Raw genomic sequence first — 144,179 nt, forward strand, 5'->3', positions numbered from 1 at the left:
ACCTTAACACAAATATCTGTATTACACCTTCATCCATGTAATAGCTGTGTCCGTCTTACACCTCCATTTTCTTAGAAGCCTCTGGATTTGACATAGCGCATCTTTTTCTGTGTGTGTGTGTCTGTGTGACCCAGTCCTGAACCTTCCCTCGGTCGACTCACCATCTAAAGAGTACCTGGTGCAGTGTCTATAATAAACATCAGCAATTGGGAGAGACAAAGGTGGCCGCGTGCATGGTGTTGGCCACATCACATTCCCACAGCGGATTTTGGCGAACCATCGAACAAAGGCGGTCGCTGCATCACACTTTCAGAAGCGCTTCTGCGGCCGTCTCGAACGCTCTTCCTTCTGATATTAGAAGCCACTGGAGCTGTGCACTTTTACATCTAGATTGAAAACTCATTTATTTAGAACTACTTTTTGTGCTTACTTTGTTGCCCTTCCCCTGCACCTCCGATTAGCACGGTTGGCTACGTACCGTGCAAAAGAAGTTCAACATACAAAATACATACCACCCCCTCGTGTGTTCCACAGCACAAGGCTCCACAACTTGTCCTAACATGTCTATTGAGGCTACTTTGGTGACCTGTGTGTGTGCATAATTAATTATCATTATTTTATTAAATGGCCTTCATCAACAAAGGACACGAGTCCATTGAGGGACGGGGACAGCGTGGGACCCTTCGTGGAGCCGATTCTCGCAATGGCGGAGGAAGAGTTGGAGGGATGCAGCAGAGGAGGGGGTGGCACCGCACGATGTTCGTGCTGAGAGTGAACGTGGCACTGGGGGAGGCTCCGGAGTTGGGCCTCTTCAGGGCGACTGGCGATAGAGTGGAGAAGTCGAGGTGAGAGTGACTCGGGGAATGGGGGTGAGGTGAGTGGAGGGGTGACTCGGGGAGTCAGATTAGTGGAGGGGTGACTAGGGGAGTGGACGTGCACCTGATTATGCACGAATGTGAGTGGACTGCCCATGCATTCATCATCATTATGGGCATCATCACCAGTGGTAAATCCACTGTTTGATGAAGGCCTCCCCAAACCAACGTCACTTCTCGTGACGCCTGCGCTGTGACAATCGGCCCCAGCACCTCCTGTGCATGAGCTTCCCACCTCCTCCCCTCCAAGTTACTCTTGATCATCAGCCATCGTCACTTCCAGAAACGTTTTCATCTGCGTGTTGCTCTTTCCTTCTCATAATGGTCAACATGAGGAGGGATCTTACCTCTGTGTATGTTCTCTCATCTGCACGTTCCTCTGTCTTGGTGTGATTTCGAGCACGCGTCTCTGCATGCTTCTCTGCGCAGGGTTTGTTCTGTACGTGTTTTTTGAGCTGGTGGCCGCGTCTGAACCGTGTCGTGCCCGTCAGGATGCCACTCAATACAAAACAAATGGAAGGAGTGAAATTATCTTGGGACCACAGCCTTGTCTCAATTCTTCACCCCTGGTGTACAAGTCAGCAGCTGGGACCATCACTGCTATCCATTAATATGTACGGGCTGCTAAGGATTCTCTTCATCTCTGGGTCTCTACCTCTAAATGATGACTCTGAGTATTGACCGCAGTGCATTTCTCAGCTCTATCGAGTACCCGGTAAGATCGAGAAACTCTCAGCTCACACGGTGGCTTCGGGTGATCATCCAATTAATACATCAGGATGTGCACCCTCATGAATAACAAACGTGCATTGCGGAAGGTGCCGACTGACTGCCATGCTGCATACTGCTGTATAAATAACCCACCCACACATGCACAAGCCTGTGTGGGTATGCGTATTATCCGGTAATTGTATAGTGTTTCGCGTATTGCGCGATGAACTTGGCAACACCAGTACCGAGGAACTAAAGTGGTTTTGGGCTAACCCGAGGTCGCCTCAGCCTCAAATGAGAACCTGGTGCACTGTGTAGTGAACATCGCCACTGGGGAGACAATGGCGGCCGGGCGTGTTGGTGCTGGGCACCCACCCCCTCGTGTGCCACAGTGGCGGCCCTCATAGGCACTGCTCGCTAGCAGCACTTGCCCCTACAGTCTTTTACAGGCTATACGGGAGATCTTTGTCTTTGCAGAGTCTACGTGAGTCTAACTCTAAGTGTGTATATATTCATACGCAGACACAAAGGCTCCCCACAGGCTATACACACTCACTCACTCACATACTCACTCACTCACACGCTCACTCGCCCACACACTCACTCACATACTCACTTACACACTCAGTCACTCACACACTCACTCGCCCACATACACTCACAAATTCACACTCAATCACACACTCACTCACTCAATCACACACTCACTCGCCCACAGACACACATTCACCCACTCACACACTCACCCGCACATTCACACTCACACATTCACACTCACACACACATTAACTCACACAAAGTGATTTAGTCACACATTCATTCACACAACAACAACCGCCATTCGCCACTACGTGACGGTGATGTCACCACGACGCTTGTGCCAGGCTATGTGCATGTTAAGGTCACGTGAAGTGGCGAAAGCCTGCTGGGCAGGAGGTCACGGGGCAGACCCAGGTGCCACGGGTCGACTGACTGAGATGAGTGGCCGAAGCACCACCTGTGCCCCCTACTGTGCCAACTTATTCTGCTTTATTCACCCGGCGCTCTGCTCGTTGTTGTGAGCGTCGCTCCTCCCCCTCTCCGTTATTATTGGAGGGCGACTGCCTCCAACTGCCCAGTAGCATCATTCAAGAGCCTCTTCCACAGAGGCTGATCTTGACACCGCTGGTACCAGTCATCGGCAAGTCCACTCAGCTCCACATCTTCCTGTACCATCTCTTCTCTACGTTTCGAAAGCATAGAAAATTGGGCAAATGTATGTGGCCGAGAAGACCTCAGAATTCGTTCAGAGCGACAGACCAGGTAGCTTCCACACAGCATTATGCAACCGATGAAAAGATAATGCTGCACGAATGATTCGGAGTGAGACTTGTGCTGGTTAACCGGAGCCAATCATGAATACACTGCCCAGGTATGGGAAACTCTCCACTCTCTCCACAACTGCCCTATCACCAATTGGGAGTGTCCGATGGTACAAAATACCCAGGCAGGTGCTTAGTTTTGGTGGGGCTGATGGTAAGGCCCCACCTCTTAGCGGAAAGCTGAAGGTTCAGCAGCAGCGCCTTCAACTCCTCCTCTGAGTAAGCAGCAATTACCAGATCATCGGCAATAGGGAGCCATCCCTTGACCACACCTGGGCATTCCTCAGCCTCCCATTGTAGCTGTAGCAGATAGAAGGCTTCAGGAAGTACGTGGTAAAAATAAATGTAAATTAATGTGGGAGCCAGAGGACATGCCTGTCGCACCCGAAGGTGTAGAGGGAATGGCTCCGACTCCCGGCCATGCAGTTTTACCCGGGCGGCAAATAATATGAAATCCTGCAGTCACAAACGCTGTAAGTGAAAATAAGTAATGTAATAATAGGAAGGTGATATTTAAAAAAAAATGGTGTATTTGAACGTGAGTTCACACAATAACAAAGAAGATATTTAACGTGAGTTGACACAAGAATGAAGATGAAAGCAATGGGCAAGTTATGAGCAAAACATATTAGGTGTACGATTTGTATGGTGTGTATGGCATTGTGACAAATGCAACATTTATGAAAATGTTTGTAGCTACGTGACATAACAGGTGAGCTGCCAGACCATTGAAAATAACCCCCTGCCTCGCAACCCTCCGCATTCCCCCTGCCACCCCTCCCCCACGAGCCCCAACATCGATTCCCTACACAACATTCATAAATACAGTTACACATCATCGGAATCACCACGCTCATCAGAATATCGGAGCCGCGTTCACCCTTGGCTTCGTGTGGGGTTCACAGAGAGAGAAAGCTCCCCGCTCATTGTCGTCTCAGTCAGGCTCAGAGTCAGTGCCGGTAATCGGAGCTGTTGAGGTGAAATGCGCCGGGCTGCTGTGCGAGTTGCACGTGGGGCAGCTTCGTCTGTTGCAGGGCCAGCGTCGCTTCTCCGCTTAAATCTACAAATGCAGGCCTCCTCTGTGAATCCATTTGCTCCTCAGCTCCTTCTTCCCCTCCTCACTGAAGTCATTGACATCCACCCTGCAACAGAGAGAGGTTCACGCTAACATGGGTTCACACGGAGTCTCAGGCAGCTCCTCACAGTTCGAGACCCATGCAGCCCCCACAACAACCATTCTGGATGAAGGTCTCCCCATGCCATGAGCGCTGCTTTACAATACTTCACCATGCAGGTCATTGCAGGTCTGTGATGGCAAGGACTGCAGATCTAGGATCGTAGTACTGTCCAACGGTGGATTGTGCTGCACACTGCAGTCTGTTGCCCACAACTTAGCTCTGCTGCCTATAACGCCTGTGGTTATGTGCGGTGGTCACCCATCTAAGCACTATACAGCCTTTAACATGCTTATCTTGCAGATTTAAGATCAGGCACATTCCCAGTCGTTTGGTCATGCTCCTTGGTCTGATAATGAATATTAAATGCACTGGAGTACACTCCACTACTAATCCCACTTCTGGCAATGGCTCATGTTGATAGCACACAAACGTGCTGTCAAGGTCCTTTGCACAAAACGTTGCCTTTTCCATGTTTTATTCTGCTAACGCCACAGTGTTACTGACGAATATAAGTTGTTTTGTCTGTAGCAGTCAGAGCGCGTATGAGACACGAGCAGCTTAACTTACCTGAGCTCCCTCAATGCTTTGTTGGTGATTATGATGTCATGAAGAGCTGGGATCGATTTGTCCGTCAGTGAGCAGTACTGCAGACTACAGGGAGAGAAGAGGCACTGAGTGAGGTGAAACTGGAAAATAAAAAGTGTACACACACACAAGATATGGAGAGGGTGGAAATCTCATAGAATCAGCTAAACAGAGGGAGTAATCATTTCGGACCCAGGAACGCAACCCTATTTGTCTATTATTTGTTTAATGCGGCTTTGTCCAAAATGGCATTTTACAGGAATGTAACCCACCGCATTTGGCGACGTCTGCAATATGTTGTATTAAAAATCGCGTTTGTCCATGAAAGGCCACTAGATATAGGCAGAGGAGCCAAAATCTAAATCTGAATATTAATTAAGAATGGAGAATCCGAAAAGCTGAAAAGCTCTTTTTCACAGATGTCCACGCTACGCATCACGAGGCAAAGGCTGGTTTAAACTGTATATTGGGTAAGGTTAAAATAATGTTCAAATGTATAGGGCTGGCATATAAGACCCATTGGTGATTTATGGCTTTAATAAGAGTTAGGTTGTGGTGTTATTAATGTAAACGTGTGGGTGGGCAATTATGTCAAGATTGCAGCGATTCATTATATAAAATTCTTAATTGTAATCTATGCCGTTAAATACAGATGATCATTGATTATATCCAGAGCATGCCGATCTGGCTTCCAACATCCGGTGAAACCGGTAAAACCGCTCCAAAGGCTGTACCAGTCCGGCGATCGGCACCATGTGCGTGACAAAACAAGTAGCTATGCTTTATTTCCGTGTCAAATAATATATACCGTACATTAAACACTACATACAACAACTTAAATAATTAAAATAATGCACATATATAAATGTTTCATGACTAACAACTACAATCATAGAAACAGAAAATATAAAGTGCGATCTGGCGAAAATTGAGTGCAATTCGGCATTCACCAGAGCACCGGTATGAAGGCTGAATCAGTCCAACGATTGACAAACAAAAGTTATTGTCAAACACAAGTTGTTGTCAAACACAAGTTGTTTAACAAGAGTGTAGTATGCACATCACCCCATGCAGAGTCTTCGATATTGGAGTGGTGAGTGCGGTACAGTAAATAGTCACTTTTTACAGCAGGATATTCATTTTGTCTTTGTATATTTATTGAAGCGATTTTTACATCGCAAACTATTTAATGACACTAAATATATACAGAACACCTAAAAATATAATCTTATTCAAGAATATGCAAAAATCCATTTTTAATGTGATTATCTGGTGTTTTTTTAAAAACCGGCTGCCAGATAATCGATGATCTCCTGTCTTAACATAATATTGTATTAACATAATATTAACATAATTTGAAACAATATCATTGGTTAGAGTAGGTAATGTGACAATTGTAATTGTATTGTTATTTAATAGTGGTTAAAAGTGCTATAATAAGTGTGGTTAATAACTTAATTGACGAGTGCATAAAAACAGCAAGTTATAATAGACGTTAAAATAAAACATTATTATGCTGTACTGAGTATCTTTGTGTTTTGTGTCTATATGTGTGTATATATTTGTTTAGGTGTACTTATATATAAGTGTGGGTGCATCAGGACACTACTCACTCTAACGTCTCCAAACTCCCTTCTCTCCCCAACATCCCGTCCGCCAAAAGTCGGAGACCGCTGTCTCTGATCTTGTTGCCACTCAGCCTAAACCCGGGTGGACGGGAGAAGGGGCAGCGCTGACTTAATGAGCCCATGGTAACCGCGGAGTCAAACACGCGGTGAGTGAGGGACACTCACAATGGCGGTGCACGTGACCAGAGCACACACGTTCATGAGCAAAGATGCTCATTGTTTCATGCTTCTGCGTTAAACATTTTATATATAATAGGTGGCATTCACAAACATCAGTTTACTCACGATCATCCATTCAATTATACTGCACTGTACCTTTTAATATGAAAAGTGTTTGTGTTTATAGAAACACAAAGTTACAGCAGAGGATCACACAAGTACATTTTCATCGAGGAACACAGGGAGATGTTTACAATTAATTAATGTATCTGCTAACAGTATGAATATTATATGCTTAGTTCTTTCGGTAAAGTCACGTTGAAGGGAAACAATAAAATAATACAATATATAAAACAATAAATATATTTTATTATTTTATTATTATGTTTCCCTTCAACGTGACTTTACTGAAAGAACTAAGAATATGAATTACTGCAGTCACGAAAGCTTTAAATAAAAAAGTATGAATATTGCTTTAGCCTATGTGTTAAATTAAACAAATGTGTTAAGATTACAGTAAAACATTTTGCAAGTGGACTTGATTAAGCAGGACAGCAAGATAAAATGTGTTCACATTTAAATGTTTACTTCACGACGCGTTGCACCAATAATCGGCACAGTTTGTGAACAGAGCACATGTGAGAAACGAACAGCAAAGCTTACTCGAGAATCTTCAATCCTGTGTTGGCCTTGAGGATGACACTGAGAGAGGAACCCGACTTGTCCGTCAGTGAACACTGATACAGACTGCAGGAAGAGAAGAGGTGGCTAGTCGGGGCAGAGGGGATGGGTGGAAGGTCTGGGTACAGAGTGGGGGATGGTGAGGGGTGGTGGTGGTGGTTGATGGGACAGTGGTTGAGGGTCGTGTTTGTGGAGGCTGTGCACAAATTCACCTCATGTCAAGTTTAATAGGAGCTTGCAAATAGCAACTGCTGTTTAGGTTTTTGGGTTTAACGTGATGTGTGTGAATGTCTACTATGTGTATATTTGCATTAGTCCATATCTACGCATGTTGGTACTTGTGTATCATAGTGCATGCATATTTGTGTTGTATGCACATGGGAAGTAGTGGTGCAGTGGTTAGCACAGTGAGCCACAAACCTGGTTCGATTGCCGCTCATGGCTAACTTCATTGATGAATATCTAAAACGGCCGTGGACCTCACCTAGGTCGACTCAGCCTTAAATTACTACCTGGTGTAGTAAGTAAACATCAGTTGGCTGAGTGTGGTGCTGGCCTCCCAACCCCTCATGTGCCGTTCTGGCCTTAATTAGGTGTTCCCGAACAGGTTATGACCGAAAAGTCTGCTAAAGGCTCTCTGTAGAATCTCTGTGTATGTATATATAGATCAAATACTCATGATTTACTTTCGATATTGCATCATCCTATAAGCGGTTACATCTAAAAACGTTTAATTGATCATCTCATCACAATGTAATTGAAAGGACACCCCCAGTGGCAACGGTCTGAGCACAAGGTAACTTAGCACATGGCCTGCATATCGGCATTTCCACTACAACACTTCCCATATCCTCTCATTCCTAATTTCCTCAGAAGATCCTCCCATTTCCACGTCAAATAATATATACAGTACATTATACACTACATACAACTTAAACAATGAAAATATTGCACTTATATACATTTTTCATGACTAATAACTAGTCACAGAAACAGAAAATATACAGCGCGATCCGCCGAAAATTGCGTGCAATTCGGCATTCACCAGAGCACCGATCTGAATCAGTCTGACGATTGTCAAACACAAGTTGTTGTTGTCAAACACAAGTTGTTGTTGTCAAACACAAGTTGTTCTCAAACACAAGTTGTCAAACACAAGTTGTTGTCAAACACAGGTTGTTGAACAATATCTTAGTACGCACATCACCCCATGCAGAGTCTCCGATATTGGAGTGGTGAGTGCGGTACAGTAAATAGTAACTTTTTACAGCAGAATATTAATTTTGTCTTTGTATATTTAGTTAAGCGATTTTTTTTTCGCAAACTATTTAATAACACTAAATATACAGAGCACCTAAAAATATAATCTTATTTAAGAATATGCAAAAATAATCCATTTTAAATAATTATGCGGTTATCTGGTGTTTTTGAAATTCCGACTACCGGATAATCGACGATCTACTGTATTACCATAATATAATTTGAAACAATATCATTGGTTAGAGTAGGTAATGTGATAATTGTAATTGTATTGTTAATAGTGGTTAAAAGTGCTGTAATAAGTGTGGCTAATAACTTATTTGACGAGTGCATAAAAACAAAGTTATAATAGACGTTAAAATACAACATTATTATGTTATACTGAGTATCTTTGTGTTTTGTGTCTGTATGTGTGTGTATATTTGTTTAGGTGTGCTTATATTAGTGTGTGTGCATCAGGACATTACTCACACTAACGTCTCCAAACTCCCTTCTCTCCCCAACATCCCGTCCGCTAAAAGTCGGAGGCCGCTGTCTCTGATCTCGTTCTCACTCAGCCTAAACCCGGGTGGACGGGAGAAGGGACAGCGCTGACTCACTGAGCCCACGGGAACCGCGGAGTCAAACACGCGGTGAGTGAGGGACACTCACAATGGCGGTGCACGTGACCAGAGCACACACGTTCATGAGCAAAGCTGCTCATTGTTTCATGTATAACACAGAAGCATATGATATTTGTGGCATTCACAAATATTTTACTTTTCGATTTAAAGCTTTCGTGACTGCAATGATTCATCTTCTTTGGTTCTTTCGGTAAAGTCACGTAGAATGAGAATAAAATAATAAATTGATAAAATAAAATAACACAATATTTTTTATTGTGTTATTTTTATTGTGTTATTTTATTTTATCAATTCATTATTTTATTCTCATTCTACGTGACTTTACCGAAAGAACCAAAGAAGAAGAGAAATATTTTACTCACAACCATCCATTCATTTATACTGCACTGTACCTTTATAATCTGAAACGTGTTTGTGTTTACAAGGGTCTTGTTTTGCAAGACCTCCTCTACAAAAAAAAACAAAGATCCCCCGTGTAGCCTTAACAGACTGTAGGGGCAAGTGCTGTTAGCGAGCACCTACTGTATGAAGGCCAGAACGGCACACGAGGGGGTGGGTGGCTAGCACCACGCCCGACCGCCTTTGTCTCCCCAGTGATGATGTTTACACACCGCACCAGGTACTCATTTGAGGCCGAGTCGACCTAGAGGGAGGCCTAGGTCCGGTTCAGATAATTGGCACCGGTGTTGGCCGTGAGCGGGAATCGAACCCGGGATGCCGGGTTCATAGCCCAGCGTCGCGCTAATCACGACACTACCGCTCCTCGTCTACACACCTACATACACACACACAGGAACTAAAGTAAATAACTCATGAAATAAACTTGAAATTAAAACCAGCAATAGAAACATGGGAATATATAGTTCTCAGCATAGAAAACAAGCAATTACGTAATGCTACAAAAGGAAAATAATTACGTAATGATATAAAAAAAATACCTTAATTCTGTGAAGCTCGGGCTCGGTGAAGGCGTTTTGGTTTAGGCGGGGCTTAAGCCTCGCTCCGCAGGAGACGACCGCAACCTCAACGCGCTGCACTAGTTGTACTTATGTAATTAACGCTACCATTTCCACACGTTGAATTTTATTACACGATTCATGGGAGCATTTCTGTAAATTCGGATTTCCGTAAATCTGGGACTGCCTGCACATACATGCGTATATTAACTAATTTGTCCATGGTGCACTCAGATCACTGGACGAATTGCGCTTCATGAATGTGAATCCTTATTATATGAAGATTGCTTGCATTCATTTTAATGTAAAAAATACTGTCGCATTAAAACTGCAGACTCAAACAGGGGTGTGTAAAAGTGTGTGTGAGTGTGTAGTAACGTGCACGTATTCGTGTATATGCATATTAGTGTATATGTACATGTGAGTGAGTGTGTGTATATTCATATATGAGTGTGTACATTAGTGTACATGTAAGATCTAATAAATCTGAAAATCTAAATAGGCACGAGCCTGGATGGTGCTTCTACCCATGACTAACATGCATTACAACAGGTGTTGTAGCCTGCGGAGCTGCGTTATGGCAATGGAACAACATTCATCTCTATGCTCTACACCAACCCACACTGACAAGATTGGTGATGTATGGTCAAATAACCCCCAAGACCTGCATGGTGTGGGAGTGCCTTATCCAGCAGTGGAGTGACCAAAGGCTGCATGCACTGTGTACGTTTGTGTGTGTACATGTCTGTGTGTATATACGAGTGTCTTTGATTGTGTTTAGGGGAATGGTGGGAAAGTTGTTGGCACATTACATTACGAACTAAGTGACCTGGGTTTAATATCTGTAAACAGCATCAGTGGTGAGTGATAAAAGAAAATCTAGGGTGACTCAGCCTTAAATGAGTACCTGGTATGTTGTGTAAACATCAGCAATGGGGAGAAAAAGACAGCCAAGGACGGTGCTGGTCAGGGAAGTGCGATCAGCACTTGCCTCAAAAGTGTGTGCAGGCTCCACGGGGAGATTGTCTTTGTGCTCTAAAGTGCAGTGTAATAGTGTGTGCTTGTTCCCTGTCACTGGCTTCACTTTCCCCACCAGTTTATATGGGCTACTTGGGGGATCTTTGTCTCTTTAATACGTTACAACTAAGATTAACACCCATTACCAATCAGCTGTCTCTGTAGTGGTGAGCACAATCACTGACCATGATCCACTGTGAACTAGGGGCTTGAATCGGACACGTGGATCAAACCGTTACCCTCACTCTCCACCGCAGAGTCGCTATCAGGGCTACATTTTCTCAGTGTGGCCTACGGTCACCTCACTTCCTGCACATAGTGTGAGGGCTATCATTATCGCGAATTAAATGTTGCTTAAGATGATGGAAAACTTTACAGCATCCATGCATATGCATAACTTTTTTTCCTTTTGTACTTTAATGTACAGTGAGTGCAGCATTCACTGTGGACCCACCTACTCACTGTACATTTACTCACCCACTCACACTAATTCACTCATTCACCAACCCACTCACACACTAATTCACTCATTCACCAACCCACTCACACACCACTGACCCACCAACTCGCTCACATCCTCACTTAACTCCACATATTCACTCATCGATCCACCCACCAAGTCACCCACCAACTCAAGCAGGCACGCACTCACTCACCGAACCTTATCCCTCAGTGGATGAGTGGGAGTGGGTATGCAGCTGAAGAGTGAAGGTATGGGCAAGGGTGGGGGATGAGTTATGGAAAAAGTGAAGGCAGGAGCAGATTGGGGGGTTAATGGTAGGTATCAGGGGAGGGGTGAGCGTGGCGTGCGGGGAGAGGAGTGAAGTGAGTGAGGACAATGATGGCAGTGGCAAGGGGAAGAATTTGTCAAAATTTGTGTTCATGCTTGGGCTACGCAAGACCGAGTGTTTACGTGAGAATGGAGTTACATTGTACTGTGTGCACAGTTACTAAGTGAGGATTCTTATAGACAAAGATCTGCTGTATAGCTTTAACAGACTGCTGGGGAAAGTGCTGTTAGGGAGCACCTATGAAGGCCGGCATGGCATATGATGGAGTGGGTGGCCAGTATCACGCCCCGGCTGCTTTTGTCTCCCGAGTAGCGATGCTTTACACACCGCACCTGGTACTCAATTGAAACTAAGTTGATATCACACACACACACATGCACACACAATTTGTGAAGTAGAGAAGGCGAGGTGTGCAAGTCTTACAGTAGCTTTTTACATCTGTGCAGTCCAGGCTGAAGTCTCTTCATTTCCTCGGTGCCAATGTCCCAGCCCGACAGATTGAGTGTCTCCACAGGTTCTTCTCGCTGCAACAGGATCCAGGAGATGGCAGAGCAGTCTGGCAGGGACAGCCTTGTGAATGACAGGTCTATCTCAGTCATGGACCGAGTGGCATCACTCAGGGACTTGCGGTCATGCAGCTCGTGCAAGCAGTGCAGGAGAGTGATGAGCCTGTGTCTGTCAACATTCTGAGTCTCCATGCTGTGATTGAGCCACTCGATTATTTCCTTTTGAGAATCAGCAGATGGAGGATCCAAGATACCCTCAAAAAACTTCCATGGAGTGCTTGATGCTAGTCCACAAAAAAAAACTCTGAAACACATCAAACCTCCCATCTTTGCTGTCTTTAATAGCCTTGATGACATCACTCACTGGCCGTGTTGAATGTGACAGATGCACGGCTATCGCTGCAAAAAATTTCTGCATTGTCAAGTGTGAAAATGAATAACAACTCCCTTGTTGAATGCCCTCACATGTGAACACTTTGTTGATGAATGTACTTCCTAGTTCAGAAGAACTAACAAAACACTCTTCTAGATCTTTTTGGCTGAACATCTGGATGTTTTGCTGAACCCCCTTCAGAGCCATATTGGCAAGAGACTTCCTTGGTTCCGCGGCTGCCACGTCCATGGTGTTTTATGAGCCCACACACGTATTGCGTGAAGAGGTCAGTCATTGATTTGAGGATAATCTCAGAATGATCAGACTTTTGTAAATGTTCCTTCAGTGTAATGGCTGCTATATGGCAGAATGAAGGGTTCTGGGACAATGTATTCACCGTTTCATTTTCCTGCAGGAGCTTGAGTGCCCTTTCTGCTAGACTCCTGTCTTGGTAAAATTTGTTTAAGAATGATAGTTTATCGTCATTGGAAAACCCAGTGATTTCAACAGCTCGATCAACATTCACTTCACTCAGCTGCTCCATGGCAATGGGTCTGGTCGTTATCAAGACCGAGGCCTTGGGCAAGAGATTTCCATTCACTAGGGCAGCAATGATGGCTTCTACTGTTGCCGTCTTACGTGGATCAGTGCAAGTATTGGCATAGTGAAGGCGCTTTCCAAACTCGTCCAACCCATCCATAACAAAAAGGGTTCTCTCTTGGTTTGTGAAAACCTCATCCGCTTTGTTTCCCAAACATGAGTGGATCACAGAAAACAGCTCTGCGAGTGACACCTCTCCAACATCATTTATCTCCCTGAACGTGATGAGCACAATGTGCTCAAAGCGTTGTGCAAACACTCTCTCACCTGACAGAAGGCTGTGCACAATGAATTTGCTCAACATGGTTTTACCGCTGCCTGGAGTCCCCACCACAATAACCAGTCGAGGGTGTGTTTTTTTTTTCCAATGGAACTGATGGGATCAAAGAGCTTCTTGTAAGTCATCCCTTCTCTATGTGCTCTCTCCATCGGCTCCTTGTGCTGTTTGCCTCTCGCTAGTAACTCGTGCTCCTTGGTTTCTTGATGGCGGTAGTAGGGAACCAGAATTGGCTTCACCATCCTCTCCAGCAAAAACACTGCAGGTTCTCCAGGTCGTGCGTCGTAGGTTCGTGTTAATGATGTCAGCTTCAGCAAGAATTCTCTGAAATCCTCACCAGGGTTATCTAAATTAAACAGATATTATTTAGCAAACAAATTAGTTTCATTTATACTAAAAAACATTCCTATAGCAGAAAAATATAATTAAATAAACTATGTAATTAAAAAAAGCGTAGCGAATTCGTTCACTATGGATAATGCAGCAACATCATGTACATCACGAATTATTGCGTGGAAGTTTTCACGAAGCGTATTCTACAAATGCATTTTTTATAAACACTGTACCTTTGTAAAATATATTTTTTATCATGACAAAAATGTTCCAAACACTTGTCTTGTTTGTTTTGCCTGTGAAAAGAGAGTACCACCACATTTAGCATTACGATGTACATCAGCATTATCAAAAACGAATTCCATCAATTTGGGTGTAAATTTCAATCCTGCCTTGTCCTACAATTATTGATTTTTGTTGTTTAGGATGTTGAATTTAACTTTTTATATTTTACTAGTATTGGGGCTGTGTTTCCTCTCCCATCTCAAGCTGGCCTATATCACGTAGCACGGGGGCTACACTGTGGTGGAGGAGTGCAGTACACCAGGCACGGTCCTCTGCAGGTAGAGAAGATGCAGTGTTTGCTAACTGGCGGAGCCAGTTGTGGGGAGGGGGGGGGGTGGCACGTGCCTCCCCTGATCCGATCGAAATCCTTAATTTCGATCGATAAATCGGCATTTTGCGATCGCCACTGTGTAGCATATTACTATGTGCCAGAGACTCTATGAGATGATTGGACAATAGTCTGAGTCCATAATTGGCAATAAGTAACGGCAAAGCAGTTATAAGTGATTCACATAAGTGTACGCAGTTGTGTATACAGTGCACGACTTCCCTGAAGGGACACCTTCAGCGAGCGCGATGCCGATCACACACGGTTCGAATTCGACCCTCGATCGTTGGCTGCGCCATCGCCGCACACGCGTCGAATAAAAAGCAAGGGACAAGTCCTTACGTAATAACAACTCCTAGAAAAAAGATTATTGCTGGAGGAGTTACCCCCCTACCTGAAAATCCTGGCTCCGCCATTGTGCTTGCACCTCCACAATAACAGCCACATAAATCACAGAACTCGTAGCATCCCACGTGATGCATCGTAGGTTCACTTGAACTTCAACTAACCTGGCTACTGCATCATCAGCAAGCACTGTGGCATCCCCTAGATTGGGGAGAGTGGAGATTTCCCTAATGACAGATTTGCTCGACATCTTTCATCACAGCTTTTCAAGTTAACATCTAACTCGATGGCTCATAACTTTGATGGTGTTATTTTAATCTCTCCGTAATCTCTCCATAATAAAATACTTGGAGTCATGAGTTAGAGTGGACTTTTTACAAACGATGAGGGCTTAAATATTGACATTTTATTTGGAGGAAGTTTAAACCAATTCAAGTCAGGGTGTAAGAGGAAAGTAGGTTCCGTTATATGAGTCAATGGCAATATAAGGCTGGGTGTCATTAGAAATAGCAGTGATAGTCGATAATAAAAACATATTTTTTCTCAAAACGAGGAGATTGTACTGAGAAGAAAAGATGGCACAGGACTGTGCCATGTGGAACACCACAGAATTAGGGCTTCTGAACAGAAGACAGTGCTTGCATGGAAAAATATTAATCAATTCCAGGGGTTGAAGCAGAACCAGGAAATAAGTTTGTCAGACAACACTTGCATCGCCATGAAGATTCAAGAGGATGGAGTGGTGTCAAAAGCAGCCCAAAGGTCAAGAACTAGAAGCAGCATCCATAGTTTAACAGAAATGGTCATTTGCCCTGCATAGGGGAACAGTTTCAATGACATGGCCTTGGTGGAATCCAGATTGTACCAAGTCATGGAGACCATGGCAGCAGATGGGTTTGCTGCCATTGCTAAACATCTTGGGCTTGACACTTGAAAGAGAGCTTCATAGGTCATTACATTATTACAGCTTAAATACCATGTCTGTGTCTGAAGAGGAGGTAGAAAATCACCATGTTAACGTTTTTTCCAAGGAAAGGGAGGTGTGGGATATGACGAATTAATGAATGTTGGGGTCCAGTGTGGATGTAAGTTTTTGATATTTACACACATTTTCATTATCCATCTATCCTTTCCTCCCAATTGCTGATAAATTGTAGTTTCCCTGCTATGGAATGGAATATTAATGTCCTCCTTCTGAGAGGAATGTTGTCATGCAAGGGTGGTGCAGTTTGCTAATATTAAATGACAATCTCAGTTCAAAGCAATTCCTTCACCTAAACTTGCCAGAGACATGTGAATGGCTATGTGAAGTTTAGCATCACTCATGAGAAGCTGCTCCAGGGATGGCTTTACCCGCAGTTCTGCTCAGATCGACACCGATCACGTTGAGCTGCTGCTCATGCTGTGAGATCCACTGATCCAAGAGAGGGATCTCGGATCTCAGTCGCACGAGCACATCTTCAAGAAATATCATGCAGACTTGTTCTCCCTTTATGAGCACCAGGTTAACCAGACGCCGTGTTTGCACAACGGGGTCATTCTCGCTGTTAAGAGACGTGTATTCACTGTCCAGGACTATCCCTGTTTGATAGGAATGGTCAAGCACTTCTGAAGACTTCGCCTGGAGGTATTTCTGCAGATTCACTTTGTTGGTTTTAATGATCTCATATGCAGGATATTTTGATGCCATCACGACAAATGCATCGAGTCACCTGAAGAAAATGAAAACAAACCACGTGTCACCTGTAAGCATAGTCGTGTAATTTTATCCAGGTACAGGGAAGAATAATTATAAAAAAATAAAATGTTGCTACTAAAATCTGAGAGGTCTCGGTTAGGTACAATTGTGACTTTAGGTATTTGATTGTGAATACACTGACTTATTTAAATTGTAATGAAAGCTCAAAATTGTTATTGGAATATATATAAATACATAAAATTGCATCAAAACACTTTAGGCATCTCAAAACACTCTTCAGTGCAAGTATTTGAACATTCACATCAACACAACACTACGATAAAAAAAGTAAAATGTGAACCTAATTCAAAACGCCACACAGTTTTAGCAGATTAAGCAGCTGCGTGACACCACGTGCTCACTGCCTCGACCATCGTGATGCCACGCAGACGGCAAATTGCGTTGTAATGTGCAATGATCGGGATAGCGTCACCTCTAGTTGAGTGACGATTAGAGGGTGGGAGCCAGGTTTGATCTTGGGTAGTCCCTATGTAGTGGGCACTCCCATGCTCTCAATGTATGGGTAGAGGGTGCTCTGAGGTTGTCTAGCAGTGGTATGACGTCACATACCGCGCTCCCAGCAGCGGCTGGCGGGGCCGTTTGTGAGGGGGCCGGGGGAGCCGACAGATTGAGCCAGGGGGCCGACGGGGCCGGGGGAACCGGTGGGGGGGGGGCGATGGAGCCGGGGGGAGGGGGGGGCGACAGCGCGAGCAGAGGGAGCCGACACTGACTTTCTCATACATCATACACTGACTCACTCACACATCATGCACTGACTCACTCACACAGCATGCACTGACTCGCTCACACATCATGCACTGACTCGCTCACACATCATGCACTGACTCGCTCATCATGCGCTTACTCACTCACACATCATACACTCGCACAACCACTGACCCATTCACTCATCATACATAGGTTCATTCATCGTGTGCTGGTTCACTCGCACATCATACACTCACTCTGCCGCTGACTCGCTCACACATCATACACTGACTCACTCATCATGCGCTGACTAACACATTGTGCGCTGACTCACACATCATATACTCACTCAACCTAATACTGACTCAATCATCATACGCTGACTCGCACATCATACGTTGACTCGCACATCATACACTCACTCACGCTGCTGCTGACTCACTCACACATCATACACTGGGAGTGTCGTGCTGCCAGCTATGGCTGCAGGTTTTGTCGTACATGTTATGTATATCGTTTATTGTTAATTTTAAAATCACAGTTCCTATGATTACTGCTGTTACATTGTTTTTGTAGCTTTATTTTGGTCTGGTTGTGGTTTAATAGTTTTCTGCAATGTAGATTCATATTTTGTTTGTTGCGGTTGCACCCGACTTAAGAGCCGCATGGCTCACAGGGCTATACCTAATAAATTAAACTTGAATACGCTTCACAGAAATGAGTAAACATGCCCTTTTGTGGAGGTAGTGTGTTTGTGTGGGGAAGCCAAAACTTAAAGTACACACATGAGGCAGCGTCAATGTTACTGTAATGTTCATTATGTTAAATAAATCACTTATACAGGACAGCAGTGGTCCAGGTGTCTGTGCAACCACCTTCCTATGCCTTTGAATCTCCACTTGCACTGTCTCTTAGGAATCCTTCAAAATGAGCGGCACGTTACATCATCAGCAGCCATTGTCTCTCTACCGCTGGATGAACGCCCTATATTTGTTTAACATGAGAAATTAATGAAAAAAATTCTTCATTTAACATATTTTATTAGTATCAATAATAATGAAGCATCTGGTCAGTGAGTATGCACCACGTGCATTTACAACAGCATGCAGAGCATGAGACTATAACGAGTTTTGTACATCATGTTTGTAAACCCAAGTAATCCATTCTTTAATATGAGATATTTATACATTTAACTCTTTGTGCATTGAGCTGTGTGTATTGCATTGCTGCAAACTAAATATCTATACTGTACATATACAGGCCGGTCTGACTTAACCAGCGTTCTTTCTACAAGAATGTGCTATAACAAGCAATATTAATTTATCCCTGGGGTGTCATAATATACGTATGATTTTATGAGTAGTCAAATAGTAGGAGGAGATAATGCAATAGGGAGAAGGGGGTGAGGGCGTGGGCTCAGTCGCTTTTTCTCTCATACAGAACACATCTCCACAGGAAATGAAAAAAATAACACCTGGCAAATGGACATACATTGATGTTTACGCCCAAGGCGCAACAACTCTGTTGGTTTCACTATCGTGCAGCTCCACGCTACACACAGCAGACGCGTGCTCCCTACAGAGGATAAACTGTCGAGCGTCTTCTACGCCGACAGCACGAGCTTCAACACAAACATCCCCCATGTAGCTCCACAGACTGGTGGGTCAAGTGCTGTTAGTGAGCCCCTTTGAAGACCCGCACGCAAAGTGGGGTAGAAATGGCCAGCACCACACCTGGCCACGTTTGTCTCATAGGTTATACTGATTACCCATTGCACCAGGCACTCATTTAATGCAGACACAACCTAGAGGACCCAAAACCAGTGTAGATATCACGTGCTATTGATAACTGTGGCTGAGTTTGTTGTGCAGCATGGCTCGCCACAAACACACATAGGCGATGTACACAAACATACAAGATACAAATGAGAAAAATCTCCCATATCGTTTTTTACATTATTGGGATTAGTTCTGCTAGCGAGCACCTAAGAAGGCCAGTACGGCACATGAAGGGGTGGGTACATAAACACAATAACAATAAAAGCCATTCGCCACTCAAAATTGGTGATGTCAACAAAGTGTTTCTGCCAGGCTAAGTGCACATTGAGGTCATGTGGACTGTCGAAGGCTCATGGGCAGGAGGTTACAGGATAGATAAAGGTGTCATGGGTTGAGTGACAGGGATGACTGGCAGATCTACCACCTGTGCTCCCTACTGTTCCACCTTGCTGCATTTTACTTATTCTGCACTCCGCTCGTTGTTGTGAGCATCACTCCTCCGCCCTCCGTTATTGCTGGAGGCGGACATCCTTCACAAAACTCCTCCAGAGACGATGATCTTGAAACCACTGGTCGAGCTGTTGGCAAGCCCAAACAGCTCCACCATCCTTCTGTTACACAGCAGTCAAACTCTTGCCTATAGCGATAAGCCCCTTATATCTGGACAAACAGAAGCTGTTTGGGTACACAGTGACTGGGCATTTGGGCTACATGACCCAGCCAATGCTGCCTCACCTGCCTTAGTATCTCACTGATGGGCATTTGTCCAGATCATTCAAGGATCTAAGCTGCTCACATAATCTAGTTTGTTAAGCCCACGGTGGATCGTAGACAACTTGAATATGCAAAACCAGTGTGGACGTTCCTTTAAAAGGGATCCAAATTTCTCAAATGTAGAGAAGGGAGGGGATATCTGGCTGAGAAGACCCAGAGCTTTACATGGAGCGACAGGCAATGCAGCATTCACAGTGTGTTACACAGCTGAGATAAGTATGTTCAACCGATTCGGAGCATGACCTCTGCTGCCAAACTGGAGCTAGTCACATGCACCCTTTCCAGGTATGGAAAATTGTTCTGCTCTGTCCAAAACTGCCCCACTGCTCATGGGGAGTGGAGGGATGGGAGAATACGATGACACAATACCCAGGCAGGTGCTTTGTTTTATGTGGGGATGAACGTAAACCCCATTTCTTAGTAGTACTCTCGAAGTTCAACAAAAGCTTCTCCAGCTCATACTGGATATAATTCTTATGGTGGGGATGGTTGTAATGTGGAGGTGGGCAGTGGTAATGCACGCTCCTGTCTAATGAGGAACCAACAGTTTGGGACAATTTCAAGATTATGTAAACAACGCCGCCAAGACCTGCCCAACAACCTGTTGCAATATTGGAAATGAATGGATTAGTGATTAAACGTGGTGTTTAATTGAAAAAAGAACGTAAAAACTGCTACAAGGGCCTAAGAAGGCAATGCAAAACTCAGATCTGGCATGAACAGAGGGGGCCTGATGGAAAAGCTGCAGCAGTTGAACAATAACTCTCAGTCAAATAAAGAATGACTTTGCAAACTTCAGTCAGCTCAGGGGAGCCTACTTCAATATTTCCTGTGCAATTACAAATTCCAGTGGCAAGCTCCTCAGCAGTTGAAGGCAGAAACTAGCATGCTAGAAGTAATTATGCTCCCAAATGCAGAATCGCTCTTCGTCATATCCCTTTGAAGAGCTCATGCAAGCCACAGCAACCAAAGACCCTACACCTTCTGCATTGAGCCATTTGAGTATAAAGTGAGAGGTACCCTAAGAAAAATGAAAGAAATCACTAGTATCCAACACTTGCAATATCAGAGCAGAAATGCTGACACCCAGAGGCTCAACTATCATCACATGGGTGAGTAAGATCTTTTAACACACGTGGAGGGCAGGCTTGAAACCAGCTTTCAATGATGCAGCCTTTTTGGTTGGACTGCAGGCAGTCTTACTCGTGCCGTGTCAGTCATATAAGTTGTTGGACCATACTTATATTTGCCTCAAGCAAGTCTTGACGAACAAAGTGGGGTATAATCTGCTGAGTAGTGTAGTGGAGGCTGTGAAATGAGAAATAATCAATTAGAGTGCCTTTAAAAAGAGCCTCTGTCAAGGTGATGTGCACATCAGTGAGATACAATCATCATTGGGAACAAGGTGGTGTACATTCAGCCTACATTTCTAAAGAGAGAACATACAGTGATGATCACAGGAGAAATCTGTGGATGGTAAGTGACAGGCCCAAATAATTGCATCAAAAGAAAAGGGAATGAGTGACCTCCGAATGAGTAAAGGTTGATTAGAAGTTCCAACAGGAAGCCTTGGTTGCTGGGCGGAGAATGAGTGAAGGGGAGTAAAGCGAGATGGTAGGGACGATATAGGAGAACATTGGGAGGGGAATGAGATGATGGGAGAGGCAAGCAGGAGCGTGTCCATGGTGGAACTTGAAGACAGCAAAGGGGATATTGTGCTTGATGCAGAAATTAATCGGATACCAGTGGAGGGATCAAACACGATCACAGCTTTACCAATTAAAAACCAGGCAACAGAAACAAACATGAGTACAGTATTACCAAAGACAAGACTGTCACACTATATAAAGTCCCACTCATTTCATGGATCGTTATTAAACAAAGGTGTCGCTTTAATCGACATTGTGAACTCGGGATGTTACGGGACAATGAGTCCCATAGGCAACGCCACGGGCTGAAGGGCACAGTGGGGGCTATCACTCCCTCGACTGACTGTGCGCGAGTAACAGACTTCAGCCTCTATTGACGATCTCTGTGAACAGGGAGGTGGAAGCCAATAGAGTTCATGTCAACAACAAAAACCGTGACCTTTAAAGAGACAATGCTCCTGTTAAAATACGATTGACAGTACATTACCATTTTTACATGCTTCAGAGTACTATACCCATTTTAGAAGCAGCGTTGCTTTGTAGATTGATTTTGTTACTGATGGAGATAGTAAAAAAGCATGTGGCAAGATGAGACGTTCATTCGAATCCGTGTTCTCAATGGCCTAGCCCATTGGCATAGCCCCTAGGCTCGAGCACAAGACACTGATACTATTTTACTCAACACCCACCTCTATAACCCCCCTAATCACTCCCCCTCAATCCCGCTATGTCCCCCTCCCCCCATCGCGATGTTATTTATCTTCCAAAAAAACTTCTTCGATAACACCGCTTTGAAATTAAATGTTTATAGTAAGAGACGATTCAGGCAATGGCCCTTTTGTCACAGCACTTCAGTCTCCTCGACTTGTGACATCGGCACCACTCATGAGGAGGCCGCATTTGTTGCACTCCAAGATGGCTTGGTGAACGCCCCTCCCCTCCACTACCCCGACTTTTCCTTGCCGTTTGTCCTTGATACACATGCTAGTAACACTGGCACTGGAGCTGTTCTGTCTCAAGTTGTCAATGGCGTCGAGTGTTATCGCATAAGGAAGCAGAGTGCTGTCTCCGGCTGAACAGCGGTACTGTGTCACACGCTGATAACTGTTAGCTATCGTGTTTTTCTTGCAACAGTATCTTCCATATTTGTATGGGAGAGACTTTGAGGTGCGCTCGGACCACGCAGCGCTGCAGTACGCGCTGCAGGTTGACCAGCCATCTGGCGAACTTTCACGCTGGTTGGAGGTCCTCCAGGACTACTCTTTTCAGGTTACCTATCGCAAAGGCTCCCATCACACGAACACGGACGCCCTGTCGCAATTACCCACGAACGAGAGTTGCGCAAGTTTTTCGGGCTCCGGTCGCTTTAAGCCGCGCAATGAACACTCGCCCCCTACCCTTACGGCATCGGCCGAGGTTGTAACATCTGAGGGGGCTGGGGATCCAGTGGCGCGTGATGCTGTCATTGGATTGGACCACAAAGAATGGGGGCGCCTCCAGGTTGAGGACGCTTCCCTGCTTAAATTGCGATGCCGTGTCAGAGAGACTGATGGGGGCGAGGATCGATGGGGTGTCACCTCTTTCATTCTCAGAGGCGGATTGATCATGCATTGGGACGGAGAGATGCGATGTTCCAACATTGTTGTGCCCACCGCCCTGCGGGGTAAGGTCATTTGGGCGGTGCACGAGCATCTGTTGCACTTGGGTGTGCATAAACTAGCATTGGCCACACGTAAGTCGGATTTCTTCTGGCCTGGCATGGCTGAGGATGCTGCTAATTTGTTGAAGGGGTGTGTGCAGTGCACGCGGTCCGCTCGTGGGAATAAATATTTTCTGGTGGGAGTCGAGTATTTCTCATGATGGCCTGTGGCCTGGCCGCTTCCCAAACAGTTGGCGGCAAAGATCACTGAGGCATTCCTCAATGGCTACGTAATTTTAGTGGCATGGTTGAACATGATCGCCACTAATCATAGCCGGCAGTACTAGCTTGTGTCAGTAGGGAGCAGAGGGGAGGCTGAACCTGCTGGATTAATGATGACGGGCCGTTGGCCAAGGCAATCCCTGGGGGAGCATCGTGACCAACGGTCGGGACCCCAGATCCCGGGAAGGGGGCTGGGGAGATGATGTCATTCTCCAGACCCTCGGAGACGGTCCTAAAAGGAAGGCGTGGCCAGGGGCGGAGTGAGCCAGGAGCCTATATATAAGTCAGGTCCCTGAGCGGTCCCAGCAGTTGTTGTCCGGCCGAAGACTGAAGAGCATCCTGGAGCCCTGAAGAGAAGAGCCCAATGGGCAGAGCCGAACCCCTGGCTAGGGTCGGCTCGAGCTTGTACCAGTGAAAGCTCCAGCTGATAACCAGTGAAGACTCAAGGGAAGACTCAAGCCCCAGCAGTATAGATGTCGTGATAGCCAGTGAGAGGCAAGCTAGTCTGGAGGGACTACCTCCATAGAGTATCGGGTGAAAGGGGCCATTACCCCATTGTGTAATAACCTGTTAATGTTATAATAAATGTGTTGCCTCAGAGTAAGCTTCCTCCAGTTTATTACCCACTACATAATGGACAAGAGTGCTCCCGAACGTCTTCTGAACAATCAGGGAAAAACATTTTCTTCAAAATTATTGCAAGAGGTGTGCGTTAGTTGTGAACCAAGAAAGTACACATGTCACCGCACAATCCGCAGACGGATGGTATGGTTGAGGTGGCTGCACAGGACTCTGACCTCCATGTTGAGTCATCAGGTCAGCGAGAACACGACCCCCTGATTCATGTTCAGTTACAAGCCGCACCCAACAAGGCTAAATCTTAAATCTCTGACTCCGTGTGCTGTACCCTTCAAAAGCTTTCCGAAGTGCGGGAGACTTCCAAGGTAAATTCTGATTCGTGCCAATTGGCCAATGAATGGCTGAGGGGCTTCCGTACTTCAAAACATGAGTGGGCACCTGGGGACAGAGCTTGGTTGCACTGTCCACAGGTACCGGTGGGTACATCGCCCAAATTGCTCAAACCCTGGAGAGGGCTGGTTGATGTGATTCGGGTCATTCGACCGCAGTGTGTCCAGATCCGCTTGGGGCGGCGGAGTTGGTTTGTACACTCCTCTTGCCCTAAGCCCTTTATTGCTCCCTGTGAGTTTGTTCCATCTCCACACTGTGGGCGCCAAGGGACAGATGTGTCCGGTGAGCTGGCATGTGTGCCCGTTGAGGTTGGTCCTCAGCGGAGTCGTGTGCTTCCTCCCTCAGGTGCCGCGCCCCTGATGTCCCCCGAGCCGCTGCCTGCGCTGTCTTCACTTGATTCGGGAGAGGAGAACCCGTCGACCCGGCCTACTGCTCTTCGTGAGGAGCCGGATTCGACTGGACAGTTGCATATTCCCCCTGGGACCTCCAGGGAGAGTGAGCCCACCTCCACTGGAGGCCCAGCCACGAGGACTCGCTCAAAAACTCTTCGGATTTTGTGACACCCATGCACACACACTCCCACACCATCAGTTGCTTGTCACACTCAGTAGGCCATATCGGTTATTGGCTGAACCTAGCCTTTGTTGTGCTTATGGGTATTGTTACACGGTGAGGATGGGAGTTGTTGGTGATGGAGGGGATTCCGTGCATTCGCGTTTTATATTTTCTCGTGTTGTTCTGTACATTTGTAGGTAGTGTATATATTGTATAGGTGGGCTTGGGTATTTATATGCTATTTGTTATTGTTAATTATTGAAGCACACATAGCGTTTAGTCACTTTTACTCACTTTTTATCACCTTATTCACTTAAGCAACCATTGGAAAGATGTTCTAAATCATACCAAACATTAAACTAATTTTCAATGGTATTTATCCAAATAGTGATATACCAAACTTTCATAGAAGCTTATTTCACTTCACACCTACATTTGTAAACTCCCCGCCCCGTGCCGGTCCTCTACGTTCCACTTCGCACCCGCTCCCCCCGTCTGTGCCGGTCCTCTTGTGCGTTACGGTCATTTTATGCTAATTCCTTTGTCAAAGCATTTTGTTTCCTCCCACACAGCTTAAAAGGACGCGACCTGGGCTGGACTGTCTTCACTCCAACGCTGTCCTCATGACAGTACGGTCCCCTTCACCTGATGAAAGCCACTTGTGTTGTGGCCGAAACGTCATGATTTTTTACCTACGTGACTTTACCGAATAGAACCAAAGAGTATGGATCCTTGCAGTCACGAAAGCTTAAAATCTAGAACTTATTCACTTGGTTAGTTTTAAGGGGGAGTTGACAGCCAGGACGGCTGAATGCTACGAATGGGGGGGGGGGGGGTAATGTAGTGACATCGGGAATGCCACTGTGTAGTGCCGGCCTGAGAGACACGGCGTGCGATGTAATTACATCACCGACACCCCATATATGTGGGTGTAGTACCAGCCCTAGTGGGGCTTGGTGAACGCTGAGTCATGGCGCTGAGTGGCACCACGCGTGGCGTGCAGTGCTGTCCTCTATAGGAGGGGTGTGAAAGTGTCAGCCATGAATGAGGTTAATGTGGGCCATTGCACTCTGGTTGACCCTGGAAGGTACATGACGGGTAAAGTCTACACAGGGGCCCCAAGTTGGGGCTAGTGGGTAGTCACGTGTCAGGGCGAGATCTTGCAATAGGAATCGAGAAGGTAGTCGTGGCCAAGGGCGGAGCCGGCCACGCATGGTGAGCATATAAACCGGGTCCCCAGAGGGACCAGGTTCAGCTTTGCTGTTGTCTTCTGAAAGATCTACATTCAACGTCCGTGAAGAGTCACCAACACATTGGCAGGACTCAAGCTGGAGTCCTGCTCGTTGTAGCTATCCCAGAGTGTTAGCGCAGATAGCCTGGTGGTCCACCATCATAGGTTGTTATCTGGTAAAAGGGAAGTTACCCCTTCGTGTTGGTATAAATAAATTTGTTGCCTCCAAAGAGTATGTCTGCGACTCAATTGAACCGACTACACAATGGTGCAAAGGTCAGTAAAGTGACTGAGGCCACCAGGGGCTGTACCAGTATACCACATCAGATTAACAAGGGGCTCAGTGGTGGCAACAAGTTATCCCCTTCGCCTGGAATGCAGGAGGTCGTGGGTTCGATTCCAACCCCGACGCCTGGATATTTGGAGTTTTCATATTCTCCCCGTGGTGGCGTGGGTTTTTCTCTGGATCCTCGAGTTTTTTTCCCTCCACATTTAGAAATATGCGTTTACAGTATTTGGCTGCTACAAATTTCCACGTGATAAGCCACTTCGTGGAGCTATGATTTGTGGCCAGGTTGCTTTTGAAAAACAGCTATATAGCTCAGTGGTCCTTACTTGGTACAATAAAATAAAAATCTGCCGATTCCTGGAGTTATACTATAGGAAGGCCTGGGTACCCAAGGGACCAGGTTACAGCATCTGTCAGTTCAATGAAAAATCGAATAGCTTAGTGGACTTTGCCTGGTTCATAAAATAGTTTTTAGTGTTTAACCTCACGTGACAAACAATACATCCAACAAACACACCCAGTGCTGAAATGCACTGAAAAACAGTAAATGTACCAGAATGAAGCAGTACACATCTTGTCAAGTTGTATTTATGCAATAAAGATAACTAAAGAAAAATAACCAAATCCACAATTAGATGTGGATGTGATAATAAAGTAAAGCCCTTCTGGATAATGGGCACCCTATGCCCTGTCGGTCGTGTTGATTTTTTACCATATTTCACCACGCCGACTAGTGCGGGTTGGTGAAGCGAGGGGGGCAGAACTGATTCATTTGTCACTCGCCTCTGGATTTAGTCCATGGGTGTGTAGTGATGTGCGCTAAACACTGTGCAATTGGACGACCCCACATGCCCTGGGCACCCTTTCGCATGAGATATTCAAACTCAATCTATTTTGCAGGTGAAATATTTCTGAAATAAAAATGCAATGAAGGAAAAACAGAGAAACTGCCATGACACGGTGCACAGGTGTGAATTAATATATTATAATAATCAGTCACACGACTGACCATACAAGGCAAGCACACCATGGCGGTGCTCGCTTCATCCACCCAGCAACACACTTCAGCGCAATTGTTTCCCAGCGCCTATCTCGTGACTCGGTATGGGAATCGCTGCGGCGGTGTCCGCTCGTGCAGCTCCATGCGACCCACAGCAGACGCGCGCTCCCTATAGAGGATCCACGGTCGCGCGTCGTCTATGCCTACAGCACGAGCTCCGACACAAACATCCCCCATGGAGCTCCACAGACTGGTGGGGCAAGTGCTGTTATTGAGCTCCTATGAAGGCCGGCATAGTACACGAAATGGTAAGTGGTCAGAACCACGCCGGACCGCCTTTGTCTCCCCAATGTGTGATGTTTACACACCGCCCCAGATACTCATTTGCAGTACACACACATTTACCTCCCTACCCCCACCGCACACACACTCACACACTACACCGTCTTCCACAAACACACATTTAAGCACCAATCAAAAATCCCCCGTGTATCCTACACAGGTGGTTTATATTCTGGACCACACCACCCACCGTCCCACATGCACCACGAACTCCCCACACTCACCCACGCTGTGAAGTGTCGAGTCGCACCGCGTCTCTCGCCCCTGACGCGGCCCAGCTCCCCGTGTAGCCTCCTTTGCCGTGCTCTCAGCCTCTGGCCCTGACGCAGCAGAAAGGAGAGGGGTGGAGGGGTGACGGGAGGAGTGAAAGGAGCGTTGAGGGGAGGGTTGGGGGTGGGGTGGGTGGGGTGGGTGGGGTGGGATGGGTGGGGTGGGTGGGTGGGGATGGGTGGGGTGGGGTGGGTGGGTTGGTGGGGTGGGTGGGTGGGGTGGGGTGCCCCTTGCTTTCTTCGGCTCCTCCCCCCACCTCTACGACTTATTTTAAGCCTCTGTCTGTTCATTCCTCCGGCCCCCTTTTTCTTGCTTCTCTGTCCGTCTTTCCTCTTCTTACCTCTTGTGTCCCTGTATATGTATTTCTGCTATCTTATACCTCGTATTTGTTCACTCTGTCTATGCTGGTATGTTCAACCCAGAGGATGAACGCGAAATTTAGCACTCTTCTGAAATTCGTGGTCTGCCAGGCAAGTGTCTAACTGTGTCGTTGGCCGACTGGTTTTGCATCACGTAAATTTTTCTTAGGTTTTTTGAATTCTCGTCTCTCATCTTCTTGTTGTATTTACCTCCGTGCAGTTTAACGCTCTCTATGTGTTGCGCTGATGTCACCCTATGTGCTATTTGTTTTTACACCTGATGAAGATCGCTTGTGTTGCGGTCGAAACGTCGTGCTTGATTTATTTTAATATAATTTTATGGTATTTCTACATACGTGACTTTACCGAAAAAAACAATGAGTTAATCAATGGTTCTCTGTGTGAGTGAGTCTATGTGTCTCCATGTGAGTGAGCCTATAGCTCTGTGTCAGTGAGACTTCGGCTCTCTGTGTGAGTGTACTCTGTGAGTGAGTCTATGGCTCTCTGTGGGAGTAAGTGGGTCTCTAAGGCCACCACCATCTTGCCCCCTGCCCAGTGCGTCCACCTGGTTGAGCTGCAGAAGTCTATTGTCCACCGCTCCAGACCGCACAGATATCCGACGTCCACCTCCAGCACAGACACCAGCAGATTCTTAAACCTGGTGGTGGAAGTAAGGACACGAGAGGGGTAATAGTCAACCACCATTACCACCATCAATACCACCATTACAACCACCAAAATCACAGCTATCGTTAACACCACCATCAATATCACCACCTCCACCACAACGATCACGATCAAAATTACAATCACAATACTCTTTGGTTCTTTCTGTAAAGTCACGTAGGTAGAAAAAATAATAGATCACGACGTTTCGATCGCAACACAAGCAACCATCATCAGGTGAAAAAATATAGCGAGAAAGCTGCTGAAACACGAAGTTATATTGGCTTGAGATAAGCTCAGCCCAAGGGTAAGTGGGCGGGGCTAGAGGTAGAATTTGCATGTAAATACAACACCACATCGTGGAAAAGGAAAGAGAGAGACAGACACCGAGAGACATCCACACAGAGAGAGGCACACACAAAGAGACACACGAGAGATGCATATAGAGAAAAACACACCGGCAGAGAGAGATACCCACACAGACAGATGCAGAGAGAGACACAGAGAGAATTACATAATTGCCCATGAATTACTATGGTGTGACAATGCCAATTACCAATGTCAAAGGGAACATCAATGAATGGTAAATGTGGGGTAATATCCCCAGAAGAGCATGTAGACTACATTAAAAAATAAAATAATCAGGCAATATAATATCACATATGGGTTCAGTTTACTTATGACAAATAATATTGAAATAATTGTGCTCCATAGATTATCTTAATGGTCAAGTTACATAAACATCACGGAATCACTTAAGCTGACCATTTAAAAAGACATTAATTCCAAGATGTTGAGGAAAGGAAATTGTTTGGAAGTTCATCTCACACCAAGTACATGTTACTATTAATCTAAATCTGCATAGTTCTCAATCAGCAAAGTCGCAAACATGTTTTACCACAAGCAAGGAGTTTAGTGTAAAGCTGTTAAGCAAATTAACCACTGCACACGGTTTTAAAGCGCTCTGCCTCAAAGACAGCACTCTACCAAGTGTCACGACGCAGCTGCACACGCCACATGACAATAGGCGGAGTGAGTGAATCTAAGTAGACACTGACCCTGTCAAAGGGGATCCCATGTCTAGAGTATTTGTGGCTGGTGCTACACATTTCTAACGTGATTAGCCATTTAGCTGATCTATCATTTGTGGACAGGTCGCTTCTGAAAAACAGCCACATAGCTCACTGGGTCTCACCTGGTAAAATAAAAATAGTTTATACAGTTCGTTCTGCCTCAACACGTGTTTTCATAACGCCATTTGGATATGGCACGATGGATGTATTAGGGAACACGTTTTATAACGCGAATGCTAAGTGGTTGAGTCAACAGAACCACGTCGCGCGAGTGGGAATGTGCGGTTGCACGGCTGCCTGGGCACAGCGTCACACGAGGCATTGGGATGCTGCTGGATGCTTCCTGATGCTCCCCACGCGCCTCAGTCTTTGTTCAGCCGACACACGCATCTCACGCTGTTATCACGGACTGTGCTTTACCCTGTATTAGTCATTGTAACGAGGGAGTTTACACAACGCGGTGTTATTCAGCAACGCAACTACCGCGTTATAGAACACTGCAGTAAATATTGTCGCGGTGTGGAAGGAACGTCATCTTGTGGCATGGAAAGGCATCGCAGCCCTAGCGAGCAGCCAGAGACAAAGCCTGCACGCACGGCAAAGTTGTGATTGACCCGGGGACTATTAGCAAGTGACACGTATGGACTAATGGTTACTCTAAATGACGATGTTGACGTTGGTTAACGTGCTACAAATATGCTAAACGCACATCGCATTAGCTCTGACAAATAGCGGACTTTTTAAAGTTATAATCGTTTACAATGGTTAATTTGTATATCATGCCAAGTGAGTAATTTGCGTGTGGACCCTGACAGCGGCACTCAATGTCCAACTCTTGCGAATGCTCTCAGGGGATCTTTACCGTGCGCTGCGTTCACTCACTCAGCCCCAATCTCCCTGTCGTGAACTCACCACTCACCCACTCACTCACCTCACCCTTCAACTCACTCACCCTCCTCACCTATTAATTCTCCTCATTAACTCACTCACCCTGCAATCCACTCCCTCACCCCCCCTCCATCACCCGGCACTCACCGCCTGTCCGTGACCAAATCTCCCGTGCCTACAAACACAAACACCACCACCACCTCTCCCGTGCCTACAACCACAAACACCACCACCACCTCTCCCGTGCCTACAACCACAAACACCACCACCACCTCTCCCGTGCCTACAACCACAAACACCACCACCACCTCTCCCGTGCCTACAACCACAAACACCACCACCACCTCTCCCGTGCCTACAAACACAAACACCACCACCACCTCTCCCGTGCCTACAACCACAAACACCACCACCACCTCTCCCGTGCCTACAACCACAAACACCACCACCACCTCTCCCGTGCCTACAACCACAAACACCACCACCACCTCTCCCGTGCCTACAACCACAAACACCACCACCACCTCTCCCGTGCCTACAACCACAAACACCACCACCACCTCTCCCGTGCCTACAACCACAAACACCACCACCACCTCTCCCGTGCCTACAACCACAAACACCACCACCACCTCTCCCGTACCTACAACTACAAACACCACCACCACCACCTCCTGCTGCTGCTGTCGCGGTCTCCGCGTGGCGCCACGGCTCCCCCCCTCCCGCTCCTGGCCCCTCCCCCTCGTCCCTCCTGGCCCCTCCCCCTCGTCCCTCCTCCCGACTCGCGACGTGGAGTGAACTCGGCCCCGCCCCCACCGCCCCCCCCCACCGTCCCCCCCACCCTGAGCGGCCCCGCCCATTGCAAGAATGGCGGGAAGTGGACGCGGGGCCTACCGCGCGCCGCCTCTCGCGTGATTGGCTCCCTTCTCGTCACGTGGGAAAGGTGGAAGAAGAGTATGGGGGAGGAGCTGCGCGGTTAGGGGCGGGGCTGTGGAGTCACGTGATGAGCAATGATTGACAATAAGTGGGCAGGGATGGCTTGTACGTCATAGCGTACGTCACATCCGGTAATGACGTTGTTATAAATAACACGCCCCTTCGTGACGTGTCTCACTTCCTTCCGTCCCGCGTGCCGTCAACACGAGCTGAGCATGGCGCTGCTGATCGTTGACGTTCTGGTCTTGGCCATGCTTGGGATGGGGATCTTCATTTATCTTCTTTTTACGCTTTCCATATCAGACTTTGACCATGAGGTCACGACGCTGTCTACGGAGAGGATGAGCCTGCAGAATGTGGAGCTCTGTCAGAAGAACAAGATGCTCCGTCTGGAGCTACAGCAGCAGCAGGAGGAGTTGATGGAGAACCGAGAGACTCTCCAGAGAGAGAACAGGAGCCTGGTTCAACAGCTTAAAGAGTGCCAGTTGGAGCTGGAGTCCACGAGAGTGCCTTGCAGGGAGAGCAAGTCTCTCCATGCGGATTTTCTCCGAGACTGCAATGCAGCACAGCGGCAAATGTCGCTGCGCTGTGAAAACAAAGATCTCCGGAGGTCGCTGCACGCCCACCTGACGGAGTTGAACTTCCTGGATCCGCAGAGAGGCCAGGAACAGTTTAGGCTACGCGGGAAGCTGGTGCGTCACGAGGACATGTGGCATGGGGAAGAGAGGCTGCATGAAGAGAACCTTCATCTCAGTAGCCAGCTGAAAGAATTGAAATGCGCCGTGTCTCAAATGTACCATGATGCCACCGATGCCCCTTCCACCGCCGCTGCCACAACTTCCACCACCACTTCTGCCACCACCGCCACCAAGCCCAAGAAGAAGAAGAGATTTATCCATTGGGTGCGAAAATTGCTGACGCGCAAGTCGGCCAATGTAAAAACATTGGGGAAATTGTGAAAATGACACCGCCCCAATTAAAACATTACTCAGAAAGACAAACATACCCCATAGAACATCAACATACTATTGGGGAAAGTGCTGTACAATATATATGTATCTATATTTAACTTTCTTTGCATCGTATGTAGTCAACCATACCAATGGAAGGTGCTGTTAGCGAATAGTACAACTTATCGGTTCCGTTCCTGAGAACTGTCCGTAAGCCGAACGGTTCATAAGTCTGAATACAATAGTGTACTGTATTTAAATCCACATACTGTAAGTTTTTTAAGATGTTATCACGGTTCAGCAAAAGATGGAAACATTGTCAAAGTCATATGTAAGACAAAATATCGTACATTTGCATTCAACACTGTAATAAATACTGTATTGTGAGCAAAACATAAAGTTACTTAAATGGAAAAAAAAAATCTGTTTTTATTGTCACTTACCTTTAGTCCGGATGCTGGTCTGCTTGTCGGGAGGGGGCGTAATGAGTCCCTAAAACTGCACACACGGGGGCGGTGGGAGGGGGGTGAACGTCCATACACACACACACAACAGCGACAATCATTCGCCGTATAGCCTTACCAGATTGTTGGGGCAAGCGCTGTTAGCGAGCAGCGCCTATGAAGCTCAGAATGGCACACGGGCCAGCACAACGCACGGCTGCCTCTCTTTCTCTCTCCATACACGAGACTCACAGTCGTACATGCGTCCGTGCACACACGCACAACAACAACGCAACAACCGTCGTTCACCCCCAAGTGGCGGTGACATCACCACTGCAGATTTAAAGCTTTCGCTGTCCTCCAGACAGTCTCGTCCCATCACCTGATGAAGGTCGCTTGTGTTGTGGCCGAAACGTCGTGATTTTTGTTATTTTATTTTTTACCTACGTGACTTTATCCAATAAAACCAAAGAGTGTCACCACAGCACTTGTGCCATGCTCGGTGCATTTTGAGGCCACGTGAAGTGTCGAAGGCTTGCTGGCAGGAGGTCATGTAATAGACGCAGGTGCCATGGATTGACTTAGGAAAATGATCGGCAGATGCAACAGCCGTGCTCCCCACTGTGCCAACTTTATTTGTGTCAGTTGTTTGGCGCTCTGCTCGTTGTTTTGAGCCTCGCTCCTCTGCCATATGCTGTTGCTGGAGGGCGACTGCCTCCACCTCCCCAGCAGCGCTTTTCATGAACCTCCTCCACAGAAGCCGATCGTGACACTGCTGATACCAGTCATCAATAAGTCTAATCAGCTCCATCCTTCTGTACCACATCAGTCCATCTCTTCTCTAGCCCGTACCACGCCCATTTAGCACCATCTATCCAGCCAAATTGAAGCTGCTTGGGGATGCCGTGGCTGTGCATACGGACTGCATGACACAACCAACGCAGCCTCGCTTGCTGGAGGAGCCCACAGATGGGCATTTGTCCAGATATTCCAGGAATCTGAGCTCCTCACAAAGTCCAGTCTGGTTAAACCCTGGATAGATCGTGGGCTAACCAAAATGTTTCAAACCAACGCAGATGTTCCTTTCGAGAGAGATACGGGAGGGCATAACTGCGGTCCAGAAGACATGAAGGTTTGTATGGAGTGACATGCCAGGTAGCTTCCACACAGTGGTCAGCAGCTGATGAAAATATAATGCCGCTCGAATGATTCGAAGTGAGACCTCGGCTACTGAAACAGAGTTGGTCATCAGCACACTGCCCAAGTACGGAAATATCTCCACTCTCTCCACAACTGCCCCAAAATACATGGGGAATTGAGGGAGGGGAGCATTTTGATGATGTAAAATACTCAGGGAGGTGATTTGTTTTTGTGAGGCTGATGGTAACGGCGCATAATTTAGGAGCATGCTCCATGTTTAGCTGTAGTGTCTCCAACTTCTCCTTAGAGTGGGAAGTAATCACCAGATCATCCGCATTCATAATATGGTTTAACAATAGAGAGCCATACCATGACCTTACTGGGGCTTCGATCAGCCTCCCATTATATCTATACCAGATATAAATTCTACTGGTGCGTCCATGGAAATCGTCTCAAACTACGTAGTCAAAAAAAATGTTGTCGTGAAATGGCCAGAGGACATCCGTGTCGCACCTTACTCACATATTCTATCATCCCTTAACTCCATTACGTCGATTTCCCATGTGACGCATCAGTTGTTTTGTATTATTTATATTTACTTTCATTACTGTAACTCTGTGTTTTTATTTAGCTTTGGTCATTTGGGTGATCCAGGTCTCTCTTGCAAATGAGACTCATCCTGGTTGCTTTAGTTCTCACCTTGTTCAACTAAATAAACCGGTACTCACTCACTCCATTATGAACTCACCCACTTCCCTTACTCTATAACTTACATAAATGCTCCCTCTCCCTCCTCATGAGTCATATATTTACCTGATCATTCACACAATCACCTGATCATTCACTGTGTCAACCTCACTCACGCACTTTTTCATGCTCTCAAGAATGACCCACCCATCCTATCACTCACTACCTTAATCACCATCCCCTTATCTCATTGACCCACTGGTAAATTGAAAATACTCTACAGCAACAACACGTGAGATTGTACTCAGGCTTACACTCACATGTGTAAAGAAGCTCTTTTGCAGGTTCCAATTTCATGATTTATTTCACGATAAAGTATTTACAACGCAGGAGTACGACTTTTACGAACCTTCCCCCGTAAAGTACCCTGTACCTGTCTCCACCCATCAACACTGACACCACTATAACCTTTGCCATCGAAGAGAAGGGAAGTAGATGACAATAGAGTTTGCTGATAGAATCTACCGGGGGCAAGTGCTGGAAGTTACCAGGGCGTGGCCGTAGGGGTATATAAGGGGGAGCGAGGCCCGCAAATGGGTTGATTCCTTGGGGACTGAAGAACAACTGCAGGTGGACGACATCGGGGCCGACTGTTGGAGATCTACATGGTGGAAACCATCAAGAAAGAGTGTTCGATATTACTCTATTAGAAACCACCAGGACTGCGGTAGTTATAGCCTTGTGAAACGTGTGAGTCGTACTCTCGCCTGTAAATATGTTATCGTGAAATAAATCATCATGAAAATGTACCCTGCGAATGAGCTTCTTTACACATGTCGGAATAGAGGACATGTTTCAACGCAGGCCGTTTTTTTGTCTACAACAGACCTAAACACACGAAATATGGAAAATGGCATTTGATTAGGATTGCCACCTGCTACCCATTCTGAGATCGCCCAACTAGCAAAACCCTTCTCTCCATTATACCTAAGACTTTAGATTTGTACATTCTGTAATTTCAAGACGACGAGTTGACCAAAGTGGCAATGTTATTTTGTCATTTTATTCACAGTAAAAAAAATGATATAGTTTTTTTTTCCCTGTTAACTTATGTATACGAGTGTAACGGTGGCACAATGGTTTGGCCATTGCAATGTGAATCAGACCACTTTAGTTTGATTCTCAGTCATAGTTACCATCAAGCAAACTGGCCTTGAGCCTTCTCGTCATCAACCCACGTTGACAAGCATGATGGAGTATGGTCAAACAATCTCCACGACTTATCCAGTATGGAAAGACTTCACCCATAAGTGGTATGACAAAGGATAACAATTATTATTGTTGTTGTTTATTACCACCGTAGGAATAACTTCATATCTGTCAGCCAGCCTATATATACTCATAGATAAATGCTCTCCTAAACACCAACATTGGGTTAAAGCTGATTTGGTATCTTCCACTTTGAGATCCTCGCCACAAGGACCATCCTACTCGATCCAGCAGTGTATCAGCGCTTTGTCAGGAGCGAAGCAGTCGGCAGTATTCCGGCTGTGAGACGTGAACAACGTTAGAACGTTAGATCATCCCCATTAATATTTCAGTCATGCTATCAGTCAAGAAGGCATGAAAACAGTAGCCAGGCAGCTCCAAGGGCAGAGCGCGATGCTGGTACTGCCAATATCCTTCATCTGAATCAAGCCAGCTTCCTGTTATTGAGCGACTTCTCTAGTGCAGATATTTCATGGCCTCAGCCAGGTCATCAATGACTGCACAAATAATGAAATTGCATTTGCATCTGCACTTGATCTTACTAAATGTCACATATACGAATAAAACATTGGCTTGCCGATGGTATAATGTGCATTGCTCTCTGTAGCAGCCTGGTTGTGCGTGACATTTTCAACGAGATTCAAGGCAAGACGCATGCTCTTTTGAGCTAAAATTGGACAAAGAATGGAACTGACCAACGGCAAAAAAGTTTTTTTCCGTAAAAAAAATCCTATAAATAAAACTAGCTAGATAATCACCTGCCAACTAGAGTTGGCAGGTGATTATCTAGCACATCAGATGTAAGGTCAACATTAACAATGCAATGGTGGCCAAATTATGGAAGGGAAAAAGGAAGCAGATGAAAAAAATTAGATGAGATGAGAAGATTTAGTGAATTAAGGTTGACAAGAGATTTATGCATTCTCTAAATTATTCATCTGTTGTCTTCAGAAATGCTTCCAGTGTGCAGTTATTCGTTTGAACGATGTCATATTGTTCCAAATGATTTTGATGGCCATTGTCAATAGTTTTTGGAGGGTGAGGGGTCCAATAAGACAGAAAGCTAGCATTAAAGATCATAAGATAATATCTCGATAAGGTACTGAATCATCCTTTCATCCCTCTGGAGTTGATGAGTACCTCTTTGTGGGACATTAACATGAGCTATTCCTTGGAAAGTGCCAACTATGATAGGCATTCATAATTGCCATTGACCTGGTGCCACTGCCGCAGGCTCTTCTAAACAAAGACATTTCATTTTTAATATTTACGAGATGGTTACCCCTCCGATTGCCTTTTTTTTCTCAATTACTGTATTTTACAGTATTGAACTGATACAATGTGTTTTTCTGTTCACTAAAAGAAAGGCCATGACCATCATGAACGTTGTCAGTCGGATGTCAGAAGTCCTCCAACATGATAATGTCAGATTAGACATGAGCCTGAGAACACCATGCATAGTACTGGCTTCCCTCTACTTTAGAAATGGATGAGTTCTGGAAAAAACACGAGTCAAACAAAATTTCGTGATCAGAAAATATTTTCCCATTATATTCAACACGAAAAATTAGGGATGAGTTTCAGACAATCATTCCACCCCACTCCTAACCAAAAATTGTTCACATATTGACAAATCAGAAATAATAAGATAGTACATAAATGTGAAGAAGATTGAATAATAACTAATTTAAGACGAATAATTAATTCTAGATTTCAAGCTTTCGCGACTGCAAGGATCCATACTTTTAAGGGAACTCACCAAACGATCTGCATGTTGGAATGCCTAGAAAGGCGATGTGAGGCGTTACTGGTGAGCTGTAGGGATATACTGTGACAGTGTCGCGGATGGATGACGCATCCTCCTGGGTGCTTCTTCTTTGATGCTTTCATGGCGTGTGCCGTGTAAAATTTCATTAACATGGAAATTCGATTTCGTAAATCGAAAAATGTCCATAATTTGTCAATTGCATGAACGCGAAATTCCGTAATCCGAACATCTGTAAATCTAGGATATCTGTAGAGCCAACATCTGGAATACTCAGAATTTAATTGCTTCATCAGTTGGAGGCACTATCTACTTCAACACCGTAGGAAAAATGTCACTGCTGTATTAAGGTGATGAAATTGCAATGATTATTTGACGGTGGTACCATGGATCCAGGTTGGTGCAAGTGCACAGAGAAATATACAATTATTCATGGCATTTACCTGAACAGGATCAGGAAAATAATTTATCACAACAAGGCTGGGAGAGGGTTTTTCAATGCCAAGTGAGTTGTCGATTGTTGCTTTTTCATCATCACGTTGCTGGTGAGTACGGATTGGAGAATGCAGAAGGAATATATGTGAGAGGATAGAAGATGTGTTGACTATAAGCAGTGACATTGTATTTGTGTAGGGGACTGTAAAGAGAAAGTGCTAGAGCGTACACGTTGAGATAATTAGAAACAGGTGGCCGGAAGGTACTGTATTGATGACAATAAATTATCCAATAAACAACACACTTGCCACAGTGGAGTGGGGGCACTGTCTGATAGGGGCGGGGCCAAGGGGGTATTGGGACAGACTAATTGTGGAGCGATAAGGTGGAAACCATCAGGGCTGACTGATAGCCATAGTAATAACGCTCTAAGTTGTAAATGTATAGTGAGTTCAACTGAGTCGCAGACGTAGACTTGGAGGCAACACATTTATTTAACTCCAACACACGGGATAACTTCCCCTTAACATAATAACAACCTATGGTGGTGACCACCAGGCTAACTACACTAATTACAACGTGACTAGCTACTACAGACCGGGACCAACAGCTCGGGTCCAGGTACACGTGCTGGAGCTCGTTGAATGGAGAACGTAGATCATAGAACGTAGACCGTCGACGAATGTTTTTTCCAGGATGAACAGAAACAACAACAACAACCCTGGTCCCTCTCGGGACCCGGCTTATATTCTCTGCGGCGTGGCTGGCTCCACCCTTGGTCACGACCACCTTACAGAATCCTCGAGCAGGATCTGGATCCCAACCACGTGACCCCCCTAGCCCTCACTTGGGGCCCCTTTGTCAACTCCCCCTTCAATAAAAGAACAAAACAAGCAACCCGTTAGTGTGCACCAATAAATACCAGACAGTCTCGCCCCCTTCACCTGATGAAGGCCGCTTGTGTTGTAGCCGAAACGTCGTGAGAATATTATTGTGTTATTTTATTTTATCAATTTATTATTTTATTCTCATTCTACGTGACTTTACCGAAAGAACCAAAGAAGAATAAATAAACACTTCAACCTATCTATACAATATATAGAAAAAACCGAAGAGTCTTTGATCGAGTCCTTGTGGCCAGGCTCCCAGGAGAGGTGGGCGTACTCTCCTCGCGGGTCGCAGGGAGAATTTCAAAAGGTCCCATCGAGCAAAGAGCAGTTGGCCGGGCAGACGGGCCTTCCGCTCCCGAAGCTTGTGAAGACGGCGCAGGTGGCGGCTTGGGGGATGTTAAACATGCGGCATCTGAGGATGGGATCACATGACTCCCCTGAGGACCAACCTCAGTGGGTACACACCTCAGCTCGCCAGACACATCTGACACTTGGCCCCTGTGTAGTGTAGATGGGATGAATTCACGCAGCGTGATGAAAGGCTTGAGGTGAGAGGGATGTACAAACCAACTCCGCCGACCCAAGCAAATTTTTTTTCACACTGGAGCCAAACGACCCGAATCATGCCAAACGGCCCCCTCCAGGGTTTAAACAATTTGGGTGATGTACCCACCAGTATGTGGGGACAGTGCAGCCAGGCTCTGTCGCCTGAAGCCCACTCATGTCCGGAAAGATGGAGACCCCTCAGCTGCTCATTTGACAATTGGCATGAATTGGAATTTTCTCTGGAAGCCTCGCGTGCTTCTGAAAGCCTCTGAAGAGTAAAGCGCATGGACTCCGAAATTTTAGATTTAGCCCTGTTTAGCTCGGCTCATAATTGGACATCAATCTGGGGGTCGTGTTCTCTTCCATACATTAAAAAAATGGTGGAAAGCCGGTCGATGGGTGAGGGGCCATTCTATAGGCAGCCAGGACCCCGGTAACATGCGAGTCCCAGTCAAGCTTGGACTCGCTGACCTGATGGCTCAACATGGAGGTCAGAGTCCTCTGCAGCCGCTCCACCATTCCATCCGTCTGAGGGTGGTATGGTGACGTGCGTATTTTATTTGGTCCCAACAAGTCGTACACCTCCCGCAGCAATTTTGAAGAAAATTCCTTGCCCTGATCGTTCAGAAAATGCTCAGGGCCCCCCTTGTCCATCACATAGCAATCAAGGAATGCCTCGGTGATGGCCACATCCGATTGGTTGGGCGGCGGCCAAGCCATCGGCCAAAATATTCGACGCCCACCAGTAAATACTTATTGCCACGAGGGGTGGTAGGAAATGGACCAAGGATAACAAGAGCGGCCAGCTCATTTATGCGGGAAACCTGAATGGATTGCAATGGTGGACAGCAGAGTTTGGACGGGGGTTTCCGCCGTGCACACTGCACACACCCATTGAATACAATCTTCCACCATGCCAGGCCAGAAGAAGTCGAGCTTAAATGTGGCTAGCATCTTATGCACCCCAAGGTGCAACAGTCGCTCATGCACAGCCCAGATGACTTTACTCCGTAGGGCAGTAGGCACGACAATGTTGTAACGTGTCAACCCTCCATTCCAATGCATGAGCAATCTGCCTCTGAGGATGACAGAGGCTACACCCCATCGATTCCCACCCCCGTCCACCTCCTTGACACGGCGTTGTAACTTGAACAGGGAAGCGTCTTCCACCTGAAGGCGTCCGAAGTCTGCATGGTTCATGCCAATAACGGCGTCATGCGCCACAGGACCGTCGGCTTTCCTCAGAGATGTCAACCTCAGCCAATGCCGGAAGGGGACGAGGCGAGTCCTCAGCAGGTGCCTTACAGCGCCCCGGCCCGAGAAACACGTTCACCCGTCGCTCATTGGTAATCGCGACAGGGCATCCGCGTTCGTGTGTTGGGTACCTTTACAAAAGGAAACAGTAAAGGAATAGTCCTGGAGGACTTCCAACCAACGTGAAAATTGGTCAGATTGCTCAATATGCAGCGCGTACTGTAGCGCTGCATGGTCAGAGAGCATCTCAAAGCGTCTGCCATAAAGATAGGCGCGATACTGTTGCACAAAAAAAACAGTTGCCAAAAGTTCCGCCGAAGACATCACTCTGCTGCCATATGCTACAACACTTTCCATGCCATAACGACTTGAGACAGAACAGCGCCAATTCCGGTGTTGCTAGCATACGTATCAAGGATGAACGGCAAGGAAAAGTCGGGGTAGTGGAGGGGAGGGGCGTTCACCAAGCCATCCCAGAGCACAACAAATGTGGCCTCCTCCTACTCCCCCCAATGGAACTTCTGACCTTTTTGCCATCAGGGCGTGGAGAGGTTTGGCGATCGTGGTAAACCCGGTGACAAAACGGCGGTAATAGGATGTAAATCCAATGAAACTCCGCACCTCCTTCCCCACCGACGTAGGGGTCAGCCAAGTATGGACACATGTGGTTTTGTTCAGGTCCATCGCTATCCCTGATTTACTGACTATGTGTCCAAGATACCGAACCTATTTTTGGAGCAGGTTGACACTTCTGCAGTTTAAATTTGAGATTCACCGCAGGCATGTTAAGAAAGACAGCACGTAACCATTCCAGATGTTTTTTAAACGTACGGCTAAAAACGATAACATCGTCCAGATATATTAGGCATGAGTCCCACTGAAGGCCTGCCAGAACTAGTTCCGTCAATCGCTGGAACGTATCCGAGTGGAGTGAAGACCCATCGTAAGCTGATTAAATTTAAATAAGCCTTGTGATGTGCGAAAAGCTGTCTTCAATATTAGAGGATTCATCCAAGGGCAACTGCAAAAATCAAGATAAGTCAAGAGTCGAAAAATAATATGCCCCTGCGAGAGCGTCCAAGGAATCGTCCATCTGAGGAAGAGGGTACGGGTCAGCTACAGGGATCTTATTAAGCTTACAGAAGTCAACACAGAAGTGCAAACTACCATCCTGCTTTTAAACAAGAGCAATCGGGGCTCCCCACGGGCTGGTGGAAGGTGAGATAATATCGGCGGCCAACGTTTCATCAACTGCCAGCCGTAGGGCTCAGCCGGTAGGGGTTCTGCTGGATGGGACCGGCGTCGCCCATATCGATGTGGTGACTCTGGGACTCGAACAATTCCGAATTTTCGGAACAAAGCGTATCCATCCACTTTTCATCAGAAACCTGTTGCGGCTTCATATTCAACGTGACCCCCATACCGCCAACGATGTTTCCCTCGTGAAGCATGGACGACACGTGAGCTAGCACGGTGCCCTCCTGAATGACAAACATGTCCAACGCTGCATTCAGGACTTGAATGAGCGGTTCCTGGTCATTGGATATGAGAGTCTGGGCCCCCACCAACGGCAAACCACGAATAGCTTTGTTTGAGGATCCTTGGAGAATTCCCCCCTCAGTCACCTCCTGGTCTAGGAGCTTGCAGAATCATAAAGGAACCAACATTTGCACGCCGGGGGGAATCTTTACGGTCTTACTCGCAAGTGCTTGTACAGTAGCGTTGGCCAAGAACAATCGAATGGGAGAAGGCAAAAAAGCCATATTTGATGGCCCAATGGTAACTCAAGGCAACCTTGAAAAATTTTCAGGGGCATCTTCCCTAAGAAGTCAGTCCTGAGCAAGAAAGAAACAGCAAAGGACGTTGATACAAGAACTGGTCCCGTCAATTTGATATCTCCAATACACACCTCCACTATTATTTTCCCAAAGATGCCCAATGAGCGGCCGTTTGCGTAAAAGCACGGAACCCTGACGAGACATAGGGTACGACATTTATGGGGCAGAATGTTAAAAATCAACTCGGAAATGATAGTCGTGGATGCACCAGTATCAACGAGCATTCTGATTACAACTCCCTCTATCAATCCGATAACAGCGGATGAACCTGCGGTCACAGCAACCGTTCTATGGGCCAACTCCGATCACTGACCCAATCGGAGCGGCCAGTCAGCCCGAGCAAAATCTGAACCCTCATGCACCGACACACGACAGGAATGAAACCGACCGAACGTGATGAGTGAGGTGGATTCAGCGGCCGAAGAAGACTCGCCTTCGGATACAGTGGAGTGGAAGAAGGTCAGGTGGATGACTGCGGTGCCCGCTCTCAGGATGAGGAGAGGTATTTTGCCGTCGAAGTTGTTCATCCTGTCACACCATGCCGTCACCCTGCCAGCCTCCGCCTTGGGTTGAAGCACAGGCTTCGATGGGCTCCACATCTTCGGGTGTATCACGCATCTCATTAGGCACAGTATACGCCACCAACCCCTTATGTCGTTGCAAGAGCAGGTATGCCTGGATGCATCTTGCAATTTTGAGAGAAGACAAGTCGTCTTTGTCGACGGATGGCAGGACGATGTGGAGGTCCTTTGCCAACGTAAACAATCTCTCGAGGCCCAGTGAGTCGACTCCGTTGTGGTCCATCTTCAGGAAGGCAGCCTTTGCTAGCGCCAATAGTGTGCTATGGAAGGTGAGGGGTGTCTCAGCCTCCCCTCTCCTCCGCACAGCGAACTTATGGCGAACATTTGATGGCAGTTCATAGATTGCCACGATTTTAGCAAAGGCTTATTGTAGCATGGCCCTCTCCGATGGCGGGATGGTGAAAAACGCCACTAGGGCATCGTTGTCAAGCACTGCGGGCGGCACTCTCAGCACCTCTGCCTCCGTCCACCCCGCCAAGTCGCAGTTTGTCTGAAACCGGCGCCTGAGGGATGAAATCTTAACAGGTGAACTCAACGCAGTCTCAGATTTTGTGGGCTTTCCGCCCCGCTCGGTGAACAAAATGGCGGCCGGTTACACGGGCTGCACCACGGAGCTTTACCGCTGGCGGGAAATGGCAATGGGATGCTCGACCCTGTGCAGCTCCGGTGCTCTCTCCCCCACCGCTGGCCCTTCGCGGTTGAGCTCAGCGACCATCACCGCCATGGCTTCGAGGAGTTCAGCGAGGCAGGTGCAGAATGTGCTGCACTCTCTCCCTGACGTTGGTGAGCTGTCGCTGAGATGGTCGTCGTGATGCTCCGCCGACGGCACCTCAGTCCCTTATTCCAGGGTCGACATATCCAGGGCTCTCTGAGGAATAACGCCTTCGTCGTCCTCATCGTCCGACGTCCTGGTATGTAGTCTGCATCGCATAAGCATAATCTGACTCGGCCTATCTTACTAACAAAAGAACGTTTGACCATTTCCGACACCAGTTATAGTGGATTAAACTGAGCCGTAGACGTAAAGTTGGAGGCAACACATTTATTTAACTCCAACAGACGGGGTTACTTCCCCTTAACAGAATAACAAGCTATGGTGGTGACCACCAGGCTAACTACACTAATTACAATGTAACTGCTACTATGGACGGAGACCAACAGCTCGGGTCCAGGTCTATGTATTGGAGACTCGTTGAACAGAGAGCGGAGAACGTAGACGAAGGTTTCTACCAGGATGAACAACAACCCTGGTCCCTCTTGAGACCCGGCTTATATTCTCTGCGGCGTGTGCTGGCTCCGCCCGGTACTACACCCACACCCTTGTGGTATCCGTGATGTCGTTACACAGCATGCTGTGCCTCCCTAGGGCCGGCACTGCACAGTTAACATCCCGCGATGTCACTACATATGTATGTGTGAATGGGTGAGTACATGCGTGAGTGTGCATGAGTGTGTGAGTGGATTAGTGTATGAATGTGTGTGTGAGTCTTTTGTGGTTGAGCGTGTGGGTGATGGTGTGTGGTTGAGTGTGTAAGTGAGGGAGCGTGTGTGAGTGTGTGATTGTGTGTGTGAGTGTGTGTGATGAGTGTGTTAATGTGTGTGTGAGTAGGTCAGTGGCTGTGTGGGTGAGTGTGTAGGTGAGCGAGTGTTTGTGAATGTTTGTGATGAGTGTGTTACTGTGTGTATGGGTCAGTGGGTGTGTGAGTGAGTGTGTGGGTGAGAGAGTGTGTGTGAGTGTGTGTGATGAGTGTGTTAATGTGTGTGAGTGGGTGGGTCAGAGGGTGTGTGTGTGTGTGAGTGTGTGGGTTTCAGGAAAGGGCGGTCCTGCACAGATGCCATATTGTCTGTCCGTCTGCTACAGCAGAGGTGTAGGGAATTCCAGCAAGACCTACATCTCTGTATTATTGACCTGGTCAAGGCCTATAATACCATCAGTAGGCCTGGGCTCTGGGTTGTTCTTCGTGCTTTTGGAGTCCCTGACCCTCTGCTCACGAGCATTAAGGACCTTCATGAAGGTAAGCGGGCCCGGGTAAAACTACGTGGCCCGGAGTCAGAGCTATTCCCTGTACACCTTGGGGTGCGACAGGGATGTCCTCTGGCTCCCACATTATTTAACATCTATAATGACCACGTAGTTCGTGAAGCCTTCAATAGCTGTACCGGGGGAATCTCCATTTGGTACAGATATAATGGCAGGATGATCAATGGCCGGGTGCGGTCAAGGGATGACTCCCTATTGCTCAACCACGTTATGTATGCCGATGATTTGTTAATAGCTGCTCATTCAGAGGAGGAGATGGAGACGCTGCTGCGACGGTAGCGTGCCACTAAGAGATGGGGCCTTACCATCAGACCCACCAAAACTAAGCACCTGCCTGGGTACATTGTACCATCGGACACTCCACCCCCACAACTCTCAATTGGTGATGGGGCAGTTGTGGAGAGAGTGGAGAGATTCCCATACCTGGACAGTGTGCTTATGACCGGCTCCAGTTTAACAGCAGAGGACTCACTCCAAATCAGTCGAGCGGCAATATCTTTTCATCAGTTGCATAACACTGTGTGGAAGCCACCTGGTCTGTCGCTCCGCACTAAGCTTCAGGTCTTCTCGTCCACGGTAATTCCCTCCCTTCTCTACACTTGTGAAACGTGGACCCCCCTAATGGAACATCTTCGCCGGTTAGAAACATTTAGGCTAGCCTGCCTACGATCCATCCTGGGTTTAACCAGGCTGGATTGTGTGAGGAACTCACAAATCCTTGAAAGATCTGGGCAAGGTCCCATCGGTGAGCTCCTCCGACAGGCAAGGCTGCGTTGGCTGGGTCATGTAGCCCGCATGCCCAGCCACCGCATGCCGAAACAGCTTTTGTTCGGCCGGATCGAGGGGGCTAAACGGGCGCGGCACGGGCTAGAGAACAGATGGAGTGATGTGGTACAGGAGGACGTGGAGCTGAGTGGTATTGCCGATGACTGGTATCAGCGGTGTCAAGATCGGCCTCTGTGGAGTAGGCTCGTGAAGGATGCTACAGGGCAGTTGGAGGCAGTCGCCCTCCAACAACAACGGAGGGCGGAGGAGCGACGCTCACAACAACGAGCGGAGCGCCGGGTTGCTAAAGCACAGCAGGTTGGCACAGTAGGGGGCACAGGTGGTGCATCAGCCAGTCATCTCAGTCAGTCGACCCGTGGCACCTGGGTCTGCCCAGTGACCTCCTGCCAGCGGGCGTTCGACACTTCACGTGGCCTCACGGTGCACATAGCCTGGCACAAGTGTCGTGGTGACGTCACCGCCACTTAGTGGCGAATGGCGGTTGTTGTTGTTGTTGGTGAGGGAGTTGTTTATTAGCGGGTGAATGTGTTACTGTTAGTGGGTGTAAGAGTGTGAGTGCGTCAGTGTATGTGAGTGTGTGGGTGAGGGAGTGTCTGTAAGTGCGTGAGTGTGTTACTGTGTGTGAGTGGGTCAGTGGCTGTGTGGGTGAGTGTGTGGGTGAGCGAGTGTGTTTGAGTGTGTGAATGTGTGTGAGTGGGTGAGTGTGTGTCAGTGTGTGTAAGTGCGTGAGTGGGGAGAGGTAGTGAAGTGACAGGGTGCCATCTGTTGACCAGGAGGGATAATTACGGGTATGGGTGCATTATACAACATCCAACCATAACGGGGGGCGTAACTGCACTAAAGGTCAGAGGCGGGGATCAGTCGGGAAGCTCCAGGAACCTGCTCGAAGGTTCTAGAAGGGGGCTTGGCCGGAGGCGGGACTTGGCCATGACGAGGAGTATATGATCCCGGGGTACTAAATAATACCAAATGGCCGAGACAAATAAATATTTTATTTCTGGGACACTTTTTTTCCAGGGGTGTAACTTCACTACCCATCAATCCGAAATCAGTGCTACTCCGCGATGTCGAAACACAGCGAGGATGATTGCGCCGAAACCCTGAACGCTCCTACGCACCGTAGTGCGTCATGTACAGCTCGTCGAGATGAGTCGATTCCCGCATCACCGACCATCAACAGACTAAAAATGACTGCGTCACGGACATTATTCGAGAGCAGAGGTACTATGGTACCCCGGGCGACCGCCATAAGGTTCATATAAGCGGGACGTGACCAGAGGTTCGGGGCTGTGGTGGGGGTCCGAGTCCTGGCTGCCATCACTGTCTTCGCCACCATCTCTTCTCCATCGCCCGGCCGCATGGCCGATCCTCTGTACGGCTCCCATCGTCGTTGGCATTGTATCAGTCAGCCAGCTGTGTAGTTTAGACGCTGGCGATGGGGCCGTATGAGTGGGTCAGCAATGCCTAGCCCAGTGTGTATACGTCGCTCAGTGATTGTGCCTGTCAAGTGTGAGGAATAAACAAGGAGCCCTCTACACGTCGCTCCCTGCAGCATTGTAGCTGTTAGCATTGCGCCGTGCTACGAACCCGGTGACCCGAGTTCAATCCCCACTCACGGCTAACACCACCAGTGATGATAATGTGAACCAATCCTGTGCCTCCCCTAGGTCGACTCAACCTCAAACGAGTACCTTGTGCAGTGTGTGTAGTGGGTTCGAATTAGGTGCACACACGACTCCTTGGGAGGCAACGCTGATTTATTAGAACGGTAAGTAATATAACACTGCACATAAGGTGGTGACCACCAACCTACTCTAGCTAACACATACTTATCAAATACTCTAGCGAGACCCAGCCAGGTGGCTACTGCCAGGTCCGCTGACTGGAGGCTTGACTCCTCTTCGCGTCTTCACGATGCATCTTCGTTCTTGATACGGGCAGCCTCGAACCTCGTGAGGAGGCTGCTTATATGGGCCTCGGCGTGCCCGGGCCCCACCCCGGCCACGCCTCCCTTCGAGAACCCTCTCGAAGCCCCCCTGCTGTCCACGTGCCCTCCGAGGTGCCTCCTAGGCCCCCAGTCACGTGTCCAGCCGGGGTCACAGAGAGTGCCACGGCCTCACACCACCCTCGTGGCCTCCCGGAGCCCAGAACCGGCCCTGACGTCATTCCCGCCTCCAGCCGGGATGACGTCATGCGTGTGTGTAGACCCGCGTGGCCATGACGCTCCCCCGCATAGTGACGTCACGCTTGTGCGTGTGTACACAGTAGTGATTCTACAATCACTACATCACCCTCCCCCATGTAAAAAAAACCAGCCGTCTCGGCTGTGACAATAAAGAAAAAAAACAGTGTGCCTCCAACAACAACGTCAACAAACAACCGGCGACCGACAATAATCACCCCGAGAAACATATGTACACACACCGAGAGGAGGGGAAGGGAAGAATGTATGGAATGAGGGGAACCAACAACAACATGTACACCAAAAGAACTGGTCAACCCACTTATCCCTTAGCACAGCCCATCCGTGTGAATTTGTACGCATGCACCGACATATGAATGTGGCTGCTTGACAACGGTGTAGGCAATCAACAAGGTGTGAGAGTCATGGACAGCGGCCAGTCTTCAAACGAATTCGCGTGGCCGAGCCTCCAGGGGAGGCGAGCACGCTCTCCCTGGAGGTCCTGGGGGAACTTGAAAAAGGCCCAAAAAGGGCACGGCCCCTCCCCAGGAGTTGGGCAACAGGTTGAGCAGGAGTGACGTACGGGCGCTCCACTCTCCCCTTCAAGTCCACATCCGGTCAGCATAACCGGCGACTCCAAGGGCGGCAGGTGCAGGAATCCTGTGACAAGGAGAAACCACCTCCTGAGGCACAGCACCACAAGCCCACGCCTCAGCTCGTCGAACACGACAGCCACCCGGCCCAGGGAAGTGGAGATGATCGTATTCCGCCCGGCGGAAGAAATAAAAACAAAAATACATAGATTCCGACGCGTTGGATGCACAACCAACACCGGTAAATCAAACAAAAACCACACAACCACCCCATAGATGGCAGGGTCTCACACCGCCCTGTTACCGTTCCACCCCACAGGTGGCAATAGGGCGAAGACCGAAAGTCTAACACCCACCTACAAACACCACTTAACATTCCGGACGTCTCCCTACGTCCCAGGTCAAGAAGTCGCACTTCAGGGTCGACCCATGTACTGGCTCAAGGAAGTCACTCTTCAAGGTCGAGCCAGTATGCTGCAACCAAAGGTACAACCGTTGGATGTTGTACAACATCCCGGGTCAAGGAAGTCATGCTTCCAGGTTGACCCATGTACTGGGCAAAGAAGTCGCACTTCAGCGTTGCCTCAGTATCTACATTTTTTGTAAAAAAAAATGTTAAATCGACGTGACAAAAAAAATGCCTGCTCTTGCCCAGAAATGGTTCACACAAATACCCATGCATGTACAAAATGGCGGCCGCATCCCCTGCGGTTTACCGCGCTCGCACAAAATGGCGGCCCCACGCGCATTTTCCGCGCTCGCACAACTCAGAAGCCCTCCCTTGAAGGCCAACCCAGACATCTCATGCCACTCGGTAGCACCCCCCGCCTTTCCGACGCGCACGTGTCGGCCGTATCGGGGGAATTATAACCCAGTCTCTCTCCAAGACTCGCATCGCAGCATGTAGCTGTTCCGACCGAGCTGAGAAGACACAAGAACACCTCTCTCCAGGACTCGCATTGCAGCAATCAGCTGTCCCAACCGGGTTGAGAGGACACACCAACCCCTCTCTCCAAGCCTCGCATTGCAGCATTTAGCTGTACCAACCGAGCTGAGCGAGCAACTCACCACAAGCTCCCTGAGCCTCTGGCTCACTGTCTCAGACGCGCCTCAGAGTGTCTCGATCTCCGGGCCGCCAGGTCAAGCCATCAGCCACAGCATGACGGGACCACACTCTCCGAGCCATGTGAGCGAACTGCCCACTAGGATAGACACGCCACGGAGTGTCTCAATCTCCGGGCTGTCAGGTCAAGCCGTCAGCCACACCATGACGGGACCACACTCGTGTCAACACGCAACAATGACAGGGGGGCATTCTGGTCAGGATCTTTGGCCCAGATTAGCCACAGCCAGCAGCACAATCCAAATCACTGGCACCATGTCACCATCACAATTTAACGATCCGCAACAAGGATCACAACAATGTACGTCACAACCCGTATCAGTGCAGAGAGACAGTCTATGCAGTACACACAGTCCACACATCGCGATCTCGAGAAAAATCCCATACAATCAACACTTCGTTAACAAATGTGGCACAAGCTATATATTAACAATCACGAACAAAGCTCCATACAAAGCATACATTGTTAACACTCACAAGCAAAGTTTCGCAGTCACACATTGACAACATTCACGAGCGAAGCGCCATACTGTATACGCAAAAACAATCGCGACTCCGCAACGGCAATCAAACAAAGTGTCAACAAATCATTAACCCGGCAATTCACTGGAACTTAACAGAGCCCGAGACCCCCCACATAGCCAAATTAATAATTAACTGGCTCCTTAAGATAACAATCCCGACGCCGTACTTAACACTGTTACAAAGCAGACACACGCACGGGCGCCGCGTCAATCCACCACGCACCCAACCCAACTAACACGCTTCGCAACCCAGCGAGTAAAAAAAAACACCTAATCGCAACCCGGCGCACGCAAGATGGGTGAAGTGTGTTTTTAGGGCCGGGTGCATTGTGTCACGACTCGCCTGAGAGGCCGTGAGGAACGGAGGCTGCACTGTGGAACTTGAAGACTCTTGGATGGTGAGCACAGGATGCCACCAAGACGGCCCAAGATCTCCCTCCACAGGCGTTGAGAATGGCGGGAGCGGCGTTTTGGCGGGAACCGCGTCCCGACCGCCCGCCAAGATGGCGGCCGCGCGTGCACCATGCGCGCGCGAATTTCCCGCCCAGGCACCCGCAGCAGCAGCAGCGGCGGCGGCGGCGTCCTCTCTCCTCCAGCTCCGTCGCTCTCTCTCTCGATGGCGGCGAAGCAGCGACGTGATGTGCGTGCTGCTGCCCCGCCTGCAGCGCCATCTCCCTCCTTCACCGAGGCTGCAGAACCCCGGGGCTGCCCCGAAGATGATCGTCTCGCCTCCTCGTCGTGTGAAAGTGAGCAGGTAAGTTGTAGTAATCGTGCACATATTATACTGACTAGGATAACACCTAACGTTATTTATTTTTCCGCAACTTCTGACACCAAATGTAGTGGGTTCGAATTAGGTGCACACACGACTCCTTGGGAGGCAATGCTGATTTATTAGAACGGTAAGTAATATAACACTGCACATAAGGTGGTGACCACCAACCTACTCTAGCTAACACATACTTATCAAATACTCTAGCGTGACCCAGCCAGGTGGCTACTGCCAGGTCCGCTGACTGGAGGCTTGACTCCTCTTGGCGTCTTCACGATGCATCTTCGTTCTTGATACGGGCAGCCTCGAACCTCGTGAGGAGGCTGCTTATATGGGCCTCGGCGTGCCCGGGCCCCACCCCGGCCACGCCTCCCTTCCAGAACCCTCTCGAAGCCCCCCTGCTGTCCACGTGCCCTCCGAGGTGCCTCCTAGGCCCCCAGTCACGTGTCCAGCCGGGGTCACAGAGAGTGCCACGGCCTCACACCACCCTCGTGGCCTCCCGGAGCCCAGAACCGGCCCTGACGTCATTCCCGCCTCCAGCCGGGATGACGTCATGCGTGTGTGTAGACCCGCGTGGTCATGACGCTCCCCCGCATAGTGACGTCACGCTTGTGCGTGTGTACACAGTAGTGATTCTACAATCACTACATGTGTAAAAACATCGCCGATGGGGAGACAAAGGCGGCCGGGCATGGTGCTGCCCACTCACTCCCTCGTGTGCCACATTGCCGGCCTTCATAGGTGCTGCTACTCGCTAACAGCACTTGCCCCAACAGTCTGTTAAGGCTATACGGGGGATATTATTTGCGTGAGAGTGTGAGTGAGTGTGTAAGACTGTGAGTGTGTGTGAGAGTGTGTGTGACGATTATCTGAACCAGTCCTGGGTCTCCCCTAGGTCGACTCAGCCTCAAATGAGAACCTGGTGCAGTGTGTAGTGATCATCGCCACTGGGGAGACAAAGGCTGCCAGGCGTGTAGGTGCTGGTGTTGTATATGCCGGGTATTGAAAATTTGATGAAAATAATGAAAATTAAATGAAATTTTGGAAATATGCATAAGTATCCGAAATTAAGTTAATTAATGCAATTATGCACATAGCAATTATGCACATAGGCCCTGCCTCGCTGACGAGGGTAGTGTCATCAATCGGGATAAGACAATGAATTGTATGAAGTTATGCAAGTTTGCTGTAAGTATGCCAGATTAGGCTCGGCTTCGTTGTCTAGGTTCGTATTATCGATCGGTATGATACAATTATTCTCGCTTTAACATTTACTGATTATGTATTAGTGTGTTATGTCAGGTCTCCAAATTAAAATCTCTCCGCAGGATACAGTTCTTATAATTAAGATTATTACGCATGAACTTAGGAAAGAAACACTCAAACACTTCCGTGTTAAATTTTGATTTAAAGCTTTCGTGACTGCAGTAATTCATATTCTTAGCTCTTTCGGTAAAGTCACGTTGAAAGGAAACAATAAAATAATAAAATATATATAAAACAATTAAAAATTCTCACGACGTTTCGACCACCTGATGACGACCGTTTGTGTTATGGTCGAAACGTCGTGAGAATTTTTTTTATTGTTTTATATATTTTTTATTATTTTATTGTTTCCCTTCAACGTGACTTTACCGAAAGAGCTAAGAATATGAATATACTTCTGTGTTAAGCAATTTTAATTTCTAAACAAATCTAAACACTCTAATATGCAAATTCTTATGCTTTAAATTGTCAACACAGTGCTCCCGGAGATGTTCCCCTAATTGGTCCATACATTTAACCCTCAATGATCACGTTTGTTAACTGGGTAACGTACAATCGATTACTTCCTCACAGTACGCGAGCATACAAGGCGAGAGGAAAAGTCATAAAAAAAATTAATGCAACGATATTCATACAAAAGGCAATAAAAGCAAATTATTATACCCCAAAGGCAAAAGTAAACGTCAATAGATTCATCGGCAAGATTATCCAATAAAAAAAACTAACGACTAAAATACTTCTAAATGACCGTATCTATGTAACTCAATGGGCAGCAATGTTCTTCACGATCAGTTGATATTTAATGCACCACCTTGGAATGGCAACCCTTCTTTAAACACAAAGATAACTTTTTGGAACAATCTTATTTGTCCTGATATGTGTGTTGTGTCTTCTTTGCCACTTGTTCAATTCTTTGCGTAAAGCAGACGCCGGGCGATGCGTCGTGAGGGTGAGTGTGGGGGAGGGTCATACAAACGGCTTCGTTCTCTCTCTTGCTCGGGGTGGCCACAGTTTCGGTCCACAGCTGGGTTGGAAGCGTCGGCACGATGCTCGCCGTCTGTGCGCGATGATCCGTCGTCAGATAGCACCCGCAGCTCGTCCGCTGGCTGCAGTTCCTCACTCTTGTCTTGGTTCCCAGCTGGTGCTGGTCGGTGTGCGTGGGTCGAACCCACGGCGCGCTCGCTGGCGCTGACACTCTTGCTCACGGGCGGCTGGTTAGGCTCTTTCCCCTGCTGGATGAGCCGAGTCCCCTGGCAGCTGTCACCCTTGCTTGGTGGCACTGGTAGCGCTGCTCCGCACTCTCTCTTGCTCCGTCTCTCTCTCTGGCGATGCTCGATTGCACATGCAGCTCTTCACCCTTCTTCCAGGAGGGCTCTTGCTGAGAGCTGCTCGTCGCTGGCTGGATCACTCACTCTCAAAACATAAAAATTGTATTGCACACCTCTTACACAACTCTGATAGCTTAGTACAATACAGCTTATCGCAATCCTCGATTCTGTGAGTCAAAACATCAGGATGAATGTAGAATAAACTTTCAGCGCTCCTCTGTCGGTTCATGCCGAACTCAGCACCTAACGTCACCTCGCCCCTCTTCTCTGCGAGACACAGCACCCATTGCTAATGTCTCGAGGCCATGCCCCGGAGCTGGCTTGCTGTTCTCTTCCGAGCTGCTGTCTCGATGTCCCTTGCCGAGCTTAAATGTGAAATTCTCTCTCCTCTCTCCACGTCTTTTGCGAGAAAAAAAAAACAAATGCCCTATGTCACCGTCCTCCTCCCGTGGCAGCAGCGGCCTGACTGCCTCCCCCCTTTTGACCTTTGACTGTTTTACCATCACATTTTGTTTGTTTGCATTCCCAACCCCTCTCTTCGTGGTTTCTCCTATTAGGGAGGGGAGGCACTCTCACTTCATACGTATTTTATGGCTACCATGTATTTGTGTCAAATTGTTGTAAGACAAAGGCGGCCGGGGAGGCTCTGATTTCATAGAATACATATTATCTGGTCTTGTGTGGTTGACCTATTTTCTTGTACCTCTAATGAATTACCCCAGGTCTAATCTCTTGTGATTATTATTTGGTTTATGTTTAACCAAGATTTGTAATGTACCATTAGATGTTACCTCCGTTATTTCAAGGGTTTTATTAACTTTTGCTCCCTGTCTGCATCCAGGGATCCGTGTTTTTTTATTCTTGAGGTCAGAGATATCCCGAGGCTGGAGATATAACCAAGCCCTCACTTTCTTGACTGCCAGAATTAACATTCCTTGGTTCTCTTGGTGAAGTTACATGGATAGATATATACAATAAGAAACAATGAGTTGAATAAGGGTGAAATAAAATAAGTAATAATAAAGCCTCTAATATAGACTGCAGTCTATCATGTCGACTTTTCTTATAGCCAAGCTTCAACTTTTTCCGTACAAAAAAATTATATCAGTTATGTCATTTTGCCGTGTGCTCTGTGTTCGTGCCTGTGATTCTGGATATTTGTTTGTGAACTGTCAAAAGTGCCAAGCAGGTCATGGTATGTGGTCCTTTGGCAATCTGGAGATTTTGCAGATCGTCGTTAACCTACCTTTGCCCCGGAGTTTATTATTGAATGGCCTTTGACGACCTCCAGCTGCTTGGTGCTTGTGGGAGGTAGCGGGTTTGAGGGTGTTTTATTTATTTATTTTATCGATTACTTAAACAAATTGCAGAATTATTTTTAATATAATTTTTTGGACAAAGGCCTATATTCACAATACTGGGCACCCACAGTGGCGGCCCTCATAGGCACTATTCGCTAGCAACACTTGCCCCTGTCTGTTACAGGCTATACGGGAGATCTTTGTCTTTGCAGAGTCTACGTGAGTCTAACTCTAAGTGTGTGTATATATTAATACACAGACACAAAGGCTCCCCACAGGCTATACACACTCACTCACATACTCTCTCACTCACACACTCACTCACACGCTCACTCGCCCACACACTCACTTACTCACACACTCCCTCACATACTCACTTACACATTCAGTCACTCACACACTCATTCACTCGCCCACAGACACTCACACATTCACACACACACATTAACTCGCACAAAGTGACTTAGTCACACATTCATCCACACACTCATTCACCCAACAACCGCGATTCGCCACTAAGTGGCGGTGATGTCACCACGACGCTTGTGCTAGTCTATGTGCACTTTGAGGTCACGTGAAGTGTCGAAAGCCTGTTGGCAGGAGGTCACGGGGCAGACTCAGGTTCCACGGGTCAACTGAAATGACTGAGATGACTGGCCGATGCACCACCTGTGCCCCCTACTGTGTTAACTTGCTGTGCTTTAGCCACCCGGCGCTCTGCTCGTTGTTGTGAGCGTTGCTCCTCCCCCTCTCCGTTGTTGTTGGAGGGCGACTGCCTCCAACTGCCCAGTAGCGTCCTTCAAGAGCCTCTTTCACAGAGGCTGATCTTGACACCACTGGTACCAGTCATCGGCAAGTCCACTCAGCTCCATATCCTCCTGTACCATCTATTCTCCAAGTTTCGCAAGCATAGATAAGTGAGGGAATGACTGTAGCCGAGAAGACCTCGAAATTAGTTCAAAGCGACAGACCAGGTAGCTTCCACACAGAATTATGCAACCGATGAAAAGATAATGCCACACAACTGATTTGGAGTGAGACCTCTGCTGGTTAACCGGAGCCAATCATCAATACACTGCCCAGGTATGGGAAACTCTCCACTCTCTCCACAACTGCCCTATCACCAATTGGGAGTTGTTTTGGTGGGGCTGATGGTAAGGCCCCACCTCTTAGCAGAAAGCTCAAGGTTCAGCAGCAACGCCTCCAACTCCTCTTCTGAGCAAGCAGCAATTACCAGATCATCGGCAAACGTAACATGGTTGAGCAATAGGGAGCCATCCCTTGACCACACCTGGGCATTAATCAGCCTCCGATTGTAGCTGTAGCAGATAGAAGGCTTCAGGAAGTACGTGGTAAAAATATATGTAAATTAATGTGGGAGCCGGAGGACATGTCTGTCGCACCCGAAGGTTTAGAGGGAATGGCTCCAACTCCCAGTCATGCAGTTTTAACCGGGCGGCAAAGAATACGAAATCCTGCAGTAACGAAAGCTGTAAGTAAAGATAAGTAATGTAATAATAGGAAGGTGATATTAAAAAAATGGTGTATTTGAACTTGAGTTTACACAATAACAAAGAAGACATTTTAACGTGAGTTGACACAAGAATGAAGATGAAAGCAATGGGCAAGTTATAAGCAAAAAAATATCAGGTGTACGATTTGTATGGTGTGTATGGCATTGTGACAAATGCAAAATTTATGATAATATTTGTAGCTACGTGACGTAACAGGTGAGCTGCCAGACCATTGAAAATTACCCCCTTCCCCGCAACCCTCCGCATTCCCCCTGCCACCCCTCCCCCACTACCCCCAACATTGCTTCCCTACACCTCATTCATAAATACAGTTACACATCATCGGAATCACCACGCTCATCAGAATCTTGGAGCCGCGTTCACCCTTGGCTTCGTGTGGGGTTCACAGAGAGAGAAAGCTCCCCGCTCATTGTCGTCTCAGTCAGGCTCAGAGTCGGTGCCGGTGATCGGAGCTGTTGAGGTGAAATGCGCCGGGCTGCTGTGCGAGTTGCACGTGGGGCAGCTCCGTCTGTTGCAGGGCCAGCGTCGCCTCTCCGCTTAAATCTACAAACGCAGGCCTCCTCTGGGAGTCCATTTGCTCCTCAGCTCCTTCTTCCCCTCCTCACTGAAGTCATTGCACTCCACCCTGCAACACAGAGAGAGGTTCACGCTGACACGGGTTCACACGGAGACTCGGGCAGCTCCGCACCGTTCGAGACCCATGCAACCCACAACAACCACTCTGGATGAAGGTCTCCTCATGCTATTAGAGCTGTTTCACCATACTTCACCACGCGGGTCAGTGCAGGTCTGTGATGGCAGGGACTGCAGATCTAGGATCGTAGAATAGTTCAAGGGTGGATTGTGCTGCACACTGCAGTCTGTTGCCCACAACTTAGCTCTGCTGCCTATAACGCCTGTGGTTAGCGCAGTGGTCACCCATTTAAGCACTCCAGGCTAAATCCTGCTTATCTTGCAGATTTAAGATCAGGCACATTCCTCAGTCGTTTGGTCATGTTCACTGGTCTGATAATGAATATTGTCATTGTTTGGAGGAGTGGGGTCAGCTTGGTGGCGTGTTGGCTGTTGTGTTGTTTGGTTCTGTGTTGTGTTGCATTGTGTTTATAAGTTTACTTTTTTTTTCATTCTTACCTGATGATGGTTGCTATTGTTGCAATCGAAACGTCTATTCTATTATTATTTGATTAAATTTTCTACGTGACTTTACCGAAAGAACCAAAGATAATATTAAATGCACTGGAATACACTCCACTACTCACTCCACTTCTGGCAATGGCTCTCATAGCACACAAACATGCTGTGAAGGTCCATTTCCAAAACTTTGTCTTTTTCATATTTTCTCCTCCTAAGGCCACAGTGTTACTGACGAATCTAAGTTGTTTTGTCTGTAGCAACAATCAGAGCGCGTATGAGACACGAGCAGCATAACTTACCCGAGCTCCCTCAATGCTTTGTTGGTGATCATGATGTCATGGAGAGCTGGGATCGATTTGTCTGTCAGTGAGCAGAGCCACAGACTGCAGGGAGAGAAGAGGCACTGAGTGGGTGACACTGGAAAATAAAAAGTGTACACACTCACAAGAAATGGAGAGCAACTCAACATATTTTAGTACAATAAGGGTGGAAACCTCGTAGAATCAGCGAAACAGAGGGAGGGAGTAATAATTTCGGACCCAGGAATGTAACCTTATTTGTCTATTAATTGTTTAATGCGGCTTTGTCCAACATGGAATTTTACAGGAACGTAACCCACCGCATTTGGCGAGGTCTGCAATATTTTGTATAAAAAATCGCATTGGTCCATGAAAGGCCACTAGATACAGGCAGAGGAGCCAGAATCTAAATCTGAATAATTATTTATATTGGAGAATCTGAAAAGCTAAAAAACTATTTTTCACAGATGTCCACGCTACCCATCACGAGGCCAAGGCTGGTTTAAACCGTATATTGGGTAAGGTTAAAATAATGTTCAAATGTATAGGGGTGGCGTATAAGAGCCATTGGTGACTTTATGGCTTTAATAACGGTCAGGTTGTGGTGTTATCTAATGTAAACGTATGGGTGGGCAATTAATGCCAAGATTGCAGCCGTTCATGACAATACATTCTTAATTGTAATCTATGCCGTTAAATACTGATGATCATCGATAATATCCAGTGTGCCCATCTGGCTTCCAACATCCGGTGAAACTGGTAAAACCGCTCCAAAGGCTGTACCAGTCCGGCGATCGGCACCATGTGCGTGACAAAACAAGTAGCTATCCTTTATTTCAGTGTCAAATAATATACACAATACATCATACACTACATACAACTTAAACAATGAAAATACTGCACGCATATAATTTTTTCATGACTAATAACTAGTCATAGGAACAATAAATATACAGCGCGATCTGCCGAAAATTGCGTGCAATTCGGCGTTTGCCAGAGCACTGATCTGAAGGCTGCATCAGTCTGACGATTGTCAAACACAAGTTGTTGTTGTCAAACACAAGTCGTTGTTGTCAAACACAAGTCGTTGTTGTCAAACACAAGTCGTTGTTGTCAAAAACAAGTCGTTGTTGTCAAACACAAGTTGTTGAAAACGAGCATTGTACGCACATCACTGCATGCAGAGTCTTCGATAGTGGAGTGGTGAGTGCGGGACAGTAAATAGTAACTTTTTACAGCAGGATATTTATTTAGTTTATTCTTATATATATTTAAGCGATTTTCATATCGTAAACTATTTAAAATATTAAAAATATAAAGAGCACCTATAACCATAATCTTATTCAAGAACCTGCAAAAATAAGCTGTTTTAAATAATGACGCGATTATCTGGTGTTATTGAAAATCCAGTACTCCCTTCTCCCCGATGCTGCTTGATAATCGATGATCTACTGTATTAACATAATATAGTTTGAAACAATATCATTGGTTAGAATCGGTAGTGACAATTGTAATTGTATTGTTATTTATAGTGGTTAAAAGTGTTGTAATAAGTGTGGTTAATAACTTAATTGATGATTGCATAAAAAAGTTATAATAGATGTTAAAATACAACATTCTGCTACTAGCTTCCTTGCCCATCAAATGATGGAAGGTGTAATATTTACGAACAAAAATGAGCAGAGTATAATTGTTAATTGAATGGTAGTGAATCTTGCAGGAAAGAATGTCATGAAACACATTCCTACGGAGGGAGCTGGTAGGAACGTTGGATTGCTCGGTCAATGGCCAGGGTCAACGGTGGCGTGGTGTATTCCGCAAATATGCCCGACTGTGAGGGCGGGCACAAGCCGGCGTGAGTTGGTTAAACGTTGAGTTTTATAAGGGCACCACGGGGTGATCCCCTCCCTGCCCAGCCTCACCCTCGCTCCCTCCCCGAAGAGCCCCACCCTCCCTCCCTCCCCGAAGAGCCCCACCCTCCCTCCCTCCCTCCCCGAAGAGCCCCACCCTCCCTCCCTCCCCGAAGAGCCCCACCCTCCCTCCCTCCCTCCCCGAAGAGCCCCACCCTCCCTCCCTCCCCGAAGAGCCCCACCCTCCCTCCCTCCCCGAAGAGCCCCACCCTCCCTCCCTCCCCGAAGAGCCCCACCCTCCCTCCCTCCCCGAAGAGCCCCACCCTCCCTCCCTCCCTCCCCGCCCAGCCCCACCCAGCCCCTCCCCACTCAGCCCCTCCCCATCCTCCCCTCCCTACCCTCCCCACCCAGCCCCTCCGTCCCCACCCAGCCCCGACCCTCCCTCCACACCCAGCCCCTCCCCACCTAGCCCCTCCCCACTCAGCCCCTCCCCCCCTCCCTTCCCCACTCTCCCCACCCATCCCTCCCCATCCAGCCCCTCCCGAACCTCCTCACCCAGCCCCGCCCCACTCAGCCCCTCCCCACCCTCCCCTCCCAGCCCCTCCCCACCCTCCCCACCAAGCCCCTCCCCGCCCTCCCCACCCAGCCCCTCCCCACTCTTCCCACCCTCCCCTCCCCATCCAGCCCCTCCCCAACCTCCCCACCAAGCCCCGCCCCACTCAGCCCCTCCCCTCCCCACTCTCCCCACCCAGCCTCCCTCCCTACCCAGCCCCCCCCCACCCTCCCCTCTCCACCCAGCCCCACACCTCCCATTTTTGTATGCACGACGGACGGACACAATAATCCCCTGTTGGCTGGTGTAACCAGAGGTTCCTACCAGTAACACTTCACTGCATTTCACCTTAGCACTGTATATAACTGACCTTAAATTTGTTCTAATTCACTGCTCTCTTCTGCTTTCAGTTGCTGGGGTTCAAATAAATTGGATTGCAGTACAATATCTGGAAAATCAACGAGAAATGTCTATTTAACCAAAATGTAGAAGCATAAATTAGACTTACCTTTTGTTTCAAGTGCTGAATAAAAAAATAAAGACCCCAAATCCACTTTGTGCTGCGTATAATTATTTATTAGATTCACTTTCAATAAAGAAACGTCAAATTGAAAGTGAATTTGCGAAAAATATATTTCCGCTCGACCTTCTTCATGACGGGGGGTGCGGCATGTGGAGTGACATCACGCGCGGGACACAACTCCCTCATTAATAATCATGAGCGGATGACGTTACTCCACATGGAGCTTCCCCCCCTCATCAATAATCATGAGATAATGCCATCACTCATGTGGACCACGCCCCCCCACTCCCTCATTAATAATCAAGAGCGGATGACGTCATTCCACATGGAGCTCCCCACCATAAATAATCATGAGCGGATGACGTCACTCATGTGGACCCCGCTGCCACCCCCTCATTAATAATCATGAGCGGATGACGTCACTCCACATGGAGCTCCCCCCCCCGTCACTTTTTGTAAAGAAACGTCTGTGGAGAGTTATTTATTTGGTTAACTTATAATTTAAAAAAACGTCAAATTTAAAGCGAATTTGCGTAAAACAAATTTCTGCTCGACCTGCGTGAGTGTAAAAATCCACCCGCTCATGATTATTTTATTATTAATGACGGGGGGGTGTGGCATGTGGAGTGACATCACGCGCGTTACGCACATTTCTGGGCTATTATAGTAGTAATACTGTATTTTATATCCGCATGTGTGTGTATATATTTGTTTACGTGTACTTATATAAGTGTGTGTGCATCAGGACATTACTCACTCTAACCACTTCAAACTCCCTTCTCTCCCCAACATCTCGTCCGCTAAAAGTTGGAGTCCGCTGTCTCCGATCTTGTTGTCACGCAGCCTAAACCCGGGTGGACGGGAGAAGGGACAGCGCTGACTCACTGAGCCCGCGGGTACCGCGGAGTCAAACACGTGGTGAGTGAGGGACACTCACAATGGCGGTGCACGTGACTAGAGCACACACGTTCATGAGCAAAGCTGCTCATTGTTTAATGCTTCTGTTAGACATTTTATATATAATAGGTGGCATTCACAATTATCAGTTAACTCACGATAATTCATTCAATTATACTGCACTGTACCTTTTTAATATGAAAAGCGTTTGCGTTTATATAAACACAAAGTTGCAACAGAGGGTCACACACAAGTGAAGTACATTTTCATCGAGGAACACAGGGAGATGTTTACAATTAATGTGTCTGCTAACAATGTTGTGAAAATGAATATTGCTTTAGCCTATGTGTTAAATTAAACAAATGTGTTAAGGTTACAGTAAAACATTTTTAAAGTGGACTCGATTAAGCAAGAATTGTGTAAGCCAGCCTCCCGTAAATGTTTAAGTATGATATAAGCATCTTATAGTAATTTTGCTTCCCTGCCCTCTGCTGTCCACAAAGTTTTCCTGTAGCACATAGCACCGAATAATACATGGGGGCCTCCCAATCAGGCTCTATCCAGTCTCAATTCTTATTGGGTTTGGTGCATTCTGCATGATTTGGGCATCGACAAAGATATTGCTCAGCCTTGCCATGTAGAGACAGCAAGATTGCTGTTTTCATATTTCAATGTTTACTTCACAACATGTTGCACCAATAATTAGCACAGTTCGTCCACAGAGCAAATGTGAGAAACGAACAGCAGAGCTTACTTGAGACTCTTCAAACCTGTGTTGGCCTTGAGGATGACACTGAGAAAGAAACCCGACTTGTCCGTCAGTGAGCACTGATACAGGCTGCAGGGAGATAAGAGGTGGTGTGAGTGGTTGCAAAGAGGATGGGTAGAGACTCTAGGCAGATAGTGGGGGATGGTGAGGGGTAGTGAGAGGTGGTGGTGGTTGATGGGACAGTGGTTGAGGGTCGTGTTTGTGGATACTGTGCACAAATGAACCTCATGTCAACTTTAATAGGAGCTTGCAAATAGCAACTGCTGTTTAGGTTTTTGGGTTAATGTGATGTGTGTGTGAATGTCTACTATGTGTGCATTTGCGTTAGTACATCTCTATGCGTGTTTGGTACATGTGTATCTTAGTGTATGCATATTTGTGTGCATGCACGTGGGAAGCAGTGGTGCAGTGGTTAGAACAGCGAGCCACAAACCTGCTTCGATTGCCGCTCACGGCTAACTTCATTGATGAATATCTAAAAAGGCCGTGGACCTCACCTAGGTCGACTCAGCCTTAATTACTACCTGGTGCAGTAAGTAAACATTAGTTGGCCGAGTGTGGTGCTGGCCTCCCAACCCCTCATGTGCCGTTCTGGCCTTCATTAGGTGACCCTTAACAGTAGATGACCAAAAGTCTGCAAAAGGCTCTCTGTAAAATCTCTGTGTATGTATATAAAGATCAAATAATCATGATTTATTTTCGATTTTGCATCTTCCTATAAGCGGTCATATCTGAAAGCGTTTCATTTACCATTTCATCACAACGTAATTGAAAGGAAACCCCCAGTAACAACTGTCTGAGCACAAAGTAAATTAGCACCTGGCCTGCATATTGGCATTTCCACTACAACTTTTCCCATATCTTCTCAATTTCCTCAGAACATCCTCCCATTTCCGTATCAAATAAAAAATATAGTACATTACACACTACATACACCAACTTAAACAATGAAAATACTGAACGTATATAATTTTTTCATAACGAATAACTACAGTCATAGAAAATATGCAGTGCGATCCTCCGTTCGCCAGAGCACCGGTCTTAAGGCTGCATCAGTCCGACGATTGTCAAACAAAAGTTGTTGTTGTCAACCACAAGTTGTTATTGTCAAACACCAGTTGTTGTCAAACACAAGTTGTTGTTGTCAAACACAAGTTGTTGTCAAACACAAGTTGTTGTCATCAAACACAAGTTGTTGTCAAACACAAGTTGTTGTTATCAAACACAAGTTGTTGCTGTTGTCAGACACAAGTTGTTGTTGTCAAACACAAGTTGTTGTCAATCACAAGTTGTTTTTTTCAATCACAAAATGTTGTCAAACACAAGTTGTTGTTGTCAACCACCAGTTGTTGTTGTCAACCACCAGTTGTTGTTGTCAACCACCAGTTGTTGTTGTCAACCACCAGTTGTTGTCAAAGAAAAGTTGTTGTTTTCAAACACAAGTTTTTGTTGTCAACCACCAGTTGTCAAACACAAGTTGTTGTTGTCTAACACAAATTGTTGTTGTCAACCACAAGTTGTTGTCTAACACAAGTTGTTGTTGTCAACCACAAGTTGTTGTCTAACACAAGTTGTTGTTGTCAACCACAAGTTGTTGTCTAACACAAGTTGTTGTTGTCAAACACAAGTTGTTGTTGTCAAACACAAGTTGTTGTTGTTGTCAACCACAAGTTGTTGTTAACCACAAGTTGTTGTTAACCACAAGTTGTTGTTAACCACAAGTTGTTGTCTAACACAAGTTGTTGTTGTCAAACACAAGCTGTTGTTGTTGTCAAACAAGTTGTTATTATCAAACACAAGTTGTTGTTGTCAAACACAAGTTGTTGTTATCAAACACACGTTGTTGTCAAACACACGTTGTTGTCAAACACACGTTGTTGTTGTGAAACACAAGTTCTTGTTGTCAAACACAAGTTGTTGTCAATCACAAGTTGTTGTTTTCAATCACAAGATGTTGTTAAACATAAGTTCTTGTCAAAAACAAGTTGCTGTTGAAAGTTGTTGTTGTCAAACACAGGTTGTTGTCAAACACAAGTTGTTGTTGTCAACCACAAGTTGTTGACAACCACAAGTTGTTGTCAAAAACAAGTTGTCGTCATCAAACAAGTTGTTGTTTTCAATCACAAAATGTTGTCAAACATAAGTTGTTGTCAAAAACAAGTTGTTGTTGTCAAACACAGGTTGTTGTCAAACACAAGTTGTTGTTGTCAAACACAAGTTGTTGTCAATCACAAGTTGTTTTTTTCAATCACAAAATGTTGTCAAACACAAGTTGTTGTTGTCAACCACCAGTTGTTGTTGTCAACCACCAGTTGTTGTTGTCAACCACCAGTTGTTGTTGTCAACCACAAGTTGTTGTCAAAGAAAAGTTGTTGTTTTCAAACACAAGTTTTTGTTGTCAACCACCAGTTGTCAAACACAAGTTGTTGTTGTCTAACACAAATTGTTGTTGTCAACCACAAGTTGTTGTCTAACACAAGTTGTTGTTGTCAACCACAAGTTGTTGTCTAACACAAGTTGTTGTTGTCAACCACAAGTTGTTGTCTAACACAAGTTGTTGTTGTCAAACACAAGTTGTTGTTGTCAAACACAAGTTGTTGTTGTTGTCAACCACAAGTTGTTGTTAACCACAAGTTGTTGTTAACCACAAGTTGTTGTCTAACACAAGTTGTTGTTGTCAAACACAAGCTGTTGTTGTTGTCAAACAAGTTGTTATCAAACACAAGTTGTTGTTGTCAAACACAAGTTGTTGTTATCAAACACACGTTGTTGTCAAACACACGTTGTTGTCAAACACACGTTGTTGTTGTGAAACACAAGTTCTTGTTGTCAAACACAAGTTGTTGTCAATCAAAAGTTGTTGTTTTCAATCACAAGATGTTGTTAAACATAAGTTCTTGTCAAAAACAAGTTGCTGTTGAAAGTTGTTGTTGTCAAACACAGGTTGTTGTCAAACACAAGTTGTTGTTGTCAACCACAAGTTGTTGACAACCACAAGTTGTTGGCAAAAACAAGTTGTCGTCATCAAACAAGTTGTTGTTTTCAATCACAAAATGTTGTCAAACATAAGTTGTTGTCAAAAACAAGTTGTTGTTGTCAAACACAGGTTGTTGTCAAACACAAGTTGTTGTTGTCAAACAAAAGTTGTTGTTGTCAAACACAAGTTTTTTTTGTCAACCACCAGTTGTCAACCACAAGTTGTTGTCAACCACAAGCTGGTGTTGTCTAACACAAGTTGTTGTCATCAAACACAAGTTGTTGTCAAAAACAAGTTGTTGTCAAAAACAAGTTGTTGTCAAACAAGTTGTTGTTGTCAAACAAGTTGTTGTTGTCAAACAAGTTGTTGTTGTCAAACACAAGTTGTTGCTGTTGCCAGACACAAGTTGTTGTTGTTGTCAACCACCAGTTGTTGTTGTCAACCACCAGTTGTTGTCAAACAAAAGTTGTTGTTGTCAACCACAAGTTGTTGTTGTCTTACACAAGTTGTTGTTGTCTTACACAAGTTGTTGTTGTCAAACACAAATTGTTGTTGTCAAACACAAGTTGTTGTCAAACACAGGTTGTTGTTGTTGTCAAACACAGGTTGTTGTTGTTGTTGTCTAACGCAAGTTATTGTTGTCAAACAAAAGTTGTTGTTATCAAACAAGTTGTCGTTGTGAAGCACAAGTTGTTGTTGTCAACCACAAGTTGTTGTCTAACACAAGTTGTTCTGTCAACCACAAGTTGTTGTCAAACACAAGTTGTTGTCAAACAAAAGTTGTTGTCAAACACAAGTTGTTGTTGTCAACCACGAGTTGTTGTTGTCAACCACGAGTTGTTGTCAACCACAAGTTGTTGTTGTCAAACACAAGTTGTTGTCAAACACAAGTTGTTGTCAAACACAAGTTGTTGTCAAACACAAGTTGTTGTCATCAAACAAGTTGCTGTTGTCAAACACAAGTTGTTGTCAAAAACAAGTTGTTGTTGTCAAACACAGGTTGTTGTCAAACACAAGTTGCTGTTGTCAAACACAAGTTGTTGTTGTCAACCACCAGTTGTTGTTGTCAACCACCAGTTGTTGTTCTCAACCACCAGTTGTTGTTGTCAAACAAAAGTTGTTGTCAAACACAAGTTGTTGTTGTCAACCACCAGTTGTTGTTGTCAACCACCAGTTGTTGTCAACCACAAGTTGTTGTCAACCACCATTTGTTGTTGTCAAACAAAAGTTTTTGTTGTCAACCACCAGGTGTCAACCACAAGTTGTTGTCAACCACAAGTTGTTGTTGTTATCAAACACAAGTTGTTGTTGTCAAACACAAATTGTTGTTGTCAAACACAAGTTGTTGTCAACCACAAGTTGTCAAACACAGGTTGTTGTTGTCAAACACATGTTGTTGTTGTCTAACGCAAGTTATTGTTGTTAAACAAAAGTTGTTATCAAACAAGTTGTCGTTGTCAAGCACATGTTGTTGTTGTTGTCAACCACAAGTTGTTGTCTAACACAAGTTGTTGTTGTCAAAAACAAGTTGTTGTTAAAAACAAGTTGTTGTTGTCAAACACAAGTTGTTGTTGTCAAACACAAGTTGTTGTCAAACAAGTTGTTGTTGTCAATCATAAGTTGTTGTTGTTATCAAACACAAGTTGTTGTGGTCAAACACACGTTGTTATTGTCAAACATACGTTGATGTTGTGAAAGACAAGTTGTTGTTGTCAAACACACGTTGATGTTGTGAAACACAAGTTGTTGTTGTCAAACACAAGTTGTTGTTGTCAATCACAAGTTGTTGTTGTCAAACACAAGTTGTTGTCAAACAAGTTGTTGTTGTCAATCATAAGTTGTTGTTGTTGTTGTTATCAAACACAAGTTGTTGTGGTCAAACACACGTTGTTATTGTCAAACATACGTTGATGTTGTGAAATACAAGTTGTTGTTGTCAAACACACGTTGATGTTGTGAAACACAAGTTGTTGTTGTCAAACACAAGTTGTTGTTGTTGTCAATCACAAGTTGTTGTGTTCAATCGCAAGATGTTGTCAAACATAAGTTGTTGTCAAAAACAAGTTGTTGTCAAACACAGGTTGTTGTCAAACACAAGTTGCTGTTGTCAAACACAAGTTGTTGTTGTCAGCCACCAGTTGTTGTTGTCAAACAAAAGTTGTTGTCAAACACAAGTTGTTGTCAAACCACCACTTGTTGTCAACCACAAGTTGTTGTCAAACACAAGTTGCTGTTGTCAAACACAAGTTGTTGTTGTCAACCACCAGTTGTTGTTAACAAACAAAAGTTGTTGTCAAACACAAGTTGTTGTTGTCAAACCACCACTTGTTGTCAACCACAAGTTGTTGTTGTCAATCACAAGTTGTTGTTTTCAATCACAAGTTGTTGTCAAACACAAGTTGTTGTCAAACATAAGTTCCTGTTGTCAAACACAAGTTCCTGTTGTCAAACACACGTTGTTGTCAAACAAAAGTTGTTGTTGTCAACCACAAGTTGTTGTTGTCAACCACAAGTTGTTGTCAACCACAAGTTGTTGTCAACCACAAGTTGTTGTTGTCAACCACAAGTTGTTGTTGTCAAACACAAGTTGTTGTTGTCAACCACAAGTTGTTGTCAAACACAAGTTGTTGTTGTCAACCACAAGTTGTTGTTGTCAACCACAAGTTGTTGTCAACCACAAGTTGTTGTCAACCACCAGTTGTTGTTGTCAAACAAAAGTTGTTGTTGTCAAACACAAGTTTTTGTTGTCAACCACCAGTTGTCAACCACAAGTTGTTGTTGTCAAACACAAGTTGTTGTTGTCAAACACAAATTGTTGTTGTCAAACACTAGTTGTTGTTGTCAAATACAGGTTGTTGTCAAACACATGTTGTTGTTGTTGTCTAACGCAAGTAATTGTTGTCAAACAAAAGTTGCTGTTCTCAAACAAGTTGTCGTTGTCAAGCACAAGTTGTTGTCTAACACAAGTTGTTGTTGTTGTCAAAACAAGTTGTTGTTGTTAAAAACAAGTTGTTGTTGTCAAGCACAAGTTGTTGTTGTCAAGCACAAGTTGTTGTTGTTGTCAAACACAAGTTGTTGTCAAACAGTTGTTGTTGTCAAACACAAGTTGTTATTGTTATCAAACACAAGTTGTTGTTGTCAAGCACAAGTTGTTGTTGTTGTCAAACACAATTTGTTGTTGTCAATCACAAGTTGTTGTTTTGTTCTGTCAACCACAAGTTGTTGTCAAACACAAGATGTTGTCAAACATAAGTTGTTGTCAAAAACAAGTTGTTGTTGTCAAACACAGGTTGTTGTCAAACACAAGTTGCTGTTGTCAAACACAAGTTGTTGTTGTCAACCACCAGTTGTTGTCAAACAAAAGTTGTTGTCAAACACAAGTTGTTGTTGCCAACCAGCAGTTGTTGTCAACCACAAGTTGTTGTCAACCACCAGTTGGTGTCAACCACAAGTTGTTGTCAACCACAAGTTGTTGTTAAACACAAGTTGTTGTTGTCAAACACACGTTGTTGTCATCAAACAAGTTGTAGTTTTCAATCACAAGATGTTGTCAAACATAAGTTGTCAAAAACAAGTTGTTGTTGTTGTTGTCAAACACAGGTTGTTGTCAAACAAAAGTTGTTGTCAAACACAAGTTGTTGTTCTCAACCACCAGTTGTTGTCAACCACCAATTGTTGTCAATCACAAGTTGTTGTCAACCACAAGTTGTTGTTGTCAAACACAAGTTGTTGTCAAACACAAGTTGTTGTCATCAAACAAGTTGTTGTCAACCACAAGTTGTTGTCAACCACAAGTTGTTGTCTAACACAAGTTGTTGTTGTCAATAACAAGTTGTTGTCAAAAACAAGTTGTCAAAAACAAGTTGTTGTTGTCAAAAACAAGTTGTTGTTGTCAAACACAAATTGTTGTTGTCAAACACAAGTTGTTGTTGTCAAACAAGTTGTTGTTATCAAACATCAGTTGTTGTTATCAAACACAAATTTGTTGTTGTCAAACACAAGTTGTTTACGAACAAAAATGAGCAGAGTATAATTGTATATTGTGTTAATTGAATGGCAGTGAATGTTGCACTAAAGTATGTCATAAAACACATTCCTGCGGAGGGAGCTGGTAGGAACGTTGGGTTGCTCAGTCAATGGCCAGGGTCAACGGCAGCATGGTGTATTTCGCAAATATGCCCGACTGTGAGGGCGGGCACAAGCCGGCGTAAGTAGGTTAAACGTTGAGTTTCATAAGGGCACCACTGGGTGACCAGCCCCTCCCTGCTCAACCCCACCCTCCCTCCCTACCCGCCCAGCCCCACCCTCCTTCCCTCCCCTCCCCGCCCAGCCCCACCCTCCCTCCCTCCCGTCCCAGCCCAGCCCCACCCTCCCTCCCCGCCCATCCCCACCCTCCCTCCTCCCTGCGCAGCCCCACCCTCGCTCCCTCCCCGCCCAACCCCACCCTCCCTCCCTACCCGCCCAGCCCCACCCTCCCTCCCTCCCCGCCCAACCCCACCCTCCCTCCCTGCGCAGCCCCACCCTCCCTCCCTCCCCGCCCATCCCCACCCTCCCTCCCTCCCCGCCCAGCCCCACCCTCCCTCCCTCCCCGCCCAACCCCACCCTCCCTCCCTACCCGCCCAGCCCCACCCTCCCTCCCTCCCCGCCTAGCCCCACCCTCCCTCCCTCCCCACCCAGCCCCACCCTCTTTTTTTAACGATCAGAAGAAACAGAAAGATGCTCGGTCTTTCGATACTTTGCTTCGTTCATCATGTCGTCTTTTTTTGTCTTTTTGTTTGCTTATGCGCCCCCTTTTTTAAATAAAAGATATAACACGGTTTTCCCATGCACCATAAATCCCATTGTGTGCCACTGTGTTCATAAACACCAGCAAACAAAAATCACCCTTAAAAATCCATCACCAGATCCCCTGCTTTCGCCACATTACACAAAGCACCCTCGGTAGCCCAACGCATCGAAAAAGATGCGACACCCCTCGTCAACTGAGCGTACCGAAATTCCAGCCAAATTCTGGCAGAAACCAAGGCCTTGAAGATGCGGCAGTGGCTGGGGAAGCCGCTCCCGACAATTGCGCATTTTATGGCCCTATAGATGGCCAGTTTGGTGTTGTTCATGATAAAGTTAATCAACCCCTCTATATCCTTGGTACCCTCGTTCCCCCTATATCCAAAAATAAGAATTGTGGGGGAGAAATGAAGATTTAATTTCAGTATAATATTGTGTACCAGCTTATAGAGTGAGTCTAGGCTTTTGCAGCGTACGTATTGATGTGCCATTTATTCGAGCTCACCACAGAATCTGCATTCAGGATTTGTGTCTGTGAAAAGTGCCAGGAATGTGTTCGTGGTCACAGTCCCATGGGCAATGCTCCAGCTAAGATCACCGTGGCGCTTGTATGATGGATTTGAGTAAAACAGCTCCCAATGAGGCCTCACGCGATCACTGCAGGGCATCGTGTCCCTCCAAGCGTAGCCCTTACGTGACATTATTATTTGTTGGAGGAAATCGACCATTTGGGCGTACAGCTTTTTCCGGTCTACACCTGAGAAGCACCCCTCCTGGTCATTCCCCGAGGTGTGCCCCCCGTGCTGCTGTGAGGAAAAGAGGTGAGTGTGCTCCCGTGCTGGGACGACATTCAGTTTTGGTGGCACTGGGCCACCGCCGGCTGACTCATCACCAACACTCACAGCAGGCGCACTCCCCACTGCTGTTGAGAAGGACCTTCGTATCCCATTCACAAGTTTTGCGGCGAGTCTCACTGAGTGCATTTTGGTCATTGCAATTATCTCAGCAAGGAGAAGCCACTGCCCCTCCGTGCCTGGTTTCACTAAATCGCCCACCCTCGTGAGACGTGCGTCCACCATGCGTTTTTCCATGGCAGGGCCCACAAGAGAGGGTAGTGCCATGTTGGGGTTCCATAACAGCGGCTCGTGAGCGAATTCTGATGGTGACTGGGGTGTATTTAGTCTGGCGGTGACAAGGAAACTCCAGGTATATAGGATACTCCTGTAGAAGTGGGGAATCTGTGCGAATGGAATACCTTTAATGTCCATAAAGAAGAGCTGCTTGCTGTACTGAAGGCCCTCGAGGTTATTCAGAAAAAAAGATGCTGTGGAACCCCACATGGGTGATGGGGCCGTGTAAAGAAACCTCTGTACGGCTTGTAGACGAAATGTAGAGAGCTGGCTCCATACACACACTAGACCGTGCCCGCCCTCCCGCAGTGGTAAGGCCAAGTTACCAGCAGCCACACGGTGCTTCCTCTGCGACCAGAAGAAGGCAGCTATCAGTCTCTGAAGTTTTGCTATGAGGTATGCGGGTGGAGTGAGGGAAAAGAAGTGGTGCCACAAGGTGGATGCAACCAACTGGTTCACCACCAGTGCTTTCCCTCTTAACGTGAGAGACTTGCGCAGGCGCCTCCAAGGCTCCAGTCGTTTCCTCACCTTCTCTTCCAAGAAATCCCAATTTTCCTGCAGTGGTTTTTCTCCAGGCCCCAGGAGCATGCCGAGATGGTGCAGATGCTCTTTGCTCCACGTTATTGTTTTGGCCAACTCTGGGAATTGGTCTTCGTCCCACCTCCCAACAAGCAGCCCACTGCACTTCTCACAGTTCATCCTAGAGGAGGACGCACGGGAGTAAACCTCTTGGCACTCGTGCAGCCGTTCGATGTCATCAAAACTTAGTAAAAAGAGGAGGATGTCATCGGCATATGCTGTGAGGGTCACTCTCATACTAGGCTCTTTTAGTCAATCCGGTGAGTCGGCGTCTGAGTAGATGCAGAAAAGGCTCCACGACGAGGGTGTAGAGCTGTCCTGACTAGTCCAGCCTTGCCTGATACCTCTTCTGAAATTTATAGGAGCAATTAGTCCGCCATTAACTTTAACCAGACACTGGGCCATGTTGTACAGCAGATTAATCAATCCTATGAAGCAGGTCCCAACACCAAACGCTTTCAGAGTGCCAAGAAGATACTGGTGATCAGCCCTTTCAAAGGCTCTCTTGATCAAAGGAGAGAAAGGCAAGTGGGAAGTTCAAATGCTCCGACAGACTGATCAAATCTCTGACCAGGAAAATCCCATCATGGATGGTCCTCCCTGGAACAGTGTATGCCTGATCATCGGCAATAATCTTAGCCAACACCCTCTTAAGCCTTGCAGATGCAGCTTTCGCGAGAATCTTATAGTCTGTGCTCAGCACTTAGACTGGACACCAATTTTTAAGGTATCTGAGGTTGCCCTTTTTCGGAATCAGTGTGAGCACGGCTCTCCTCCAGGACTGAGGCATCATGTTGGTCTCCACTGCTTCATCCAGCACGACTTTGTAGTCTTCACGAATGGAGTGCCAAAAATGATGATAAAACTCGCCCGTCTGCCCATCAATCCCTGGGGATTTGTTCCTGGCCAGGGCACTCACTGCCATGTCCAGGTCGCTTTGTTCGACCTCTTCTTCTTCACTCAAAGTAGGCAGGTCCTTCCAGATTTCATTCTGGGCCACTGTGGATATATGCTCTGGAGAGAAGAGATTCGCATAGTACTGTGCTATTGTTGTAGCTATCTGATTATTGTAGGAAACAAGGACCTCCTTGTCATCAAATAAATGCTCCATGGCTTTGCGTCTACCATTCTGCTTCCCTAATGAGAAAAAAAGTGTCGAGCTAGAGTCCATATCAAGGGTATCTTTAAAACGATAGCGTACAAATGCCCCTTTTGCCTTTTCTTTCTGCAACCCTTATAGACATTCTAGGGTCTCCACATATTCCTGCAGCAGGCCTGGATCGTCCCCAATCTTCCGCTTTTGCTCTAAAATATGGACCCTGTTCTCCAGCTCACAAATTTCTCGGTCAATATTTGTTGTTTCCCCAGGCGTACAACTGACACAGTTTTTGATGTGTACTTTCCTTATGTCCCACCATTGTGCTAAGCTATTAAACCGATCTTTCTTTCCCTGCCACTGCACCCAGAAGACCCAAAAAACACCAGTGAAGGTGGTGTCTTGCAAAAGGGCATTATTGAAACGCCAGTATGCCGATCCCCTTGGGACCCCTCGTATTTTCATTTTAAGTAGTATTAGGCGATGATCGGCCAGTGGTGCCGCCTGAATATTGGACGACACTGCACTATTTTCAAGGTCTTTTGAGATGTAAAACCGGTCAATCCTTGACTGTGACAGTGTTCTGTCAGCCCGGGTTCTTGTAAAGGTGAAACCTTGCTGCTTTGGATGTTGCGTCCGCCACACATCTACAAGACTGTACATGTGGACACATGCCGCAAGGTATTCAGGACACCGCTTTTGCAATGCTCGGTGCCAGTGCGGTCGAGGACATCGAGTGCACAGTTGAAATCTCCTCCCAAAATCAGACACTCGTCATTCGGGATGTTTTTGAGATGGTCCTGTAACTCATTGAAAAAAAAAAAGTTTTTCCGCATCATATGAGGTGGACAGAAATGTCATTAAGTTTGATCGTTACGTCGAGGGCTCTTCCCGGTACCACCTCAACCTGGTTAACTATGGTAGGTGTAAACCCCAGTGCAAATAACGTTACCACTCCTGAAGAATAATGAGTAAGGTGACTGAAAAACAAATCACCTTTCCATTCCGTTTCCCATTTATCCTCCTCGCTGGTTGTAAGATGCGTCTCCTGCACAAAGAACACCGAGGCTTTCGGGTGATCTCCGCGGTGAGGGACCCTCTCCCGAGTCACTTGTTGGGTGTGCTTCTTTAGCACCCTTGTCCACCGTTGCCTCACTGTTGGATTGGGCATTTGCTGTCTTTGGGCAGTGTTTATTAATATGCCCCTCTGCTTTGCATAGGTTGCATTTTAGCACATCCCTGCAGTAAAACAGCCTATGGGCCCTTCCTCCATGCATGACCACAAAGGAGCCCTCCTCAAGCTGCCCATAGGGCACCAGCATGTAGACCTGTCTTCTAAAAGACAAGACATGCCTCAAGGCAGGATTTTTGAGGCCCAAAGGCACACGCTGTAGGTTGGAAGTCAGCGTGCCCAACTTAGCCAGGTTATCTTGGATGTCTTTATCGGGAATGTAGGGCGGACGTTGGATACGATTACGCGTACCGATGGTGATGACAGTGGCTCCAAGGCGAGGTGCCAATTGTCAACCGTCAGCCCCTTCTCCATGGTGGCGTTTGCCACCTTTTTGGGCTCCATGAAGAAAACCACCCTTCCGCTCACCTTGGAGGCATACTTTATCGAGCCTCCAGGCACGATGGCGCCCAGCGCTTCCACGTAGACTTCGAGCGGGACATCGGTGGAAGCCGGGCAGCAGATCCCAGCCTCGCATGGAGGCTCCAGCTGCTGCTGCTGCGGGTGCTTTGCAGGCCCCAGAGACCGGCCTTGCGTAGGCGCGGTAGCTTTCGCGTATGTTGTTGCGGGTCGGGTGGACATATTCACTCGTGTGAGATGTCACACACAACCACTAAAGCAAACCTCTCTATTTTCTAAAGCCAAGAAAAAAATTAACAAAAAAACAACTATAAACGAAAAAGAATGTATATAAAGATGGTCAACCCTGTTTTATGACCACCTTCTCATAATTACTATTACTGCTGTCCACCCAAAGCTCCCCTGGAGAGGGTAAAATTACTTAAAGTCCATGGGTTTTTTTCAAGAGGAGAAGAAATAAAACGAAAATGTAGAAAAAAAGCACACCAATAAAAATAAAAATATGTAAACACGCTGGCAGCACAAACAAAGAGGGGTCTAAAGGGGATGTTAGCACTGCACTCACACCGGCTGGTGTGGTACAGTGTCAACACGTGGTGTGTATAACACGTGGAAGCACACGAGACAAAGGAACGGAAAAAAAACACGAAAAACCACCAAATTCTAAAAATTGCTTGAGGAACAAAGGAACTCAAAATCGAAATAACAACAAAGAAAAGCGTGATTATGAAATCAACTATCAAATCGAATAATGCGGAGAGAAAAGACACCTGTACACTGCAGAGAGCGCAGGCGCGCCCTAAACAGTGAAAAACAACAGAGAAGAACAAAGAAAGAAGGACAAAGGAAGTCTAAACAAACAAATAATCTGATCACAAATTGTGTATGAAGCAAGACACTTACTGTTGGTGAAAATACATCCGATAAAACGGTGAGAAAAATAAAGTTTTAGAGGTAAGGCCAGGAGCTTCGGGTGAAATACCCCCCCCCCGCCCGCCCAGCCCCACCCCCCCGCCCGCCCAGCCCCACCCCCCCGCCCGCCCAGCCCCACCCCCCCGCCCGCCCAGCCCCACCCCCCCGCCCGCCCAGCCCCACCCCCCCGCCCGCCCAGCCCCACCCCCCCCCCGCCCAGCCCCACCCCCCCCCCGCCCAGCCCCACCCCCCCCCCGCCCCACCCCCCCCCCGCCCAGCCCCACCCCCCCCCCGCCCAGCCCCACCCACCCCCCCCCGCCCTCCCCTCCCCACTTAGCCCCTCTCCACCATCCCCTCCCCACCCTCCCTCCCCACCCAGCCCCCCACCCTCCCCTCTTCACCTAGCCTCACCCCTCCCATTTTTGGATGCACGACGGACGGACACAATAATCCCCTGTTGGCTGGTGTAACCAGAGGTTCCTACCAGTAACACTTCACTGCATTTCACCTTAGCACTGTATATAACTGACCTTAAATTTGTTCTAATTCACTGCTCTCTTCTGCTTTCAGTCGCTGGGGTTCAAATAAATTGGATTGCAGTACAATATCTGGAAAATCACCGAGAAATGTCTATTTAACCAAAATTTTGAAGCATAAATTAGACTTACCTTTTGTTTCAAGTGCTGAAGAAAAAATAAAGACCCCAAATCCACTTTGTGCTGCGTATAATTATTTATTAGATTCACTTTCAATAAAGAAACGTACAATTTAAAGTGAATTTACGAAAAATATATATTTCCGCTCGACCTTCTTAATGACGGGGGGTGCGGCATGTGGAGTTACGTCACGCGCGGGACACAACTCCCTCATTAACAATCATGAGCGGATGACGTCATTCCACATGGAGCTCCCCACCATCAATAATCATGAGCAGATGACGTCACTCATATGGACCCCGCCCGCACCCCCTCATTAATAATCATGAGCAGATGACGTCACTTCACATGGAGCTCGCCCCCCCGTCACTTTCTGTAAAGTAACGTCTGCGTAGAGTTATTTATTTGGTTAACTTTCAATAAAGAAATGTCAAATTTAAAGCGAATTTACATTAAAAAAAAATTCCGCTCGACCTGCGTGAGTGTAAAAATCCAACCGCTCATGATTATTTCATGGAGTGACATCACGCGCGTTACGCACATTTCTGGGCTATTATAGTAGTAATACTGTATTTTATATCCGCATGTGTGTGTATATATTTGTTTATGTGTACTTATATAAGTGTGTGTGCATCAGGAAATAACTCACTCTAACGTCTCCAAACTCCCTTCTCTCCCCAACATCCCGTCCGCTATAAGCTGGAGTCCGCTGTCTCCGATCTTGTTGTGACTCAGCCTAAACCCGGGTGGACGGGAGAAGGGACAGCGCTGACTCACTGAGCCCACGGGAACCGCGGAGTCAAACACGCGGTGAGTGAGGGACACTCACAATGGCGGTGCACGTGACCAGAGCACGCACGTTCATGAGCAAAGCTGCTCATTGTTTAATGCTTCTGTTAGACATTTTATATATAATAGGTGGCATTCACAATTATCAGTTTACTCACAATCATCCATTCAATTATACTGCACTGTACATTTTCATCGAGGAACACAGGGAAATGTTTACAATGAATGTGTCTGCAAACAATGTTGTGAAAATGAATATTGCTTTAGACTGTGTTAAATTAAACAAATGTGTTAAGGTTACAGTAAAACATTTTTAAAGTGGAATCGATTAAGCAAGAATTGTGTAAGCCAGCCTCCCTTAAATGTTTAAGTGTGATATAAGCATTTTATAGTAATTAAGTGTAGGAAATTTGAGATGTCTCTAGATTTTGCTTCCCTGCCCTCTGCTGTCCACAAAGTTTTCCTGTAGCACATAGCACCTAATAATACATGGGGGCCTCCCAATCAGGCTCTATCCAGTCTCACTTCGTATTCAGTTTGGTGCATTCTGCATGATTTGGGCATCGACAAAGATATTGCTCAGCCTTGCCATGTAGAGACAGCAAGATTTGCTGTTTTCACATTTAAATGTTTACTTCACAACATGTTGCACAAATAATTAGCACAGTTCGTGCACAGAGCACATGTGAGAAACGAACAGCAGAGCTTACTTGAGACTCTTCAAACCTGTGTTGGCCTTGAGGATGACACCGAGAGAGAAACCCGACTTGTCCGTCAGTGAGCACTGATACAGGCTGCAGGGAGATAAGAGGTGGTGTGAGTGGGTGCAAAGGGGATGGGTAGAGGCTCTAGGCAGATAGTGGGAGATGGTGAGGGGTGGTTGAGAGGTAGTGATGGTTGATGGGACACTGGTTGAGGGTCGTGTTTGTGGATACTGTGCACAAATGAACCTCATGTCAACTTTAATAGGAGCTTGCAAATAGCGACTGCTGTTTAGGTTTTTGGGTTTAATGTGATGTGTGTGAATGTCTACAATGTGTGCATTTGTGTTAGTCCATCTCTATGCATGTGTGTGTAGTTGTGCATCTTAGTGTATGTATGCACGTGGGAAGTAGTGGTGCAGTGGTTAGCAAACTGCGCCACAAACCTGGTTCGATTGCCGCTCATGGCTAACTTCATTGATGAATATCTAAAACGGCCGTGGACCTCACGTAGGTCGACTCAGCCTTACATGAGTACTTGGTGTGGTAAGTAAACATCAGTTGGCTCAGTGTGGTGCTGGCCTCCCAACCCCTCATGTGCCGTTCTGGCCTTCATTAGGTGTCCCTTAACAGTATATGACCAAAAGTCTGCTAAAGGCTCTCTGTAGAATCTCTGTGTATGTATATATAGATCAAATAATCATGATTTATCTTCGATATTGCATCTTCCTAAAAGCGATCACAGCTAAAAGCGTTAAATTTAACATCTCATCACCATGTAATTGAAAGGAAACCCCCAGTGACAACTGTCTGAGCACAAGGTAACTCAGAACCTGGTCTGCATATCGGCATTTCCACTACAATCCTTCCAATATCCTCTCAATTTCCTCAGAACATCCTCCCATTTCCGTATCAAATACAACTTAAACAATGAAAATACTGCACGTATATATTTTTGTCATGACGAATAACTACAGTTATAGTAAATATGCAGTGCGATCCTCTGTTCGCCAGAGCACCGGTCTGAAGTCTGCATCAGTGCGACGATTGTCAAACACAAGTTGCTGTTGTCAAAAGCTAGTTGTTGTCAATCTCAAGTTGTTGTTGTCAAACACAAGTTGTTGTCAAACGCTAGTTGTTGTCAAACGCAAGTTGTTGTTGTCAACCACAAGTTGTTGTTGTCAACCACAAGTTGTTGTTGTCAAACACAAGTTGTTGTTGTCAAACACAAGTTGTTGTTGTCAAACACAAGTTGTTGTTGTCAGATACAAGTTGTTGTTGTTGTCAAACGCTAGTTGTTGTCAAACTCAAGTTGTTGTCAAACACAAGTTGTTGTTGTCAAACACAAGTTGTTGTTGTCAAACGCTAGTTGTTGTCAAACTCAAGTTGTTGTTGTCAACCACAAGTTGTTGTCAACCACAAGTTGTAGTTGTCAAACACAAGTTGTTGTTGTCAAACACAAGTTGTTGTTGTCAGATACAAGTTGTTGTTGTTGTCAAACGCTAGTTGTTGTCAAACTCAAGTTGTTGTTGTCAAACACAAGTTGTTGTTGTCAACCACAAGTTGTTGTCAACCACAAGTTGTTGTTGTCAACCACAAGTTGTTGTCAACCACAAGTTGTTGTTGTCAAACACAAGTTGTTGTTGTTGTCAAACACAAGTTGTTGTAGTTGTCAAACACAAGTTGTTGTAGTTGTCAAACACAAGTTGTTGTTGTCAAACACAAGTTGTTGTTGTCAAACACAAGTTGTTGTTGTCAAACACAGGTTGTTGTTGTCAAACACAAGTTGTTGTCAAACACAAGTTGTTGTTGTCAAGCACAAGTTGTTGTTATTGTCAAACACAAGTTGTCAAACTCAAGTTGTTGTCAAACACAAGTTGATGTTGTCAAACACAAGTTGTTGTTGTCAATCACAAGTCGTTGTCAAACACAAGTTGTTGAACAAGATCCTAGTACGCACATCACCCCATGCAGAGTCTTTGATATTGGAGTGGTGAATGCGGTACAGTAAATAGTCACTTTTTACAGCTGGATAATTATTTTGTCTTTGCATATTTATTTAAGCGATTTTCACATCGCAAACGATTTGAAACACTAAATATATACAGAACACCTATAAACATAATCTTATTCAAGACTTTGCAAAAACAAGTTATATTAAATAATGATGCGATTATCTGGTGTTTTTGAAAATCCAGCACCCCCTTCCCTCCGAAGCCGCTGGACATAATCGATGATCTACTGTATTAACATAATATAGTTCGAAACAATATCATTGGTTAGAGTAGGGAATGTGAAAATTGTAATTGTATTATTTAATAGTGGTTAAAAGTGCTGTAATAAGTGTGGTTAATAACTTAATTGATGAGTGCATAAAAAATTAAGTTATAATCGACGTTTAAATACAACATTATTATGCTATACTGAGCATCTTTGTGTTTTGTGTCTGTATGTGTGTGTATATTTGCTTAGGTGTACTTATATATAAGTCTGTGTGCATCAGGACATTACTCACTCTAACGTCTCCAAACGTCCTTCTCTCCCCAACATCCCGTCCGCTAAAAGTCGGAGTCCGCTGTCTCTGATCTTGTTGTCACGCAGCCTAAACCCGGGTGGACGGGAGAAGAGACAGCGCTGACTCACTGAGTCCACGGGTACCGCGGAGTCAAACACGCGGTGAGTGAGGGACACTCACAATGGCGGTGCACGTGACCAGAGCACACACGTTCATGAGCAAAGCTGCTCATTGTCTAATGCTTCTGTGATAGACATTTTATATAATAGGTGGCATTCACAAATATCAGTTTACTCACAATCATCCATTCAATTATACTGCCCTGTACCTTTATAATCTGAAACGTGTTTGTGTTTAAAAAGGTGTTGTTTTGCCAGACCTCGTCAACACGCACGCAGTAACTCAAGTAAAAAAACTCATTAAATAAACTTAAGATGAAAACCAGCAATAGAAACATGGGAACATATATAGTTCTAAGCATAGACAACAAGCAATAACATAATGCTACAAAACGAAAATAATTACGTTATGGAATATATTTTTTTTCACCTTAATCCTCGTGAAGCTCGGGCTCGGTGAAGGTGGCGTTTTGTTTGAGGCGGGGCTTAAGCCTCGCTCCGCAGTAGACATCGTCGACCTCAACGTGCTGCACTAGTTGCACTTATGTAACTAATGCAAACATTTCCACACGTTGAGTTTTTTCACATTATTTATGGGAGCATTTCCGTAAATTCGGATTTCCGTAAACCTGGGACTGCCTGCACGTACACGCGTATATTAACTAATTTGTTCATGGCGCACTCAGATCACTGGACGAATTGCGCCTTACGAATGTGAATCCTTATATGAAGATGGCTTGCATTTATTTTAATGTGAAAAATACTGTAACATTAAAACAACTGCAGACTCAAACATGGGTGTGTATAAGTGTGTGTGAGTGTGTAGTAATGTGCAAGTATTCGTGTATATGGATATTAGTGCATATGGATATGTGAGTGTGTATATTCATATATGAGAGTGTGTATATTAGTGTACACGTAAGATCTAATAAATCTGAAAATCTAAATAGGATCGACCCTGGATGGTGCTTCTACCCATGACTGACATGCATAACAACAGGTGTTGTAGCCTGCGGAGCTGCATTATGGCAATGGAACAACATTCATCTCGATGTTCTACACCAACCCACACTGACTTGAGTGGTGATGTCTGGTCAAATAACCCCCAAGACCTGCATTGTGTGGGAGTGCCTTATCCAGCAGTGGAGTGACCAAAGGCTGTACTTGTACATGTGTAGGAGTGTGTGAGTTTATATGTACACTACGTGTACGTTTGTGTGTGTACATGTCTGTGTGTGTATATATATGAGTTTCTTTCATTGTGCATTTTTATGCGTTTATGGGAATGTTGGGAAAGTCGTTTGCACATTCCATTATTAACTAAGTGACCTAGGTTTAATATCTGGTAACAGCATCAGTGGTGAGTGATAAACAATCTGGTCCTGGAACTCCCCTTGGGTGACTAAACCTTAAATGAGTACATGATATGGTGTGTGAACATCAGCAATGGGGAAAGTAAGGCAGCCAAGGGCGTTGCTGGTCAGGGAAGTGCGATCAGCAATTGCCTCAAAAGTGTATGCAGGCTCCACGGGGAGATTGTCTTTGTGCTTTGGAGTGCAGTGTAATAGTGTGTGTACTTGTTCTCTGTCACTGGCTTCACTTTCCCCAATAGTTTGAGAACCAGGGGCTTGAATTGGCTACGTGGATCAAACCGTTAACCTCACTCTCCACTGCAGAGCCGCTATCAGGGCTCCATTTTCTCAGTGTGGTCTACGGTAACCTCACTTCTTGCACCTAGTGTGAGGGCTATCATCATCGCTAATTAAATGTTGCTGAAGATGATGGAAAGCGTTGCAGCAGCCATGCATATGCATAACTTTTCTTCCTTTTGTACTTTAATGTACAGTGAGTGCAGCATTCAATGTGGACCCACCTACTCACTATACAGTTACTCACCCACTCACACTAATTCACTAATTCACCAACCCACTCACACACTAATTTACTCATTCACCAACCCACTCACACACCACTGACCCACCTACTCACTCACATCATCAACCAACTCAACATACTCACTCATCGATCCACTCACCAAGTCACCCACCAACTCAAGCAGGCACGCATTCACTCACCAAATATTATCCCTCAATGGCTGGGTAGGCGTGAGTATCGGGGGAGAAGAGTGAAGGGATGGGAAAGGGAGGGTTGGGTTATGGGAAAAGTGAAGGCAGGAGCAGATTGGGGGTTAAGGGGAGGGGAGAGCGTGGAGTGCGGGGAGAGGAGTGAAGTGAGAAGTGAGGAGTGAGGACAATGACAGCAGTGGCGAGGGGAAATATTTTGTCAAAAGTTGTGTTCATGCGTCGGCTATGCATGTCCGAGTGTTTACGCAAGTGTAGGGGTGCTATGGGGAATAAACACATGGCACGGGAAGGTGTGGTTCACCCACACCTTGGTGGCTACAACAACGTCCGCTAAGGCTCCAGTGGGTATAAAGTGCGGGGAGCCAGGGAGCTCGGGGCAGAGTGTGGGGCCCGAGGCTGAAGCAACCAGTGAAGAAAGAAGGCCAGCTAGGTGAGACCCTGGAACTCCTATGACCGCTGCCCTTTTCAGGGCCGGCACAGCAAGCCAGTGGTGCGGCCCCAGAGCCCCAGAGTCAGAGTCCTTCTAAGGGCCGGTCTGGTCGGCGGGGTGCCGAGATCTGTGCCTAACCAGGGCCAGATCTGATAGCCTCCCTTAGAGCCCTACCAGGAGGAACTGGGAGCCTAGAGCTTAGGCTAGAGAGCCTGGGGTGTGTTCCTGAGTTATACGGGTGGAGGGGCCGCTACCACTTCTAGTGTAACCCTTGTTAAGGTTTAAATAAATAGTGCTGCTTCTATTCTGCCGTCTCCGTGTCCTGGAACCCACTACAACTGGTGTCAGAAGTGGTCTTAAAATGGACACAAGGAGTACAAACCGATCACAGGAACCCCAGGAGGAGGACAGCTCGCCTGGGATTGCGCCAGAGGCCGCGGCCGACGATCCTGGGATGCCCCAGACACCCCAACAGCAGCCGCCGCTGGAGGAGTGGCCGCCGATGGAGGATGGGTTGCAGGCGGCTCACTCTCGACTGGCTGAGCTGCTGTATGCCGCGGCTTCCACGCTGGAGGAAATCAACCACACGGGGCTGCGGGCGCAAAGGCGGCAGAGAGACGAACGCCGTTCAACGGCCATTCCCGCCGAAACACAGCCACCAGATTTCGGATTTGCCGCCATGACAGTGTCCACCACGGCGATTGGAGGGTCGCAGCCCCCCGTGGACGCTGTGGGCCAATCAGCGGTGGTGACGTCATCACCAACGGACGCCCGCTGTCAGGACCAATCGGCGGGCGCTTCGTCATCACCTGCGCGACCGCCGATGGGTGTCCCCAGCCCCTCCAACACTGGCGGAGAGGCCGGAAATGGCGCGCGGCACCTCTCGGAGACGAAGCCATCGTTTCAACAACGCCTGCCGGTGTTGAAGGAGTTCGTTTCAGACGGCGGCGACTGGGGGGCCTTTCAACGCCGCTTTCTTGCTCATCAAGAGATGGCCGGCTGGACGGACAACGAGGCGTTGAGTGCGCTACCGGCCATGCTGGACGATGACGCCCTTGCTACGCTCATCACAGCTCCCAGATCAACGCGATCTATGCTACAGTCGGCGCTCCAGGTCCTCACCATAGTCTACGGGCCATCGTCGGACTGCCGCAAACTCTTCCACGAGCGGTGCAGGGGCCAGAAGGAGCCACCGCTGGCGTATCGCACGGCTCTCCTGGCCCTCGCAAAAGCGGCTTTCCCGCGGATGGACGGCGAAGGGGTGGACACGATGGTGACGGAGAAGCTCCTGGCGTTGGCCCAGGAGCTACAGATCGTCATCGTCGCAGAGGACGATGCGGACATGTGCTCCTTGCGGGCAGCAAGACACATCCACGCGCACCTGATAGCGCAGCGTCGATCACCTCTCGTCCCCAAGGGCGCAGCTATGGTGTGCGCTGGGACGCCGACCATCCCCCCCTCCGAGGAGGTCTTCGCGGCGGGTCGCCCGGTGGAGTGGAGATCCGGAGGGAGGCCGGCTCGGACAACACTGGATCGCCAGGAGCACCCCAAGGCGCTCATCACGTGCTACAACTGTGGCCGCAAGGGCCACGTGGCTGCGGAATGCCGGGCGCCTCGTCAACGACAGCCGGGACAGTCGGACGGCGCTCCAGCCTACAGGCCTCCGCATCGCAATCCGGCAAGTCGCGGCACCCCACATGCTCGGCCTGTGCACACACCTGTCCCCACCTCGCGCGTTTCGGTGTACGGGCCTCGGGGTACGCCCATTGGTTTGTTGGGTGGCGGCGGGGTCGAGAGGGTGCTCGGGCCGGGGCAGTGGACGGAATTGGCCCACCGCATTGTTGCTGCGTCGGCAGGCTCGTCCGTGGTAACGGGTCGCATTGACGGGGTCGAGGTGCGTATCCTCGTCGATACGGGAGCTTCGGCGACCATTGTGTCAGACTTGATTTATAATATTCTTCCCGTTCAAAGCCGCCCCTTGCTCCCAGTCACCGTTCCGTGTTACGCAGCGAACGGGGGTTCGCTGGGTATCATAGGCCAAATTCGAGCACAAATTTGCATTGGCGATATCAAACTCTCCGGGCCGATATTAGTCTCGTCCTCGCTGGCGGTTCCGTGCTTGTTGGGGACGGACTTTTTGGGCAAAATGCCGATTAAAATTCTAATTGATCAGGGTTGCATCGAGCTTCCCTCGGGCCGACGGGTAACATTCCTGCCTTCCCCTGTCACCTCAAGGGCAGCGTGCGCGTCGATACAAGCGTTCGTCACTCGGACGGCGCGTGTACCTCCCGGGGCACAAATGCTCGTGCCCCTTCGCTTGCGTCGGCCTTTCGTGCCCGGTGTTCTGGACCAGGGAATTCTGTTAGGGCCCTCGAGGGCTGGGGAAAACGGGCTGGATCTGGTGGCCGCTCAAACGCTCGTTAAGGGAAGCGATGATCCGTTTATCCTCGTCCTTAACGTTGGCGTACAGACGGCCGTCGTTCCTCAGAAAACTGTGCTCGCGCACGCGACGCCGGTCCCCATGGTAGACACGGTTATGGGTAATGTGGGGACCGATCCTCTGGCTCAACCGCATTCTGAGGGGGACGATAGTTGGATGGACGCACTATGTTCGGGCACGAGTGACTCCCAGCGTGCCGGCCTACGCACCCTTCTGACGGAATTTTCCGATGTCTTTAGTAAACACAAATATGACATTGGGTGCACGAAATTGTTGCGTCACCACATTGACACGGGTGACAATGCCCCGGTACGCCAGAATCCTTTTCGGTTAAGTCCGGCCGAAAAAGATCATGTCAAATTGGCAGTGGATGACATGCTGGCTGCAGACATTATAGCCCCTTCCACCAGTCCATGGGGAGCACCCATAGTGCTTGTCAAAAAGCACGATGGGTCCTTGCGATTCTGTGTGGATTTTCGCCGCCTTAATAAGATCTCCGTGGCCGACGCGTATCCACTTCCCCGGATGGACGAATCTCTGGATGCTCTGGCTGGCGCACGTTTTTTTTCTACGTTGGACTTGTTATCCGGATTCTGGCAACTCCCATTGGATGATGAGTCCAAGCCAAAGACTGCGTTTCGCACACCACACGGCCTATTCCAATTTAACCGGTTACCTATGGGATTACACTCCGCTCCGGCGACATTTCAGCGCCTTATGGAACTGGTTTGGCTGGCATACAGTGGAACGTCTGTTTGATCTATCTGGATGACGTCATCGTGTTCAGCAAGACATTTGACGAACACCTTTTGCGCTTGCGCGCCGTGTTCCTCAAAATGTGTGCTGCGAATTTGAAATTTAAGCCGCAAAAGTGCCACCTGCTACGGGAATCCGTACGCTATTTGAGGCACATCGTCAGCCGCTCGGGCATATCCACCGATCCCGCAAAGACGCAGTGTGTCAGCTCCTGGCCAACCCCCACCTCGGTGGCTGAGGTCAGGAGTTTCATTGGATTTGCGTCTTATTACCGGCGGTTCATCGCGGATTTCGCGACCATTGCTAAGCCCTTACACGCTCTGACGGCGAAGGGAGTGAAATTTCACTGGGGCCAGGAGGAGGAGGTCGCTTTTTGTTCCCTTCGCGACGCTCTCGTGCGGGCCCCTCCATTGAGCTACCCCGATTTTTCGGAACCCTTCCTGCTCGATACAGATGCCAGCAATACGGGCATTGGGGGTGTGCTCTCACAGGTGATCTGTGGTGTGGAACGCGCCGTGGCTTATGGCAGTAGGGTTTTGTCTCCGGCGGAACAGAGATACTGCGTCACGCGTCGGGAACTCTTGGCTATTGTATTTTTTATGCAACAGTATCGCCCATACCTGTACGGTCGGCATTTCACTGTCCGTACAGACCATGCGGCATTACAATATGCCTTGCGGGTGACGCAGCCTTCGGGGCAATTGTCCCGATGGTTCGAAATCCTTCAGGATTATGATTTCACGACCACATATCGGAAGGGTGCTCGGCACACTAATGCGGATGCGCTGTCTCGCCTGCCGCCCGCCTCAGATTGCGCTTGTCTCAGGGGATCGGGACGTTGTAAGCCGCCAGAGGATAGCCCCCCCTTAGATATCCCGGTTCTCGCTGCTGCCACTGAGGACCCCTTGCCTGAGGGTCCTATCGGGGAGGGAGGTGCGGACTCTTTGCTGGGGTTGTCCGTTGCGGAATGGGGGCGCCTCCAGATGGAGGACGCATCCCTCCTCGCGTTGCGTCGTCGCGCAGGGGGTTCCGTGCGGGGGTCGCGGGGATTGATTCATACGGGCTGCTCCAGGGGCTCCTAATGCATTGGGATCGGAGGGCATGCCGTCACAGGCTTGTGGTGCCATCCGCTTTGTGGGGTAAGGCCGTTTGGGCCGCACACGAGCGGCTTTTGCACCTGGGGACCCACAAGACCCTTGCCGTGCTCCAGCTGGATTTCTTCTGGCCGGGTATGGCAAGGGATGTGGATGACCTCCTGGGTGCATGCACTCAGTGCGCCCAACGAAAACCACCAGCGAAAGGCGCCTGCCCACCGCTACAATCTATCACCGTCTCTCGGGTTAACGAACTCGTCGCACTCGATATATTGGGGCCCTTCCCTGCGACCCCTAGGGGTAACAAGTACCTGCTGGTTGGCGTGGAATATTTCACCCGATGGCCTATGGCATGGCCTCTCGCTAACCAGTCAGCAGCAGCCGTTGCCGAGGCCTTTGTCCAGGGCTATGTCCTCGACAAGGGTGCTCCCGAACGGCTGCTGACTGACCAAGGGAACAACTTCTCTGGCGTCCTTCTGCACGAGGTGTGTGCGCTTCTTGGTACGAAAAAGATTCGCACTTCCCCCTATCACCCACAAACCGATGGCATGGTGGAGCGGCTGCATAGGACGCTCACATCTATGTTGTGTCACCAGGTGTGTGACTCCCAGACCGATTGGGACCTTCACATTCCGGGGGTTTTGGCCGTCTATAGAATGGCTCCTCACGCGGCAACCGGCTTCTCGCCGTTCTTTTTGATGTATGGTCGCGACGTTGACCCACCAATTGCGACTCAGCTCCGCGTCTCGGAAACCAGCAGAAAATCGAAATTGGCCGACCACGTTAAATTTAATATCCTGAGGTTGACCGAGGCGCGGGAGGCAGCGGCCCAAAACTCTTCCTCTCAGCAGAAGGCCAACGAGAGGTTGCGATCGCGCCAATCACGCACACATGCGTGGAAGCCAGGCGATCAAGCCTGGCTGCACTGCCCTCAGGTGCCGTTGGCGACCTCGGCGAAATTGTTGCGGCCTTGGAGGGGCCCTGTAGTTATTGTGAAGGTTATGCGGCCGCAGTGCTTTCGTATCCAGTGGGGGAAACGCTGCTGGTACGTACACCCCTCGCGTCTGAAGCCGTTTGTGGTGCCGCGCGTCCCTCCACCACATTACACGGGCCGAGCATGTGATGTGTCCGCTGACTCCCGGACGGCGTCTTCGTCACCTGCCCTTGATGCTTCGCTAACTGTTCCACCTTCAGGCGCCTCAAGAATGACGGCTTCCAGCACGCCTGCGCCACCCGGTGGGGACAGAGTTTGCCCTTCCGGGGTGACGGAAGACGGTGCACCTGCACAGCCGGTGCCCACTGCCGGGCCGACCGGACCCTCCCCCTACGATGGACCCGCAAAACGGACTCGCGCCAAAACGCGCCGCTTGTTGTAATAATGGTTCTTGTTACTCTTGTTGTTCACTGTTAAGTTTTCTTGCTGCGTTGATGGGGGGGGGGGGGGGGGGGGGGGGTACAATGTATATGTGTATATAGTGTAATTTTGTATAGGTGGGTTGGGTTATTTATTGGGGTGTTCGTTCTTATGAGGCACGCACGGGTGGGGGTTTGTTGTGTTTATTGTTCGAGTATTGTTGCAGCCGGGACGGCTGCGGGTTACACGGGAGGGGGTGATGTAGGGGTGCTATGGGGAATAAACACATGGCACGGGAAGGTGTGGTTCACCCACACCTTGGTGGCTACAACAACGTCCGCTAAGGCTCCAGTGGGTATAAAGTGCGGGGAGCCAGGGAGCTCGGGGCAGAGTGTGGGGCCCGAGGCTGAAGCAACCAGTGAAGAAAGAAGGCCAGCTAGGTGAGACCCTGGAACTCCTGTGACCGCTGCCCTTTTCAGGGCCGGCACAGCAAGCCAGTGGTGTGGCCCCAGAGCCCCAGAGTCAGAGTCCTTCTAAGGGCCGGTCTGGTCGGCGGGGTGCCGAGATCTGTGCCTAACCAGGGCCAGATCTGATAGCCTCCCTTAGAGCCCTACCAGGAGGAACTGGGAGCCTAAAGCTTAGGCTAGAAAGCCTGGGGTGTGTTCCTGAGTTATACGGGTGGAGGGGCCGCTACCCCTTCTAGTGTAACCCTTGTTAAGGTTTAAATAAAGTGCTGCTTCTATTCTGCCGTCTCCGTGTCCTGGAACCCACTACACAAGCATGGGGCTACATTGCACTCTGTGCGTGCACAGTTACTAAGTGAGGATTTTTATAGACAAAGATCTGCCGTATAGTCTTAACAGGCTGCTTGGGCAAGTGCTGTTATGGAGCACCTATGAAGGCCGGCATGGCATATGATGGGATTGGTGACCAAAATCACGCCCGGCCGCCGTTTTCTCCTGAGTCGCGATGTTTTACACTCTGCACCTGGTACTCATTTGAAGACGAGTTGATATCACACCCACACATACACATGCACGCACAATTTGTGAAGTAGTGAATGCGAGGTATGCCAGTCTTACCATAGCTCTTTACATCTGTGCAGTCCAGGCTGAAGCCTCTTCATTTCCTCGGTGCCAATGCCGCAGCCCGACAGGTTGAGTGTCTCCACAGGTTCTTCTCGATGCAGCAGAATCCAGGAGATGGCAGCACAGTCTGACAGGGACAGGCTTGTGCCTGACAGGTCTATCTTAGTCATGGACCTAGTGGCATCACTCAGGGACATGCGGTCATGCAGCTCGTGCACACAGTGCAGGAGACTGATGAGCCTGTGATTGTCATCCATATGAGTCTTCATGCTGCGATTGAGCCACTCGATTATTTCCTTTTGAGAATCAGTAGATGGAGGATCCAAGATACCCTCAAAGAACTTCCATGGAGTGCTTGATGCTAATCCACAAAAAAACCTCTGAAACACATCAAACCTCCCATCTTTGCTATCCTCAATAGCCTTGATGACGTCACTCACTGGCCATGTTGAATGTGACAGATGCACGGCTATCGCTGCAAAGAATTCCTGCATTGTCAAGTGTGAAAATGAATAACAACTCCCTTGTTGAATGCCCTCACATGTGAACACTTTGTTGATGAATGTACTTCCTAGTTCATAAGAACTAACAACAGACTCTTCTAGATCTTTTTGGCTGAACATCTGGATGTTTTGCTGAACCCCCTTCAGAGCCATATTGGCAAGAGATGATACAATTTCCTTGGCTCCGCGGCTGCCCCGTCCATGGTGTACTATGAGCCCAAACACGTATTGCGTGAAGAGGTCTGTCATTGATTTGAGGATAATCTCAAAATGATCAGACTTCTGTAAATATTCCTTCAGTGTAATGGCTGCTATATGGCAGAATGAAGGGTTCTGGCACAATGTATTCACTGTTTCATTTTCCTGCAGGAGCTTGAGTGCCCTTCCTGATAGACTCTTATCTTGGTAAATTTTGTTAAAGAATGCTATTTTATCTTTGTTGGAAAACCCAGTGATTTCAACAGCTCGATCAACATTCACTTCACTCAGCTGCTCCATGGCAATGGGTCTGGTCGTTATCAAGACCGAGGCCTTGGGCAAAAGATTTCCATTCACTAGGGCAGCAATGATGGCTTCTACTGTTGCCGTCTTTCGTGGATCAGTGCAAGCATTGGCATAGTGGAGGCACTTTCCAAACTCGTCCAACCCATCCATAACAAAAAGGGTTCTCTCTTGGTTTGCAAAAACCTCATCTGCTTTGTTTCCCAAACATGAGTGCAGCTTAGAAAACAGCTCTGCCAGTGACACCTCTACAACATTATTTATCTCCCTGAACGTGATGAGCACGATGTGTTCAAAGCGTTGTGCAAACACTCTCTCACCTGACAGAAGGCTGTGCACAATGAATTTGCTCAACATGGTTTTACCGCTGCCTGGAGTCCCCACTACAATAACTAGTCGGGGGTGTTTTTTTTTCCCAATGGAACCAATGGGATCAAAGAGCTTCTTGTAAGTAATCCCTTCTCTCTGTGCTCTCTTCATCAGCTCCTCGTGTTGCTTGCCTCTCGCTAGTAACTCGTGCTCCTTGGTTTCTTGATGGCGGTAGTAGAGAACCAGAATTGGCTTCACCATCCTCTCCAGCAAAAACACTGCAGGTTCTCCAGGTCGTGCGTTGTAGTCTCGTGTTAATGATGTCAGCTTCAGCAAGAATTCTCTGTAATCATCACCAGGTTTATCTAAATTAAACAAATAATTTAAGAAATAAATTAGTTTCATTTACACTAAAAAAAACATTCCTATAGCAGGCAAATATGTTTAAAATAAACTATGTAATAAAAAAGTGTAGCAAATTCGTTCGCCATGGATAATGCAGCAACATCATGTACATCACGAATTATTGTGGAAGTTTTCATGATGTGTATTCTACAAAGAAACATTTTTTTATAAACACTGTACCTTTGTAAAATATATTTTTTATCTTGAAAAAAATGCTCACACCACTTGTCTTGTTTGTTTTTCCTGTGAAAAAGATAGTACCTCCACATTTAGCATTACGATGTACATCAGCATCATCACAACCTAATTCTATCAATCTGTATGCAAAATTTACTGCTGCCTTGTCCTACAGTTATTGATTTTTGTTGTTTAGGATGTTGAATTAAACGTTTTATATTTCACTGGTATTGGGGCTGTGTTTCCTCTCCCATCTCAAGCTGGCCGACATCACCTAGCACGGGGCTACACTGTACTGTGGTGGAGTGCAGTACACCAGGCATGGTCTTCTGTAGCCAGAGAAGATTCTGCGCTTGCACCTCCACAATAACAGCCACATGAATCACAGAACTCATAGCATCCCACGTGATGCATTGTAGGTTCACTTGAACTTCAACTAACCTGGCTACTGCATCATCAGCAAGCACTGTGGCATCCTCTAGAATGGGGAGAGTGGAGATTTCCCTAATGACAGATTTGCTCGACATCTTTCATCACAGCTTTTCAAGGTAACATCTAACTCAATGGCTCATAACTTTGATGGTTTTATTTTAATCTCTCTGTAAGCTCTCCATAATAAAATACTTGGAGTCATTAGTTGGAGTGGACTTTTTACAAACGATGAGGGCTTAAATGTTGACATTTTATTTGGAGGAAGTTATAACCAATCCAAGTCAGGGTCTAAGAGGAAAGTAGGTTCTGTTATATGAGTCAATGGCAATATAAGGCTGGGTGTCATTAGAATAGCAGTGATAGTCGATAATAAAAACGTATTTTTTTCTCAAAACGAGGAGATTATACTGAGAAGAAAAGATGGCACAGGACTGTGCCATGTGGAACACCACAGAATTAGGGCTTCTGAACAGAAGACAGTGCTTGCATGGAAAAATATGAATCAATTCCAGGGATTGAAGCAGCACCAGGAGATAAGTTTATCAGACAACACCTGCATCGCCATGAAGATTCAAGAGGATGGAGTGGTGTGTGATGTCAAAAGCAGCCCAAAGGTCAAGAACTAGAAGCAGCATCCATAGTTTAACAGAAGTGGGCATTCACCCTGCATAGGGGAACAGTTTCAACGACATCGCCTTGGTGGAATCCATATTGTACCAAGTCATGGAGACCATGGCAGAAGATGGGTTTGCTGCCATTGCCAAAGATCTTGGGCTTGACACTTGATAGAAACCTTCATAGGTCATTACATTATTACAGCTTAAATTCAATGTCTGTGTCTGAAGAGGAGGTAGAAAATTACCATGTTTACGTTTTTTCCAAGGAAAGGGAGGTGTGGGATATGACGAATTAATGAATGTTGGGGTTCAGTGTGGATGTAAGTTTTTGATATTTACACACATGTTCATTATCCATCTATCCTTTCCTCCCAATTGCTAATAAATTGTAGTTTCCCTGCTATGGAATTTAATATAAATGTCCTCCTGAGAGGAATGTTGTCATGCAAGGTGGTGCAGTTTGATAATATTAAATAACAATCTCAGTTCAAAGCAATTCCTTCACCTAAACTTGCCAGAGACGTGCGTATGGCCATGTAAAGTTTAGCATCACTCACGAGAAGCTGCTCCAGCGATGGCTTTACCCGCAGTTCTGCTCAGATCGACACCCATCACGTTGAGCTGCTGCTCATGCTGTGATATCCACTGATCCAAGAGAGGGATCTCGGATCTCAGTGGCACCAGCACGGCTTCAATGAATCTCATGCACACTTCTTCTCCCTTGTCGAGCACCAGGTCAACCAGGTGCCGTGTTCGTGCAATGGGGTCATTCTCGCTTTTGAGGGACGCGTATTCACTGCGCAGGACTATCCCTGTTTGACAGGAATGGTCAAGCACTTCTGAAGACTTCGCCTGGAGGTATTCCTGCAGTTTCACTTTGTTGGTTCTAATGATCTCATATGCAGGATCTTTTGATGCCATCACGACAAATGCATCGAGTCACCTGAAGAAAATGAAAACAAACCACGTGTCACCTGTAAGCATAGTCGTGTAATATTAGCCAGGTATCGGAAAGAATAATAATCATTAAAATAAAATGTTGCTACTAAAATCTGAGAGGTCTCGGTTAGGTACAATTCTGACTTTAGGTATTTGATTGTGAATACATTGAGTTATGTAAATTGTAATGTAAGCTTAAAATTGTTATTTTAATATATGGAAATATATTAAATAGCATCGAAACACCTTAAGCATCTCAAAACACTCTTCAGTGCAAGCATATGAACATTCATTTGAACACAACACTACGTAAAAAAAGTAAAATGTAAACCTAATTCAAAACGCCACAGTTTTAGCAGATTAAGCAGCTGCGTGACACCACGCGCTCACTGCCTCGACCACCGTGCTGCCACGCAGATGGCGAATCGCGCTGTAATGTGCAATGATGGAGATAGCGTCACCTCTCGTTGATCTTGGGTGATCCCTATGTAGTGGGCACTCCTATGCTCTCAGTGTATGGGTAGAGGGTGCTCTGAGGTTGTCTAGCAGTGGTATGACGTCACATACACTTCACGGAAATTAGTGAACATGATCTTTGTAGAGGTACAGTGTGTTTGTGTGGGGAAGCCAAAACTTAAAGTACACACATGAGGCAGCGTCAGTGTTACTGTGATGTTCATTATCTTCTTATATATAAAAGTCTCCGCGGGCGCGCTTGCGAGGGATTTGGCTCTCGGACGGTGGGCTTGAGGTCCAAAAAAAATTGCCAGGCAGCATGCCCGAAGTCCCAGGGTGGGAATAGGCTATTCCGTTTTCGCATCCCTAAACTTAAAAGTAGTTTAATCAACAAATTTGTGACATTTTTATTTTAATTATTTACTTATTGCGTCACATCGACCTACCAACTGACGACAATTGCGTGGGGGGGGGCCTGCCAAGTGATGCGCGTACGGTCGAGCTCACGGGGGACATTTCATTTTACGCGTTTAACATGCAATAAATATACACTTCACTTCACGCTGCGGATTTTTCTTCACAGTCTCATGTCCTCTTCGCCCCCCCCCCCCCAAAAAAAAAAACACGTCCAGTTTCTACAACAGAGTCCGTAGATAATAATATAGTGCTTAAATACCATTATTATTGCACGGCCGGGGGGGTGGGTGTGGGGGTAGTGGCCCAGCCTGCCAACGTGCTACCTCCCCCGCCTCGGCAATGTAGGCCAGGACGGGGGCTCCGCACAGGCCTAGGCCTGACCAAGCTTATGGTAAGTACAAATTTCCTTGTTTCTTACTCTAACCACTAGGTTCATTGTTTGCTATTATTAAACAAATAAGTTGACAAATATTACAATAATAATGTTTGTGTGCACATAGGAGCTCTGGTTCATTGCTTACTATTATGAAACTTATAAGTTGCCACGTATTACAATAATTATGTTTGTGTGCAGATAAGAACTCGGGTTCATTGTTTACTATTATGAAACAAATACGTTGCCAGATATTACAATGATAATTGTGTGCACAAAACAAAATTTTAATTATTAGCTTGATAAATATTCCCTTTTTTAGCTGTGCTTTTATCACGCCGCGACGGTGTATTGCCAGTCTGTCATGTGCTCTGCTGCCTGCTGTTAATTAACGTCAGTGCACTGCCACTCTATTATCTACACTGCTAATATTCGTTTTGACCATTATGACTATGCCAGTCTATAATCTGTTGCCTGCTTCTTTACCTCACTCAGTGTACTCCCAGCCTTTCATGTCGACTGTATTCTGCTTTTTCAGCTGCTGCCTGTATTGGCAGCTTTTTATGTCGACTGTAGCAATGCTAATGTCATTGAGTCGGCGTACTGACAGTCTATAATCTAAACTGTAGCCTGCTTCTCAACTTACCTGTGCGTACTGCTGCTCTTTAATTTACACTGCTTTCTCCTTATTTCTTCAATGCATTTGCATTGTTTCCATTGCTCATGTCACGCTATTTACTCATACGGAGTACTGCAATACTGAGAGCTGTGCCATCATCGGGGATTGCTGTGCACGCCGATGTGTGTGTGTTCGAGTCGATGTGTGTGTGTTTGAGTCCATGTGTGTGCACGTGTAGGTCCATGCGTGTGTTTAAGTCCATGTGTGCGTCTGTCTTTTACGATTGGACAACGCCCGATGTGTGTGTGTACGTCCAAGTGTTTGTGTGTCAGTCCAAGTGTGCGTGTCAGTCCATTTGTGTGTGTATCAGTCGCTGTGTGTGTGTGTGTTAGTCCATGTGTGTGTGTACGTCGATGTGTGTGTGTCAGTCCACGTGTGTGTAAGTCCATACATGTGTGTGTGTCACTCGATGTGTGTGTGTAAGTCAATGCGTGTGTGTGAGTCCATATGTGTGTGTTAATCCATGTGTGTGTATCTAAAGTACATGTCTGTGTGACACAGTCCATATGTGTATGTGTGTGTAGGGCAATGTGTGTCAGTCTATGTATGTGTGTGTAAGTCCATGTGTGTGTGTCTTAGTCCATATGTGTGTGTGTAAGTACATGTGTGTCTTTACGTCAATCTGTCTGTGAGTCCACATATATCTGTGTGTAAGGTGATGTGTGTGTGTCGCTGTATGTGTCTACGTCCATATATGTGTGTGTAACTTCATGTGTGTGTATCTAAAGTGGATGTCTATGTGTGTGTGAGTCCATATGTGTGTGTGTGCAAGTCCATGTGTTTGTGTGTGCGAGTCGATATGTCTGTGTGTGTCAGTCCATGGGCGTGTGTGTTAGTCGCTTTGTGTCCGTGGCTCCATGTGAGTCCGTGTAAGTCCGTTTATTTGCGTGTCTGTAGGTCCATGTGTGCGTGTGAGTGAATATGTGTGCTTTATTGACCTGGTCGAGGCCTATGATACCATCACCTGGGTTGTTCTTCATACTTTTGGAGTCCCTCACCCTTTGCTCACGATCCTTAAGGACCTTCATGATGGTGAGCGGCCCCGCATCAAACTACGTGGCCGTCAGTCAGAGCCATTCCCTCTACACCTTGGGGTGCGACAGGGATGTTCTCTGGCTCCCACATTATTTAACATATATTTTGACCACGTAGTTCGTGAAGACTTCAATGGCTGTACCGGAGGAATTACCATATGGTACATATACAATGGGAGGCTGATCGATGCCCGGGTATGGTCAAGGGATGGCTCCCTATTAATCAACCATGTAATGTATGCCGATGCTCTGGTGAATCCTGCTCACTCAGAGGAGGACTTGGAGGCACTGCTGCTGAACCTGGAGCTTGGCACTAAGAGGTGGGGCCTTACCATCAGCCCCATCAAATCTAAGCACCTGGCTGGGTATTTTGTACCATCGGACAATCCACCCCCACAACTCACAATTTCTGATGTGCCAGTTGTGGAGAGATTGGAGAGATTCCCATACCTGGCCAGTGTGCTCATGACCAGCTCCGGTTTAACACCAGAGGTCTCACTCCAAATCAGTTGAGCGCCATTATCTTTTCATCGGCTGCGTTACGCTGTGTGGAAGCTACCTGGTCTCTCGCTCCGCATGAAGCTCCAGGTTTTCTCGGCCACGGTAATCCCCTACCTTCTGTACGCTTGCGAAACGTGCACCCACCTAATGGAACATCTTCGCCGGTTGGAAACATTTAGGCTGGCCTGCTAACGATCCACCCTGGGTTTAACCATATTTGTGTGTGTGTGTGTGCGTCTAAGTCGATGTGTTTCTATGTGTGTGGGTCGATGTCTGTGTGTAAGGCCATGTGTGTGTCTGCCTTTTTTGCCCAGGCAACGCCGGGTACTTCCCGCTAGTGTTAAATAAATCACACATCCAGGACAGCAGTGGTTCAGGTGTCTGTGCAGCCTCCTTCCGCGACCTGGGCTTGACTGTCTTCACTCCAACGGTGTCCTCGTGACAGTACGGTCCCTTCACCTGATGAAGGCCACTTGTGTTGTGGCCGAAACGTCGTGATTTTTGTTGTTTTATTTTTTACCTACGTGACTTTACCGAATAGAACCAAAGAGTATGGATCCTTGCAGTCACGAAAGCTTCAAATCTAGAATTGATAACCTCTACGGGGAGGGCTTTCACCTATCTGTTAAGAGCTTTCAACAGACAACGGGACAAGAAGTCACAGCTCATCGAGATGCTGACCTTCCTCAAAAGATGCCGCGACCACAAGGTAATACCCATCGCCTTCACACTCACTTCTGCTGCATCCTCACCGAATTCAAAAAAGATTCTGTTTAAGGCCAGCCTATCTTTAATCTCAGATTGGATAAGGCTAAATTTCGATTTAAAGCTTTCATGACTGCAAGGATTCATCTTCTTTGGTTCTTTCGGTAAAGTCACGTAGAATGAGAATAAAATAATAAATTAATAAAATCAAATAACACAATAAAATTCTCACGACGTTTCGGCCACAACACAAGTGGCCTTCTTCAGGTGAAAGGAACAGACCTGTCGGGACGACAGAGCTTCAATGAACGTTGTTAAGATTTGTAGCATCTTTTGAAGCTGGTTTAGAGAAGTGAGGCACCTTGACAAAGGGGTTTACATATCAAACAGGAGAATTCAGCATTGAAATAGCTGAGTGATTAGCTTGTGACTGGTCATAGAAATAGCTATGTTAAAGTCAAAACTTACACATCCACAGAGGCACCTAGTACAAATCAAACAGGATAATTTAGCATTGAAATAGCTGAGTGATTAGCTTGTGACTGGTCATAGAAATAGCTATGTTAAAGTCAAAGCCTACCCATCCACAGAGGCACCTAGTACAAATCAAACAGGAGAATTTAGCATTGAAATAGCTGAGTGATTAGCTCGTGACTGGTCACAGAAATGGCTATGTTAAAGTCAAAGCCTACACATCCACAGAGGCACCTAGTACAAATCAAACAGGAGAATTTCAATGTATAGGCTTTGACTTTAACATAGCCATTTCTGTGACCAGTCACAAGCTAATCACTCAGCTATTTCAATGCTAAATTCTCCTGTTTGATTTGTACTAGGTGCCTCTGTGGATGTGTAGGATTTGACTTTGACATAGCTATTTCTATGGCCAGTCACAAGCTAATCACTCAGTTATTTCAATGCTAAATTATCCTGTTTGATTTGTACTAGGTGCCTCTGTGGATGTGTAGGCTTTGACTTTAACATAGCCATTTCTGTGACCAGTCACAAGCTAATCACTCAGCTATTTCAATGCTAAATTATCCTGTTTGATTTGTACTAGGTGCCTCTGTGGATGTGTAAGCTTTGACTTTAACATAGCAATTTCTAAGACCAGTCACAAGCTAATCACTCAGCTATTTCAATGTTAAATTCTCCTGTTTGATATGTAAACCCCTTTGTCAAGGTGCCTCACTTCTCTAAACCAGCTTAAAAAGATGCTACGGACCTTAACAACGTTCATTGAAGCTCTGTCGTCCCGACAGGTGTGTTCCTTTCACCTGAAGAAGGCCACTTGTGTTGTGGCCGAAACGTCGTGAGAATTTTATTGTGTATTTTATTTAATTAATTTATTGTTTTATTATCATTCTACGTGACTTTACCGAAAGAACCAAAGAAGAGAATAAGGCTACTCCGATATGAACTTGATACTTTAGACAGGACTCTCCTACAAGCTCATTTAATGTTAACATAAAAAATGTCACCTTCTGATTGGAACCACGTAGACAACATGACTGCTTCTTCTGCTGATTCACTATTAGTCAAATGCAAAGCTATTCATAATAAAGGTTTTTGGGTTAGATCGCGTTTATTTATAAATGTGTCGTAACCCTCCACCACCCGACACGGCCAATCAGCAAAAAAAGTGTCAAGTTGACAAAAGACAAATAATTCACTACTTTAGCCCACCGGTGTGTTGAAGAGTGAATCCACATTTACAGTTTGAGTACGACGTTTCGCTGGTAAATACATCCAGCATCATCGGGCAATTCGCCCGATGATGCTGATGCTGGATGCGAAGTAGTGAATTATTTGTCTTTTGTCAACGTGACACTTTTTTTTTTGCTGATTGGCCGTGTCGGGTGGTGGAGGGTTACGACACATTTATAAATAAACGCGATCTAACCCAAAAACCTTTATTATGAATAATATTGGTCGCGAAAGCCTACGTGTTAAACCAAATGCAAAGCTAACCTGATTTCTAAATTCAACCACCTATCAAAGGAGAACTCAGTCCCACATATAACAAAACTAGACGTTAACAAAATCGTCATTAACCAGAGTAGCACCCCGATTTCGGACAATCTGAAAACAGTACTGGCTAGAGGGCAAAATTTTGCTGTCACCCCAAAACATATACCTGTAAATGATATCATCTCTCAGGTCAATGTAGCCCTCAAAGGCGTAGGACACATCCAAGCAGACGTTGCGAGAGCTGAAATAGCCACTATTCTTAAGAATGCTAAGAAACCCATTAGCAACATCAGCAAAAATGAACGCTCTGAACTCGCGAATTTAAAAAACAGAAATGATATAGTCATCCTCTCAGCCGACAAAGGCAACGCTACTGTAATTATGGATAAAGATTCATACAACAACAAAATCCAGAACCTGCTCAGCGATGGAAGTTACAAAAAAATGTAAAATTACCCTACTAATAGCGTAACGATAAAAACCAACAAGATCATCACAAGTTTGACCTCCCTAATCGAACCAACCCTAAAACCTTCAGCTGCAAGACCCCCTAGATTCTATGGTCTCCCCAAGATTCATAAAGAAGGCACCCCACTACGACCCATCGTATCCACGATCAACTCCCCTACCTATAAGCTAGCACGTTTTCTGTCAGATACCTTGCTGCCTTTCACTGGCAAGACCTCCTCAGCAGTACTTAACTCAGCCCAATTGGTCTCTATGGTCAAAGACGTTGTACTGTCCCCTGACGATATACTTGTCAGCTTCGATGTGGTCTCTGTTCACCAAGGTCCCAGTACCTGATACCATTGAAATAATTGAAAATTTGGTACAACATGGACTAGACCCCGATACACCTGCGCTGGTTAGGCACTGCCTCACCAATACCTACTTTACTTGGAATGGCACCTTCTACAAACAAAATGAGGGTACCCCCATGGGTTCTCCCTTGTCACCAGTGATAGCCAATGTTATCATGGAGAACTTTGAATCAGAAGCCTTCCAGACTTCCACCCTCAGACCTTCCCTGTGGAAGAGATATGTAGACGACACTTTCGTCATTTGGCCACATGGCCTCCCAGCTTCGAACCTTTTCCTACACCACATCAATTCCAGACATCCCGCCATCAAATTCACCATGGAAGTGGAGAAAGATGGCAAGCTGCCATTCTTGGATGTTCTGTTTGAGAGGAGACCTGATGGCTCATTGGGACATTCTGTCTACAGGAAACCCACCCACACAGATTCCTACTTGAAACCTAATTCCCACCACCACCCAACTCAAAATAATTATCTCATCAAAACGTTATAACACTGGGCTCATTGCTTTTCGGACCAACACCACCTGACCAGTGAATTAAAACATGTACAATCTAGCCCTCAAGAGAAACGGATACTCTGACCGTACCATCCGCCAAGCTGTTTCTCCCTCCATACAGAAACAACCACTTGATACTCCGATGAAAACATTCACACTACCATATATAGCAGGCGTTACTAAAAAAATCTCCAAAATTCTAAACAAACAGAAGATCCTGGTCTGGTTCAATACAGTAGACAAAATCCGTGACCTGATCCCATCCGTGAAGGATGTCATTCCTAACTTACAGTACCCCGGGGTTTACAAATTGAGCTGCACCTGTGGTGATTGCTATATCGGGGAGACGAAACGACATGTCTCTGACCGAATTCGCGAGCACAAATCAGATTTGAAACACGGCAGAACGAATTCTTCTGCTGTAGCTGACCACTGTTACAACGCTGTGTGTGATCACGATAGAGTTTTCTCCGATACCAAGGTCCTTTGCAAACCCACGGGTTTTCATCAGAGATTTATCCAAGAGGCAATTCAGATTTACAAACACAGACACAATTTCAACCGAGGAGATGGTTTCAAATTAAGCAATCATTGGAAAGATGTTCTAAATCATACCAAACATTAAACTAATTTTCAATGGTACAGTATATTTATCCCAGTAGTGATATACCAAACTTTCACAGCAGCATATTTCCCTTCACACCAACATTTGTAAACTCCCCCCCCCCCCATGCCGGTCCTCTACGTGCTTTACGGTCATTTCCCTTCACACCAACATTTGTAAACTCCCCTCCCCCTCCAACCCCCCCCCCCCCCCCCCGTTACGGTAATTTTATGCTAATTCCTTTGTCAAAGCGTTTTGTTTCCTCCCACACAGTTTAAAAGGACGCGACCTGGGCTTGACTGTCTTCACTCCAATGCTGTTCTCGTGACAGTACGGTCCCTTCACCTGATGAAGGCCACTTCTGTTGTGGCCGAAACGTCGTGATTTTTGTTGTTTTATTTTTTACCTACGTGACTTTACCGAATAGAACCAAAGAGTATGGCTCCTTCCTATGTATTTGAATCTCCACCTCAACTGTCTCTTAGCAGCACGTTACATCATCATCAGCAGCCATCGTCTCTCTACCGCAGGATGAACGCCTCCCTATATTTGTTTTACATAATAAATTAATGAAAAAACAATCCTTAATTTAACATTTTAAATTAGTATCAATCATAATGAAGCATCTCCGTAACAGCATCTGGTCAGTGAGCATGCACCACATGCATTTACAACAGCACGCAGAACATGATACTATAACGAGTTTTGTACATGTTCGTAAACTCAAGTGACCCATTCTTTCGTTTAGATATTTCTACATTTAACTCTTTGTGTAGTGAGCTGTGTGTATTGAACTGCTGCAAACTAGAGGCCGACCGAAACTGAATTTCTGGATTTGGCCAAAACCAAAACCAGAAACCGAAAGTAAAAAATTGACTTTCGGCCGAAACCGAAGCCGAAACCGAAAGTTTAACTACATTTTCGACCAAGACCGAAACAGAAAGGTATATAAGCGAAGTTACCGAACACAAGATTTATGAAATACCTGCTTTACTACCCAGCTTCGCCCAGGACTTGGATTCACCACGGCCAGCCGCCTTTGTCTCCCCAGTGGCGATGTTGACACACCACACCAGTTACTCGTTTGAGGCTGAGTCGACCTAGGGGAGGCCCAGGACCGGTTCAAATAATCGTCACCGGCCGTGACGATTATTTGAATGAATCGCTACACAGTCGCTGCCTCACTCCCACACACACAGTACACAAGCTAAAAACAAAGATCCCCCGACTGACCGGCTGATAGACTTAGCATTAGCGTTATATTCTAAAAAGTAGGTCTTCGGTTGACGACTGAAAGTTAAAAATGTATTTCGGCCGAAACCGAAAGTGAACCGAAAGTGGCCAATTCCCAACTTTCGGCGCCAAAACCGAAACCGAATTTTGGTCGGCCTCTACTACAAACTAAATATCTATACTGTACATACAATGAGGGAAAAAAGTATTTGATCCCCTGCTGATTTTGTACGTTTGCCCACTGACAAAGAAATGATCAGTCTATAATTTTAATGGTAGGTTTATTTAAACAGTGAGAGACAGAATAACAACAACAAAATCCAGAAAAACGCATGTCAAAAATGTTATAATTTGATTTGCATTTTAATGAGGAAAATAAGTATTTGACCCCTCTGCAAAACATGACTTAGTACTTGGTGGCAAAACCCTTGTTGGAAATCACAGAGGTCAGACGTTTCTTGTAGTTGGCCACCAGGTTTGCACACATCTCAGGAGGGATTTTGTCCCACTACTCTTTGCAGATCTTCTCCAAGTCATTAAGGTTTCGAGGCTGACGTTTGGCAACTCGAACCTTCAGCTCCCTCCACAGATTTTCTAAGGGGATTAAGGTCTGGAGACTGGCTAGGCCACTCCAGGACCTTAATGTGCTTCTTCTTGAGCCACTCCTTTGTTGCTTTGGCCGTGTGTTTTGGGTCATTGTCATGCTGGAATACCCATCCACGACCCATTTTCAATGCCCCGGCTGAGGGAAGGAGGTTCTTACCCAAGATTTGACGGTACATGGCCCCGTCCATCGTCCCTTTGATGTGGTGAAGTTGTCCTGTCCTCTTAGCAGAAAAACACCCCAAAAGCATAATGTTTCCACCTCCATGTTTGACGGTGGGGATGGTGTTCTTGGGGTCATAGGCAACATTCCTCCTACTCCATACACGGCGAGTTGAGTTGATGCCAAAGAGCTCCATTTTGGTCTCATCTGACCACAACACTTTCACCCAGTTGTCCTCTGAATCATTCAGATGTTCATTGGCAAACTTCAGACGGGCATGCATATGTACTTTCTTGAGCAGGGGGACCTTGCGGGCGCTGCAGGATTTCAGTCCTTCATGGCGTAGTGTGTTACCAATTGTTTTCTTGGTGACTATGGTCCCAGCTGCCTTGAGATCATTGACAAGATCCTCCCGTGTAGTTCTGGGCTGATTCCTCACCGTTCTCATGATCATTGCAACTTCACTAGGTGAGATCTTGCATGGAGCCCCAGGCCGAGGGAGATTGACAGTTCTTTTGTGTTTCTTCCATTTACGAATAATCGCACCAACTGTTGTCACCTTCTCACCAAGCTGCTTGGCAATGGGCTTGTAGCCCATTCCAGCCTTGTGTAGGTCTACAATCTTGTCCCTGACATCCTTGGAGAGCTCTTTGGTCTTGGCCATGGTGGAGAGTTTGGAATCTGATTGATTGCTTCTGTGGACAGGTGTCTTTTATACAGGTAACAAGCTGAGATTAGGAGCACTCCCTTTAAGAGTGTGCTCCTAATCTCAGCTCGTTACCTGTATAAAAGACACCTGGGAGCCAGAAATCTTTCTGATTGAGAGGGGGCCAAATACTTATTTCCCTCATTAAAATGCAAATCAATTTATAACATTTTTGACATGCGTTTTTCTGGATTGTGTTGTTGTTTTTCTGTCTCTTACTGTTCAAATAAACCTACCATTAAAATTATAGACTGATCATTTCTTTGTCAGTGGGAAAACGTGCAAAATCAGCAGGGGATCAAATACTTTTTTCCCTCACTGTATACAGGCCGGTCTGACGTAACCAGGGTTCTTTCTACGAGAATGTGCTATAACAAGCAATTTGAATTTTAAACAATTTTTTAGCAAAATTAGCAAATGTTCGCGTAACGAGCGGAGACGGTTTAATCAACTTGTTTTCTTTGGCAGCAGGGAGCACACGGTGGCCTGCAGTTGTTTGCATCGCGCGATTGCAGATGCGCTTCTGCTGCCGTCTGGAATTCTCTTCCTTCTGATATTAGGAAGCCGCTGGGGCGATGCACTTTATTGAAAACTCAGTCACAGACTGGTGGGGCAAGTGCTGTTATTGATCCCCTTTGAAGTCGGACATGGCAAAAGGGAGTATAAATGTCCAGCACCATACCTGGCCACATTTGTTTAATAGGTTCTGCTGATTACCCATTTTACCAGGCACTCATTTAATGCAGACTCAACCTAGAGGACCCAAAACTAGTCTAGATACCATGAGATACTGATAACTGTGGCTGTGTTGGTTGTGCAGCATAACTCGCCACATACACACATATAGGCTATGCACACAAAGATACACAGATACAAACGAGAAAAATCTCCCATATAGTTTTTGACAGATTATATTATTGGGATTAGTTCTGCTAGCGAGCACTTAAGAAGGCCCGTACAACACATTAATGGGTAGATACATACACACAATAACAGCCATTCTCCACTAAACATTGGTGACGTCAACAAGGTGCTTGTGCCAGGCGAAGTGCACACTGAGGGCATGTGGACTGTTGAAGGCTCGTGGGCAGGAGGTTACAGGATAAAGGTGCCATGGGTTGAGTGACAGGGATGACTGGCAGATCTACCACATGTGCTCCCAACTGTTCCAACTTGCTGCATTTTATTCGTCCTGCACTACGCTCGTAGTTGTGAGCATCACTCCACCGCCCTCCATTATTACTGGAGGTGGACATCCTTAATAAAAACTCATCCAGAGAGTCCGATCTTGACACAACTGGTACAAGCTGTCAGAAAGTCTAATCAGCTCCACATCCTTCTGTTACACAGCAGTAAAACTTTTCCCTATCGCGTTTTGCCCCTTATATTTGGCCAAACAGAAGCTGCTTGGGCGCGTAGTGACTGGGCATTTGGGCTAGATGCCCCAGCCAATGCTGCCTCACCTGCCTTAGAAGCTCACTAATGGGAATTTGTCCAGCTCTTTTAAGGATCTAAGCTGCTCACACAATCCAGTTTGTTAAACCCACGGCGGATCGTAGACAACTTGAATATTCAAAACCAGTGTAGATGGTCTTTTAAAAGGGATCCACATTTCTCAAATATAGAGAAGGGAGGGGATATCTGGCTGAGAAGACCCAGAGCTTTATGTGGAGTGACAGGCCATGCAGCTTTCACAGTGCGTTACGCGCTTATTTGGAGTATGACCTCTGCTGCCAAACTGGAGCTGGTTATAAGCACCCTTTCCAGGTATGGACAAAATTTCCACTCTGTCCTAAACTGCCCCACCACTCATGGGGAGTGGAGGGAGGGGATAATACAATGACAGAATACCCAGGCAGGTGCTTTGTTTTTTTAGATGATCATAAACCCCATCTCTTAGTAGTACGCTCTCAGTTCAACAAAATTTTATCCAGCTCATTCTGGATATAATTCTGGTGGGAATGGTTGTAATGTAGAGCTGGGCAGTGATAACGCATGCTCCTGATGAATGAGGAACCGACAGATTGGGACGAGATTCAGGATTATGTAAACAACGCCACCAACACCTGACCAAGAACCCGTTGCAATATTCGTAAATAATTGATTAGTGATGAAACGTGGTACTGAACTGAAAAAAAACCGTGAAAAACTGTTACAAGGGCCCATAGAAGACTACAAGGACCTAAGAAGCCAATGCAAAACTCAGATCTGGCATGACCAGAGGAGGCCTGATGGAAAAGCTACAGCAGTGGAATAATAACTCTCAAACAGTCAAATCAAAGTTGACTTCGCAAAAGTTCAGTCAGCTCAGGGGAGCCTACTTCAATGTGCCCTGCGTAATTACAGATGCTGGTGAGCAGTTGAAGGCAGAAGATAGTATTCTAGAAATAATTCCTCCCAATTTCAGAATTTATCTCATTATAACCCTTTAAATAACTCATCCAAGTCACAGATTTAGTCATGTTAAACTTGCCATTTTAGATATATTTCTTGTGGAAGAGCAATAATTTTAATTACAGTAAATATAGCCCTGTGTAAACATTAATAAGGATTTTTTTTTTCAAATAGTTACTTGTTAGACATTAGCATGAGTGGTGGCTATAGTATATATGATTGGTATTATACTTAGGATGATATTGGTTATAATTCTGAAAGTAATAACTATTTTAATTATGAAATTTAAAAGTACACACATTTTAATTAAACACATTTAAAATTATTCACTTTGGTTATAACTTTGATGACATTAATTATACTGTTGATGGTTGTGGTTGTCATTTTAGAAAGACATGCTGCATAGCAATTAATTAATTCCCAAAACAATAATAAGAATAAAGTATTTTCGAATGCACTACTGCATGCAGGCAGTCCTCCCTATGCCGTGGCAGTCGTAGAGGTTATTAGACCATAATTCTCCAGTGGTCTGTATTTCACTAGCAAACATTCGCCCTGAGCAAGTCTTGACGTGCAGAAAAGGGCATGACAAATGATCTGCTGATCTGCTGAGCAGTCAAATAGTACGAGGTGAGACTGTAATGGGAGGACAAGGGTGGGGGCGTGAGCTCAGTCGCGTGTGACCTCAAACAGCACACGTCTCACCAAGAATTATGAAAAAAATTACACCTGGCAAATGGACATCCATTCATGTTTACGCCCAAGGTGCAACAACTCTGTTGGCATCTTGCTCGGAATGTGACTCATCCAGCCTTGTCACATACAGGCAGTAGAAAGATCAGCGAGGAAAATATTACAATAAAGAGTGCATTTCTAGAGCATCTCGAATACATCTTCATTTCAAGGCGCTGTGTACAACAGTTAGACAAGCATCATAGGGAACAAAAAGGTATGTATAGACTGCATACGTTCATACAGAGAGAACAGACAGTGATGGACATAGGAGAAGTTGGTTTATGACTAGAGACAGTCTCAGAGAATTGTGCCGGAAGGAGGAAATAAGTGGAATTCTATTGAGTTAAGGTTGCATAAAAGCTCCCTTTGTTGCTGGGCGGAAAGGATGGAGGGGAGTAGAGAGCGATGAGAGAGGCGATAGAGGAGAGAGCACGGCGAGAGGAGTGGAGTGACTTGTTTTTTTATCAGGTAAAGCCCACTGAGCTATTCAGCTCTTTTTGAGAAGCGACCTGGCAACAAATGATAGATCAACGAAGTGGCTTAACACGTGGAAATTGATAGCAGCCAAATAATCTCAACGCATGCTTCCAAGTGTGGAGGGAAAACCCGGAGGACCCATCGAAAAATTAATGCGACCAAACGGAGAACTGCAAACTCCAAATAAACAACAGGCATCAGGGTCGGGAGCGAGCCCACGCCATCCTGCATATAAGGCAAGGGAGATAACATCCCTCCACCACGGTGCCGCATCAGAGGGAGAGAGAGGAAGGCAGGAGCAAGTCCAGGGAGGATCTTGAAGATGGCGAGGGCGATCATGTATTTGATCCACACATTAATCGAGAGCCAGTGGAGGAATCGTAAACAAGACCTCAGCTTTACCAACGAAAACAACAGGTGAGACAGAACAAATGTAGTGTAATATGAAAGACAAGTATCCCAGTTAGATGGCACACTTAATAAAAATCCACTTTCTACTTTCATTTAAACATTTACAGCGAAATAAGTTCAACTCCATTGTATCGTCAATTGTGAACTTGGGCTTCGACGCGAATGAGTCCCATAAGCAGCACCACGGAGTGAAGCGGACAGAGGTGCCAATCGCTCTCTGACGTGACTGAGTTGGCACGAGAAAACAATTCAGCCCCGATTGACAGCTTCTGAACAGGGAAGTAGGAGCCAATCGAGTTAACAATTAACACTGTGACTTTTAAATCGACACATTTCCTGTTAAAATTGGATTGACCGTACATTGCAGTGAGGCAAAGGGCAGTAAAGTGACCAAAGCCACCAGGCCCTGTACCAGTATACCGCGTCAGATTAATATGGGGCGCTACAGTGGCGAGATGTTATCTCAATTGCCTCGTATGCAGGAGGTCGAGGGTTTGATCCAGACCCTGACGCCTGCATATTTGGAGTTTGCAAGTTCTCCCCGTAGTCGCGTAGATTTTTTTCTGGGTCCTCCGGTGTTTCCCTCCGCACTTAGAAACATGTGTTTTGATTATTTGGCTGTTAGAAATGTCCACATGACAAGCCACTTTGTTGGGCTATCATTAGTGGCCAGGTCGCTTCTGAAAGTGCGAATAGCTCAGTGGATTTTACCTGATAAATAAAATCGTTTTGTTTTGAATCTCACGTGACAAACACCAAATCCAACCAACACGCCCAGTGCAGAGACGCACTGAAAAAAAATCAGTGAATGCACCAGAATGAAGCAGGAAACATCTCACCAAGTTGTATATGCAACAAAGAGACAACTATAGACAAATAATCAAATTCACAACCAGACCTGGATATAATAAAGTTAATCCCTGATGGATAATGGGCACCCTATGCCCTGTCGGTCGTAGTTTGTTTTGTTTAGTGATACTTCACCACGCTGGCCAGTACAGGTTGGCGAAGCGAGGGCGCCAGGACCGATTCATTTGTCACTCGCCTCTGATATTCGGCCATGGTTTCGTAGTGCAGTGCGCTCAGGACTGTGCAAATGCTCCACCCGATATGCCATGGGCACCCCCGCGCATGAGACATTCAATCTCAATGGAATTTCTGGGTGAAATATTTCTTGAAATTAAAAAATTACAGTGCAAAGAAAGAAAATAGATCAATTGGAAAGTGCAATGACACAGTGGCCAGGTGTGAGATACAATGGATTCAAATTATGAATCAGACTGAACGTACAAGCCAAGCACACCATGGTGGTGCTCGATTTATCCACCCAGCCACACACTTCAGTGTGATTGCTTTCCAGCGCCTATCTCATCACTCGCGAAGGGAGTCGCTGCGTCGGTGTCTCGCCCATGCAGCTCCACGCTACCCACAGCAGACGGCGCACTCCCTGCAAAGGATCCCGGTCGCGCGTCTACTACGCCTACAGCACGAGCTCCAACACACATCTCCCATATATCTTCTTGGTTCTTTCGGTAAAGTCACGTAGAAGGGAAATATAAAACAAAATAATAAAAAGAAAACATGTTTTATTTGTATTATTTTATTATTTCTCTTCTACGTGACTTTACCGAAAGAACCAAGAAGATGAATCCCTGCAGTCACGAAAGCTTTAAATCGAAATCTCCCATATAGGTCCACAGACTGGTGGGGCAGTTTCAATTGCATTCATTAGGTATAGTCCTGTAAGCCATGCGGCTTTTGACCCGGGTGCAACCGCAACAAACAAAAACACGAAAAAAGAACATTAAAGTGACTACACGCAACAGAAACATCCAGTAATAAACAGCAAAATCTTCCAAAAAAAACATAAACGCTGTGTGCAAAAATCCCATTGTTAGCGCCCCTATGAAAGTCGGCATTGCAGAAGAGTGGTTGGGTGGTCAGAACCACGCCGGACTGCATTTGTCTCCCCTAAATGTGATGTTTACACACCACCCAGGTACTCATTTGAGTGACACACACACTGACCTCCCTACCCTTCACACTCACACGTGCCACTCCATCTTCCGCACACACAGACTTTGATACACAAATACAACATACACCGTGTAGTTCACACAGGCGGCTTACAGTCTGGACCACGCTACCCACGCTGGCCATTATAGGCGCTCGCTAACACCACTTGCCCCAGACTGTGATTATAGCCCCATAACCTCACCCCCTACCCCACACCACAAACTCCCCACATTCACGCACTCTGTGAAGTGTCACACCTCCCACCGTCCCCCACGCACCACAAACTCCCCACACTCACCAATGCTGTGAAGTATCAAAACACCCACCGTCCCACACGCACCACAAACTAACAACATTCACCCACGCTGTGAAGTGTCACACCACCCACCGTCCCCCACGCACCACAAACTCCCCACACTCACCCACGCTGTGAAGTGTTACACCCTTCACCGTCCCCCATGCACCACAAAACTCCCCACACTCACCCACAGTCCCCCATACACCACAAAACTCCCCACATTCACCCACGGTCCCCCATGCACCACAAACTCCCCACACTCACCCACGCTGTGAAGTGTCACACCACCCACCGTCCCCCATGCACCACAAACTCCCCGCACTCACCCACGCTGTGAAGTGTCGAGTCGCCCGCGTCTCTCGCCCCTGACACGCGCAGACGCGGCCCCGCTCTCCGTGTCGCCTCCTCTGCCGCTCTCTCAGGCTCAGGCCCTGACACCAGCAGTGACATCAAGAAGTCTCCTCCAGTAGCAGCAGGAAGGATAGGGATAGGGGGGTGAGGGGAGGGTTGGTGGGAGGGGTGAGGGGGGGTTGGAGGGGTGCCGGGTGTGGGGAGCTGTGGCACCTGCAAGCACTGTTCTCTATGTGTGTTAAGTGTTACGTTTGATGTTTTATTATTATGATTTGTATCTCTCATGGTAATAAGGTTTCTCAAGCGTGGAACATTACGGGGCGGAAAGTAGCTCATCTTTTAGCATGAGAGTCAATGGGGTAACGATGATTGTTCGACGAGTTTTTGCTTATCGAGCATTTTCCACGGAACGTATTTTGCTGGTTAAGCGAGACACGCCTGTGTTACATTGTACTGAGACAATGTTGGTTATTGTGATTGTGAGTTCCTCACCAGGTGACTTGTCATTGGTCCATGAGCTCAACTCACGATAACCATCAATGTGATCAGCTCACCTTTCACGCAACTCGTGTGATGCACTGATGCAGGCCGTGAAACTCATGAAATATCTAAAGTGAGTCATTTGTTCCTAAAATAAGCATTGAGGTGGTGCTTATTTCCTGCTCACAGCCATCTTCCGGTGGTGGTTATAATTCTAATTTTCTATGACGGGAGCGATTTCTATTCTCAATATCGTGTGGCGATTTTTATAGCTGGGTAGACAGTGGCAGTGTAGCAATCATTGCTCAATGATATTTCTATTTTTCTGACCCCGGGCGACTTGCAAATGAAACTGACTTGACTTCACCTGATTGGATTTCCCCACAAAGTCGTGCTGATTTTATCGACCCATTAAGGAGAGTGAGATGAGTCAACCCCAACCAGGGTTTGACCTCAACCTTTTAATTGCAAAGCCGTTTACTCTACTACTGAGATACCAAGGCAGTTAGTTAACATATGAGTATTATCATCCTTAATAGAGATTTTTTGGGTTGGATCGTGTAAATTTATAAATGTGTTGTTGTAACCCACCACCACCCGACACAGTCAACTAGTAAGGGTTGTCACGTAAACAGAACATGCCAATTCGTCACTAGTACAGCACACCGGTGTGTTGGAGAGCCAAGCCTCAACATTTACAAACTGAGTACGACGTTACGCCAGTAATTACAACTAGCTTCATCAGATTTGAGAAGTCTAACTGTTTCGTTCCTTATACAGAGGCGTAGATGTGGCAACTACACTTCTGCTCTCTGCGCAAAGTGAGGGGGGGTGGGGAAATAATGAGCCAACGTACATTATGCATGTGTATTATGCGAGCCCTTTGATCTTGTCCTTTCTCTCTATTGTGTGTATGAAAATAGCCATACCAACTATAATCCCTATTAGAGTATGGTTCCCTTTAAAGGCATGCATTTAAATAATGTATTATTTGATTATTCGCTTCCACGCAGCACTAAGGCGGTAGCTATCCGAACGGTTAAAATATTTTTTACTTCTTTCAATCTCGACATATTCTCTAATTAGTCTTGGCCAGTAGTAGCTAGTTTTGCAAAGGAACTTCAACATTATCAAAAACATTTCAGTATCCTTGTTGGCACGCCTGTTCTGCAACTGCTGACAGTTGTATTTTGGAGTTTTTAATATTTCTCTGACGTTATTTTAGTCTCGTGCTGATCATTCATCCTGTTTGCCCAGTCATAACATTTTCCACAAGTGTAGTTAATCCTGTACAAACCTTCTGTTGATAGCTTCGGTAAAACATCTTTCATACAGATATTAATTTCTGTATTTTATGTACCGTGTCAAATCTGACTTGGATGTTTTGTTTTTCCAAACATCTGGCTAGTTTATCAGTTAGTACCGCAATGTACAGTATTTTTGGTCGTTTTAATTACTTGTGCAGTTTCAATGCTGGTGTTATTTGATTTGGATTTGACATTCGAATGCCTTTGTTGATTTGTGTATCATTGTAACCATTCACTTGAAGCGCTTCTTAGCTCGATTAATGAGCGTCTAGATAAGAGCAGATTTCTGTGTGGGGTCATGGTGTGACTCTCCATTCAGATATGCGTCAGTATGCGTTTTCTTTCAGTAAACACCGTCTTTTATTTTACCATTTTTACCCCGTCCGAGCAGAATATCCAGAAATAGTAGAGTTCTGTCAGCTTCCACTTCCATGGATGAACTGGATGGATGGGTTTTGCGAGTTGAGATAATTTAGAAATGCGTTAGTGTATCTCTGCTGGGTGGCCAGACCACCAATGTGTTATTCACATATCTTAACCAAGCAGAGGGTTTTAGTGTGCTTGAAGCTATTGCTTAAAAATCTTCAATGTACAAATGCGATATCACAGGAGATAAAGGAGAGTCCATTGCTTCTCCTTCCTTTTGTTTATAGAAGTCACCTTGCCGCAAGAAGTATGTGTTCTTTAGAGTGTTCAGCTAGTTCGTTACCAGAGTGTCGAGTAATTAAATTGTACTCAGATTATATTCATAGCTCTTTCGGTAAAGTCACGTTGAAGGGAAACAATAAAATAATAAAATATATATAACAAAAAAAATTCTCACGACGTTTCAACCATAACACAAACGGTCGTCATCAGGTGTGAAAAACCAACGGCAAGAAGCATTTCAAAGAAGTGTCGGTCCGCATTTTTTTATTTATTTTCAGACGGTGTGCTTATTTATTTATTTAATAAACCGTCTGCGCCATGCGCAGCGATTTGGATTGTAAATGTTGTGGCTTGGCTCTCCAAAACAACCGGTGTGCTGTACTAGTGACAAATTGGCATGTTCTGTTTATGTGACAACCCTTACTAGTTTATATATTTACGCGATCTAACCCCAAAAAAACCTCTTATGGATATTGGTCGCAAAAGCCTACGTGTTAAGCATACTGCAGCTTATTGAAAACATTCTCAAATATGCCAACAAGCAAATCATTACAGTCGTCTAGTCCAGAGTAAATAATGGCGTGTGTTAGCTTCTCAGCATCAGCTAGAGAAAGGCAAGAGCATATATTAGCAATGTTGTGAAGGGGAACGAATGACGGTCTTACAAATTTTCAAATATGTGCTTCAAAGAACTGGGCAAAATGAAAACAGATGCAATATATCAATCAATGCAAACTACCACCATCATCAGATATATAACCAAGCCATCCTCTAAATTATAACTTCCAGAAATGATAATTTATGACAATTAGTTATCATCTACAGCACTGCACAATCCCCAATGCACTGGTGTGAATATTTGTTAAGATGTTTTCAGCAACTTCATTCATTTTATGTCTATAACAACTTCAACTTTAAAATAACACAATGTGCACAGACTCTCAGAGAGAACGATTCTGAGTGCAGGTTGTAAGGAGTAGCTACAGACAAGTGGGAGAGTCACCCACGCGATGAGCCAGCACCAAATCTTTTGCCAGGCTCTGTGGTGAGGCCAAGTGGCTCCGATTGGAGGCACTTGGGCAATGGGTAAACATTGCCACTGGGAAGTAAAAGACAGCCGGGCATGGTGCTGGTCACCCACCCCCTCGTGTGCTGTGCAGACCTTCATCGATGCTCTCTAACAGCACGTGCCCCAAACGTCTATTATGGTTATACGGGGTATCATTGGCGCAGTCTCGCATATGTGTGTAGAGGTGTTAACTACGCGCTGTTGCGTAACCTGCGTTGCCACCAGGGCGGTGCAGCATTACCCCTGGGTACAACGGTTGGGGTCAGTCGAGGTGAAACGGATCGTGGCCAGGGTTTGGTGCGAACCAATCAGACGGTTCCACGTGGGAATGTATGATTGGTTCTACCTGGCCACGAAGGGGTATAAGACGGGTGACCCAACGGACCTCGGGGAGTTCTCTCCCTGCACGAAGACAGAAGACTGGGCTGAAGCCTAGCTAGGACCCTGGACCAGCCTTTCAGCCCTTCTAAGGGCTAAGGCTCGGCATACCCAGTGGTCAGGACCCACCGGGCCAGCGGTGGGTCAGATAGCCTCCCCTAGGTCCTAGCCGGAGGACTAGGATAGCGGTAGACGTGTGAGTCCCGCCAAGTCCGGAGGTTGTACCTCCTTAAGTATCAAGGAGGTTAGCGGTAGACGTGTGAGTCCCGCCAGGTCCGGAGGCTGTACCTCCCTAGGGTATCGGGTGAGGGGACCGAATATCCCTCTGTGTGTGTTAAGCGTTGTATAAGGAAATAATACAATAAACAGAGTGTGCCTCCTAAAGAAGTCTGCTCGTCCTTACAACACTACAACTGGAGTCAGAAGTGGTTGGAAATGTAAACCAGAAGTTCAGCCCACGCGCGGAGCCAGAACGAAGATAACGCTGTCTCACCTGCAAGCACCGCCAGCTCCGCTGAAAACGCTGCCGCGTTGACGGCCGCCCAGCCACCGGTTGAGCAGCCGGTTGCTCCCCCTGCCATGGGGGACGGACTCAGGGCAGCACACGGCCGTCTCGCTCAACTCCTACACGCCGCGGCCTCCATTCTCGAAGAGATCAACTTGGAGGTTGCGGGCAGGCCGAGTCAACCGCTGGCAGACGTTCCCGCCATCGGCCGGGGCAGACATTTTGATTTTCCCGCCGGGGAACCACGTGATTCCGCCGGAAGCGGAAGCCAGGGGCATCCTGGGAACGCGGGGGGCCAATCACAACCCACAACGTCATCAGCACGCGACGCTGCGAATTCAATTTCCTCAGCGGACGCCGCGTCATCACTGTACCGACACGGTACAGTAGACTCTATCGGCCGGGAAATCGCCGATCTCCGGCTCGAGACGGTACAAGCTGAGGGGGAGACGACGTCCGCCCTCCAACAACGCCTGCCCATCTTCCGAGAATTCACATCTGAAGGGGGCGACTGGGCGGCGTTCCAGCGTCGCTTCCTGAGCCACCAAGAGATGGTGGGCTGGTCGGACGCACAGGCGCTCCGAGCACTACCGGCCACTTTGGATGACGACGCTCTCGCCTCGCTCCTCACCATCCCCAGGCAACAAAGGGCGACTCTTCAATCGGCCCTCCGACGGATGTCCGACGTGTACGGGCCTCCATCCGACGTCCGCAGCCGATTTTACGACAGGCAACACCGCCCTAAAGAGTCTCCATTGGCATTCCGGACCGCTCTACTGGCGATGGCAAGAGCGGGTTACCCTCGCATGGACGACGAGGCCATCGATGCCATCGTTCTCCAGAAGATGCTGGAGCTGGCGCGCGAGCTGCGCATCGTCACCCAAGCGGTGGACGACGACAGTATGTGCTCGCTACGAGCCGCTCGGTGCATCCACGCACATCTGCTGCTCCACACGGAATCGACCATTGCCGCCTCGGCTTCGACGTCGGAGCCTGCCAGCAGGTACGCCGAGTTCTCCCCCGACCGGGCCTTCATGGCGACCAGGTCAACGGGCCGGCGATCGTCCGACCACGGTGGTCGCCGCAACGACCAGCAGCGGGGACGGCCTGCTCCACGCGGCGACGTGACGTGTTTCAACTGTGGCCGACGAGGCCACATCTCCTCTGACTGCCGTGCGCCTCGACGACGCCCCTCCGCATCCCGGGGCCAGGACTACAGGACATCCACGGCATCGCGGCAAAACCAGGCAAGTCGCGACGCCTCTCACACTCGGCCCTCATTCACACCATACACACTGCAACGCACCATAAGAAGGGCTCGCGATTCGGCGTGTGATGGGGGGTATTCTGGCGTTTGTTCGCGGCCACTCGGACCTGGGCAGTGGTCTGAGTTGGCCCATAGGGTAGTCGCGGCGACGGCAGGTTCGTCCGTGGTTGTCGGATCAATCGAGGGTGTGGAATTTCGCGTGTTGGTCGATACTGGTGCGTCGGCTACGATCATTTCGGATCTGATTTACAATATACTGCCCGTACGATGCCGCCCCTTGGAACGGGTTTCTATCCCGTGTTTCGCCGCTAATGGCAGTTCACTTGGCATTATTGGGCAAATTCGGGCGCAAATTTCGATTGGAGACATTAAATTGGCAGGGCCTATTTTGGTCTCTTCTTCCCTCGCCGTGCCGTGTTTGTTAGGCACTGATTTTCTCGCGAAAATGCCTATTAAGATCCTTGTAGATCAAGGCTGCATCGAACTCCCGTCGGGTCGACGGATGGCGTTCTTGCCCACACCCTCACATCCGCGCATGGCTAGTGCCTCGGTGCAGGCGTTTGTTGCAAGCACAGTCCGCATTCCGCCAGGGACACAAATGCTCATGCCCTTGCAACTTAAAAAAACGCTAGCCCCGGAGGCCTCGGCACATGGCATTTTGCTGGGGCCTTCAAACGCAGCTGCTAAGGGGTTAGATTTGGTGGCTGCACAGACCCTCGTAGCAGCCGACAGGGAGCTGTTCTTGCAGGTTTTGAATGTCGGATTGTCCACAACTGTCATTCCGCAAGGAACTGTGCTCGCTCACGCGACCCCGGTGCCGTTGGGGACCGGAGTCGCGGGACACGTGCATGACACGCCGCAGGTCCCACCTCCTTCCGAATCGGATGAGAGATGGTTGGACGCGCTCTGCACAGACACGGGTGATCTGTCTGATTCGCAGCGAATTAAATTGCGCGCTCTTCTGCGAGAATTTTCCGATGTCTTTAGTAAATCAAAATTTGATATTGGCTGCACCAAGCTGCTGCGTCACCACAGTGATACTGGTGACGCTGCCCCGATTCGACAAAACCCGTTTCGGCTTAGCCCGGCAGAGAAACAGCATGTTAAATCGGCTGTGGATGACATGCTGAAGGCCGATATAATTTCTCCCTCCACTAGTCCCTGGGGTGCTCCAATAGTGCTGGTCAAAAAGCACGATGGCAGTCTCCGTTTTTGCGTTGATTTTCGGCGCCTAAATAAAATCTCGGTAGCGGACGCCTACCCTCTCCCTCGTATGGACGAGTCATTGGATGCCCTGGCAGGGGCGCACTATTTCTCCACCTTGGACCTTCTGTCGGGGTTTTGGCAACTCCCCCTCGACGAATCGTCAAAACCTAAGACTGCTTTTCGGACACCACAGGGCCTTTTCGAGTTTAATAGATTGCCCATGGGTCTCCACTCGGCCCCAGCGACGTTCCAGAGGCTCATGGAGCTGGTCCTCGCTGGGCTCCAGTGGGACTCATGTCTCATTTATCTTGACGACGTCATCGTCTTTAGCCGCACGTTCGGCGAACACATCGAACGGTTGCGTGCTGTCTTCTTGAAAATGCGGGCCACTAACTTGAAATTCAAGCCGCAGAAGTGTCACCTTCTGCGTGATTCTGTGCGCTATCTGGGCCACATAGTTAGCCGCTCGGGCATCTCTACCGACCCTGAAAAAACCAAATGTGTTCAACATTGGCCGACCCCTACATCTGCGGGCGATGTTCGTAGTTTTATTGGTTTTGCGTCGTACTACCGGCGGTTTGTTGCTGGCTTCGCGATGATTGCCAAGCCGCTCCACGCCCTTACGTCAAAAGGGGTGGCGTTTCATTGGGGGGACGCAGAACAGGCTGCGTTCGACTCCTTGCGGAACGCGCTCGTGACGGCACCGTCCCTTGCGTACCCCGATTTTTCCGTGCCTTTCGTGTTGGACACCGACGCTAGCAATACGGGGATTGGGGGTGTTCTGTCCCAAAAAGTTGATGGCATTGAAAGGGTTGTTGCCTATGGTAGCAGAGTCTTGTCTCTTGCTGAACAAAGATACTGTGTGACCAGACGTGAGCTGCTGGCCATTGTTTTTTTTATTCAGCAATACAGGCCGTACCTGTATGGTCAGCATTTTACCGTGCGATCTGATCATTCGGCTTTACAGTACGCTCTGCGGGTTGACCAACCGTCCGGGCAGCTTTCTCGGTGGCTCGAAGTCCTTCAGGACTCCGATTTTAATGTCACTTACCGTAGGGGTGCACAACACACGAATGCCGATGCGTTGTCTCGCCTTCCGCCGGCTCAAAAATGTGCGTGTTTTTTGGGCTCAGGCCGTTCTAAGCCGCCACTGCCTGCGCAGGTCGCGCCTCTCACAACGGTGTCAGCCGCACTTCCCGCCGCCTCAGCGCCGATGTTGGATCATGCAGATCCAATGGCCAGTGACGATTTGCTGGGGCTAACTTTGGCCGAATGGGGTCGGCACCAGGGCGAGGACATGTCGTTATTGAGGTTGCGTCGCCACGCGAATAATGCGGTTCCAAGACAGGGCAAATTTAATTCATTTGTCATGAAGCGCGGCTTGTTGATGCATTGGGATGCTGACTCGTGTCAACATAAAATCGTCGTGCCATCCGCCTTGCGATGCAAGGCCGTATGGGCGGCGCATGAGCGTTTATTGCACCTGGGTGTTCATAAGACCATTGGGTTGTTGCGGTTGCAATTTTTCTGGCCAGGCATGCTGCGCGACGTCACTGACATTTTGCTGGGATGCACCCATTGTGCGCAACGTAAACCGCCGGCTAAACCGGCATGCCCACCCCTACAACCCATTTCGGTCTCTCGTATAAATGAGTTGGTGGCTCTCGATATTTTGGGCCCTTTTCCTACGACGCCACGGGGTAATAAGTACCTTCTGGTTGGGGTAGAGTATTTTACACGGTGGCCTATGGCCTGGGCCCTCCCCAACCAGTCGGCGGCGGCCGTTGTGGACGCCTTTGTTCAAGGCTACGTCCTGGACAAGGGCGCACCAGAACGGTTGCTGACCGATCAGGGAAGAAATTTTTCAGGAGCCTTGCTGACTGATGTGTGCCGCCTGTTGGGCACTAAGAAAGTGCGCACTTCGCCCTACCATCCCCAGACCGACGGCATGGTGGAGCGCTTTCATAGAACTCTCACCGATATGTTATGCCATCAGGTCGATGAATCCCACCTCGATTGGGACTTGCAGGTTCCGGGGGTCCTCGCCGCATACCGTATGGCACCTCACGCGGCGACGGGATTTTCCCCGTTCTTTCTAATGTACGGCAGGGATGCCTTTCCTCCCGCCGACGTTCGGCTGGAAATCGAACAGCCACCGCAAAAGTCAAAGCTCGTTGACCACTTGCGATTCAACCTTCGTAAGTTGGCCGAGGCACGGGAGGCCGCCATTGAAAATTCGGCTTCCCGCCAACGGGCGAATTTGCGACTGCGGGACCCTCGGTCGTACACGCATCGGTGGGCACCGGGAGACAGGGCATGGCTCCACTGCCCCCAGGTGCCGGTGTCCACGTCGGCCAAACTCCTCAGACCATGGCGAGGCCCGGTTGAGGTAGTGGAAGTCCTGCGTCCCCAATGTGTTAAAATTAGCTGGGGACGGCATCGCTGGTGCGTTCACCCCTCTCGGTTAAAACCATTCGTCACGCCATGCGTCCCTCCACAACACACACGACATGGGGGCCGAGTGTGCGACGCGTCCGACGAGCCGGATGTTGCCCCATTGGTGCCTAACCCGCAGCGCAGGCGTGTCATTCCTCCTGCAGATGACGCGGGAGTGACGGCTCCATGCAGGCCACGTTCGGCCTCAATGGACCGTGGAGCAGCAGGTGTCCCCGTGGAGATGCCTAAAGGCCCACCGGATGCTCTGGCTCATCCTCCTCCTTCCCTTGTGCCGCTGACAAAGCCTGCCATCCCCTACGATGGCCCCGCGAAACGCACGCGCGCGAAATCTCGCTGGTTGTTATGTTTTTTTTGGCATGTCTAGTGCCTTGTACATACGTTATGTTGTTAAGGGGGGTATTTATAGGGGTTTAATTGTTCTTGTTGTTCGTGAGGCACACTCACAATTCTTCTAGCATTGGTAATTTCGGAGTTTCCCATTGTTGCAGCCGGGACGGCTGGAGCTTCCGAAGGAGGGGGTGATGTAGAGGTGTTAACTACGCGCTGTTGCGTAACCTGCGTTGCCACCAGGGCGGTGCAGCATTACCCCTGGGTACAACGGTTGGGGTCAGTCGAGGTGAAACGGATCGTGGCCAGGGTTTGGTGCGAACCAATCAGACGGTTCCACGTGGGAATGTATGATTGGTTCTACCTGGCCACGAAGGGGTATAAGACGGGTGACCCAACGGACCTTGGGGAGTTCTTTCCCTGCACGAAGACAGAAGACTGGGCTGAAGCCTAGCTAGGACCCTGGACCAGTCTTTCAGCCCTTCTAAGGGCTAAGGCTCGGCATACCCAGTGGTCAGGACCCACCGGGCCAGCGGTGGGTCAGATAGCCTCCCCTAGGTCCTAGCCGGAGGACTAGGATAGCGGTAGACGTGTGAGTCCCGCCAAGTCCGGAGGTTGTACCTCCTTAAGTATCAAGGAGGTTAGCGGTAGACGTGTGAGTCCCGCCAGGTCCGGAGGCTGTACCTCCCTAGGGTATCGGGTGAGGGGACCGAATATCCCTCTGTGTGTGTTAAGCGTTGTATAAGGAAATAATACAATAAACAGAGTGTGCCTCCTAAAGAAGTCTGCTCGTCCTTACAACACTACATGTGCATGGCAAGCAGGACTGGTGTTGTCAGGAATGAAGATCAGTGCTGATAAATTTAGACTCACATTCCGGGGGCGCATTGAGTCAATTGTCACATTCCACTGCTATAAACTTAGCCACGCAAAGCTGTGATTTGTGGAATGTAGGCACAGGAAGACCCCCAATACATAGAAATGCTTGCTATAAAGAGAAGTTCTTGCCCAAACCGTCGCTGCTTAAACATGTTTTATTTGAATGTAGAAGTGTTATTGACGAATGTGAGTTGTTTTGTTCATTGTGTAGCAACACAGATCTGACCCAACTAGTCTTAGAGACACGGGAGGAATGAGGAAATATGTTATGTGAGAGCTCTACAACGCAGCAAGGTCAGTTGTACACACCGGACAATTTTCACAATCATTTCTAAAACAGAGCTTATCAAGATCAATTACAGGCTGATAACTTGATAAAGATGGATTTTAAATGCTGCTCAGGTTGATGTTGTTGTGAACTTGAAGAGGCAATTTTCCATCTACACCTCCACAACATTATAACCATCATAGCAACAACCTCCGACACCAATAATGTAATCGTCCTCAGAATGGCCACCATCATCACATTGTAGAACATGCTGCCACATTCATGAAACCAATACAGTATTACCACTAGATACGAATGAAGATATGAGTGTATTGACTGCCTTGTTGCACATGTCTGGTGAGGATTACGTGTCAATGGAAACTTGAGGCCGATGTTGGTGGGGATGTACATACACACATGTATACTGCACGTACACATATGTATGTGAATGACGAGCAGGTGCGGTGTAGCCAGGTGTCAGGATCAGTGCGGGTGAATGTAAACATTCACATGCCGTGAGTGCATTGACCAAATGTGCACATTCTGCTTTTATTTGCTCATTCTCACAAAGCTGTGAATTGCATATTGCGGGCAAAGGGAGACTCACTCCACACATGAATCGAACAGTTAACAGATGCAATATATCAATCAATGCAAACTACCACCACCATCAAATCTATAACCAAGCCATCCTCTAAATTATAATTACCAGAAATGATAATTTATGATAATTAGTTCTCATTTCCAAGCACTGCACAATCCCCAATGCACTGATGTGAATATGTATTAAGATGTTTTCAGCAACTTCATTTATTTCGTGTCTATAACAACTTTTAAATAACACGATGTGCACAAACTCTCAGAAAGAGAACGATTCTGAGTCCACGTTGTGAGGAGTAACTACAGACAAGTGGGAAAGTAAACCACGCAGTGAGCCATCACCAAATAATTTGCCAGGCTCTGTGGTCCTCTATACATCAAGGTGTTGTCGACCAATTAATGAGAGTTGGGAAAATCAATACCAACCATTTGTCGTCACAGGCCTGATGACAGCAAGTAATGGAGTTTACATAATCTGCTGTGCACATTTCTCTTAGGAAACACTGGCGTAGATGAGGCATCACTCGCTTTTCACTGCAGATGCAGTTTGTATTCTGACCCTCGTTGAAATGGCCCCACTTTGAGGTTTAATTCGCAATAACCGACACCTGTTTGGTGGCAGTTCAGGAATCGCCGGTTGCCCTTATTTCTCCTGACTCTGGAAGTCTCTGCTGCTCGCAGTCTCATCTTAGCAGGTGTTGGTGTGGCTCAGGCGTGTGTTCTACTCCTTTGAGCTTTATGCTCTCTGTAAATGAGCTGAAAGGTTCCATAGTGGTGGAAAACTCTTACGCGACTTAAGTCTACTGCTTCTTGCAGCAGGTTTATGCTGGTAGAGCAGCTATGTTGAGTCTGGTCTGGCATGACCATTTTGCATGGCTGGCTACCATTCTGATATATGTAGATGCAATGCCAGCCAAGAGGTAGAGGCCGTCTACATTGGTCAGCTTTAGATGTAGAATTTGTTACACAGGATCAATCTTTCTTGCACATACAAACCTCTCCAATGCAGAGGAGGCATATTCCACTTCGCAGTAGCAGAGAGCCAGCGTAGTTGACTTAAGTGGAGATGCATTCGTTGCCCATTTAGTATTTCAATCTTGATTTGAAGCTTTCGTGACTGCAGGAATCCATACTCTTTGGTTCTTTCGGTAAAGTCAAGTAGGGAGAGAAAATAAAATAAATTAATTACTAATTGCATTTTATCTACCTACGTGACTCCTACGTGACTTTACCATTTAGTTTTTGCCAGTTTTATAGAAGATGTTACCTCATGAGCTTTGCCATGGTGTTCTCAACATGTACCTTGTATGTCGGAAATCAGTTTATTGTTACGCCGAGGTACATAGTATTTGAGCAGTGGGCCATTCAATGGATGTTGAGTTTTCACTTCACACACCTGCTTCTTAAATGGAAGGTGCATACTTGGATACTAATGGAGTTTGTTCATAGACGGTTTTCCTCATATAGCTTAGTTAGTATATGAAGTTTAAGCCATCTGGCCAGGATTGCACACAACTTAGCCCACTTTTCACACAGACAAATGGAGAGCAGCACTAATAAAGTGTTTCTAACCCAAGATTTAAACTAACACTTACACATTTAATATTCACAGTTAATAGCAAAAACATATATACTATAAAAAATATAGTATTTTTTTTACTTAATCTCAATGGTCATCATACTATATCGTGAGAACAAACGAATTTATTCTCACAGCTGATATTTACCCACATTTAGCGAAAAGCCAAGTTATATTGTATTTGTTTGATATTGAGCTGAAACCACCAGTACACTTGAGTTCGTAGTTTCATCATAGGGAACTTAAATCCGGATTCTAACTTGAGGTCTCGGGGGCATCTGTGTCACTTGGCCTGGCTCGATTCTAGTTTAGCTCAGGCAGTATCACAGCTCTTGGCTGCACGCACCGTTTTTAAAACACGGGAAGAATGAGGAAGTTGATGATATCTGAAGGCTGTACAACACAACAAAGTCAATCTCGTGTAGGAACAGACATATTTTACAATCCATTCTAAACAAGCTTAGGTTTTTAAGATTTAAAAGATGACAAAGCATGTGTAACATGTTCAAATCTCTTCGATATCGTCTAAACACAAGTCTCTGGGTCCTAAAAGCTTAATGAAAACATCATTAGATACGTGAACAAGCAAATCATTACAGCAGTCGAGAGAGGGCAGGCAATGACGTGTATTAGCTTCCCAGTATCATCTACAGAAAGGCAAGAACATATGCGAGCAATGCTGTGAACGTGAAAAAATGATACTCTTACAACATTGCGGAGATGTGTCTCAAAGGACAGAGTAAGACAACAAAAAAACGTATAAATTCCGAACCACAGGAGGTTTAATGACAGTGCTATCAATAAGTAGTCAAACGATATCACATTCTGGAAGCCGATTTAGAGATCCAATTTTAATATTAAATCGTAAAGCCAAAACACAACACAAACATCAAAGGCCACGTAACGCACTTAAATCTATATCCTCTCAAATGAGAAACCAATTGGGGGCACTTCGGCTCACCGCCCTTCCACCATAAGGAAACCGATCAAGAACATAATTTTATTGGGGGGAGGGGAATACAAGGGAAGAGGGGAACGGGAATAATGCTACCCATACAAAACCGTAAATGCAGTAACATGAATGCCACACCAGAGTTTATCATTCTTGTAATTTCCTAGTAACAATGGTCATTGTATGTTTACAATAATGGTTCAGGGTCAAGTGCATCCCCTATCTCCGGCCACCATTTTCCAGTCATTCATGCTGAGTTGAGCAGTTACTGGGACCACATTGCCTCATTATTTTTCCTTCTATCTCAGTTTATGGCTCAGGTGCTCCATTCTTGCCAGGTCAAGAAGAGTTCTATACCAAAGTCCCCAAGAAGGGGATTCATGGTCTATACAATTCACCAGGATAGTTTTCCTCGCTACAATGTAGAAGGTTTGGAGTAGTGCCTACTGATATTTGATGCCCGTCTTGGCTTCAAGGCCCACATAGTTGAGTCCTCTGTGAGGCTCAGCTCTGTGCCACAAATCCAATTAAAATATTCTGCAAAATCCTGGTAGAATTATGAGATATTTGGGCACGTCCAAATGCATGTAGATATGTCTGTACTGTATCTTGTGGGCATCTATGGTAATCTGGGGAGTAATTGGTGAATTTGTCTCTCCTGTCGTTAGTTAGGTAGGTCCCATGAATGCATTGCAACTGAATGAGTTTCAGCAGAATAGACATAGGGCCTGTGGCCGTGGCCTACCATATCTGAGTCAATTTCGGGTGGGGGATGTTGGGTCCCAGCCGCCTTTCCAAAAGCTTTCTAGTTTTTAGTCTTACCCAGTCCCCATCAATTAGGTAATATGCCTCCACCAGTCTACATTTTTCCCTTTTTTTCGCCCAGCCAATCCAGGATGGGATGAGCGCTATGGTCGAAGCATCCCTTATCTATAGGTATACAAAGAAATGTGTCCATCGGATTTTGTAGTCTGCCCACAACTGCTCGAATGACTTCACTTAGGTCAGGAGGTCCCTGACCCTTTCCAGCTAGGTCAGTTAACCTCTGTGCCTTCCCTGCACATCCCCAAGGTGATAACCTGCATTCATTCTTCCTTAGTCCATCTTGTGGCTACTTCCTGCCCTGGTCCCCCAGCTACGACCTGGCCTACCCCAAATCCTCCTTAACCACTCCCACCTCTGCTCCTGTCACCACAACTACACCACCACGTTTAATAATCCCACTCTCTATTTTAACCACTTTCATATTTCGTACAATTATATGATTACCGTAAAGCGCCTTGGACGAAGGTGGTATGTAAATCTGTTTAGGAGAATATTCAGAGGAGTGGAGCACGTGTGTAGGAGTTACACAATGGAGCTGAATGCATCGCGTGAGAAGCGCGCCCTGAGAGAGGAGACGGACGCCTCGTATATGCTGATCTCCCATCAGTAGATCACAGCCACGAGTAGGTGTGGGTCAGCTGCTCCGTGTTTTCTCACTGAGGCAATGGTTTCCTCATTCTAATTCCCATTCTGTATATGTGTACACGTGTGTATATACGCGTGTACACGTGTGTATATACGCGTGTACACGTATGCAAATATGTACGTGTATGTGTGGCAGTGTGTTTATGATTCCCGCTCACAGTCAACACCAGTAACGAATATCTGAACCAGTCCTGGGCCTCCCAAAGGTCGAATCAACCTCAAAGGGTATCAGTACCTGGTGCTGTATAAAAAAACGCCACTAGGGATACAAAGGCGGCCGGGCGTGGTGCTGGCTACCCACCCCCTCGTGTATTGTTCTGGCCTTCAAATGTGCTCGTGAACAGCATTTGCCCCACAGTCTGTTAAGGCTATAGGGAGATCTTTGTTTTTTGTGTGCATATGTAGTGTGTTGTACGGAGGCACACACTGGAGTTGGAGGCACCACGTTTATTTAACAACTCCACAAAAGGTTAACTCTGAACGCACACTGGTTCAACGTCTAGGTGATAACTACGCAGTTAACTATGTGAGTAGCTGGTTAACTACACGATCGGGTCAGTCAGCTTACATGCTGCCTGACCCTTGATGCCGAGCGAAGACCGAAGAGACGTCGCACCCAGGGTTGTTGATTCCACAGACGAGCCCCGATCACTCGGGGGGCTTCCCCTTTATCCCCCCTCCCCCGAGCCCGGCCTCGCTCCGCCTTGGGCCACGCCCCCTTCTCGCCCCCCCCCCCCCATCACGTGTCCCTCGAGCCCCCTTTGGCTCGCTTGCATGTCAATCTATGCTCTGGTTGCCGAGAGACCTCCCGGCGTTTCCACTCCTGTGACAGTAGCTGGCGCTAAGCGCCATAGTGACATCCATGACGTCACTACACATATATGTAAAAGTCACTATGTTCTTGAGTGTGTGTACATATGTTTGTGTATGTATATATGTGTATATGCGTGTCTTTTCGATTTAAAGCTTTCGTGACTGCAATGATTCATCTTCTTTGGTTCTTTCGGTATAGTCATGTAGAATGAGAATAAAATAGTAAATTGATAAAACAAAATAACACAATAATATTTTTTTTATCAATTTATTATTTTATTCTCATTCTACGTGACTTTACCGAAAGAACCAAAGAAGATGCGTGTCTTTGTTTTGTGTACAGTATATGTATACGTGTGTATGCCTAGCAGGTGTGATATAGTTAGGTGTGAGGATCAGTGCTGGTTAATGTCAATATTCTACAAATGTTCACGTCAAGCAGATTTACACATTCCGCAGATATGAGTTCAGTCACACAAAGCTGTGAGTTGTAGATTGTTGCGCAGCGAGACTCAATATGTGAATTGATCAGTAAACAAATTAAATATGTCAATCAATACAAACTACCATCACAATTATAGCAACCACCACCATTCGAATAATAATCACCACCATAATAATTATACCCGACACCACCATCAGAAGTAAAACTACAACGATTATCATAAGACTTGGAAACATCACCACCATCTGTTGGGGGACGGGTACATCTTATACTTCGTGACGTCTTTTTAAACATTCGTATAACTTCATTGCCACCACTGTCACGAGCCCTGTCGCGCACTACCCCGCAATCAATAATTATTATTTTCATTAGTTTACCCGAAATAGACTTAAAGATATCTTACAGAGTTCAAACAATGCAAATATTTACGTAGAATTAAGGTACTTCATGATGACCTTAATATTTTACACTTGTGGCGAGTTTTAATTTAAGGGCGCTGTATTTGGGGTGCTATGCTGGTAAGGACACCCCACAGAAACAATGTTAATACCCTTTAAACAAAACATTGAGAAAATTAGAACATGTCTGACTATCTGTATCGTTTATTATTCGGATTACTAACATAGCAAAATCGTCACAATATTCGATAGTCCTTGGCGAAAAACCATGTGTTTAAAATCTGGTGGTTTACGTGTTTGTAGGTACAAGTATTAAAGTTTCAAAATAACGTAACTTAGCAAAAATTAGGCTATTCATTTTTTATTCTAAATTCCCTTCACTTTCAGGAACATGTTATGGCTGTCAGTGATCAACGTGAATCTATAAACTTTACATTATTACCTCCTCAATAACGTTTCAAACAAATCCCACCAGGGCGCTGTGTACTGCCAGGTGCCGGCACGTGACTGGAGCAATGGCTCATGCAGCGCTGTAGCTGCAGTAGTGGTGACACCTGGTGTGAGTGAGCTCACGTGTCTGCACGTGGTAAAGCACAGCCTACTTGTCAGGGTTGCTCCATTTGAGCCCTCTGACTCTTCCCACAATGGAGGGTCTGTCCACTCACCAGGCCCCATAGCTGAACCACCCCACTCAGGCAAAGCCTAAGCCTACAAAAGTGGAGACCATTCCTCACTTTCCAACCACAACACAAATAAAAAAATCAATTAAAACCAAATACACCAAAACGCGCGACACAAAATCCAACGCTCACCACCACCATTGCTTTACGCATTTGTATCAACAACTCCCACATGTCGATAGTACGACTGTCCTCTTGAAAGCACAGATCTTGCTTCCTAAAAATGGGTAACGCACTCGATTAACTGTAATATTATGGTCACTGCATTGAACTTTGCTTGAGCACAGGTTGCGTTGAACTCGAACAAGGTAAGTTGAAACGATGATAATGGCCTGGTAACATTCACTGATCCACTGTGCAGAAGAGGAAAATGTTGCACACGAAGAAGGTAAGTTGATACTTGAATTCATGCCTGGTAACATCATCAACAACAATATCAGAACAATAAATTTTCTTCCTAAGTGACTTTACCAAAAGAACCAAAGAGTATAGATTCATGCAGTCACGAAAGCTTCAAATCAAGAGAACATTAATAATATATCAACGGCGATTTTACATATCGAAAATACCATCAACATTAATGACACATCGATAAAAATAAGGTTATATTGTATAATAGAAACAACAATATGGCAATGATAATATAATCAACACTACTTGTATACATTTTATCAACAGCCGTACAATAATTTTGCAACCACAACGGAAGCCACGATATAACCACAAACCAAATTATGACCACAATTAAAACGATAATGTAAGCACAATCATTACCACATTATTAGCACAACGCCCAAATTGCTACATTATTAACGCATTACAACGACAACATCCACATAATAAACTCAACATAATCACATCCACCATAACATAACCATAACTATGACGTAACCACATTAATATGGGAGAGAGAGGAGTTCGGATCCATTTTCTCTCCCATGCGAATACCTCAAAAGAAAGGGCACCAATGCGGACTTTTAAACGCGCTTTAAAAGCGGCATGAAGAAGGACAATAACTCGATCGGAAATACAGTCTTAATGAGATCTAGAATTGATTAACTATGCCTTGAGACACTTTGTCCAAGGACACGAATCAAACAGTCTAGCATAGAGCCCCCGCACATCGACCAATCACAGAACACCGAGTACCACCGACTTTAGAAAACTCTAGCATAGAGCACCCACGCATCGACCAATCACAGAACACCGAGTACCACCGACTTTACACAACTCTAGTATAGAGCCCCCGTGCATTGACCAATCACAGAACACCGAGTACCACCGACTTTAGAAAACTCTAGCATAGAGCCCCTGCGCATCGACCAATCACAGAACACCGAGTACCACCGACTTTACACAACTCTAGCATAGAGCCCCGCACATCGACCAATCACAGAACACCGAGTACCACCGACTCCTCGAAACTTCTCGCAACTCGAACAACACAGCTCCCCATCGCCCTCGTGTGTTAACAACAAAGCACAGTGGTAATAAAACAAACGACTGTTTGTACCAAACCTTCCACATGATCCACTCTTGTGTGACGACACAACGCAGCAGAAGTCCAGGGTAGCTAACGGCAGTCTCAGGACTTGGCTGGCGGCTTCAATAGCGCCCTGAGCAACTCAACGCAGTTACAGTCTCGGGATCTGCCTGGCGCCAACAACAGCACCTTGTCGAGCTCGACACGGCTGCAGTCACGGAGCTTGCGCTCTCGACAGCGCTCTTGAGAGACTCCACGTGGCGACAGTCTGAGGACTCGGCTGGCGCCTTCAGCCGCACGTTGAATAACTCAATGCAGCTGCTGTCCCGGTCACTGAGCCGCGCGCCCTGCAGCAACAGCAGCTGGTCCTCTACTGGAGTCCCTTGCACGTGGTAAGCGTCGATCGTCTGGCGAACGCCGACAGCAACAGCCGCCGCCACGGAATCCCCAGCCCCCTCAGCAGTATGAGGGCAATAGCAATCATCCTTGCATGTTTTCAAGATGATTGATATATTATTTAATTATTGCTTTGCGATTAATTTTAATTATTATTCTTATATATATAAGCCTCCACGCGTGCGCGCTTGCAAGGGATTTGGTTCTCGAACGGTGGGCTTTATGTAGGTAAAAATTTGCCAGGCAGCACGCCCTAAGCCCCGCGGTGGGAACAGACTATTCCGTTTTCTCATCCATAAACCTGAAAGTAGTTTAATTAACAAATTTGTGGCATTCTTATATTCATTATTTACTTATTGAACGACATCGACCGTACCAACTGACGACAATTGCCTGGGGGAGGTGGACCCTGCCAAGTGATGCGCTTTCGGTCCAGCTCACGGGGGACATTTCGTTTTAGCGTGTAACATGCAATATACACATCACACTGCGGATTTTTCATCACAGTATGATGTCCTATTCGCCCCCCCCCCAACACAATGTGTCCAGTTTATACTACAGAGTCCGTAGATAATATTATATTGCTTACATACCATTATTCTTGCACGGGCGGGTGATTGGGTGTGGGGGTAGTGGCCCAGCCTGCCAACGTGCCACCTCCCCCGCCTCTGCAATGTAGGCCAGGACGGGGGCTCCGCACGGGCCTAGGCCTGACCAAGCCTATGGTAAGTACAAATTTCCTTGCTTCTTACTCTAAGCACTCAGGTTCATTGTTTACTATTATTAAACAAATACGTTGACAAATATTACAATAACAATGTTTGTGTGTATATGATAACTCACATTCATTGCTTACTATTATGAAACAAATACGTTCCCAGATATTACAATAATAATCTTTGTGTGCACATAAGAACTCTGGTTCATTGTTTACTATTATGAAACTAATTGGTTCCCAGATATTACAATAATAATCTTTGTGTGCACATAAGAACTCTGGTTCATTGTTTACTATTACGAAACTAATTGGTTGCCAGATATTACAATAATTATGTTTGTGTGCAGATAATAACTCAGGTTCATTACGTAATATTATGAAACAAATACGTTGCCAGATATTACAATAATAATATTTGTGTGCCACATACGACCTCTGGTTCATTGTTTACTATTATCAAATAAGTTGGCAGATATTACAGCAATGTTTGTGTGCAGATAACTCAAGTTCATTGTTTACTATTATGACACTAATAAGTTGGAAAATATTTCTATAATAATGTTTGCGTGCAGATAACAACTCAGATTTATTGTTTACTATTATCAAACTAATAAGTTTCCAAATATTACAATAATAATGTTTGTGTGCACAAAACTCATTCTTACTTATTAGGCTGCTAAATATTTCCTTTTTCTGCTGTTTTTATGACGCTGCGACCGTCTACTGGCAGTCTGTCATGTGGCCTGCTGCCTGCTGATTAATTAACGTCAGTGCACTGCCACTCTATTATCTACACTGCTAATTTTGCTTTTGCCCATTAAAAGTGTATGCCAGTCTATAATCTGTTGCCTGCTTCTTTAGCTCACTCAGTGTACTGCCAGCCTTTCATGTCGACTGTATTCTGCTTTTTCAGCTGCTGCCCGTATTGCCAGCTTTTCATGTCGACTGTAGAAATGCTTATGTCATTGAGTCGGCATACTGGCAGTCTATAATCTAGACTGTAGCCTGCTTCTCAACTTACGTGTGTGTACTGCTGCTCTTTAATTTACACTTATTTAACCTTATTTCTTCAATGAATTTCTATTGCTTCGATTGTTCTTACATACCAAGAAAACACCATCGCACGATTTCCTGACACTAACAGAGCATACCATGCCCTACAATAACACATTTTCCTGTCGCAAGCCCAAGATGGGTACCACGTCAAGATTCCTCCAATTACAAAGCTGCAGGACAAAGACATCCTCACAAAACTGTCTCCTCTAAAAAACGGAAATTCCTTCGTGATCATGGACAGAGGAGGAAACCACATATTATTGTGCGCCAACCTCTTTCACCAGTATGTTATCGATGATGCCAACATTGAGAGTGAGCGCGTTCTTTACATTCAACTGAATCACAACCACCGGCGTGTGAACAGTATGCTCATCTCTGGGATGCCATCAATGCCGAAGGAGATGCAAATGGTCACAATGTGGGCTCATTAGTTATTTTGCCTTCATCCTTCACAGCTCCACCAAGATTCATGAATGAGAAGACTCAGGATGCCATGATGTACATCAGCCAATATGCCACGCTGCATCTCTTCATCACCTTCACTTGCAATCCGAAATGAAAGGAGATCCAGGTTTACTTTTATCCAAACCAAAAGCCACCAGACAGACATGACATCTTAGCGAGTGTCTTAAAGCTCAAAGTTTATGACCTCATGATGCTTATTACGACCAACGAAGGCGACATCTTTGCATAGACAAGCAGAACCTTGCACACAATTGGGTGGCAAAAACGTCATCTTCCTCATGCTCACATTTCCCTATGGATGACGTAAACAATTCATGCAAGTCATATTGACACATTTATCAGTGCTGAGCTACCTCACCCCCATCAAGACCCTGCCCATTTCCTATGTGGTCTGCAACCAAATGGTCCATGGCCCATGTGGCCAGTTCTATCCAAATGTGCCATGTATGCAAGACCAGAAGTGTTCCCAGAGGTATCCATGCAACTACTTAAAACACACTCAGTCGGCCCATGATGGCTATCGTTTATATCGTCACAGAACTACTGAGCATGATGGATTTCAAATTATGCTCAGTCCTGCCACTAACTCGCTAATTAAGGTTCACAACCGGTGGATTGTTCCCTACTGCCCTCTCCTGTGCAAGATCTTCCAGGCCCACTTTAATGTCAAATTCTGCTATTCTAAAAAAATCTATCAATTATCTTTGACAATACATCAACAAAGGCTCTGACATGCCTGTCTTTGCTTTACCAAACAGAGGGACAAAGTGTGCATGAGCTCAAACTTTTTTCCAAGGAACATACATCAACAACAATGGGGCCATTTGCTGAATTATTATCTTCTCCATCCATGACCGGAACCACAGTTGTCTATTTGCCACTTCACCTCCAAAATGGTCAACTCATCTACGTTCACAAAGGAAATGCCCAACAACAGGCCCTGGCGCCACAAGATACCACCCTGATGGCATTCTTTGTTTTGTGCACAATTTACCCATTTGCTACCAACCTGCTCTACCATTACGTTCCCTCCTACTATACATGGGCTGCTAAAAAAAAAACATTTAAGCGACATGCTGCTGACGATTTAACCGGATGCCTTAGGACAAGTCTACACAGTTCATCCCAACAATCAGCAGTGATACTTTCTCCCAATGCTTCTCCATGTTGCCAAAGGGCACAAATCTTTCCAAGACCTCTAAACAGTCGAAGGAGTTGTCTGTCAAACATACAGGGAAGCTTTCAATCTTCGTGCGATTCTTCCGCATTATCACCATCTTCATAAAGCTATGACAGAAGCTTCTGTTGGTCAGTCCCCTTTACAACTGACATTGCTCTTCTGCATGAATCTTCAAGTTTGCAGCCCATCTAACCCCATGGGACTCTGGCAAAAATACAAAGAGGGCATGAGTGAGGACATCCTCCACGGAGCTCAATTACAAAATACAAACCTCGACCTCAACTTTTCTGATGTCAATCTAGATTTGAAGTTTTCGTGACTTCTGTCATCTTCAAACAGGCCCTCATCCTCCTTCAGGACAAACTGCACTCCATTGGTGCTAAACACCTCGCGTCTATGGGACTACCAACGCCCTACAGGACAACCTGCATGCCCTTGCTCAAGAGATCCTACGTTCAATATGCTATTATGCTTTACAGCTTCGTACACTTATTGAGGAAAATTAACCAAAGCTGATGGATGCACAAATTGAAGCCTACACGAAAATTTTGCAACACATTGAGACTACCTTGATGCACCTGCCAGTACTCGAAAGACCTTTGTTTTCAAACTGCTCCTAGCTAAGACTCGCCAGAGAAAGAACATTGCTCCAGCTGTGGCATTATCGGGCATTGCAGTGTCAGTCGATGTGTGTGTGTCAGTCGATGTGTGTGTGCTGAGTCCATATGTGTGTGCATTTAGGTCCATGTGTGTCTGCGTATTTTTTGCCCGGGCAACGCCAGATGTGTGTGTGTACGTCGATGTGTGTGTGTTAGTCGATGTGTGTGCATGGCTCCATGTGAGTGTGTGTGTCTCTATGTGTGTCAGTCGATGTGCGTGTGTGTGAGTCCATATGTGTGTGTGTTAGTCCATGTTTGTGTTAGTCCATATGTGTGTGTAAGTCAATGTGTGTGTGTGTGAGTCGATGTGTGTGTTTGAGTCAATATGTGTGTGCGTGTAGGTCCATGCGTGTGTTTAAGTCCATGTGTGTGTCTGTCTTTTTCGAACGGACAACGCCCGATGTGTGTGTGCGTCGAAGTGTTTGTGTGTGTCAGTCCAAGTATGCGTGTCAGTCCATTTGTGTGCGTATCAGTCACTCGTGTGTGTGTTAGTCCATGTGTGTGTGTTAGTTGATGTGTGTGCATGGCTCCATCTGAGTGTGTAAGTGCATTTCTTTGCGTGTCTGTAGGCCCATGTGTGCGAGTGAGTGGAGAGAGTGCAGATCATTAAGGACCTTCATAATGGTGAGCGTGCCCGGGTAAAACTACGTGGCCGGGAGTCAGAGCCATTCCCTGTATACCTTGGGGTGCGACAGGGATGTCCTCTGGCTTCCACATTATTTAACATCTATTTTGACCACGTAGTTCGTGAAGCCTTCAATAGCTGTACCGGGGGAATCTCCATATGGTACAGATATAATGGGAGGCTGATCGATGCCCGGGTGCGGTCAAGGGATGGCTCCCTATTGCTCAACCATGTTATGTATGCTGATGATTTGGTAATAGCTGCTCATTCAGAGGAGGAGTTGGAGACGCTGCTGCTGAGACTGGAGCGTGCCACTAAGAGGTGGGGCCTTACCATCAGCCCCACCAAAACTAAGCACCTGCCTGGGTATTTTGTACCATCGGACACTCCACCCCCACAACTCCCAATCGGTGATGGGGCAGTTGTGGAGCGAGTGGAGAGTTTCCCATACCTGAGCAGTGTGCTTATGACCGGCTCCAGTTTAACAGCAGAGGTCTCACTCCGAATCAGTCGAGTGGCAATATCTTTTCATTGGTTGCGTAATGCTGTGTGGAAGCTACCTGGTCTGTCGCTCCGCACTAAGCTTCAGGTCTTCTCGGCCATGGTCATTCCCTCCCTTCTCTATGCTTGCGAAACTTGGACCCCCTAATGGAACATTTTCGCCGGTTAGAAACATTTAGGCCGGCCTGCCTACGATCCATCCTGGGTTTAACCAGGCTGGATTGTGTGAGGAGCTCACAAATCCTTGAAAGATCTGGACAAAGTCCCATCGGTGAGCTCCTCAAGGCAGGCAAGGCTGCGTTGGCTGGGCCATGTAGCCCACATGCCCAATCACCGCATGCTCAAACAGCTTTTGTTTGGCCTGATCGAGGGGGCTAAACGGGCGTGGCACAGGCTAGAGAAGAGATAAAGTGATGTGGTACAGGAGGATGTGGAGCTGAGTGGACATGCTGATGACTGGTACCAGTGATAGCAAGATCGGCCTCTGTGGAAGAGGCTCGTGAAAGACACTACTGGGCAGTTGGAGGCAGTCGCCCTCCAACAACAACGGAGGGTGGATCGAGCGATGCTCACGATAACGAGTGGTGCACCGGGTGGCTGAAGCACAGCAAGTTGGCACAGTAGGGGGCACAGGTGGTGCATCAGCCAGTCAGCTCAGCCATCTCAGTCAGTCGACCCGTGGCACCTGGGTCTGCCCCGTGACCTCCTGCCTGCGGGCGTCCGACACTTCACTAGGCCTCAAGGTGCAAATAGCCTGGCACAAGCGTCGTGGTGACGTCACCGCCACCAAGTGGCGAATAGCGGTTGTGTGTGTCTTTTTCGCTCGGGCAACGCTGGGTACTTCCCGTTAGTTATTAATAAATTCCTTCAAACTGACGTCGACTTGGAAGATTACTTTTAGACCGATCAATGCGCAGTTGAAAGTTAAAATACATGAATATTAAACAGATATAGGGTGACTGTTGAGACAAATGTATGCACATTCATTAAAAAACATTCCTACTCAGTGCCAGACCATTTCAAATCCACTTGCATCCCCTTCCCCCGCATGTCCTCCGCATGCCCCCCAGCACCACTCCCCCACAACCCCCAACATCGCTTCCTTCCACAACACATTCATAAATACACTTCAACATCATCGTAATCACCACGCTCATCAGAATCTTGGAGCCGCATTCACCTCCGGCTCCGTGTGGAGCTCACAAAGAGTTCCCCGCTCATTGTATCAGAGCCGGTGCCGGCGATCGGAGCTGTGGAGGTGAAATGCTACAGGCTGGTGTGCGATTCGCTCATGGGGCAGCTCCGTCTGCTGCTGGGTCAGCATCGCCTCTCAGCTTAAATCTACAAACGCAGGTTTACTCTGTGAGTCCAGTTGCTCCTCAGCTCCTGCTTCACTTCCTCACTGAAGTCATTGCCATCCACCCTGCAGCACAGAGAGAGGTTCACGCTGACGCGGGTTCACACGGAGACTCGAGCAGCTCCTCACAGTTCGAGACCCACACAGCCCCCACAACAACCGCGCTGGATGAAGGTCTCCCCATGCCATGAGAGCTGCTTTACAATACTTCACCACGCAGGTCATTGCAGGTCTGTGATGGCAGGGACTGCAGATCTAGGATAGTATAGTTCAAGGGAGAATTGTGCTGCACACTGGTCCGTTGCCCACAACTTAGCTCTGCTGCCTATAACCCCTGTGGTTATGTGCGTCATCCATCTAAGCACTATCTAGGCTAAAACCTGCTTATCTTGCAGATTTAAGATAAGGCGCATTCCCAGTCGTTTGGTCATGCTCCTTGGTCTGATAATGCTTATTACATGTACTGGAATACACTCCACGACTAATCCCAGTTCTGGCAATGGCTCGTGTTGATAGGACACAGCCGTGCTGTGGAGAAGGTCCATTGCTCAAAACATTGCCTTTTGCATATATTTGTTATGTTAAGGCTACAGAGTTTTGTCTGTAGCAACAATTAGAGTGCGTATGAGACACGAGCAGCATAACTTACCAGAGCTCCCTCAATGATTTGTTGGTGATCATAATGTCATGAAGAGATAGGATCGATTTGTCCATCAGTGAGCAGTACTGCAGACTACAGGAGAGAAGAGGCACTGAGTGAGGTGAAATTGGAAAATAAAGTGTACACTCACAAGAAATGGAGAGCAACTCAACATCCTTCAATACAATGACAATGGTGGAAATCTTATAGAATCAGTTAAACAAAGAGGGAGGGAGTGATCATTGCAGACACAGGAAAGCAACCCTATTTGTCTATTATTTGTGTAATGCGGCTTTGTCCAACACGACATTTCCAGTAACGTAACCCCCCGGCGAGGTCTGCCTGTATGAAATATTGTATTCAATATTGTTTGACCATGAAAGGCCAATGTAGATACAGGCAGAATGGCCAGAATCAAAATGTGAATATTTATTTATATTGGAGAATCAGAAAAGCTACTTGACTTTACCGAAAGAACCAAAGAGTATGGATTCCTGCAGTGACGAAATCTTCAAATCAAGATAGAATGTTTTCAATGTATAGGTTTGGCGTATAGGTCATTGGTGACTTTATGGCTGTAATAAGGGTCAGGTTGTGGTCTTATGAAGGTAAACGCATGGGTGGGCAATTAATGTCAAGATTGCAGCCGTTCGTTATATAAACTAATTAATTTTAATTTACGACGTTAAATACACATGGCCATCGATTATATCCAGAGCGTCATTATCTGGCTTCCAACATCCGGTGAAACGGGAAAAACTGCTGGAAAGGCTTTACCAGTTTACCGACCGGCACCATGTGCGTGACAAAACAAGTAGCTATGCTTTATTTCAGTGCCAAATAATATATACAGTACATTACACATTACAAACAACTTAAAAATGAAAATTCTGCACGTATATACACTTTTCATGACTAATAACTAGTCATAGAAACTGAAAATATACAGTGCGATCCAGCGAAAATTGCGTGCAATTCGGCATTTGCCAAATCACCGGTCTGAAGGCTGCATCAGTGCGACGATTGTCAAACAAAAGTTGTCAAATACAAGTTGTTGTTGTCAAACATAAGTTGTTGTCAAACAAGTTGTTGTCAAACACAAGTTGTTGAACAAGAGCCTAGTACGCACATCACCCCATGCAGAGTCTTCGATATTGGAGTGGTAATAGCGGTACAGTAAATACCGTCACTTTTTACAGCAGGATATTTATTTTGTCATTGTATATTTATTTAAATATGTTCACACCGCAAACTACTTATAACACCAAATATACATACAGAACACCGATAAACATCTTATTCAAGAATGTGCAAAAATAAGCTATTTTAAATAATGATGCGATTATCTGGGTTTTTTTTTAATCCAGTACCCCATTCCCTCCCTAGCCACTGGATAATCGATGATCTACTGTATTAACATAATATTGTTTAAATCATGGGTTAAAGTAGGTAATGTGACAATTGTATTATTTAATAGTGGTTAAAAGTGCTGTAATAAGTGTGGCTAATAACTTAATGATTGCATAAGAAATAAAGTTATAATAGACGTTAAAATACAACATTATCATGCTATACTGAGTATATTATATTCTTTGGTCTTTCAGTAAAGTCACGTAGATAGGTTCAAAAAAATAACAAAAAATAACCATAAGCTATGACGTTTCAATCGCAACACAAGCAGTCGTCTTCGGGGTTAGCTTCCAAGGCAAACTGTTTATAACGGTTTCAAATAGGTATAGCCCAAATGTCTGCAGCCAATGATAATGTAAGTGGTGGAGAGCCAACCTACCGCAACCAAGTGGTCGGCGCGCGAAGTGGCTGTGCTTTTGTGAACCCTGTGAAAGCGCAAGTTTTAAATGGGCGTAAAGCACCACTAACATCGAAAGGTGCTACGATGGAAACATCATAGCCAATTATGACTTAAAACTGGTCGATAACGTTCTTCCTATGATTGCTCAGTTTGTACTCACCTGCTCGGTTGAAAATGTGTCTGTGTCTATATACATGGATGGCTTCATGAACGAACCTTTGTTGATAGCCAGTGGGCGGGCAAAGTACCTTCGTCTTGGAGAAATCAATTCCGTGTGAGCCCACCGCATTAAAACAATGATTAGCCACGGCCGAGGTATTGGTCCTACCGTGTTTCAGATCTGCCTAAAGTTCACGAACACAGTCCGAGACATGTCGCTTAGTTTCCCCAATGTAACTACTGCTGCAGACACATCTTAGTTTGTAGACAACGGGGCATTGCATGTCAGGGATCACATCCTTCACAGTGACCCCTGCCAGTGACCCCTGCTATGTATTGCAAGGTGATGGTTTTGATTGGGTCCTCAGAAGGGTATTTTCCAACGGTTGGGGTGATAGCTTTACGGATTGTGTAGTCCAAATATCCATTTATCTTCAGAGCTTGGTGTACATGTTACAGTTCATGGGCTAGGTGTTGACGGTCGCAAATACACCGAGCTCTATGGTGTAGAGTTTTGATTAGGGAATTATTCTGGGATGGATGGTAGTGGGAGTAGGTAGGCATCCGTATGGGTGGCTTTCCTGTAGAGAGTGTCCCATTGAGCCATCTGGTCTCTTTTCTATTAAAACATCCAAGAATGGTAACTTGCCATTCCTTTTCCACCTCCATGGTGAAATTGATGGCTGGTTGTATGGCATTGATGTGGTTGAGGAATTGATTCAGAGCTGGTCTGCGATGTGGCCAGGTGACGAACGTGTCATCTACGTGCCTCTTCCACAAGGACAGACTAGAGTGGATGCCTGGATGGCATCTGTCTCTTATTTTTCCATGAAAACATTGGCTACAACTAGATATAAGAGAGAACCCATTGGGGTACCTTCAACTTGTTTGTAGAATGTTCCATTCCAGGTGAAATGTTGGTGAGGCAGTGTCACACCAAGGCCGGTACATCAGCATTCAGTCCTTGTTGGACCAAATCTTCAATGATTGCAATGGTGTCAAGCACAGGAACTTTGGTAAACAAGAGACCACGTCGAAACTAACGAGCAAATGACCTTGAAAAAGTGAGATGTCCTTAATTAACGATACCAATTGAGCTGAGTTGAGTACAGCTGAGGTGGTCTTACCAGTGAATTGTTGTAAGGTCTCAGACATAAATCGGGCCAGTTTGTAGGTGGGTGAGTCAATGGTGGAGGCGATAGGGCGAAGGGGTAATAAATTATTAAAAGCTTTCGTGACTGCATAAAATTGCTCATTGTTTTTTTCGGTAAAGTCACGTATGTAGAAATACAATAAAATTATATTAAAACAAAACAATCACGACGTTTCGATCACAACACAAGCGATCTTTATCAGGTGATTGTTTTGTTTTAATATAATTTTATTGTATTTCTACATACGTGACTTTAGCGAAAAAAACAATGAGTAATTTTATGCAGTCACGAAAGCTTTAATAATTTATTAACACACTTCTACGGGGATGTTACCGTTGCATTTCTGTCCTAAATGTACACCCCAAGCCTGTTCCCATCCCCCCCCCCCCCCCCCGCTTCTGTGTATGTGCAAGATGTGCCTTTTTTGAGCTGCCACAAGATGTTTTTTGAGCTGCCGCTCTCTCTGCCGCCCCCCCCCTCAACCTTATTTCCTATTTAAGCTTCTGTTCATCCCTCTCTCTCTCTCCTTGCCTCTCTGTCCGTCTTTCCTACTGACCGTGTACCTCGTATTTTCACTCTGTCTATGCTGGTTTGTGCAATCCAGAAGTTGAACACGAAATTTAACACTCTTCTGAAATTCGTGGTCTGCCAGGAAGTGTCTAACTGTGTTGTTGTCCTGACTGGCTGTGCTATTTAATAACACTAAATATACAGAGCACCTAAAAATATAATCTTACTTAAGAATATGCAAAAATAAGCCATTTTAAATAATGATGCAATTATCTGGTGTTTTTGAAATTCCGACTGCCGGATAATCGACGATCTACTGTATTACCATAATATAATTTGAAACAATATCATTGATTAGAGTAGGTAATGTGATAATTGTAATTGTATTGTTAATAGTGGTTAAAAGTGCTGTAATAAGTGTGGCTAATAACTTATTTGACGAGTGCATAAAAACAAAGTTATAATAGACGTTAAAATACAACATTATTATGTTATACGAGTATCTTTGTGTTTTGTGTCTGTGTGTGTATATTTGTTTAGGTGTGCTTATATGTGTGTGTGCATCAGGACACTCACGCTAACGTCTCCAAACTCCCTTCTCTTCCCAACATCCCGTCCGCTAAAAGTCGGAGGCCGCTGTCTCCGATCTCGTTGTGACTCAACCTAAACCCGGGTGGACGAGAAAAGGGACAGCGCTGACTCACTGAGCCCACGGGAACCGCGGAGTCAAACACGCGGTGACTGAGGGACACTCACAATGGCGGTGCACGTGACCAGAGCACACACGTTCATGAGCAAAGCTGCTCATTGTTTCATGTATAACACAGAAGCATATGATATTTGTGGCATTCACAAATATTTTACTCACAATCATCCATTCATTTATACTGCACTGTACCTTTATAATCTGAAACGTGTTTGTGTTTACAAGGGTCTTGTTTTGCAAGACCTCCTCTACAAAAAAACAAAGATCCCCCGTGTAGCCTTAACAGACTGTAGGGGCAAGTGCTGTTAGCGAGCACCTACTGTATGAAGGCCAGAACGGCACACGAGGGGGTGGGTGGCCAGCACCACGCCCGACCGCCTTTGTCTCCCCAGTGATGATGTTTACACACCGCACCAGGTCCTCATTTGAGGCTGAGTCGACCTAGAGGGAGGCCCACGTCCGGTTCAGATAATCGTCACCGGTGTTGGCCGTGAGCGGGAATCGAACCCAGGACGCCGGGTTCATAGCCCAGCGTAGCGCTACCCGCTACACTACCGCTCCTCGTCTACACACCTACATACACACACAGTAACTAAAGTAAATGACTCATGAAATAAACTTAAAATTCAAACCAGCAATAGAAACATGGGAATATATAGTTCTCAGTATAGAAAACAAGCAATTACGTAATGCTACCTAAGGAAAATAATTACGTAATGATATTTAAAAAATACCTTAATCCTGTGAAGCTCGGGCTCGGTGAAGGCGGCGTTTTGGTTGAGGCGGGGCTTAAGCCTCGCTCCGCAGGAGACGACCGCAACCTCAACGCGCTGCACTAGTTGTTCTTATGTAATTAACGCTACCATTTCCACACGTTGAATTTTATTACACGATTCATGGGAGCATTTCTGTAAATTCGGATTTCCGTAAACCTGGGACTGCCTGCACATACATGCGTATATTAACTAATTTGTCCATGGCGCACTCAGATCACTGGACGAATTGCGCTTCATGAATGTGAATCCTTATTATATGAAGATTGCTTGCATTCATTTTAATGTAAAAAAATACTGTCACATTAAAACTGCAGACTCAAACAGGGGTGTGTAAAAGTGTGTGAGTGTGTAGTAACGTGCACGTATTCGTGTATATGCATATTAGTGTATATGTACATGTGAGTGAGTGTGTGTATATTCATATATGAGTGTGTACATTAGTGTACATGTAAGATCTAATAAATCTGAAAATCTAAATAGGCACGAGCCTGGATGGTGCTTCTACCCATGACTAACATGCATTACAACAGGTGTTGTAGC

General features: G+C 46.5%; 3 protein-coding genes across 10 annotated transcripts in view; all 3 read right to left on the reverse strand.

Annotated features, from left to right (window-relative positions):
- Positions 1-3,421: 3,421 nt before the first annotated feature.
- On the reverse strand, positions 3,422-31,802 carry LOC142908429 (ribonuclease inhibitor-like). Of its 7 annotated transcripts, none has more exons than XR_012931753.1 (10): positions 31,726-31,802; positions 29,021-29,113; positions 28,051-28,146; positions 14,148-14,210; positions 12,249-13,927; positions 8,910-8,996; positions 7,161-7,296; positions 6,324-6,410; positions 4,693-4,776; positions 3,422-4,089 (listed from the first exon to the last, which is right to left on the reverse strand). XR_012931753.1 is itself a non-coding variant. In XM_076059124.1 (10 exons), exons 5-10 carry the CDS (start codon positions 12,686-12,688, stop codon positions 4,008-4,010), a joined length of 864 nt encoding a protein of 287 aa, XP_075915239.1. In that variant the 5' UTR covers positions 12,689-13,927; positions 14,148-14,210; positions 28,051-28,146; positions 29,021-29,113; positions 31,726-31,802; the 3' UTR covers positions 3,422-4,007. The 7 variants fall into 7 exon arrangements, 5 of the variants coding, with proteins under 5 accessions (XP_075915239.1, XP_075915241.1, XP_075915242.1 ...); XM_076059124.1 differs by having other exon boundaries at positions 7,161-7,244; XM_076059126.1 differs by having other exon boundaries at positions 3,422-4,111; positions 7,161-7,244.
- Positions 31,803-57,258: 25,456 nt separating this feature from the next.
- LOC116937620 (NACHT, LRR and PYD domains-containing protein 3-like) lies at positions 57,259-111,817 on the reverse strand. Its single transcript, XM_032944776.2, has 11 exons — positions 111,692-111,817; positions 93,890-94,275; positions 92,287-92,349; positions 90,383-92,066; positions 81,024-81,110; positions 78,518-78,601; positions 77,668-77,754; positions 63,278-63,361; positions 62,384-62,470; positions 58,701-58,784; positions 57,259-57,892 (listed from the first exon to the last, which is right to left on the reverse strand). Exons 2-11 carry the CDS (start codon positions 94,251-94,253, stop codon positions 57,811-57,813), a joined length of 2,706 nt encoding a protein of 901 aa, XP_032800667.1. The 5' UTR covers positions 94,254-94,275; positions 111,692-111,817; the 3' UTR covers positions 57,259-57,810.
- Positions 111,818-135,307: 23,490 nt separating this feature from the next.
- Positions 135,308-144,179, reverse strand: part of LOC142908430 (ribonuclease inhibitor-like) — a 26,020-nt gene continuing 17,148 nt past the window's right edge. The window contains exons 4-7 of one of the 2 annotated variants that reach the window (XM_076059130.1): positions 142,734-142,820; positions 140,314-140,359; positions 138,534-138,617; positions 135,308-137,950 (exon numbers count right to left, since the gene is read on the reverse strand). In XM_076059130.1, the coding sequence (XP_075915245.1) occupies positions 138,570-138,617; positions 140,314-140,359; positions 142,734-142,820 (181 nt within the window). In that variant the 3' untranslated portion in view covers positions 135,308-137,950; positions 138,534-138,569. The remainder of the gene's footprint in view (positions 137,951-138,533; positions 138,618-140,313; positions 140,360-142,733; positions 142,821-144,179) is intronic. The other variant, XM_076059129.1, reaches the window with a different exon arrangement.

Source organism: Petromyzon marinus (genome assembly GCF_048934315.1).
Source record: "Petromyzon marinus isolate PM22_M1 ecotype Great Lakes invasive population chromosome 84 unlocalized genomic scaffold, UKy_Petmar_22M1.pri1.0 chr84_unloc.3, whole genome shotgun sequence".
Classification (NCBI taxonomy): domain Eukaryota; kingdom Metazoa; phylum Chordata; class Hyperoartia; order Petromyzontiformes; family Petromyzontidae; genus Petromyzon; species Petromyzon marinus.

Coding starts and splice junctions, on each gene's coding strand:
- LOC142908429 (XM_076059124.1), bottom strand. CDS start 12,688: ATGTCATCAAGGCTATTAAAGACAGCAAAGATGGGAGGTTTGATGTGT. Junction 7,245..8,909: donor GGGAGTTTGGAGACGTTAGT/GTGAGTAATGTC, acceptor CTCTTCCTGCAG/TCTGTATCAGTGTTCACTGA. Junction 4,777..6,323: donor GGGAGTTTGGAGACGTTAGA/GTGAGTAGTGTC, acceptor CTCTCCCTGTAG/TCTGCAGTACTGCTCACTGA.
- LOC116937620 (XM_032944776.2), bottom strand. CDS start 94,253: ATGGCATCAAAAGATCCTGCATATGAGATCATTAGAACCAACAAAGTG. Junction 92,350..93,889: donor CATCGCTGGAGCAGCTTCTC/GTGAGTGATGCT, acceptor TCTTTTTCACAG/GAAAAACAAACAAGACAAGT. Junction 78,602..81,023: donor GGACGTTTGGAGACGTTAGA/GTGAGTAATGTC, acceptor ATCTCCCTGCAG/CCTGTATCAGTGCTCACTGA.